Source organism: Loxodonta africana, chromosome 2 (assembly GCF_030014295.1).
Source record: "Loxodonta africana isolate mLoxAfr1 chromosome 2, mLoxAfr1.hap2, whole genome shotgun sequence".
Classification (NCBI taxonomy): domain Eukaryota; kingdom Metazoa; phylum Chordata; class Mammalia; order Proboscidea; family Elephantidae; genus Loxodonta; species Loxodonta africana.
Window position 1 is genome coordinate 194,866,719 of NC_087343.1, and position 144,179 is coordinate 195,010,897.

A 144,179-nucleotide genomic window follows, 5' to 3' on the forward strand; every position below is an offset into this window, starting at 1 on the left:
AAGGACCTGAGGGCAGATTCTAGCCAACAGCTACTGAGGAACTCATACCCTCAGTTCAACAACCCAAAAGGAGATGAATCCTGTCAACAACTACGTAAGTGAACTTCGAAGTGGATCTTTCCCCAGTTGAACATTCAGAAGAGAGCTCAACCCTGGCCAACACCTCGACTGCAGTCTAGAGAGAGACTCTGAAGCAGGGGACCCAGCTAAGCCATGCCGATTCCTGACTGTGAGATAATAAATGTATGTTGTTTTAAGCCACTAAGATTGTGATAATTTTTATGCAGCTGTAGATAACAAATACAGAAACCATGCCACCAATATAATAGGGTTAAATTGTATTTATTTGTATAACCATGGAGAACTGTCCATGCTATTCTTTTTTTTTTTTTTAATTGCTGTTGTTGTTGTTAGTTGGTGTTGTGTCAATTCCAACTCATGGTAACCCCATGTGTGCAGAGTAGAACTGCTCCATAGAGTTTTTAAGGCTGTGATCCTTTTGGAAGCAGAACACCAGGACTGTATTCCAAGACACCTTTGGATGGGTTCGAACCACCAACTTTTATTACTGTGATAAGTATGTATACAACAAAACATTTGCCATTTCAACATTTTTTACATTTCAATAACATTAATTATGTTCCTCATGTTGTAAAACCATCACCATGACTATTCATTGCCATTTTTTCATCGCCCTTAACAGGAGCTCAGTGTATGTAAAATAAAAGTAGATGACAGAATAGTTTGTGTGATATGATCCGATTATTACAAATAAATGCTTAAGAATATCTTATGTATAAACAAAAGTCCAGCCTATTTGTAGATCAAATTGTTCATGATATTATCTCTGGGGAAATAAGATCTCAGAAAATTCATGTTGTCACCCACATTGCTTGAATTTTTACAACAAGCTTTATTGCTCTTAGAATCAGAAAAAAAACAAAAAAGTATTTACATTTAGAAAAAAGTAAAAACAAAATTACAGCTAAGCATCAAAGAACTTAATAAAATGTTTCATCATTTGTGGCAGATGCAGAAACAGCAGCTGGAAGAGTGAGTTTTCACTTTGCAAGACTCCCTTGCAGCTAGGTGTGGCCATGTGATAGTTTTGGCCAATGAGACAGAACGGAATTCTGCTGAGGCTCCCTCCCCTATCCCTCTCCTCCTGCCTTCACAGAGCACCCATCTTATGTGAAAATACCACTGCAAGATGATGTGACACATGCTATAAAAGTCAATGTACTTGGGATGAAGGAGGCTCAGAGGAGGGGACACATGATCCAGCCTAGGAACTTGAAGTTGATTTTCCAGAGAAGATACTATGTGAGCTTGGCAAGACAGCAGGTGGAGGATGAAGGGGAAGAATATTCCAACAGAGGAAAATTGGATCACCATACCCTCAAAGGGCAGTGAATTGGGGATGAGGTCATATTTTCTGCACGTTCCTTTCTTTCCTCCTTGAATCAAGATGTGTTCAGCTATAAATAACAGAAATCCTGACTCACAGTGGCTTAACCATAGGATGTCTCATAATCTCACAAGAAGTTGGAAAATAGGTTTTTCCAGGGTTGATCCAGAATCCCTACAATATCTGGGTTCTGAGTCTGTTTCTCTGTGGTTTTCATAATGGTCCCTTCTTGGTCACACATGGCTACATCAGCTGCAGTATCAAAAGAAGGAAATAATGGGACAAGCAGCCTGGAAAGCAGAGAGTCTGCCTTATATCCATCTCACCTATCATAGGGAGAAATTTGTCAGCCCCACCCAGAAAGCTTCCGCTTTGTCTTACTGGCCACACTGGATCATACATCAATCACTAGCTGCAGTGGAGGGTGGGAAGGTAAGTATCTTACTTTCCCGCCTTTCACGTGGGTAAAGGGTGAGAGTAAAGGGGTTTGGAAATCATTGTGAATGGACAACAGCAGTGCTCACCATGCCTGCCTGGACCAGGGACAAGCTTTGGCTGGGCTTCGGGTTCACCACCTGACCCTCACTTCTCAGCTCCTGGCCTCGCAGGACTCTAACTAATGGCTCAACCAGGTACAGACAAGAGTGAATCCAGACCTGGCTTTTTCTTTATTCTGGGCTATTGTTCTCTTACTGAATCTCAGTTCTGAGCCCCCTGTGTCGGTCAACATGTCCCCTAGCTGACCTAAACATTCTCTCCTATCCTGCATTGTTGTTGTTGTAAGCTGCAGTCAGGTCAGCCCCTGACTCGTGGTGACCCCATGCACAATGCAACAAAATGATGTCTTAGTTATCTACTGCTGCTATAACAGAAATACCACAGGTGGATGGCTTTAACAAACATAAATTTATTCTTTCGCAATCTAGGAGGCTAGAAGTCCGAATACAGGATTCCAGCTCCAGGGGAAGGCTTTCCCTCTGTCGGTTCAGGGGGAAGGTCCTTATCATCAATATTCCCCTGCTCTAAAAGCTTTTCAATGTAGGGACCCTGAGTCCAAAGGACACGCTATTCTCTTGGCTCTTGTTTCTTGGTGGTATGAGCTCCTCCTGTCTCTCTGCTCGCTTCTCTCTTTTATATCTCAAAAGGGGTTGACTTAAGACACAACCTAATCTTGTAGATGGAGTCCTGCCTCATTAACATAACTGCCACCATTCCTACTTCATTAACTTCATAGAGTTAGAATTTACAAAACATAGGAAAATCACATCAGATGGCAAAACGGTAGACAATCACACAATACTAGGAATCATGGACTAACCAAGTTGACACACTTTGAGGGGAACACAATTCAACCCATACTGCCAACTTAGTCTGGAAGCTCCTCTGAAAACTGTTTAGCATCATAGAACACGCAAGCCTCCACTGACAGATGGGTGGTAGCTGAGTATGAGGTGCATTGGCCAGGAATCGAGCCCGGTCTCTGCATGCAAGGTGAAAATTCTACCACTGAACGACCACTGCCCTCACATCCTTGCTTTAGGAGATGACTGTTAGTTCCTACTCTGCTACTTTCTTATTGTTTAACCCTGGGCAAGTCACCCGTCTTCTCTGGGACTGTAAAATGGAAGTAACAATACTTGCCCACGAAGTTATTGTGAGATTGATCGTGGTGCTTCACCTTCTCTTTCTTGGTTATGTGGCAAGTCACTGCCCTCATCTCTCATAACTTCCCTGAGGCAGTACATCCAAGGGTTTGGGAGCCCAGGATGTAGAGCAGGCATTCCTCCACCTCTTCTTTGAACCTCTCATTTTTTTTTCCTGTAAAATGGAGATAAAAGCACACACCTGCAGTATGTTTGGGAGTGTTGGTGGTTCAGTAGTCGAAGTCTCCATTTTCAGCCAACTCACCTCAAGCGCAGCTACCACCCATCTGTCAGTAGAGCCTTGTGTGTTGCTATGAAGCTGAATAGATTTCAGTGGAGCTTCCAGACCAAGATAGACTAGGAAGAAAGGCCTGGTGATCTACTTCTGAAAAATCAGCCAGTGAAAACTGTATGGATCACAATACTCTGATCCTGTTGTGCATGGGGTCACCATGAATCAGGCGCAAACTCAACAGCAACTAACAACAACTAGGGTGGTTAAGCAGACTAAATGAGATGATGTGTGTAAAGCTTCTGGCACATACTCTGAGCTCAGTGAACAGATGAACTGAAAATGGTGGCAAAACTTTTTCCCCTTACCCCTTGTTAACAGGGATGTGACAGGGCTGTTAGAAGGATGTAACAAAGTAAGAGATGGGAATGGGTTTTACGGTGCCCTACAGAGGAGGGATTCCTCTTTGCATCAGGAACCTGGAGCCCTAGAAGACCTGGGCAGGTGTTTTGTCTGTTCTCAGAGGTAAAACTACCCTGTCCATAACCTAATAAAGCTATGGCCACACCCGGGGCCACAGTCACTTAACCACAGGGATAAAAACCCCCATGAGAGCAATGTTAGCACCATTACCCTACCTGGAAGTGCCTCCAAGATCAGTATCAGGTGACTCCCACCCTTTGGCCACAGGAATAAGACCAGGCCGAACTCTGACCCCAGCTTAGCCAGTAACACTATTCTTTCCTCAGAATCTTAATTAAGAGTCTTAAGAACTGTTGTCAACCCTTATTGGGCCCTGGAACTATAAGATCATGTAGCTTTGAGGCCTAAGCAGGGGCCTTGGCCCTGGAGGCTAAAATTATGGGGGATCAATAAAACTAGGGCTATATGTCTGCTCAAGATTAGAAAGGAGGTGATTAGTAGGGAGAAGTAGAAAAGACAGAGAGAGAGAAGCTGCCTGACGATTGCCTAGATCCTGTAAGGCCAAGCTCTATGTCCTGTAATTTGTTCCATGAACTTCTTCAGTTTCATTCCATGAAGCCATGCATAATTGAGTCAGATTGGGACATTTCTGTTCCTTGCAATCAGAAAGGAAACCCTGGTGGTATAGTGGTTAAGTGCTATGGCTGTTAACCAAGAGGTTGGCAGTTCAAATCCACCAGGCTCTCCCTGGAAACTCTAGGGGCAGTTCTACTCTGTCCTATAGGGTCACAAGGAGTTGGAATCGACTCGAAGGCAGTGGGTTTGGTTTGGTTATTTTCGCTAATCAGAAGACCCCAGTGGTCTCCTCTCTCTCCTATTCCTGTATCCAATCAGCCTCCAGGTCCTAAACATTCTACCACTTACCCTTTCTGGAACGTACACCTTCTCTCTCGCTGACCACTCTCCATTGCCACCAGGATGTGTGCCAGGCTCTTTGGTGCTGTGTTCTAGACATCTTATGACTTTACTCCCACTCACCTCTCCATCCTCATTGCTCAACAGTACCACCATCCCTTCATTTATGCAGCCCATGCTCCAGCTCCTTCAAACTACTTTCTTCCCTGTTCAAACCTCATATTTTCATCCTTCTATGCTAGGGGATACCCCTCATTTCCCTCCCCATGACCAAAGTTCTACTTTGACTTTCAGGTCCATCAGAAAATCACTCCCTGGCTGGCTCTCCACCCCAAGCTGAATGCATCATTCCTGACTCTGGGTTTCCACAGAACATTCTTTATTCTTCTAGTGGAAAGAGTCAGGAGAGCAGAGTGGTTCAAAGCAGGGGCTTATGTGAATCCACCAACTTATGTGGGGCTGCGATGGATTGAATTTTGTCCCCCCAAAATATGTGTATCAACTTGGTTAAGCCATGATTCCCAGTACTGTGTGGTTGTCCTCCATTTTGTGATCCATGTAATTTTCCTATGCGTCGTAAATCCTAATCTCTGCCTGTGGTTAATGAGGTAAAATTAGATTATGTTAAAGAGGATTAAGGTGGGACGTAACATTCTTACTCAGGTCACATTCCTGATGCAATATAAAGGGAGTTTCCATGGGGTGTGGCCTGCATCACCTTTTATCTTACAAGAGATAAAAGGAAAGGGAAGTGAGCAGAGAGCTGGGGACCGCATTACCACCAAGAAAGCAGTGCCTGGGGGGATGGGGGAAGAGGGCATCCTTTGTACCAGAGATTCCTGCCCTGAGAAGCTCTTAATCCGGGGGAAGATTGATAATAAGGACCTTCCTCCTGAACCGACAGAGAGAAAGCCTTCCCCTGGAGCTGATGCCCTGAATTTGGATTTCTGGCCTACTAGACTGTGAGAGAATAAACTTCTGTTTGTTGAAGCCACCCACTTTTGTTTCTGATATAGCAGCACTAGATGACTAAGACAGTGGCCTTGGAAAAATCTTTAACTTTCTGAGCTTCAGTTTCTTCATCAATAACCTGAGGGAAACAATAGTACCTACCTCACAAGGATGGCCCCTGGGTGGCACAAACAGTTTGCACTCAACTACTAAACTAAAGGTTGGCTGTTTGAACCCACCCAACAGTGCCTTGGAAGGAAGGCCTGGTGATCTGCTTCCAAAAGGTCACTGCTTCAAAAATCCTATGTTACAGAGCAGTTCTACTCTGTAATACATGGGGTTTCCATGAGTTAGGAATGACTTGATGGCAACAGGTTTGGTTTGGATTTTTCACCTCCCAGGGCTGCAGTGAGAATTATTTAAGATGATGTACATAAAGGACCATGAGTGCCTAGGTGGTACAAACAGTTAACATTCTCAGCTGCTAACTGAAAAGTTGGAGATTCAAGTCCACCCAGAGTTGCCTCAGAAGAAAGGCCTGGATTAACAGGATACAAACCATAACCAACACACAAAATCCAGAAGATAAGCTAGATAACTGGAATCTTCTAAAAATTAAACACCAAGGCTCACCAAAAGACTTCGCCAAAAGAGTAAAAAGAGAACCTACAGACTGGGGAAAAATGTTTGGCTATTACAAATCAGACAAAGGTCTAATCTCAAAAATCTACAAGAAAATCCAATACCTCTACAACAAAAAGACAAATAATCCAATTAAAAAATGGGCAAAGGAAATGAACAGACACTTCACCAAAGAAGGCATTCAAGTGGCTAACAGACACATGAGGAAATGCTCACGATCACTAGCCATTAAGGAAGTGGAAATCAAAACCACAATGAGATACCATCTCACCCTGGCGTTACTGGCACGACTCAATAAAACAGGAAATAATAAATGTTGGAGAGGCTGCAGGGAGATCGACCTCTTATGCACTGCTGGTGGGAATGCAAAATGATACAACCATTTTGGAAAACGATACGGCACTTCCTTAAAAAGCTAGAAATAGAAATACTATACAACCTGCAATCCCACTCCTAGGAACATATCCTAGAGAAATAAGAGCCATCACACGAATAGACATATGCACACCCATGTTCATTGCAGCATTGTTCACCATAGCAAAAAGATGGACACAACCTAGATGCCCATCAGCAGATGAATGGATAAACAAACTGTGGTATATACACACAATGGAGTATTAACCAAATAAAAAATCAAACCCAGTGCTGTTGAGTCGATTCCGACCCATAGCGACCCTATAGGACAGAGTAGAACTGCCCCACAGAGTTTCCAAGGAGCGCCTGGATGATTCGAACTTCCGACCCTTTAGGTTAGCAGCTGTAGCACTTAACCACTCTGCCACTGGGGTTTCCAATGGAGTATTATGCAACAATAAAGAACAATGATGAATCTGTGAAGCATTTCATAATACGGGTGAATCTGGAGGGCATTATGCTGAGTGAAATAAGTCAGTCACAAAAGGACAAACATTGTATGAGACCACTACTGTAAAAACTCACGAAATGGTCTACACACAAAAAGAAACTATTTTTGATGGTTACTAGGAAGGGAGGGTTAGGGATGGAAAAACACTAAATAGACAATAGATAAGCAGTAACTTTGGTGAAGGGTAAGTCAGTACACAATACTGGGGAAGCCAGCACAACTTGTACAAGACAAGGTCATGGTAACTCCATAGACACATCCAAACTCCCTGAGGGACCGAATCGATGGTTTGAGGGCTGTGGGGACCATGATCTCCAGGGACGTCTAGCTAAATTGGCCTAACATAGTTTCTGAAGAAAAATGTTCTACATTCTACTTTGTTGAGTAGCATCTGCAGTCTTAAAAGCCTGTGAGCGGCCCTCTAGGATACTCCACTGGTCTCACCCCTTCAGGAGCAAAGAAGAATGAGAAAACCTAAACATACAAGGAAAAGATTAGTTCAAAGGACTAATGGACCACATCTACCATGGCCTCCACCAGACCGAGTTCAATATAACTAGATGGTGAGTCCAAAACAACTAGATGGTGCCTGGCTACCACCACTGACTGTTCGGACAGGGATCACAATAGCGGGTCCTGGATAGAGCTGGAGAAAACTGTAGAACAAAATTCTAACTCACAAAAAATGACCAGACTTTCTGCCCTGACAGAGACTGGAGAAACCCCAAGAGTATGGCCTCTGGACACCCTTTTAGCTCAGTAAAAAGTCACTCTCGAGGTTCACCCTTCAGCCAAAGATTAGACAGGCCCACAAAACAAAATGAGACTAAAGGGGCACAACTGTCCAGGGGCAAGGACTAGAAGGCAGGAGGGGACAGGAAAGCTGGTAATAGGGAACCCAAGGTTGAGAAGGGAGAGTGTTGACACGCCGTGGTGTTGTTAACCAATGTCATAAGACAATATGTATAGTAACTGTTTAATGAGAAACTAGTTTGTTCTGTAAACCTATACCCAAAGTACAATTAAAAAAAAAGAAGAAAGTCCTCGTGATCTACTTTCTAAAAACCAGCCATTGAAAACCCCGTGGCGCACAGTTCTACCCTGACACACTGGGGTCACCAGGATTTGCAATTGACTAGATGGCAACAGGTTATATAAAGAACCCAGCCCAGTGTGCAGAACACGGGAGGTATGCAACAAGCTGTGCTCCTTCCTGTCTTTTGAACCAGAACTGGGCCTCATGCAATCTCAGAGACACTGGGGAAAGAGCCAAGTTTGGGCTCTCCTGAGTAGTACTAGTGGCATAGGAACCAGTTTCATCCCTCTGGGCAACTCCCAGACCAGAGGACTTCTAACACCTCCCTCAAGACTCAGAGTGTGCGACGGTCAGGAAATTCTGTGCCCTGCAATCCCAACCACAGCCCTCAGTTTCGCTACCTCAAACCCAGAGCTGCCGCGAAGCCCAGGAAAAGACAAGAAATAATGGTTGACAAAAAAAGGTGGTTTTTCGTTGGAATCTTCCACAGACCTCTTTGGTAAATGTTATCACCATGCCACGTCATTCATTACCTTAATTGTTGTTAATTTTTTTTTTTTTCCAAGCTGTCAGACTCAGCAGAGATTACTCATTCCAAAGAAAGCATGTTTTTTCTATTTTGGTCAAATAGTGGTTTGGGTTTGCTCCGAATGAGAAGCTTCTTCCGGCTTCCTTTGAAAGATATATATTCAGAGCAATGAGGTATTTTGGGCCATCAGATACCAAAGCCCTCCTGCAAGACAGGGAGGCTATGAGGAAAATGAAATGGGGAACTGTAATTGAGAACAGCCGAGGAAGGTTGAAGATAGCCAGGGAAGGTTTTTTTGAGCATGTGACATTTGCGCTGAGCCAGACACGAGAAGATGAGGGGGAGCGGTGTCCCACGTAGGGGGAGCAGTGACTGCAAACGCCCTAAATGGGGACAAGCTTGGCTAAATCTGGAGATTAGTAAAAATGTTGTTGTTAGTTGCCATCAAGTTGATTCTAGCTCATGGCGACCCCACGTGTGCAGAGTAGAACTGCTCCATAGAGTTTTCAAGGCTGTGACTTTTTGGACACAGATCACCAGGCACCTCTGGGTGGGTTTGAACCACCAACCTTTTGGCTGGTAGTTAAGCACTTAACCATTTGCACCACCCAGAGACTCCTATGACTCCTTATATGATGAAACTGCCTGCTAGCTTGCGAAAGTTTTTACATCTAGTATAGAATTGGAAACTTTTAGAGTTGGGAGGGGCTGCAAATATCATCCCTGTCAGCTGGGTGGCCAATGCTTGACTCCCTTCCAGTAATATCACTTCACGGTGTGTGAAGCATACCACTTCCTATTAAAGCCCTCCAGTGGCTACCCACTGCATTTAGGATGAAATCCACGTGCCTTCCCACAGCCTGCAAGGCCCCACACCAAACCCACTTCCAACCACTGTCCCTCTGCCTCACTATACTCAGTCATGCTGATCTCTATGGTCCTTGAGGAGGCCAAACTTATCCCCAGAGAGGGCATTTGTAAGGTCCCTGGGAGGCACAGATGGTTTGCTCTTGGCTACTAACCAAGAGGTTGGTGGTTCAAATCCACCCAGCAGTGCTGTGGAAGAAAGGCCTGTCTATCTGCTTCTGTCAAATTGCAGCCAAGAAAACCCTATGAAACACAGTTCTGCTCTGAAGCACATGTGGTCGCTATGAGTTGGAATCAACTCAACAGTAATGGGTTGGATTTGGTTTCAGGGCATTTGCAGTCACTGTTTCCCCAACATAGAATGCTGTTACCCCTCATCTTCTCATGCCTGGCTCAGTTCAAATGTCACATGCTCAGAAAGCCTTGCCTGACTCTCTTAAACAAAGTGCCGCTCCCAGCCATTCTCAATTACATTACCCTGTTTCATTTTCTTCATAGCAATTATCTGTAGCTGAAATTATCTGCCTTGTCCATCATTTCTCCTTCGTCTGGCATGTCAGATTCTTGTCTGTCTTGTTCGTCACTGCAACCCACAGCCAACCCAGTGCCTGACACAGAGTAGGTGCTCAGTAAACATTTGTTGAATGAGTGAATGTAGTAACCACTTTTTTCATCTGAGTCTCATCAAATCTCTCTGAGGCAGACATTCATGGTATGCTCATTTGACAGTTGACAAAATGGGCTCTGAGACAGGAACTTAGTTGCCCAAATCCCTTTATCTAGCTACTCTTTGTGCTATAACAAACCATGCTAAATTTACTGGTTTAAAACAAGAAGGATTTATCATTTCTCTCAATCCTGTGCATTGGCTGAGTGTTCTGCTGGTCTCGGCTGAGCTCACACGTGAGGCCATATTCAGCAGTTAGGTCGGCTGCAAGAGCTGGGACAACTGGGCATCTCTCTCCGTGTGACCTTTCAAGACAAATGTCCTCACAGCATGGTGTTCTCCGGGCACAGTCCAAGAGGGTGAAAGTGGGAGCTGCAAGGCCTCTTAAGGCCTAGCCTAGGAAGTTGAATGGCATCATTCAACTCTAGTCTGTTGGTCAAAGGAAGTCACAAAGTCAGTCCAGATTCAAGGGAAACAGAGATAAACTTCACCCCTTGTTGGCAGGAGCTGTCACATTGCAAAAGAGCCTGGGCTGGGCTGAATTGTGGCCATCTTTGAAAATCTACCACCTCCAGTAAATGTTGGGGCCAGCTTAGCTTGAACCTCTGACTCAGTAAGGAAGACCGAGGGAAACAGCAATATCAAATGAGTCCGAAAATCTTAAGGCTTACAGAAAAATTTATCTTTCACTCATATTACATGTCCAGCGTGGGTTGACTGTGGAGTTCCTGGGTGGTACGAACAGTTAATGTGCTCAGCTGCTAACCAAAAGGAGTTTCAAGTCCACCAAGAGATGCCTCAGTAGAAAGGCCTGGCCATCTACATCCTAAAATCAGCTATTGAAAACCTTATAGATGAAATAGGCATATATATAGAAACCGAAGCATATTAGTGGTTACCAGGTGCAGGAGGGAGGGGAAAGGGAGAGTTATTGCTTAGAGGGGCACTGAGTTTATGTTAATGCTGGTGGAATAATTTGGGAAAGGTTAGTGATAATGGTTGTACACTCAATGTCTCTAAATTATACGTGTAAAAGCTGTTGCCTTGGCAAATGTTTTGTTAGGTATATTTTAACCACAATTTTAAAAGGAATTAAAGCCCTAAAGAGCACAGTCCCGAGATGACACACACTGGGTCACCGTGAGTCAGAGTCAACTCAAAAGCAGCTGGTTAGGTTAGTTAGTGGGTCCAGGACTTCACTCGGGTACCCAAGGTGACAGAGCAGCCTTTACCCTGGGACCATGCCTGGAACAGCGCCAGTCTCACAATAGAGAGGAAAACCCAGCACGCACTGGCCCTAAAGACTCTCTCTGCTGGGAAGTCGCACAAATCATTCCCTCCAGCGTGTTAGTGGCCAAACAAGCCACAGACAGACAATTGTGCCTTTGGGAGTGGCAGTGAATACGATAGACAGTAATCCCGCCCACCCTGGAGCCCATTTCAGTCTTCGACTCCTTTAAGACAACATTACTGAGCCAAATCTCTTTCATTCTATGTCTACCATGGGTCCAAGGGCTACTGTCTCAGTGCAGAGAGCCCTGCAAAGAGGCCAAGATCATCAGAACCTTCTTTTTTCCAGGACAGCATCCTAGCTTCTTCAGTCCCCGCCGCCCCGCTGCCCCCACCCCGCAAAGCTTAAAAGCCTGCCAGCACTCCCCACCTTCCATTGCTCACAGGATCAAGTCAAACTCTCACCCAAGTCCTCAAAGCCCTTCACCACCCTGCTGGCCTCTCCAGCCTTGTCGCCTGCCCTGTCTGCTCCCCACACCTTAGGGTGCAGTTCTGCTAACCCATTCTGCATTCTCTGAATGCCCCAGGCTGTTTGGAGCCTTTCTTCTTGCTGTTTCTTCTGCCTACAAAGCCTTTTGCCTCTTTTCCACCTCCTGAAATTTTGCTTTCTTTTAAGATTCAGCTCCAAAGCAACCTCCTTTCTAAAGGCAATCATCTTTTCCCCTTGGCAGGATCAGTCAACATTTCCTTTTTCTAAACCTCTCCATCATAGCATCTATTCATGTACTCATTCAACAAATATTTACTAAGCATCTACTATATATGCCAGGTACTGCTCTAGTTTCAGGGAAACCCTGGTGGCATAGTCGTTAAGTGTTACAGCTGCTAACCAAAAGGTCTGCAGTTTGAATCCACCAGTCACTCCTTGGAAACTCTATGGGACAGTTCTACACTATGAGTTGGAATCGACTTGACAGCAACCGGTTTGGGGTTTTGGGGGGAGGGATTGGTTTTTTGGTGTGAAAACCACTGTGGAAAGAGGGTGACTGCCTTAGATAAGATGGCCATGGAGGGCCCTCTCTAGAGAGGCGACTTTTGAGCTGGGACCAGAATGAGGAAGAGTCAGCCATTGGAAGGTGTGGCGGAAGAGCGTTCTCAGCAGAGAAAACAGCCACTGCATAAGGCCTGTGGTATGGTCCTGCTTGGTCTGTTCCCTGAACAGGGAGGCCTGCTGAGAAAGGCGGAGAGCAGTAAGAGATGAAATCAGAGAGGTGGGAGTGGCCGGAGCACGTGGGGCCTCGTAGAGGTGATAGGGAGCTTGAATTTTACTCTTACTACCAAGGGAACTCACAGGAGGGTTTTAAGCAAGGAAGTAGAGCAACATGACCTGATTTACCCTTTTTTGAGATTACCTGATCTACTCTGTGGACTGCAGGTAAGCAAGATAGAGTCCAGAAGGCCAGCTTGGAGGCTCCTGAGATGAAGGTGACTTGGACACATGGTGCTACAAGAACCTCTCTGGGAAGCTGTAATCTCTGAGTGCCAGGGGACCCTGGCCCCTTCATCTCTGCATCACAGCACCTAGCACAGGCCCCTAAGGTCTAGCAATCATCACATTAGCATATGTCCTATATTCATGCCCAGCTAAGCCTGCTCCCTTTCCTCTCCTTCACCCAGCTTCTGCAGAGGCCCTACACCAGGTACCAGATTCCTCAGGCAAGCGGGAGCACCCATCTGATGCCTCCTTTACACTGGGCTGGCTGCCCCAGGCCTGGTACAATGCCCATGGCTACACTGCAGAGCCAGGCTCCTTTCCATTGAAGACACTGAAGGCTTCATGGTTAGCACAGCTCCCTTGATATTTCAGATAGGTTTTTCCATGTAAATCTCAATTTCCTTATCTGGAAGATGGGCATTATTTTCCCCATCCAGAAAGGCGTTTGTGAGAAAAGCCCCCTCTTCCAAGACCCTGCTCTCTACTTGTCTCTCTACATCCCTTCTTGCAACCAGAACAAGCCCACACTTGGGGATTTTCTGAAGTTCCACAGATTTGTTTTTGTTTGTTTTTAAATTTATTAAAACTAATTTGTTTCTATGAGCCCTTTAGCCTCAGGTCCTCTGATTTCTAGATTTTAGATCCCAGAATTATCCAGGCATTTCTCTCTAAACTAGCTCTTTCCCTTTTTTAGCCTAATTCAGGGTGGATAGAAAGACCAACAGTTGAAAAAGGACATCAGGCTTGGTAACATGGAGGGTCATGGATAAGGAGGGAAACCCTCAATGAGATGGATTGACACAAGAGCCACAATGGACTCAAACATGTCAAAGATCGAGAAGACCGCACAGGACTGAGAAACCTTTCATTTTGTTACATATAAGGTCGCCATGAGTCGGTTTCAATTGGAGGGCAGGTAACAACAATAAGGTCTTGTTGGGAGGCTGGAGGGGGGGCCAAGATGAGGGGCTTCCCCCTGACCCAGTGGTGGGTCCAGCCCCCAGGACAGGGGCTCCAGTAGTGGCCAGAGACAAGTGTTGGACCACAGCTGGCACGCCTCTTCCACTCAGCCCATGTCTGCACCAGCTGGACTCTGGGCCCCAGGCCAGGCTGTCTCCCAACCTAGGGGAAGTGAGAGGGTGTGAGGGGGGAGTGCGCAGAGGGAGGAAGGAGCATGAGTGGAGGGGCAGCACAGTCACAGAGATAAGAGGAAGCGAAGTGTCAGAGTCAAAGAGGAGGAAAGAAGGTCCAGGAGAAAGGAAAAGAGAAGGTGAGGTTTTTGTGGTGAGGGTGTGGGAGAGGGAGATGAAGAAGAAAAGCGAAAGAAAAATGTGTGTGAGCGCGCGCGTGTACGCGCGCTGTGCATGAGAAACAGAGAAACAGACTTCAGAAGGAAGGAGGAATTGAGAACGAAAGGAGGCAGGGGGAGCGCGGAGCCAGTTGGGGGCGGAGCCGAGGAAGTGGGTGCGAGGCGCGCGCCGCCCTGGGCATCTCTGCCGGGACCAGGAGCGCAGCCCGCGCAGGCAGGCGCGGGAGCCGAGGGGAGCCCGGCCGCAACCCCGCCCGGCTGCAGCGGCACCAGGTAAGGCGGCCGCCTCCTCGCAGGGCCTCGTTCCGGGTGGGAACTGCGGTGGGCGCGGGACCCGCAGGAGCGGCCGGGGGTGACCAGGCAGCTGCTCCCGGACCCTGGCGGGCGTCGTGGCCGCGACCCCGGGCTCGAGTCCCTGCCTGCCACTCGCGGGATGTGCCTGACCTTGGGGAAGTCCCTCTGACTCCTGTCCTCCGGTTTCTTCCCTGTGCCCCAAAAGGGGCGTTCTGAGGATGGGATGCAAGCCCCCGTTCCCCGCCGCGTTCGGGGCGCGGGGTCTGGGTAATGTCACCTTTTCCTCGTGGGGGTGGGTTTGGAAAGTCCACTTGTTCCCAGACTGTCCCGGTTTTGCCCGGGTTTGGGCGGTGGCATTTTTTGGGGGGGGGGGGGTGGCTGAGTGGGAGGGTTCCGTGGGAGCACGGAGCCACTTTCTCTGTTTAAGCCAGGCCACCAGGGAGCCAGGGATGAGGAGGAGGGGTGCTCTGAGCACCTTGGGGACCCCAGGCAGCTGGCTTCCATTGGTGCCCTGGACCGGGGAGTTAGGACAAGCAGCCCCCGGCTGGTTGGCAGAAGCCCTCCCTGGAACATCTAGAGAAGGATTCGCCTGCCTGGTGAGAAGGACTGGCGGTTAATAGCCATTCCCCCTTTTAAGTAATGCTTTGACCTTGAACATGTGAGCCTCAGTTTCCTCCCCTGTAAAAAGGGGGATGCTAATACACCCCTTGGAGGGAGTTGTGAGGGTACCGAGGTGGGGCAGACAAGTGCCAGTGGTTTATGGTGTTCCCCAATAGGATGTCATCCCCAACTCCAGTGACCTGAAAGCCCTGGCTCTGGTTGCTTCCTGAGAACACATTTGTATGCTCCAGGTCCTCTCCCTCTCCTTTGCCTGAGATGGTCAATGGTTGGAGCGGAGTGGTGGCCCTGGGTGGGCATGAAGCAGGGCCCAGGGGACTTGAGGAACACAGGAACTCGGCCTCCCACCCAATCACCTGATGGTTCTCTAATACCTGGCATCTCCCAAATGATCATTTATGTCCTGTAAAGGCCCTACCTTATCCTCTCCCTCTGAGCCTGAGTTTCCTTACCTTGTAACAAAAGTAATGAATTCCTATCTCTCAGAAGCAATGAGTTCCCTGTCACTGAGGTTATCAAAGGCAATTGGATAGATTTTATTTATTGACATTTCTGACCCTGAGGTATAAGGAGAACTGAATAAAAGCACCTCTCAAGCACCTAGTAGGCGCAGACCTGTCTGTACCTGGTGCTTTATTAATGTATAGTATTGGCTACAGCCATCACAACAGCCCTGGAAGCAGGTGCCATTCAACCCAATTTACAGATGAGAAAGCCAGGGCTTACGAGGTAAATGGTTTCCACACAGTCACACTGGCAGGAAGGGACTGAGCTGGGATTGGACCTAGGTCTACCCGACTCCTAGATGTTTACAGTGGTACCACGTGGCCCACAAGGTATGAATGTGTAAGGTTCCTAGCACGGGGCCTGGCACCTGGCAGGTGTGAGATCAGTGTTGGTTTGTAGTTCCACATGTATGTAGTGGGAAGAGCTTTTACTTATGACTGGATAAAGTGCGTTGGCAGAGGGGTTGGAACATCATTGCCAAGTGCTTTGTCTGGGGGTCTGGAAGTAAAGGAGGTAATTACTCAACACCCCATGGGAAGCAGATATCAGGCTAGCCTGCTAGCTTCTTTTCCTTCTTCCACCACCTTGTCCTGGTTAACCTCTTCCCCATTAACCTTGGCCTAGGCTGAGTCTCCTGGGTTCACAGATACTTCCCATCCTCTATCCTTGGCTAACGGCTGAACTGACCTTCCTGGGCCCTGTGTCTTAGGAGAAGTTGAGGCCAGCTGTGGTCCATCTCCACCAATGCCCAAGAGAGAGGGAAACGGGATTAAGTTACTATTCCAAGAATTTAGCTCAGCATTGGGGAGGAAATTCCTGATGCCGGGAAAATGAGTGTCCTGGCAAGATGGAGAAGTTCCTTCACCAAAAATGTTTTCAAAGAACGCAGGAGTACATCCAGATAAAATGATGGGGATCCAAGCAAAGCCCCTTTTAAATGCAAAGATATTCACCAACAATCACAGATCGTCTAGAGGTCCAACAGTAGGGAATCAATTAAGTAAATTATGGAACAGCCATATGATAGAATATCATGTGGCTATTAAAAACACAAAGTTTGTAATGAATGGGGACACGCTTATGCATATATATGTCTGTGTGTATATATATGTGTATATATGTGTTTGTGTGTATATGTATACACACATATATATATATATATACACACACGTATGCATATATATATACACATACATATACATATATATGAGCCCTGGTGTCTCAGTGGTTAAGTCCTTGGCTGCTAACTGAAAGGTCAGTGGTTTGAACCCGCCAGCTGCTCTGTGGGAGAAAGATGTGGCAGTCTGCTTCTGTAAAGATTACAGCCTAGAAAATCCTATGGGGCAGTTCTACTCTGTCCTATAGGGTCACTATGAGACGGAATTGACTGGATGGCAATGACATCCAAAGTAACTGTGTGTGTGTGTATGTTGTTATTGCTAGTTGCTGTGGACTTGGCTCCAACCCATGGCAACTGTAATGGGTTGAATCGTGTCCCCTCAAAATATAGGCCATGAGTCCCAGTATTGCATAATTGTTCTCCATTTTGTGATGTGTTGTAAATCCTAAACCTCTATATGTTAATGAGGAAGGCTTAGTGTGGGATGTATCTTGAGTCACACCCTTACTCAATTCACACCCTTACTCAAGACACACCCTTACTTAAGTCACATCCTCACTCACACTTTTTATCTTACAAGAGATAATGGGAGAGAAGCAAGCAGAGAGGGAGGGGACCTCACCACCAGCAACAAAGAAGAGCCAGGAGTGGAGTGTGTACTTTGGACCTGGGGTCCTTGCACTGAGAACCTTCTAGACCCAGGAGACAGAGAGCTGTAACACCAGAGACAGCACAAAACAGCAAGAAGAAGGGGCAGGAGAACCAGGAGACTGGCAGTAGATGGCACAATGGGCTACTGACCCATGGGCAGGAGAGCTAAGTGCCTTTTTGGGGTACCCCTGGGCACATATCGGTGGAGCTGAAGAGCTTTGTAACACTTGCCCAAGCAGGGCAGAGGTGAGGTCGAGGGCCCGGGGAGGGGGAGTGGAGGGAGGTAGAGAGGCTTGCCTGCTAGCATGGCTGAGAAGCTGTCCTGACCAAAGAACTATATTCTGAGTCATTTCTGATCCTGATCCTGTTATGCCAAGATATCGCCAAGGAATGCTGCGCCCACAGTTGCTAAAAGGAGACAAGGACCTTCCTTCAGAGCCAACAAAGAGAGAAAGCCTTCCCCTAGAGCTGGCACCCTGAGTTCGGACTTCTAGCCGCCTAAACTGTGAGAGAATCAACTTCTGCTCGTTAAAGCCAACCACTTGTGGTATTTCTGTTATAGCAGCCCTAGATAGCTAAGACGGCGACCTTGTATATAACAGGACAAAACATGCCCAATCCTGCATCATTCTCACAATTGTTGGTATGTTTGAGTCCATTGTTGCAGCTTTTGTGTTAATCCATCTCATGGAGGGTTTCCCTCCTTTTCACTGACCCTCTACTATAACAATCATGATGTCCTTTTCTAGCAGTTGGTCTTTCCTGATGACATATCCAAAGTAACCAAGACACATACACACACACATATATACGTATACACACATATATATACTTACATGTGTTTGCGTGTGTATAAAACTAGTTGCCATTGAGTCGATTTCAACACATGGTGACCCCGTGTGTGTCAGAGTAGAACCGTACTCATTAGGGTTTTTGATGGCTTATTTTTCAGAAGTAGATCACCCAGGCCTTTCTTCCAAAGGCCCTCTGGGTGGACTCGACCCTCCAGCATTTCTATTAGCAGCCAAGTGTGTTAACTGTTCATACCACCTAGGGTGTCTCTCTCTCTCTCTTTCTGTCTCTCTAAATATATGGGGGGCATGGTCAGATTTGTGGCAAAACCTTAGAAGAAAGACAGGAAGGAAATAGGCTAGAGAATGTTAACTGTGTTTGCCTGAGGACAGCAAGATTATGGGACATTTATTCCCTGACTCTTTATATTTTCTGAATTTTCCAGATTGTATGCAATGAGCATATACTTCAATCATTAGTGCACATAGAACTGTCTGGCTTTTGCTGAGTGCAGGGAGGGAGATCTCTGTGTGGATCTATAAAACTGGCAACCCATCTCAGGGCCTGCCAGGCCCATGGTGGTGGAGACTGAATTGTCTTTGGAAGGGCCCAGCAGCATTTGCCAGATTGAATTTTTCACCGTATCTCGCCTCCTATCTTGTCTCTTCCAATTCTGATACATTCGTCATCCTTTTGTCAATCTGATAGTACAGATCTGAGGACAGTGCACCCTTACTCAAATGTATTCCATGCCTACCTTTTCACAATTGGATCAAGCCCAATGTCCTTAGACTGGCAAACATGGTTCATCACAGTCTGGTCCCTTCCCAGCCTCATCACCTCCAGCTATCCCACTGTACCCTCTGCTGGTCCAACTACAACAATCTACACTCAGCTGTCTGAATCAACCCTGTTCTTCCCACCACCAAGCTTTCGCAAGAGCAGTTTCTCCTGCTTGCAGTGCCCTCCTTTGCTTGACAACTCCTTCCTACGCATCCTTCAAGATTCCGCTCAAACCAGATCTTCTGGGAACCCCACAGCCCACAAGTTTATCTGTCGCCCCCAGGCTCCTTGAAAATAAGGACAATGTCACCCACCCACCCCTCTCCTCACCAGTACCCAGGACAGGGCTGGCACATACCCACTTGTGAATGAGAAGGCACCTCTGTCTTGAGGCTTGGCAGGTCCCTTGGGAGACAAAAAGAATAATTCAATTATTAATACAAATAATAAAAAAAAAATAGCTGACATTAATTTTGTTCTTACTTTATGCTCACAATAATCCTAAGAGGTTGTCGTTGTGGTTAGTTGCAGCTGGGTCGGCTCCAACGCATGTATAACAAAACAAAACATTGCCTGCTTCTGCGCCATCTTCACGATTGTTGGCATGTTTGAGTGCATTGTTGTAGCTATTGTGTGAATTTATCGCATCGAGGGTTTCTTTCATTTTTCTTGGCCCTCTACTTTACCAAACATGATGTCCTTTTCTAGCAGTTGGTCTTTCCTGATGAGCTATCCAAAGTAAGGAGGTAAAAGTCTTACCATTCTAGCTTTTAAGAAACATTCTGATTGTATTTCTTCTAGGACTAATTTGTTCATTCTTCTGGGAGTACACAGTATATTCAACATTCGTCACTAACACCACAGCTCAAATGCATCAACTCTTCTTCTGGCTTCCTTTACCCAGCTTTCACATGCTTATGAGGAGACTGAAAAAAATCAGGGCTTGAGTCAGGCATACCTTAGTCATCAAAGCGATGTTTCACTTTTGAAAACTTTAAAGAAGTCTTTTGCAGCAGATTTGCCCAATGCAATATGTCGTTTGATATCTTGACTGCTTCTTCTTCCATGGCCATTGATTGTTAATCCAAGTAGAATGAAATTCTTGACTTCATTTTCTTCTTCATTTATCATGATGTCGTTTATTGGTCTAGTTAAGGTAGACACTACTAATATCTCCGCTTTACAGAGAGGAAACCTAGAGTCAAGAGTCAGGTACATTAGACCACTTGCCCAACATCACAGAGATTGCAAGCCAACCTATCTAAATCCAGAGCTAACGCTCTTAACCAGAGTCAGGTCAACAGGCCTAGTCAGCCAGCCTTTAACCAACCTGTCACAGAAACCCAGTAAGAAGCAGTGGATCTGCTGATTTCACAGGTGAGAAAAGAGCTCAGCAGTGAGGCCTCCAAAGTGCTGGACTGTGTGCTGGATGCTGGGAAACCAATGTGCATAAAGCATCATCTCCAGGGAGCTCACAGACAGAGGGGGTGGTGATGGTGGTGTGAAAACAGTGTCCTAGGGCCTTTGATGGGGGAAGTTAAGAAATCAAGGGGCCTCAGTGGATACATGGCGAAGGCTACGCAGAAATGATATTTGAAGTGGTTCCCGAACAACAGGATGCAATTCACCAGGTGAGAAAGAGAAGTTAGGACAGTTGTTCTGAACAGGTGACAATTTTGCCCCTCAGAGGACATTTGGCAATGTCTGAAGACATTTTTAGTTGTCACAGCTGGGAGCAGGGGTTGCCAGCATCCAGCGGGTAGAGGCCAGGGATGCAACTAAACATCTCACAATGCACAGGAAAGCCCCCCACCCCCCGCACAAGACTTATTCTGCTCAAAACGTCAATAGTGCTAAGATTGAGAAACCTGCGTTAGAACTAAAGGGTATTTTTGAATAGGGACCAGTATGTGCAAGACACAGGCATCCACAAATATTTGCTAAGCGCCTACTCTGTGCTGTCCACCTTGTTTCCATGATAGCCTTGTTGGCCACCTGGTCTCACCGCTTCTGCTGCCCTGCCCCACTGTCATCCATTCTTCACACAACAACCAGAGTGGTCTTTTTTTTTTTTTTCTTTTAATATAACAGCATTATTTACATACCATACAATTCACTTATTTCAAGTGTACAGTTCAGTGGTTTTTAGTATATTCGGAGTTATGCAACCATCACTACTATCACACATCAGAACATTTCCATCATCCCAGTCGTTACTCACCCTGTGCCAGTGCCTCCCCCTCCCTCAGCAAAGCCCTAGGCAACTACTAATCTACATTCTGTCTCTATAGATTTGCCTGTTCTGACATTTCATATAAATGGGCTCATACAATATGTGGTCTTTTGTGTATAGCTTCTTTGACTCAGGATAATGCTTTCAAAGTTCATCTACATTGTAGCATGTATTAGTATTTCTTTCCTTTTATGGGCAAATAATATTCCATTGTATGGTATGAATATGCCACATTTTGTCCATTCATTACTTGGTGGACATTTGGGTTATTTTTTTTTTAATAATTTTTATTGTGCTTTAAGTGAAAGTTTATAAATCAAGTCAGTCTCTCACATAAACTTACATACACCTTATTATATACTCCCATTTACTCTCCCCCTAATGAGTCAGCCCGCTCCCTCCTTTCAGTCTCTCCTTTTGTGACCATTTTTGCCAGTTTCTAACCCCCCTACCCTCCCATCTCCCCTCCAGACAGGAGATACCAACATAGTCTCAAGTGTCCACCTGACGCAAGTAGCTCACTCCTCATCAGCATCTCTCTCCAACCTATTGTCCAGTCCAATCTATGTCTGACGAGTTGGCTTCAGGAACGGTTCCTGTATTGGGCCAACAGAAGGTTTGGGGACCATGACCGCCAGGGTCCTTCTAGTCTCACTCAGACCATTAAGTCTGGTCTTTTTATGAGAATTTGGGGTCTGCATCCCACTGTTCTTCTGCTCCCTCAGGGGTTCTCTGTTGTGTTCCCTGTCAGGGCAGTCATCAGTTGTGGCCGGGCACCATCTAGTTCTTCAGGTCTTAGGATGATGTAGTCTCTAGTTCATGTAGCCCTTTCTGTCTCTTGGGCTCATAATTACCTTGTGAGCTTGGTGTTCTTCATTCTCCTTTGATCCAGGTGGGTTGAGACTCGTTGATGCATCTTAGATGGCCGCTTGCTAGCATTTAAGACCCCAGACGCCACACTTCAAAGTGGGATGCAGAATGTTTTCTTAATAGATTTTATTCTGCCAATTGATTTAGATGCCCCCTGAAGCCATGGTTTTTACTTTTTGTCTGTTATGAGTAATGCTGCTATGAACATTCGTGTACAAGTTTTTACGTGGACGTTATGTTTTCATTTTTCTTGGGACTATTCCTAAGAGTAAAATTCTGTGTCATGTGGCAACTTTGTTTTACCTTTTGAGGAACTGCCAGACGGCTTTCCAAAGTGCCTGCACTATTTTACATTCACATGAGCAATGTATGAGGTTTTGATTTCTCCACATCCCTGCCCGTGCTTGCTATTATCTGTCTTTTTAATAATGGCTTTCTTAGTGGGTATGAAGTAGAATCTCACTGAAGTTCTGATTTGCATTTCCATGATGGCTAATGACGTTGGGCATCATTTCTTGTGCTCACTGCTCACTTCTAGATCTTCTTCAGTGAAACTTCTATTTAGTTCAGAGTCATCTTTTAAACTTTGTGTGTCATCCCTTTGTTGTTGTTGTTAGCTGCCGTCTAGTCGGCCCCCGATTCATGGCCAACCCACACAAAATGGAAGGAAATGCTGATCAGTCCTGCGCCATACCCGTGATTGTTTGCGGGTTGAACTGTTGTGATCTATAGTGTTTTCAGTATTTCCAGAAGTAGATCCCCAGCCTTTCTCCCTAGTCCGTGTTAGTCTGGAAGCTCCCCTGTAACCTGTTCAACATCATCGTAACACAAGCCTCCACTGACAGATGGGTGGTGGCTGCGTGTGAAGTGCATTGGCCAGGAACAGAGTCCTCAGGGATTTCCTTACATAGAATGAAAGCAAAAAAAAAAGTCCCCACAAAATCTACAAGGCCCTATACAATCTCGCCCTGCCTATGGCTTTGAATGTATCTCCCATCTCTCTCCCCTCACTTACTCTGCTCTGACCTCATTGCCTCAAAAGCGACACGACAAGCTTGCTCCCTCCGTAGTCCTTTGCACTTGCTGTTTCCTCTGCCTGGACGTCCGTTTGCACAGTAGCTGTGTGGTCAGACTAGAGAGACCCTCCTGTCTTCCCAATCTCGAGTACCCACCCCCAAGCTCTCTCTAGCATATCTCAAGGTTTCCTTTAATCATTTATTCCTATCTGATACGATCTTTCTTTTATTATTATGGTAAATACACACACACCAATATATATAGTTGCTATGGCTAATTAATGTCACTGAATTGTATGTGTAAAAAATGTTGAAATGGGAATTGCTTTGTTACATGTGTGTATATCTACATCCACATCTATATCACTGAGTCGGAACTGACTCCACAGCAACGGGTTTGGTTTTTTGGATATACGGTATAAAAATATCCAAAAAACCAAACCCGTTGCAGCAGAGTCAATTCTGACTCAGTGATATAGATGTGGATGTAGATATACACACATGTAACAAAGCAGTTCCAATTTCAACATTTTTTTGGATATCTATACGGTATATCGGAAACCCTGGTAGAGTAGTTGTTGAGTGCTACGGCTGCTAGCCAAAAGGTTGGCAGTTCGAATCTGCCAGGCGCTCCTTGGAAACTCTATGAGGCAGTTCTACTCTGTCCTATAGGGTCACTATGAGTTGGAATCAACTCGACGGCAGTGGGTTTGGTTTGATTTTGGCATACTGGATATCTGTATCTATATGTATAAGAAGCCCTGGTGATGAAATTGTTTAGTGCTCGGCTGCTAACCAAAGGATCAGTGGTTTCAACCCAGGTGGGTTCAGTGGCTCCACAGAAAAAAAGACCTGGCAATCAACTCCAGTAAAGATTAAAAAAAAACTCTATCCTATAGAGTCGCTGTGAGCCGGAATCGACTCGATTACAATGGATTTGGTTTTTTGGTTTGGAACATTTTCAAGGTTCCCATGTTGTGGCATGTATCAGGACTTCAATCTCTTTATGGCTGAAAAATATTCCATTTATGTATATGCCACTCACTGTGACCCCGGGTGAGACATCGCCCCTCCCTGGGCCTCAGCTTCTTCATCTGAAAAGCAGTGGAGTCATGACTGGCTGATCTCAAAGGGCCTCTCTAACTCTGCCCTTCTCTGATGTCTTCTTCTGTGAGACAGGCTGCCAGGAGGGCACAGGCTTTTGCAGTGAGAGAAGGGAGGCTAGAGCCAAGTTGGTCACGGATAGGATCAGGCAGCACGGCTGATGGTCGCCAGCTCTGGGGAACAGTCTCCAAAAGCTTGCGGCAGCTTTGACCTATTGTCCAGCCCCCAGACACAGCAAGACAGATCATAAACACCTCCAGCCCCAGCAATGACTCTTACACCTTGGGGTCACTTTCAGCTCCGGAATTGCCCACTCTTCCTGGGAGACTACTCCTCCAGCCTCAGTGTTCTCTTAACATCAGAGGCATTCATTTCACTCATTCAGTCATTCAGCAAACACTCCCTGGGCCCTGCTTGTGCCCGGCCTGGGCAGTGTACTGGCGACCCGGAGATGGATAAATGTGACCCCTGCTGAAGGATGGATCTAATGAGGAGGGCTTACAAGGAGGGAGTAACATAAAAATGATGTCGCAGGGGGACAGATGCAGCCTGTAAGCCATGTGCAAACCACAGAGAACAGAGTCCACTCAGGTGGCCTAGGGGCATCAGGGAAGCATTCGCACAGCTGGGCTTAGAGGTGAAGGGGAGTGCAAAAGGTAGATGGTGTGTCTAGATATTCCAGATTGAGAAAGAACACATGCAAAGCACAGAGCTGCAAAACTGCCAAGAGCCCTCAGGGCATTCAGAGCAATTTGCTTTTGCCCAAGGCCCCAGAGGCTGTGGATGGAGGTAATAGAGGGGTCAAGAGCACTCAGATCTTGAAAAATCTTCAATGCCAGGCTGAGGAGTTTGGACTTCGTTTGGATAGAAGTCATGGAAAGATGTTAGGCTGAGGGTAGAGGTGAGCAGTTTTGTATTTTCTAAAATGCTCTTTCTCCAGACAGCAAGGAGGCAGGTGGGGCTGAGGAGAGAACAGGAGGCCAGGAACCTCGTCAGGATGCAGTTGGTTGTGTCCAAGTGAGCAGTGAGGAGGGCCGGGGCACTGCTGCTGGAGAGAAGGAAACAGATTTAAAAGCTGTTGTAGAGATACAATTTGACAAAGGTGGTATAGGAGGCAGTGGGAGGGGCCTAAGTAGTGAAAGACATGGGAACAGCTGCTGTCAGTCTCGTGGGTCCAGGAAGGCACAAGGACATGGACATGGAAGGCACAAGGAACTGGGGGAGTGGTGTTTTTCAGGTGTCTAGGGAGGGAGAAGAGAGGCAGCAGGACAAAATGGTACAGACCAATGGATTTGGCTTTTTGGAAACCCTGCAATACATAGCACCCTCTGAGAGGGTCCCAGCACAAGCTGGTGGGTTCACTCAAGTCTGCATTCGAGTCCCCAGCTTGATTCGATTCACCTTTGTACTTCCCAAATGCATAGATTCCTTTCCAAAGCCGCACCTTTAATAAACATCCATGGACTCACTTGGAGAAATGCCTTTTTCTACAGGTTTATTACCTGCCTGGGGTTTTTTTTCCTTTAAATTTTTGAATAGGTGAGGCCTTCATGTGGCTCAAAAGTCCAGTACACAAAGGAACAGGGTGAAAGGCCTAGCTCCCACCCCAGCCCCCATCTGCCCTGCCTCCCCCTCCAAAAAAAAAAACAAAGAGATGATCATTTCTGTTAGCTTGTTGTGGCACCTCCCAGACTTTCTTGATGCAAATACAAGGAAAAACAAATATATATGTATATATGCAGTAAAACCCATGAAAACCGGCACCTGGGTAAGGCAGAAAACTGTCAGAGAAGGGAAACATAAATATTTTCCACTAATAGAGAGCGATAGAAAAGTGGTAGGACTGCAGCCTGTCAAAGGCAGAAACTTGCAAGACCCGGAAAAACAAGGCAATCTTGTCGAGTTCTGGCTCTCACAGATTTCACTGTACATGTTTTATTTTTGACACAAAGGGAGCCAATTATACCCACTGTTCCAAACCTTGCTTGCTTTTTTTTTTTTTTTTGGTCACTGTAGAATTAATGCTCAATATAGAAATTTTTGAAAGAAGAAATGTAGAAAGAAGATAGTAATCACATAGAACACCATTCAAAGAAAACCGTTACTACCATCCAGTCTTTCCTCCTCAGCATAAATTTTACTTACTGTTTTTTCCCTGTAAGCTAACAGGACAGGAGTTCATAGTTATAATCATCCTCTATCTACAATTTGCATCTTGGTATTTTTACTTAAATACAGGAATTTTCCCTTATTATTTCATGGCTTCCCAAAAGTGATAGTAGTGGCTCTATTAATTCTACTATGACATAATTTACTCAACCATTCTCTTTTTGAACATATGAAGGTCATTTGCAATATTTGGCTATTGTTACATAAGCCAGTTAAATCTACATTTTTTAAGGTATTTGGGATTGGGCTGATTGGGCATCTTCAGAAAGCCTCGGAATCTGGGCCAGAAGGTAAAAAGCCCATGGTTTGATCTTCTAGGGCTGGGGGTAGGTAGGTCAGGTGTGGTATGGAGATAACTCAAGGAAGATGGGGAACCACTCTGGGCCAAGCATGGTGCTGAGTGCTGTGCATGACATACAGAATTAATATTTACTGAGCACCTACTAAGCGCTGAGCTTTACACACATTTGCCTGCTTGTTCCTCACAACAGCCGTATAACATAGGAACTATTGTTATCTCCAGGGGGCAGTTGCAGTTCAGTGGTAGAACTCTCTCCTTCCATGCAGGAGACCTGGATTAGATTCCCAGCCAGTGCACCTCAAGCACAGATACCACCAGTCTGTCAGTGGAGGCTTGCATATTTCTAGAATGCTGAACAGGTTTCAGCAGAGCTTTCAGACTAAGACTGAGATCCACTTCTGAAAATCAGTCAATGAAAACTCCATGGGTTACATATGATCCCATTCACAACCGATCATGGGAATGGCTCAGGACTGGGCAGGATCTCATTCTGTTGTACATGGGATTACCATGAGACATTGTTACCTCCCGTCTACAGTTAGGGAATCAGAGGCAGAGAGAAGTGGAGACATTGCTCGGGCAGCAAAGAGAAGCATAGAGTCAGAACCTAACTCACGTAATTGGCTCTAGAAGAGCCTTGCTCTTAACCTTCATGAACCCCTCAACACCCTGGTAGGATTATAATCTTCATTTGTTATGGATTGAATTGTGCCCTCCCCCAAAAAATAAGTGCTGTAAATCCAGGTGGCGTCACAGCTCCCTCAAGGGTACAGGGGGTGCGAACCACACCAGGTGACACTGGCAGAGGGGATGACACCAAAATGGGTGTTTAAAAAAAAATCCCTGTAGTTAGTTACAACAACAACAAAACATTTTTGTAAACCAAGTTTACATGTATCAATATACCTACAAGGCTAAAACTCTATGCTAATTTACTTTTCGAATCTTCTAATGCACTCCAGTCAGAGCTGTCATTATTAGCCAATTACAGTGACGCTTCAGATCATGTGGTTTCATTCTTATGCACTACAAGCACAGGCTATTGTTTTCGTTGCTGCCGGTGTTTGTATAGTGACTCATTTTGTCAAATTTTCTGGCTTTTAGCTACAATATTGTGGTAATTAGTATTTGTGAACCTACACACAATAACTTTTTTGAGAATGAAGTAGTGATTAAAGGAAAAGAAGGAGTGATATACAGGAATTACGATCTATAAATAACAGCAGTACAAAAAACATTACGAAGCATTCTGTATGGTCTGCTATGGAAGAAGGCCACAGAGGTGGTGGTGACACCATGAGCTTACCACACTGGGTGACACCAACCCTAGTGATGCCACTGGTAAATCCTAACCTCTATGTCTAGGGTTATAATCCCATTAGGGATCGATTGTCTTTGTTATGTTAATGAGGCAGGATTAGTGTATGGTGTATCTTGAGTCAATCTCTTTTGAGATATAAAAGAGATTGAACAAACAAGTGAGCAAGCAGAGATGGGGAAGAGAGATGCCAAGCCACATGAAGGCTGTCCAGGAGCAGAAACTCAAAAGAACAGACCCTCTTCCAGATCCAACAGACAGAGAGCCTTCCCCTAGAGCCGGCACCCTGAATTCAGACTTCTAGCCTCCTAAACTGTGAGAAAATAAATGTGTTTGTTAAAGCCTTCCATTTGTGGTATTTCTGTTACAGCAGCACTGGATAACTAAGACATCATTTTACAGAACAGGAAATTGGGGCTCCAAGCAAAGTCCCCTGGCCATAATGGCCTAACTGGTAAGTATCAGAGCTGGGATTAGAACCCACTGCAGCAGGGTGAAAGGACTCTTGTTCATCAGGAGCCTGGGGCTGAGATGAGAGGCAGGCTAGGAGGAAGGGCTGAGGAGAATTCCAGAGTGCCATTCTGAGGGCTGACAAGGTCAAACTCATGTAGAGTGAGGTGAAAGGCATTCAAAGAAGCTGAGGGAGGAGAGAGCAAAGTCATGGGCAGAGCTGTCAAAATTCGGGAGGGGGTGCAGGAGAAGCAGGGAGAGGACAAGGCTCAGCCCAGTGTTGAATTGAGGAAGAAAGTAGAACAGTGTTGATGCAGAGCAGTTTCCACACTTTCCCAGGGCGAGGTCCTGCTTGGTTAAAATAGTTTTTTACAGAAGTTTCCGAACATACAGAGCAGTAGAGACAAGAAGCCCAGTGCTCATTCCCCTCCCCAGTGCAACAATTTCCACCTTATGTCAATCATCTTTCTTCCATCTCCTCACCCCACGTATATGTTTGTCTGTTCACTTGCATATTTTAAAGTAAATAAAATATATTTCAAAGTAAATTCAAGACACTAAGGAACTTTGTTCATAAAAATTCCAGTGTTCATTTCTAACTGATGAGTTCATGACTCCTTACCATTATTGCACCTGAGACAATTGCAGAATGAATAATGCTTCCTTCGTATATTCTGATGTTGCTGTGTGCTGTGGAGTTGATACTGACTCCTAGCGACCCTATAGGGCAGAGTAGAACTGCCCCATAGGGTTTCCCAGGCTGTAAGCTTTCCAAGAACAGATCGATAGGTCTTTCCTCCTGCAGAGCGACTGACCTTTGGGTTGGCAACTGAGAGCTTAACCATTGCACCACCAAGTGCTCCTTAGTATATTCCAGTACCTGAGCCTGTATCCAAGAGTTTTGTTTGGATCAGGATCCAAACAAGGTCCACATGTGACATTTAGATATGATATCTCTGAAAGGACCCCTCTTCAAGCTTTAAACAAGCTTTGAAACTCCACTAAAGGGGTTTTGCATTTTCTGTTCACAGACTGAGCAGAACCACAAAGGCCAGTGGCATCTGTAACTTGATATTCCTTTTCTAAGGTAGCTGAATTTTATTAGCATCAAGAGCAGCTACCTCAAGGTGACAAAGTCCGGTGTCTCAGAGGCCTGGCGGGTGGCGAGAACCAGACCACCTGGGCTAGGTTCTGGCCCTATTGCTTCTCTCTGCAGCCTGAGTGATGTCTTGGTGCCTGTCTACCTTCAATTCCCTAACTGTGTTATTGTTAGCTGTCGTCAAGTTGGCCCTCGACTCATGGTAACCCCATGCACAGCGGGAGAAAACGCTGCCCGATCCTGCACCATCTTCATGATCAGTTGTGGATCGGACGTTTGTGATTCTTAAGCTTTTCATTGGCTGATTTTCAGAGGTAGATCACCAAGCCTTTCTTCCTAGTACATCTTAGCCTGGAAGCTCCCCTGAAACCTGTTTGGCACCATAGCAACACACAGGCCTCCAATCACAGACACATGGTGGTTGCACATGAGATGCATTGGCCAGGAATCGGACCTAGGTCTCTCTCCTGGGAAGCAAGAATTCTACCACTGAACCAACATTGCCCCCTACCTTAACTGTAGACTGGTAATAACAATAAAAAAAAAAAAAAAAATTGCCATCAAGTCGATTCCAACTCATAGGTGACCCTATAGCACAGAGTAGAACTGCTGCAGAGGGTTTCCAAGGAGCAAGCAGCTGGTGGATTTGAACTGCCAACCTTGTGGTTAGCAGCCAAGCTCTTTAACCACTATGCCATCAGGGCTCTGGAGATGACAACAGTCCCTACATTATATGGCCATTGAGAGGACTAAAAGGATGAATGTATGTAAAGGTTGGCACTTAGTAGGTGGTCCACATAGTGTACAAGCACTCAGCACCATGCTTGGTCCAGATTGGTTCCAAGCCTTCCTCCAGCTCCTCATTCGCCTCTCTCCTGCCCCACCCTGTGCCCTCTCAATGCAGGATCGCATCTACAGCCCCTTCTTCATGAGGCTCTCAGCAGCTTTCCCCAAACCTATCACTTAGGGAAGCTCTGCTGGGGGAGAGGGGGAGAAGCATGCCTGCAGAGGGTGTGGGGGGAAGCCACCGCTAAGCCCCAACCTTCAGGGGGCTGGTGGAAATGTGGCCCAGGACTGTTTTTCAAAAGAAGCTGGAAATTTGGATTTTTACATAAAATCTAATTTTTTGAAATATTGTTCTTTCTCCCCCATAAACACGACTTGAAGCAAATAACACTCTTCAGCAGTGTGTGGCCGTTAGTTTGGTCTTTGCTGCCCATGCATTTGAAAACAGGCAAGATGCATGTCACTGGTTGTGTCACCACACTGTGATTGATGTCCTCACTGGTAATAACACCCTCGCCTCCTGCACACCCCATGCTCACAGACACGCACGCCACTGCAGCCAGGAACCACTGGTCTGCACATGCTTGTGAAGGAAAGGAGATTTACTTGACCCAGAGCAGAAGATCTTGCTGGGTCCACATCAGACACTAAACTGTGGGCTCCTCAAGGGCAGACGGGGTCTTACACAGCACAGGACTGTCACAGAGCAGTAGTCAGCAAACTTCCACTGGGGGTTGAGGAACTGGGGGTCTCTGGAGTGAAGAATGGTGGACCCTGGGAGCCCACGAGCTCTGGGTGGCTCCAGAGAGCTGAGCTGGGCCACAGGGAGGAATTGGCAGGCAGGCAAGCAAGCTTGGGATCAGCGTGAGGGGATCTTGCTAACAGTGCTGCCCAGAGATACAGTGAGCTGTCCCTCCTCCTTCACTGGAGCTGTCAGGGGAAGGCCTCACTCGACTGCCCCTCTGACCACGTCTCACACTATCATTCATTAAATCCTTCAGCAATCTTTGGAGTAAGTTATTATTACCTCCATTTCCCAAATAAGAAAATTAAGGCACCCGGAGAGTCTCTGGTGACTTTATGAGTAAGATCGCTAAAAGGTCCTCCTCACCAGGAGATCCGTTGCTCCCCAGTGTGGCCACAGAAAAGGGAATGACCCCCCCATCTTCGGAGGTAATCAAGGAGAGGCAGCCTGGCCATTCATCTGATATGCTGGACAGGAAAATCTTACATACTCAGCTTACTGAGTTATTTCTTGGTCTCCACTCAGCTAGAGTATGATTCAGAGACCCAGCAGTGCCTCTCCCCTAACACTCTCTCTTCCTCTCCCCTCCCTTCCCCACTACTGGATCAGCAGTGTGCCTGAGAACACTGAAAAAAAGCCAGGTTGCAAATGGCAGATGTAACCACTGGCCCAGAGAGAACCTCCAAGACCCTTGAGCCCACCAGGGGCCCTTTGAAGAGTCTGTACAATTCAAATTGCTGCCTAATTCCATTCTCCTCACTGGCCAAAGACAGGCCACATCTGTGATGGCAAAAATCCCTTGATTCACTTTGCCAACCCCTATTTGGATGTGGGCCTGTAACAAATGCTTACAGAACCTCATGTGTGTGCAATGGGAGCAACAGACATGGGCCCTGCACCCCAAGGGCTTACACTTGTCTAGCAAGGACCAACAGAGAAACAAGGATGAGCATAAATGGTGTTTAATTACAGGTGCAATGAGTGCATCTGATCTCTTTGGAGAGGGTTAGTAGAGGGTGGGTGATGCTTTGGGGGAACCAAAGAAGGCTAGTGTGGCCAGGAGCCTCTGAATAAGGTGAAGAGAAGTTTGGATTAATACTAGAAAGGTCTCCAGTGGCCAGATCACCTGGGTCTTGTGGGCCACAGGACCGGTAAACCAGTTGCCGTTGACTTGATTTTGACTCATGGTGACCCCGAATGTGTCAGAGTAGAACTGTGCTCCTCAGGGTTCTCAATGGCTGGTTTTTCGAAAGCAGATCACCAGGACTTTCTTCCAACGTGCTTCTGGCTGGACTTGAACCTCCAGCCTTTCAGTTAGCAGCTTAGGGCATTAACACTTTTCACCACTGAGGGACTCAGAGCCACGGGGGTGAGGCTGGGTTTTCTCAGAAGAGCGGAGGGCAGGTTTAAGCAGGAGTGTTTTGACAAAGTTCACTCTTTAAGAAATCTCAGGGCACCTAGTTAGTTTTCTTTGTAGTCTCCATATATTGTACTCTGACAGCATGGCGGTGTCCTGGCCCCAGGACCAGGTTCCAGCTCTATAAATTCCCTGTCACTTCCCACCCTGGCCTTTAGCCCCACTTCCTTAAGGTCATTCCTCTGCTCCCAACCCGAACACAGTCCCATTTGGGCTGTGCAGACCGTCCAGGGCTCACAGAGCTGCACCCAGTACTCAGACCACTTCAAATGGACATCCATGATTATTTGGAGGGCTTGTTGCTTCCCCCCATCTGGCGACCTTGGATGCCTTTTCTCACAAGAAACATAGCCAAGAGCTTCCAAGAGAAGACCAGAGAACAGCCGTGGGAAGGGAAGGGACATTTACTGAGGAGCCATTATGCATCTAGCACTATCCCTTTACTTTCACGTTTCATCTTCCCACCACTGTATGCTGTGATGCTGTGCCCATTTACAGATGGGTAAACTCAGCCTGACAGGGGCAGAGGTGGTTCGGTGGTAGAATTCTCTCATTCCATGTAGGAGATCTGGGTGCGATTTCCGACCAACGCACTGCATGCATGGCCACCACCCATCTGTCGGTGGAGACTTGAGTGTTGCTATGTTACTGAATAGGTTTCAGTGGAGCTTCCAAACTAAGATAGACTAGGAAGAAAGACCTGGTGATTACTTCCAAATGTCAGCACTGAAAACCTTATGGATCACAAAGCTCTGATCAACAACCAGTGACGGGGATGGCACAGGACTGGGAAGCGTTTCGTTGTGCATGGAGTCACCGTGAGTGACCGTCTCCATGGCAGCTAACTACAGCAACGAACTGAGCTTCAGAGGATGAGTTACCAAGCAATATCGTGAAGAAGCCATCGAGCCAGCTTCCAAACCCAGGTCTACCTGGCCTCTTACCACTACATGGTGTCAGCTTCCTGGGATGAGGAAAATGTTTTCCCAAATATGTGATCCTGAGATGGATTAGGGTGGCCAGTGGTACAGAAATCCACCAACATTCAGTCATACAGTGAGAAGGCTCATTTTTTAGTTCTCCTCAAACCTCCTTCTTTATGTCAAAGAGACAGTCTCAGTTTGGTGCTGATGCGTCTCTACCACCTCTAACACATGCCAACTCCCTTTCCAACAAAAAGAGGGTTAGGTGGGGCCCTTCAGGCAGTAGAAGCTACATAGAACTTAACAACGCTGGTTTTGTTTTCACTGTATTTATTTTTAGGGTGAGGAGGTATTGGTGGTTCAGTGGTAGAATTCTCACCTTCCACGTGGGAGACTCAGGTAAGATTTCCGGCCAACGTACATCATGTGCAGCCACCACCCATCTGTCAGTGGAGGCTAGCGTGTTGCTAGGATGCTGAACAGGTTTCAGGGGAGCTTCCAGACTAAGACAGCATAGGAAGAGAGGCCTGGTGATCTACTTCCAAAAATCAGCCAATGAAAACTCTGTGGATCTCAACAAAACCAATCCACAACCAATCATGGGGATGGCGGGGTGGGGCAGGACGGGGCATGGTTTCATTCCATTGCGCATGGAGTTGCCATGAGTCAGGGGCCAATTCTGATGGCAACTAACAACATTGAGGGAAAGTTATTCTGGTACTCTGTTTACTGTAATGATAAAACCATTATTTTTGCAATAAATTCAATCACTTTAAAGAAAAATATAAATAAAAACTAGAATTGGAATTATGTGGATTTGGCAAAAATCACAGAGGTGGTGCCTAAACAAATGAGGTTTGGGAAATGCAAAAGGAGCAGGGCAGGATAAGCCGTAGGGACTTAGTAGCAGGGAGGGCTGGATTCCTCCGACTCTCCCTTTGAGCAGCCGTGTGACTCCAGCCTGGACACTCGCTTCTCTGTGTTACAGCTGCAAAATGGACTAATAGTGACTGCCCTGGCTGCTTCACAGAATGCTCAAGCAGGACTCACAGTGAGACAATGGGCTTGTGGAAGGGCCTTGGAAAGTGGAGGAGGTCAGAGAGGATTAAATAAGATAACCAGTGTATGCAAATGTTCCTGGCAAATGTTAGCTGTTTGCCGCTGATATCCTTAAGGTGACCTGGCTGGCTGCAGAACATTTGCCTGTAAGAGCAAGCTTTACCTTGCTGGAAGGGCAAGACCTGCATGGAACAAAAACTGGAGGAGAGGAACACAGAGAGGAAGGAAAAGACAAAGGTGGGGAGGGAAGCTGCTGCTGCTGATGGTGGTGATGATGATGATGTTGGTGATGATAGCAAAGACAATGGTGATGGTGGTGTTGAGAATGGCCATGATGATGGTGGAGGCGGTGACGATGGTGATCATGATGGTGATCATGGCAGTGATGGCTATGATGATGGTGGTGATGGCAATGGTATTGGTGATGATGAGTCCAGTCGGAGGACCTGAGGGCTGTTTAGTGTAGAAGAGTAAAGACCCTGGAAGACGTGGTACACTTGAGGGCTTTCTGGAAAAAGGGACTCAAACTTGTTAACCAGGGTCTCAGGTTCTTCAAGAATCTGCAAAAAATGTCTGCAAACTGACCAAAAAAAAAAAAAAGTGCTAGATCCAAAATACAAAAAGAAAACCACAAAATTGCAAGTAATAACTGTTTAATTGAATATCTCCAAACATAACATTATGCCAGCTAGTCTATGGCAGCTAATTCTAGTAAATAGTCATATAAATTATATTTACTGTGGAATGTGCATATACTGTGATGTTTTTGTTATGCAGTGGGGTACAGCCTCCAGAAGGAAGAGTGTGTAGGGCCCTGTAAATGTCTTTAAATGGCTGTGACTGATTGGCAAATACCTCAAAAGATAGTGAGCCCCCTATCATTGGGGTCATGCAAGAAGAGCTAGGATGTCTGCCTCTCTAGGGTGGTATAGAAAGGGTTCCTGAACACCAGTGACCACTGTGTTTTGTTTCTACCCAGAGCCCACCTATTTCATTGTTTTTAGGGCTCATGATTCCTCCCCCCCACACACACACATAAATAACAGTTGTCATCGAGTCAATTCCAAGTCATTGCAACCACATGTGTATCAGAGTAGAACCGTACTCCACAGGGTTTTCAACGCTAATTTTTCAGAAGTAGATAGCCAGACCTTTCTTCTGTGACATCTTTCTCCATAGAGTTGCTGGAAGAAATCTTTGAGATATTCGAAGCCTATGTCCTCATCTAACTGCTGAGGAAACTGAGGCCCAAAAGGGGTATGAAACACAGCAAGTCAGAGCCACACCAGGGACGCAAACTCAGTATCCAAATTCCTAGCCAGTGCTGTTTCCACCCCAGCTCCTGTCCCCCACTCCCCTGTCCCCTCCCTGCAGTTTTGCTTCTGGGTGGCCAAGATTTGTGCCTCCTTACAGACACAAGCCAGGTCTCAACTCTCCCAGAAAAACAAAGGCAGAGCTTGCAGCTCTCCTGGCCCAACCCCACCCTGGACACTCCCTCCTCAGGCCTTCCTCACATTTGCCAGCCCACTGCTGGTGGTGGACTTTGGCCAAGTCACAAAACACTCGTAAACCTCAATTTCCTCACCTGTAAAATGGAGATAAATAATGATACCGATGTAATACGGTTGTTTCAGAGATTAAATGGGATAAAGTATGTATAAAGTACTTAGAATATTGCCTGGCACTGTCAAAGTGCACAATAAATGGAATAGCATATTGTTATTATTGTTATTTTCAATACTCATTTAGCCAATCCAATAAATATTAATTCAGCTCCAAAAATGCCAGTCAGGGAGCAAGCAGGGTAAACCATGGCCCTATGGAGCTCTTCTTCTAGTAGGGAGAGACAAAGAGTGAACAAAGAGAGACACAAGAAAAATACCAAGGAAAAACATGCTACGCAGAAGAGGAAATCAGGGGTGGGGGGCAAGAGAGAGGGTGAAGGGAAATATTTTTGGTGGTCACCTGCAGAGCTAATATTTCCTCTGAGTGTGAATGCATAGATTGGGCAGAACACATGCAGAGCTTCAAGGAGGAATGAATGTGGAACCTCCAAGGAACTGAGGCAGGTCAGTGTGGGGAAGTGTCCTGACGGAGGCATGGGAGGAAACAGGAGATCAGAGAGGTTAAAAATCAGAGATCACAGATTCTGCAGGGCCTTGTGAGCCAAGGAAAGAGTGTGACGGCACAGCTTCAGTGAGGTATGAGCAGGCGGTGGTGTTATTGGATTAAAAGGCCCACACCAGGAAGGTTGGTAGATGTCACAAAGGTCCAGGCAAGAGATGATGAGGGTCTGGACAAGGATGGTGACAGCTGAAAAGGAAAGTAGATGTATTCAAGATATATGTATGTATGTGTGTTTATATTTATATATATGTATATGGAGCCCCTGGGTGCTGCAAACAGTTAATGTGCTTGGCTGCTAAGTGAAAAGTTGGAGGCTCAAATCCACCCTGAGACCCCTTGGAAGAAATACTAGTAATCTATTTAAAAAAAAAATGTGCCATTGAAAACTCTATGGAACACAGTTCTACTCTGACACACATGGGGGTCACCATGAGTTGGAATCAACTGGACAGCAGCTGGTAAATGCATGTATATATATATGTTGTTGTTCTTAGGTGCCATCAAGTTGGTTCCGACTCATACTGACCCTGTGTACAACAGAACAAAACACTGCCTGGTCCTGCACCTTCCTCATAGTCGTTGCTATGTTTGAGCCCATTGTTGCAGCCACTGTGTCAGTCCATCTCATTGAGGGTCTTCCTCTTTTTCACTGACGCTTTATTAAGTATGATGTCCTTCTCCAGGGACTGGTCCCTCCTGATAACATGTCCAAAGTACATGAGATGAAGTGTTGTCATCCTTGCTTCTAATGAGCATTCTGGCTGTACTTCTTCTGAGACAGATCTGTTCTTTCTTCTGACAGTGCGTGGTAGAGTCAATATTCTTCACCAACACCTCAATTCAAAGGCACCAATTCTTCAGTCCTTATTCATTCTCCAGCTTTGCAAGCGTATGTGGCAACTGAAAACACCATGACCTGAGTCAGGAGCACCTTGGTCCTCAAAGTGACATCTTTGCTTTTTAACACTTTAAAGAGGTCTTTTTGCAGCAGATTTGTGCAATGCAATGTGCCCTTTGATTTCTTGACTGCTGCTTCCATGAGTATTGGTTGTGGACCCGAATAAAATGAAATCCTTGACAACTTCAATCTTTTCTTTGTTTATTGTGATGTTCTTATTGGTCCAGCTGTGAAGATTTTTGTTTTCTTTATGTTGAGGTTTAATCCATACTGGAGGCTGTAGTCTTTGATCTTCATTAGCAAGGTTGTGTCGTCTGCATAATGCAGGTTGTTAATGAGTCTTGCTACAATCCTGATGCCCCATTTTTCTTCATATAGTCGTTTCTCAAGTTATTTACTCAGCATACGGATTGAATAAGTATGGTGAAAGGATACTACCCTGACACACACCTTTCTTGACTTTAAACCACACAGTATCCCCATGTTCTGTTCAAATGCCTGCCTCTTAGTCTATGTACAGGTTCCTCACGAGCATAATTAAGTGTTCCGGAATTCCCATTCTTCGCAATGTTATCCATAATCTGTTATGATCCACACAGTCGAATGCCTTTGCATAGTCAATGAAATGCACATAAACATCTTTCTGGTTTTCCCTGCTTTCAGCCAGGATCCATCCGACATCAGCAATGATATCCCCAGTTTCATGACCTCTTCTGAATCTAGTTTGAATTTCTGGCAGTTTCCTGTCGAACTGCTGCAGCCACTTTTGAATAATCTTCAGCAAAATTTTACTTGTGTGTAATATTAATGATATTGTTGTTTGATAATTTTCGCATTCTGTTAGATCACCTTTCTTTGAAATGGGCACAAATATAGATCTCTTCCAGTTAGTTAGCCAGATAGCTGTCTTCCAGATTTCTTGGCACAGATGAATGAGCACTTCCAGTGCTGCATCCGTTTGTTGAAACGTCTCAACTGGTATTCTGTCAACTTCTGGAGTCTTGTTTTTTGCCAGTGCCTTCAGTGCGGCTTGGACTTCTTCCTTCAATACCACCTGTTTTTGATCATATGATACCTCCTGAAATGGTTGAACACCAATTCTTTTTGATACAGTGACTTTGTGTATTCTTTCCATCTTCTTTTGATGCTTCCTGCATCGTTTAATATTTTCCCTGTAGAATCCTTCAGTATTGCAATTCTAGGCTAGAATTTTTTCTTCAGTTCTTTCAGCTTCAGAAATGCCAAGTGTGTGCTTCCCTTTTGGTTTTCTAACTCTAGGTCTTTGCACATTCATTATAATACTTTACTTTGTCTTCTCGAGTCATCCTTTAAAATGTTCTGTTCAGCTTTTACTTTATCATATCTTCCTTTTGCTTTAGCTGCTCTACATTCAAGAGCAAGTTTCAGAGTCTCTTTGGACGTCCATTTTGGCCTTTTCTTTCTTTCTTGTCTTTTTAATGATCTCTTGCTTCTTTCACATATGAGGTCCTTGATGTCACTCCACAACTTGTTTGCTTTGTCTTTTTTTTTTTTCTTAGTGGGGGGTTGTTTATTATGTTATATATTGTATACGTATGGTATAAATACCATATATAACATAATAAACCCCCCAAAAAAACTCATTACCATGAAGTCAGTTCCTATTCAGTGACCCCATAATATATTTATATGTATTTTATAAATATGTGTACATCTTTCAGAGGTAGGCTCCCAGGGCTTGCTGATGGATTGGGTGTTGGGCATGATGCCTCCGTGTGTGGCCTGAACAGCTCGGTGGAGGAAGGCTGGAGGAGGAACATGATAGGAAAGGACATCATGGGCCTCCCTCAGTCCCACACTTCCCACTTTACAAACATGCGGGTACCCACAATATCCGGAAAGGGTAGATCTATAGGGACCGAGAGCAGATTTTGGTTGCCAGGGGCCGGGGAAGGGAGGATGGGGAGTGACTGCTAATGGATACAGAGTTTCCTTTTAGGGCCATGATAATGCTTTGGAACTAGAGGTAGTGGTTGCAAAACATCGTGAGAGTATTAAGTGCCACTGAATCCGTTCACTTTAAAGTGATTAATTTTATGTTATGTGAATTCTAACTGGATTTTAAAAAAAGTGAAGGGGAAATAAAGACTCTTTCAGATAAACAAGAGCTGAGGGAATTTGTCTTCAGATGTGGGTTCAGGGTCCCACGTGGATCTATGGCAGAGGCCCCTACCTCAGGGATGAGAAACAGCTCAGCCAGAACCAGTCCCCCAAGGAGCCAGTGAGTGACTGAGCTGGACTAGATGCGTGTGTGTTCTGGGTGAACGGTGCCTGTGGAAGCTCACTGACTATGTGGAATAAGACCTGGTTCAAAGCCCTGCCTGCCTCATTACTAGCTCTGTGGCCTTAGGCAAGCAACTTTACCACTGTTGTTGCCTGATTAGGATCCGTGACCTGGAGCAGCCAAGCCACTGAAATGTACTCCAAGTCAGAAAGAGTGAGAAAGTTTATTTAGGAGATGCACCCCACTGAGATCCATCTCCGACAGTAATGCAGACTGTCTCTATAGAATCCCAAAAAGCAATTTTACAATAGAGCTTACATAGAATTTTTACAAGGGTCAGAAGTGTCTTTGTAGCCCGCAGATGGCATGGCCGGAGGAATTATTCATTACAAGATAGTGACAAGAGACTCTTTATCAGCCTAAAGATATACATGAGCACTAATCTCCACGCGGGGGTCCTAAGTCACAAGTGATTGGACAGAACAAAACAAAGTTATTTACATCAGATCAAAACAAAGAAGAAAGTCATTAGCATTAGATCAAAACAAAGTCATTAACAAAGGTATGTGAAGGAGGAGGCAGGCAGAGGGAGAAAAAAAACTTACAGGTTCATCATGGCGTTAGTTATGTCAAGCTCTCAGTCGCCCAGTTTGAAAAGGAGAAAACATGCTGGGGAGCATTAAGGTCACACTGTGAATCTCCGTTTCATCATCTGTCAAATGTGTACAATAATAGCCTCTGCCTGGCGTATGGTAGGCACTCAGTAAATGGAAGCGGTGGGTGTACTGGCTTCTGGTCCAGGTCGCCTTCCCCTCAATGTGATGGCAAAGCAGTGATATTCATCAAAATCAAATATCCACTTTGACCACACCATCCAGCACTGGGCTGACAGGTACCCGTCCCAGGGGCAAGTGGGAATGTTCTCTCGACTAGAACCTGCCTCAAATTCTAGACAACGTGAAGATCACCTTTCAGCCTGTGCAGAGGGGCCCCACCAAGGGGGCTGCCATGCTTGGAACAAGCTCCACTAGAGAACAGAAGCAAAAACAGCCCTGGTTCTGGTTCTCCTGTGGCTCAGCAGAAATGAGAGGGAGGGACTAGGCTCAGACCTACTGAGAGGCCAAGGCCCTTCTTTCTAATGAACTGAGCCTTCCCAAGAAGTCCTTTCCTGCTGTCAGGGCTTTTACCAGATGCCCAGCCCCCTGTGGGGAAGGAGTTAGAAATCTGCAGCCACAGAGAGGATGGTGGAGAAGTGTACTGAGCTGCACAGGCACAAACAGTCATGCTGTCGGTTTTAAACGCCAACAGTATGGTTTCTTTCTCTGTATGAAAAGCCAGATTTGTATTGACAGAGAACAGGGACTCTGGAGTCAGACAGACCTGGGTCCAAATCTTGACTTTTCCACTGACTGGTTACGAGACTTGGGGCAAGTCTCTTACTTTTTCTGACCCTCAGCCTTCCTATTTGTAAAACAGGGAAAACAAGAATCCCTTCTTTCAAGGTTGTGATAGAGATTAAAGGAGACAATGTATATAGAGCCTCAGGCAGGCCTGGCGTGGAGCAAGCATTCTATATACGCTAACTTATGCTAATTAACAATGGCTTTGTCTTTTTGGATAACCAAAAAACCAAACCCAGTGCTGTCCAGTCATCCCGACTCATAGCGACCCTACAGGACAGAGTAGAACTGCCTCATAGAGTTTCCAAGGAGCACCAGGCAGGTTCAAACTGCTGACCTTTTGGTTAGCAGCTGTAGCACTTAACCACTACACCACCAGGGTTTCCATGGTGATACATACACAAGGTAAAAAAATTCAAGAGGTCCCAGAGGGGATAGGATTAAAAATAAGCCTCCCTTCCACCCTCGTCCCAGCCACCCGGCTCCCTCCCTGGAGGCAGTCATTGTTACCATCTTCACAAGTGTCCTTCCTGAGCTAGTCTACCCTGCCCATGTAAAGATGTATAGATAGACGCACACATACACACACATATCCCCCCTTTTACTACCACACTCAGCACTTTTGTGGAGACCATCCTGTCCCAATCCAGACAACTGAAGTCCATCCTTCTAATGGTGGTATTCTGTATTCTGCGGTGTAGGCATTTACATTATTCTCAGCCTTTGCTACTACAAACAGTGTTGGGGTAGATCACAGGACAAATTCCTACAAGTGCACTTGCTGGGTCAGTAGTCTGAGTGCTTTTAATGTTAATGGATTTGCCATAACAGATCTCAACTCAAATATCACCTCTTTGGGGAAGCCGTCTATATCCTTCAGACCAGGTCAGGTCCTTCCATTCCATGTTTCTGTGGCTCCACGCACCTCCCCTTTGTACTTCAACTCATAGCAACCCTATCGGGCAGAGCAGAACTGCCTCTTAGGGTTTCCAAGGCATGGTTGGCTGGTGGATTGCAACTGCCGACCTTTTTGGTTGGCAGCGGAGCTCTTAACCACTATGCCACCAGGGCTCCTGGTATAACTGTTAGCATAACTGCAATTAAGTAAGCAGCTCTATGGTCAGCTACTTAATGTTTGCCAAGCTCCAAGGTCTGTCTGTCTTGCTCACTGCCCATATTCGTTTCCTACGGCTGCTGCAACAGAGTATACAAATTAGGTGGCTTATAAAAACAGAAATTTGTTGTTTCACAGTTCTGGGCTCTGGGAGTTTGAATTCAGGGTGTTGGCTGTGTTGATTCCTTCTGAAGTTTTGAGGGACAATCTGTTCATGCTTCTCCTAGCTTCTGGTCATGACCATCTTCCCTCTGTGTGTCTGTGTCTCTTCTCCTCTTCTATAGGACAATACTCATATTGGATTGTTGTTGTCATTAGTTGCCCTCGAGTTGGCCCCAACTCCTGGCAGCCCCATGTTCAACAGAACAAAACACTGTGCAGTCCTGGACATTCTTCACAATCGCTGGTATGCTCAAGTCTATTGTTGCAATCACTGTGTATTTTGAGTGTCTTCCAACCTAGAGGCTCATCTTCCAGAACTATATTAGATAGTGTTCTGTTGTGATTCATAAGGTTTTCATTGGCTAGTTTTTGAAAGTAGATTGCCAGGCCTTTCTTCCTGGTCTGTCTTAGTCTGGAAGCTCCAATGAAACCTGTCCACCATGGGTGACCCTGCTGGTGTTTGAATGCCAGTGGCACACCTTCACAGCTACACTCAAGCCTCCACAGTACAACACACCAACAGAGGGGTGATAGCATATTGGATTAGGACCCATCCCACTCTGGTATGGCCTCATGTCAACTGATAACGTCTTCAAAGACCCTATTTCCAAACAAGGCCATGTTAACAGGTACCAGGGGTTAGGATTTAAAAAGCTCTTTTGAGGGAACACAACTTAATCCATAACACTGAAGTATCCCTGGAACCCATCACAGTGTCTGCCCCTGGAAATCACTCCATAAATATCTATAGAGTGACAGATGCCATTTCCTGGCCATGCAGCTTTGGGCAATAATAAAAATAACATGTGGAGAGAACCTACCATGCCAGGCACTGTTCTAAGTACTTCAACTCATAGCAACCCTATCGGGCAGAGCAGAACTGCCTCTTAGGGTTTTGTGCTACAGCTGCTAACCAAAAGCCTTTATTCTCTTTATCTTCACATCAACCTGGTGAAGGAAGAGCTATTACTGTCCCCATTTACAAATGAGAAAACCAAGGCTTGGAGAGCTGAAATAAAGTGCCCAACATCCCAAAGCTATTAAATGCCAGTGCCGGAATTAAAACCCAGATCTGTTCAGTGTCACCATTCTTGCTGTTAACCCCTGGGGCTTCCCTTCACTTCTCTGAGTTTCAGTTTTGTAGAATAAGGCCACCTACTTCACAGGGTCCCCCTGAGACCTGCCAAGCACATAGTAAAGCAAAAAAAAAAAGTTGTCACCTGGTCAGTTCCAACCGATGACAACCCCATGTGTGTCAGAGTAGAACTGATCCATGGGGTTTTCAAGGCAGATGCTTTCAGAAGCAGATGGCCAGGCCTTTCTTCCAATGTACCTCTGGGCGACTTTGAACTGTCAGCCTTTCGGTTAGTAGTTGAGAACCCAGGGGCTAGCACATAAATGCTGTTTTGTTTTCCTGTTGTAAATGACTGCCAAAAAAATCAGATTCATCTTTCAGGCAGAGTGAGAAATCCAATCAAACTAGCTTGGGCTGATTCCTCAAAATTGCTGGCAGCTTGTGCAATGGCCAGTCCCCCATGTGGTTGTGAATGGGGTCTTAGGGACTGATGCCATAGAAGGAGAAATTGATTTCACTCCTCACTGAAAAGGAAAAAGAAAGCACTGGACTCCAATTTGATAAAATTGGAAGGGGAAGGAAACCTCAGGCTCCAGACTGGTTTCTTTTTTAGTTAGCCTGGTCCTTTCAGAGAAATGTCCTGGAGCTTAGTAAAATGAAGGTGTTTGGCAGATAGAACGTACCAGAAGCAGCATTTCTTCAGGGCTTTCATGGGTGAAGAGCGAGAGGGGAGAGCTGTGTATCAGGTAGACCTGGGTTGCCTCCAGCTCTGCCACTGCTGGTGAGGTGGCCCTCGACCCTCCGAGCTCCTGTTTTTTTCACTGCCCAGTGGAAGGATGGTGGAGGGAAATGGTATTCTGGATCTAATTGCAACTCAGCTCCTGGGAGACACATTTAATAGTGAGTCACAAGGACCCCAGTGAGTAGGGGGAGCATTCTCTTGTGGCCCAGAAAACTCAGGACTCGATTCGGTGGGATTAAAGAACCCCTCTTTCCTGTCCACCTCAGAAAGCACAAGCCTCTGCCAGAGTGAGTGCAGCTGGGAGGTGGAAATGAGAGAGCATGGAGCGACTAGCTACCTCTGGAGGACTTCCTGGAGGAGGTCACAGATGAAGTAAGGGCTTGAAAGAAGAGTAAGAACTCACAATTCCAGCAAGAGAGGAAGGGCATTTCAGGCAGTGGGAGCAGCACATGCACAAGCATAGAGTCAGGACGTGCCTGGCTCTGTTCAGTACCCGCAGGAAGTAAATACCCCTGGAGTGTTTCTCAAAGTGCTGTCCAAGGACACTACAGGGCACTTGGCAGGTGGGAGCCAAGATTAAAGAGGAAGACAGGACCAGGTCACAAAGATTCTTGAATGCCAGGCCAAGGTTCCATACCTAGAGAAAATCAAGGCTACTAAGTAGGGAAATGACCGGAAAAGATTTCTCCACACAGAGCCTAAGATGGGTCTAATATACCTCTGTTGAGAGCATTGAGGCCTCAGCTGTGGTCACTCTTGGGGATGAATTAACCACGCACAGCCTCAGACAGGCATGAGATGAGGCAAACGCTGAACTGCTGGCCCCGCTCTCTGTCACTTCTGCAGTTGTCTGGTGCTGACTGTAGGTAAAGGTCAAAAGTCTTCCTGGGAGAGAAGGGTGAGTGAGTGGGGAGGCACCGCTTTCCATGAGCGAATTCTCCAGAAAGGGCCTTTTCAAACTCTGTTCAGGCAAAGAGGAAAAGATGTGAGGGGAAGCAGGGTGAAAGGCACAAGTGAAACATCAGCCAGCTCTGCCCCCTGGGTAGAGGAAGTGGTTGAAGCCTTTTTAAATGAATTTCATGTAAATTCTACACACATACAGAGAAAGAAGGAATGAGAGGTATGGCAGACTATAGTTTGAGCAGACCATTGGGCAGGATGTAATGCTCATTGTATTGTTTTCTCAGCTTTCTTTGTGTGTTGGAAATTTTTCACCATAAAATGTTGGGGAAAATACATCCACTCTCACATGCTCGCTAAAACATACCCATCAGACGCACTGAATCCCGAGGTGAGCACATCTTAGGCTTCCAAGGTGGGGAAACTATGTACACATATTTATGTGTGTATGTGTTTGTACACACGTGCATGTGCACACACACACACACACACACACACACTGGGTACCCAGTGCCTCACTCATTGTGTAGACGACAGGAAATGTTTGCTGGCTGGCTAGCTGGTTGGATGAATGAATGGATGGGTAGAGGGATGGGTGGGTAGATGAATGGGTGGGTGAACGGATGGTTGGATGGTGGATGGATGGATGGATGGATGGATGGATGGATGGATGGATGGATGGATGGATGGATGGAGGGATGGATGGATGGAGGGAGGGATGGAGGGAGTGATGGAGGGAGGGATGGAGGGATGGATGGAGGGATGGATGGCGGGATGGATGGATGGAGGGATGGATGGAGGGATGGAGGGGTGGAGGGGTGGAGAGAGAGAGAGACAAAATCCAGTCCCTGCCCTAAATGGTTCCCACTGTAGCTGGGGGACAAATGCAGAGCTATATTCACAATAGAAGGCAGCAGGTGCTGCAAAGTGTAAATCAGTAGGAAGTACAGGGGAATCCCAGAGGGAGATCACTCCTGCCTCCAGGCACTTAGGAAGGCATTAAGGAGTTGGAGGTATTTTAGCTGGACCTTGAAGGGAGAGTAATTGAGGTGAATGAAAGGAAGAGTGAAACAACCAATGACAGGAACAGCAAAGGCAGGAGTGAAAAGGCACACTCCATTAGGGGAAATACTCGGTGACCTTAACTGGTGAAGTTATGGGACAAATAGGACCCCTTTTGGTGCAATGGTTAAGCACTTGGCTGCTAACTGGAAGGTTGGCAGTCCGAACCCACCAGCCGCTTTATGGGAGAAAAGACCTGGCGATCTGCTTCCGTAAAGATTACAGCCTCGGAAACTCTATGGGGCAGTTCTACTCTGTTCTACAGGGTCACTGTGAGTTGGAATCAATTCAATGGCACACAACAACAATAAAAATGGGACAAATACAGAGGTGTGTGGTAAGATCCAATTGGAAAGATGTGTTGAAATCTTATAAAACAAAGAGTATTAAAGGCTGGCTGAAGGAGTTTGGACTGGGTTTGGATCCAAACTCAGTCACCTAGGAGTGTGATGTCACTTTGCTTCTGAGCCTCACTTTCCTCGACTGTTAAATGGAGACATTCATTCCCCTCATTCATGGGGTGGTTGTGAGGATTAAATGGTATCATATATAACATAGATAATATCACTCCACCCAGGACTATTCTACAGTATAGGGCTACCCTTCAGCATAGCTTCCAGACTGCGACAGACTAGGAAGAAAGGCCTGGTGATCTACTTCTGAAAACTAACCAATGAAAACCCTTTGGATCACAACAGAATATAGTCCAATATCGTGCTAGAAGATGAGCCCCCTAGGTTGGAAGACACTACACGATGGCCTCAACATGGGCTGAAACATACCAATGATCGTGAAGATGGCACAAGACTGGGCGATGTTTCATTCTGCTGTACATAAGATTGCCATGAGTCGGAGCAAACTCAGTGGCAGCTAACAAGAACGTTCTACAGTACAGATGGACCATCATTTATTCAACCCGCCCCCTGTTGATGGATGCTCAGGTTGTTTTCCATGTTTTGCCACTCCCCAATCTGCTGCCGTAGGCATCCTTGTCCATATACCTTCCCATGACAGTGGTAGTCTTTCCTCCAGCGAGATTGTCAAAAGAATGAGTTAGATCTAAGTGACCTAGAGAGGCATTCATTGTATGTATATTGAAAATTTTAACAGAAATTGTTGTTGTTAGGTGCTGTCAAGTAAACTCCAACTCACAGTGACCCTATGTACAACAGAACAAAACATTGCCATCCATGCAGTCATTGCTGTTTGAGCCCACTGTTGGAACCACTGTGTCACTCCATCTCATTGAGGGTCCTCCTCTTTTTCAATGACCCTCTTCTTTGCCAAGCATGATGTCCTTCTCCAGGAACTGGTCCCTCCTGATAACACATCCAAAATAAGTGAGACAAAGTCTTGCCATCCTCACTTCTAAGGAGCATTCTGGCTGTACTTCCTCCTAGACAAATTTGTTCATTCTTCTGGCAGTCCATAATACATTCAATATTCTTCACCAATGCCATAATTCAAACGCGCAGAGGAAATGGTTGAGTAATGTGTAGTGAGTGTAGGTATGTGTAGGCACAGAGAGAGCGTGAAACGCCCCAGTCATACCATACCATCAGCAACGGTCATCCTGGGGTGAGGGTTTGGAGTATTTGTTGGCCCAGATGGTTGTTTTTTTCTGTATATCTCGGTGATATTTGGTTTAGGGTAACGAGCATGTTATTGCTCTGGAAGTTTGAAAGGAAAATTTAAGAAAGTGGGTTATTTTGTTAGCTGTGATTCTGTTTGTACGCAAAGAGGAGCCACTGAAGATCATGTCCATAAGATGGTGACATGCTTTCTAGAGCAGTCATATGGCCCCATGTGTATGGGATGGAATGAGCTCCCTACAGAAGCCCCGTTTTCAAGGTGGTGACTTGAAACTTCTGGGAGCTGGGCTTTAAAATAAGAATATGACAGAAGTGGTTCTTTGAAACTGTGGGAAGAAAGGAACCGTGGCTTGTTTTGCTCATTGTCTCCCCAGCACCTGGAATAGCGTTTGGAACCTTGTAGGTTCTCAAGGAGTCCCTGGATGCCACAAATGATTAATCACTCAACTACTGACCAAAAGATTGGTGGTTCAAACCCACCAGAAACACCTTGAAAGATAGGCCTGGTAATTTGTTTCTAAAAGGTCACAGCCTTGAAAACCCTGTGGAGCAGTTCTACTCTGCACACATGGGATCGAGTCAGAATCAACTGCACGGCAACTAACAACAACAGTTAACAGGTTCTCAAGAAATGTTTCTTGAATAGAACAGAGGGAGGAAGGGAGGGGAGATGAAGAAGGGAGAAAGGAAGACAGGGAGGGAGGGAGAGAGGAAAGGAGAAAAGGAGAGGAAGGGAGAGAGGAAGGGGAGAGAAAGGAGGAGGGAGGGAGGGACTCGTCATTGTATGAGAGACTGATCCATTCAGATTTGAAAACCTCCGAGCATTAGCTAAAAAGACGGTGCAATGCCCAAATATACCTCTACCTGGCTGCTAGGGAGATACAGAAAACTTTGAGCAGAAATAAGGATTCTCAAAAAGATGCCTTATTGGCCACCCCTCTGAAGTTAATTAAGTGTGGCGGTGAGACCCATGCTGTTTGGGATATTTATGTAATGAAGAGATCTTCTAAAAATAACACCCAGAGGCCCAGCTCGCTAGGCTGGTGGCTGAGCCAGCTGGAGCAGCAGAAGGTGATGGGTTGTGATCCCAGCATCCACACAATGGTTATGATTAAATGAGGCTTCTCAGATTCAGGTTGCAAAACCGCTCCAGGCAAGAGCCCAGGAGAGATTTAATTTATGTCATATGGAGATCAGCTTGCTTCTGAAAGAGGCTCCTCTGTCGATTTTCCTGCACACCCCGTGACTCAGGAGATTGCCTGCTACTTGCTCTCTGAAAAATCAGGATCAGCTTTTGTGAAAGCGTCCAGGAACTGAGCTGGGCCTTAGCTTGCTTTTCATCAATGGAAAGCATAGAGTATCACCACTAGGAAGGAGTCTTTGGGGACATTGGTGCTTTAGTGGTAGGATTCTTGCCTTCCATGCAAGAGACCTAGGTTTGATTCCCGGCCAGCACACCTCACTCGCAGCACCACCCGTCTGTCCGTGGAGGTTTGTGTGTTGCTATGATGCTGGACAGATTTCAGCAGTGCTTCAGACTAAGATGGACTAGGAAGAAAGGCCTGGGTATCTACCCCCAAAAATCAGCCAGAGAAAACCCTGTGAATCACCATAGTCCATCTGCAGCTGTTCATGGAGATGGCGCAGGACTGGGCAGTGTTTTGTTCCATTGTGCATGGGGTTGCCATGAGTCGAAGGCTGACTTGATAGCATCTAACATCAGGGGTTTTAATTAACAAACAGCCACTGAACTGATGTTTGCAGTGGGAAGAAAGGAAGGAAAGAAGGAGGAAGGAAGGAATAAACTGGAAACCACCTGAATGCCCATGATAGGAGAATGATGAAATAAACTACGGCCAGCCCTTCCCCCTCCCCCACTGTCTTAACAAACAGAAATTTATTTTCTCACAGTCTAGGAGGCTAGAAGTCCAAATTCTGGGCACCAGCTCCTGGGCAAGTCTTTCTCTCTGTCAATTCTGGGGAAACTCCTTGCTTCTCAATGCAGGGACCCTGGGTTCGAAGCATGCGCTCTGCTCCTGCCGCCTTTTCTTTCTTGGTAATAGAAGATCCCTTTCCTCTCTGCTAGATTCTCTCTTTTATATCTCAAGAGAGATTGTCTCAAGATACAGCCTAATGCTGTAGATTGAGTCCTGCCTCATTAACATAACTGCCTCTAATCCTGCCTCATTAACATCGCAGAGGTTAGGATTTACAACATATAGGATAATCACATCAGGTCACAAAATGGAGGACAATCACAAAGTACTGGGAATCGTGACCTAGCCAAATTGACAGAGATTTTGGGGGGAGACAATACAATCCATGACACCCATGGACCCGTTATGCAGTCATTAGGAAAAGTGAGTCAATGAGTTCTAGACAAGCTGACCTGAATAGGAAATCACACACACATGAAAAAAAAACTCAGTTGTGTTTAGTCAATTTCAATTCATGGGAATCCCATATGTGTCAGAGTATAACTGTGCTCCACAGAGCTTTCATGGCCCTGACTTTTCAGAAGCAGATCACCAGGCCTCTCTTCTGAGGTACTTCTAGGTAGGTTCAAACTGCCAACTTTTCAAATAGTAGCCAAGTGCTTGACAATTTGCACCACCCAGGATCTCTCAGGAAACCACAATGTGCTGCTAAACAAGAAAAGGAAGATTCAGAGATGTGTTTAGAGTATGGTGGTGGGGCATGGGAGTGCTGGTTTTGTACAGCCTGTGAGCTAAGAATGGCTTTTACATTTTTAAGTGGTTGAGGAAAAAACTCAAAAGAATAACGTTTTGTGACACGTGAAAATTATATGAAATGCAAATTTCAGCCTCTATAAATAAAGTTTCATTGGCGCACAGCCACGCTCATCCATTTGCACGTTGTCTATGTCTGCTTTCGTGCTATGATGGCAGAGCTGAGTAGTTGCAACAGAGACCATATGGCCTGCAAAGCAGAAAATACTATCTAGTCCTTTTCTAAAAAAAAGTTTACTGACCCCTTATCTTAGTTATCTAGTGCTGCTATAACAGAAATACCACAAGTGAGTGGCTTTAACAAACAGAAATTTATTTTCCCACAGTTTAGAAGGATAGAAGTCAGGATTCAGGGCAATGGCTCTAGGTAAGGCCTTCTCTCTCTGTCAGTTCTGGGGGAAGGTCCTTGCCTCCTTTCAACATCTGTGGGCCTGGTGCTCCTTGGTGATCTTCATGTGTCTTGGCATTGATCTTCCCCTGGGTCTAGGAGGTTCTCAGCACGGAGACCCCAGGTCCAAAGAACATGCTCCACTCCTGGTTCATCCTTCTTGATGGTAGTAGGTCCCTATCCTCTCTGCTCGCTTCTATCTCCTTTTATCTCTTGTAAGATAAAACATGTGACTCAAGTAAGCATGTGACTTCAATAGGGGTGTTACTTAAGTAAGGGTGTACCTTGAGTAAGGCAGTAATTTGAGTCACACCCTTTTGTAAGGGTGTGAGAATGTGACTCAAAATACACCCCACCCTAATCCTGTTTAGGACTTATAACACATAAAATAGAGGATAATTACATAATACCACAAAATGGAGGACAATTACATCAGATCACAAAATGGAGGACAGTTACATAATATTGGGAATCATGGCCTAGCCAAGTTGACTCATATTTCTGGGGGACACAATTCAATCCATGGCAGCCCTGGTTTGGAGCATGATGGCATTTTATAAAACAGCAGTGTTAGATACCATTCTAAGTGCTTTACAAGAGCACATACACTATTTATTTATTCATTCATTCATTTTATCATTTATTCAGCAAATGCTTAATACCTACTCACTGAACCTGGCACTAGGCACTGGCATTGAACAAGCAGACATGGCTTTTGTTCTTTTGGAGCTTAAAGTCTATGTCTAGATCTTTCTCTTTCCAATATAAATAATCCTAGTCCCTCCCAGTGTTTTTCACAATACTTGTTTTCAAGCTCCTTGCAGTCTGTTTCCCTCTCTCTCCCCCACTATACATCCCAAAAGCCTCAGTCCCTCCTAAGGAGGGTATCAGAATGGTCCCCAGGCCTCCCAGTATCTCACAAGGAGGTCATGTTCCAGAAGGACCTACCTTAGATTCAGTCTGGCTTCAAAGTGCTCACCATCTGACTTTTCCATTTGCAGCCTCAGCTCTCCAGTGTCCCCCAGGAGGGGAGGTACCCTAGTCCTTGACTCCTTTCATGTGGATGGGAGCAGACGCCAGCTACAAAGAAGGATGCGGCCATGTCTTCACATGACCCCTACTGCAGAAAACCAAAGCCACCTCCAGACACACGTCCCAGTGCCCGGTCTCTATACAATACAGTCCCAGGAGAAAGCCGGCCCTTCATGGCGTGATCTGAAAACCAGAGTTTGAGCCACGAGCTTCAAGACTTTCCTTTACCTCTTCTTCACTGGTGTTCATGCCCACTCCTCATTGCAGACTGCTTTATTTATTTCTAGAAAAACAGCCTTGGGTCAGTCCTTGAAAGGCCCCCCCAAATCCGGACCCTTTCTTTTGGCTCTGTTGGGACTCTGAAGCCCAGTGGTTGGCATAATTGATACTTCAGGGAGCTGAGGAGAAGCAGCCTGGGGCCGTGGCCTGGGAAAGGCACTGCAAGGTCCCAGGATGGCGCCCAGTGACACACCCTCTTCCATCGCATCCAAGATCACCATTAGTGTGGTCCTCACCATCCTTATCCTCATCACTGTTGCTGGCAATGTGATTGTCTGCCTGGCTGTGGGCTTGAACCGCCGGCTCCGCAGCCTGACCAACTGCTTCATCGTGTCCTTAGCCATCACTGACCTGCTCCTTGGCCTCCTGGTGCTTCCCTTCTCTGCCATCTACCAGCTGTCCTGCAACTGGAGCTTCGGCCAGATCTTCTGCAACATCTACACCAGCCTGGACGTGATGCTCTGCACAGCCTCAATCCTCAACCTCTTTATGATCAGCCTTGACCGGTACTGTGCTGTCACAGACCCGCTCCGCTACCCGGTACTGGTCACCCCTGTGAGGGTCACCATCTCCCTGGTCTTTATTTGGGTCATCTCCATCACTCTATCCTTCCTGTCTATTCACCTGGGGTGGAATAGCAGGAACAAGACCATCGGTAGCAACCATACCACTTCTCAGTGCAAAGTTCAGGTCAATGAAGTATATGGCTTGGTGGATGGGCTGGTCACCTTCTACCTGCCTCTGCTCATCATGTGTGTTACCTACTACCGCATCTTCAAGATTGCCCGGGACCAGGCCAAGAGGATCAATCACATCAGCTCCTGGAACTCGGCCACTATCAAGGAGCACAAAGCCACAGTGACCTTGGCTGCTGTGATGGGGGCCTTCATTATCTGCTGGTTCCCCTACTTCACCGTGTTTGTCTACCGTGGGCTCAGAGGGGACGAGGCCATCAATGAGGTCATTGAAGCAATTGTTCTGTGGCTGGGCTATGCCAACTCAGCCCTGAACCCCATCCTGTACGCGGCATTGAACAGAGACTTCCGCACCGCATACCAGCAGCTTTTCTGCTGCAGATCCACCAGCCACAACTCCCGAGACACTTCTCTGAGGTTTACCGACTCTCAGGTGTCCAGGAGCGAAAGCAGAAACCACAAGGGGCAGGAAGAGAAGCCCCTGAAGCTACAGGTGTGGAGTGGGACTGAGGTTACGGCCCCACAGGGAGCAACAGACAGGTAACAGCCCAAGCCATTTATGGGGGGTGCCCAGAACAGGGTCACAGGGATAGGGGTCCTACTAATGGTAATCATGGTGAAGAGATGGCTGAGTTCACGTGGTATCAGTTACATGCCGGGCAAGTACTCCTCACCAGCACTTGGGAAACCTTGTCTCGTTTTAATCCTCAAAGAGCCTCCTAAGGTGGAATTTTTACCTCCATTTTAAAAGGAGCACTTGAGTCTCGGAGAACCTGGCCAGGATCACATAGCTGGGACCTGAACAGAGGTCTCTTGACTCCAGAAATTCTAGGCTCTTCTTTCTAACTATGTTGTCCTTAAAATCAGGAGTCCTAAATTTGAAGTCCCGCTCTGCCATTTCTTGGTCATAAGTGGCCATCTAACTCCTCCAGGACAGCACTCAAAAACCACCAGTTGCCTTCAGGTCAACTCTGACACCTGGCAACCCCGTGTGTGTCAGAGCAGAACTGGGCTCCATAGGGTTTTCAATGGCTGTAGATTTTTTTTGAAGTAGATTGTCAGGTGCCTCTGGGTGAACTCAAACCGCCAACCTTTTAGTTAGCAGCTGAGTGCGTTAGCCAGTTGGCCACCCAGGGACTCTTCAGCACTCAAATAGCCATGCATTAATGCTACCACCCAGTTGGGGGTACTGTGGGGATTAAACAAGAAACCCAGCTGGGTTCAACATTTATTGAGCATCTACTATCGCATCAGCTTTTGCCTTGGGGAAGCTCAAATTGGTAGAGATAGAGGATTCGCAGATTCAGGGGGGCCTTGAATGCCAGCCCAAGGATTTGGGCATTATTACTGTAGATCTTAGGAAAAGATTGGCAGGTTATAGCAAGGGTGGAGGAACACCGGTAGATCTGAACTTTGCAAAGGGGGCTCTGGTTGCAGTCTAAGACATGGACAGGAAGGGCAAGACAGCAGATGGGGATGTCAGAGAGGGGGCTGTGGCCCTAGTCCATGGAGAGGAGAAGAGGATAGAGCAAAATCTAGACGGCTGGGAGCCCTACTGGTTGTGCAGAGCGCAGGAGATGCAAGAGAGGAGGGTACCCTGGGGTTCCACCTCCACTAGTGTCCAGGCTGAAAAGATAAACAGTACCCAAATGAGACTTAGATAAACTCACTGGTGACAAGGACAATGCTGTGTACAAAGGGAAACCGCACAAAAGATTTGAGGCACCTTGAGGAAGCTCACTGTGTAGAAAGGCTGCTGGGGAACATAAAGGAAAGAATACAGGTAAAGTCCCAGCACGTAGAAGTTGCTCAATAAATGTTGCTTTTCTTTCTCTTCCCACAGACCATACCTTTGCCCCATAGAATGCTGGTCAGGGGGAATGACCCGTTCCATCTATCCATCCACCATTCATTCATTCATTCACTCATTCCTTCAGCAAACATGCCAGGACCTGTGCTGAGCACAAGGGTTGTAGAGATGATGTATTTGGGGTTTATCGTGATGAACAGTTCTGCAAAGTCAATGGCTAGCACTGGCCTCAGCTCTGCCCTCATTGTTCTGTGACACAAGCAAGTCCCTCCTGCTCCAGGGCCTCTGTTCCCTCCTCACACAGAGTGTTGGTTCTGTCCCATGCAGCTTGCCCTGCTCAACTTCAGAGTTGCCCAGAGCTCCATGAGCCGAGGTATGTGAACACACTCTGTGTCTCCCAGGTGGCTCACATATCTGCTCTCTAGCACAAGCATTGGTCTCAGAAAACACTTGAACAGATACGGCAGGACTGCACCCTAGGGCCTAGGTTCTGGTCTGAGAGTCGTAGGAGTTGGCTCACTGGACCTGTATCACCTCCAGTCCTTGCAGGTACTACCCCTACACCCACCTCAGGTATGGAGTGGTCCCCCAGGACTTGGGTCCCATCCCTTACACCCTTCCACACTGTCTCTCTGGGACAAGCCTTATTTCCCATGCACCCCAACTGTTGCCTCACTTTTTCCCTGGCCTTCTGGCCTCTAGACCCTTCCTCTCAAATCCTTCTTCCAAACCACCTAAAGGCGTCTTTCCAAAATTCAGATCTGGAGACTTTCACTTCGGGTCACAACGGATAAATGCCTGCCTTTGTCCTTCCACGCTCCCTCGTTCAGGAAGCAGCCTCAAGTACAAAGCTGATTTAGCCAAGTAAGGAAAAAAGAAAAAAACACGAGGCATGGACCATATCCAAGGAAACAGTGACATGATTCAGTTGAGTAATGTATATTTTTCACTAAAACATGGCTTTATGCTGCTTTTACCTGTGGAACTCCTGGGGTACTAGGCTGGCTTATAACCCTAGTCCTAGGGGAACTCACTTATTCAATAAGCGCTTAACAACGACAATGATGATAATAGCTAACACTTAGTGAGCACCTATTATTTGCCAGTTTTACTTTCTTTGAAGTTGTTTATATGTATTAATCATTCTGTGAGGGCATCCAGTCCCCCCCCGCCCCGCCCCGCCCCTGTGGCAGGTACTAAGGATGCAAATAGAGATAAAACCAGCCCCATCCAGTGCCACTACTCTTGCCACCTATAATTGCTTCCAGTCTAGTAGAAGAGCAGACAGGTCACGGTGCAGTGCAGCCTGAGCTAAGGATTGAAACCCAGTGTCCCAGGCACTCAGATGAGGCCACACTTGGCACAGAGAGCAGATCCCTGGGCCTTAAATGAAGAACAAGACCTGTTCATCCAGGGTGATGCTAGACCCTGAGACTCATGGCCTCATTTCGTTTTCAGCACAGCCCTGTGAAGTAGGTACTTGTTTCATCCCCCCTCTGCAGATGGGAAACTAAGGCTCGGAGAAATGAAGTAACTTGCCCCCAAGTGACACAAGCTTGTAAGTAACCCAAAGCCAGGTTTTGAGCAGCAATAGCAGCTTTGTTATCAATGGACAGCCCTGAGTGAGGTGGGGAGCAGGACTGTGAAGAAACCAAGGCCCGCAGAAGAGCAGCACCCACCAGGTCACACACCAGCTGCAGAGCCAGGACCAGAGCACACGCTTATGTCTATCTGCAGCAGGCTCTCCTCCAGACCCCAGGAGCAGGCACCAGGGGGGTTGGCAGAGAAGGATGGGATTACCAGTCAACCCCAAGGGCCTCTCACCACGGTTGAGCATGGGGGGTACAGGAGGCCCAGAACCAGAACAGTCCCAGGTTGATTTTCCCCTGAGGCTGTGGGTGAGTACATCCCTAGATAAGGTTGGCTCCCAGCTTCCCAGCTCACTGCCAGCTCACCTTGTTCTCTGTCCCAGAACCCTTATCACTGCCAGGGGTGGTGTGTCTGCCTGAGCTGAGAATTCTGGGAGGGACAGATCAGATCTGCCTCGGGTAGAGTAGGGGCTCCAGGCAAGAATGTGGCCTAGCTGGCCCATCCTCCCTTCCCTTCCCGAAGCCAACTAGCAACCACATTCCTGTGAATCTTCCCCTAAATGACGCTCTGTCTGCCCCCTCCTTGACCGCTAGTGCTGCATCTTCGTTTGACCGCGGACAGCCTCACCAGCCTCCTCACTCACTCCTCTGCCCCCAGCCTCATCCCTTCTGCTCCTTCACTCCATGAGTTTTCTAAAGCACAGATCTCACTGAGTCACCCCTGCTGTATGACCTTCATGGCTTCTTTGGCCACTGGGTACAGTCCTGTGTTCGTGTCCCAACCATTGCCATGGAGTCGACTCCAACTAATGATGACCCCATGTGTGTCAGAGTAGAACTGTGACCCATAAGTTTTCAATGGCTGATTTTTCAGAAATAGTTTTTAGATAGCCAGGCCTTTCTTCTGAAGCACCTCAGGGTGGACTCAAACCTCCTACCTTTCAGTTAGCAGCCTAGAGCGCTAACTCTTTGTACCACCCAGGGCTGTAATTAGTGTCCTAGGACTTAAAACGGCACACATTCATTCTCTCATGGTTCTGGAGCCAGAAGTCTAAAGTCAAGGTGCAGGCAGGGCTGTATTCCTTCTGGAGGCTTCAGGGGAGATTCCATTCTCTAGTCTTTTCCAACTTCTAGATGCTGCCCACATTCCTTGGCTCACTGCTCCTTCCTGGTATCGCTCCAACCTCATAATTCTGTCCTTATATCTCCTCCTGTGTAGCCAAATCTCCCTGTGCCCCCCTCTTTTGAGGATACACATGATTACAGGAAGGGCCCAGGAGAATATCTCCATCTCCAGAGTTCCTTAACTTAATCACATCTACAAAGTAACCTTCACTCTGTAGATTGGGACGTGGATATCTTTGGTGGTCATTTTTAGCCAACTGCAAGTTCCAATGCCTTAGCCTGTCATTAGAGGCCCTTCATGATTCCGTCCCTGGCCACCTCCTGCTCCATTTCCTGTCACCATAGGCAGGCCCAGGCTTACCCTCCACCACCCTCTGCCCCAGACAAAATAAGCCACTCAGAGTTGATTCATTCTAAAGCACTCGTCAAGGACTTCCTATGTGCCAGCACTGTCTGGGATGTGTTCTTAGTTGAGAACCTAATGTACAATAGAACAAGACATTGCCTGGTCCTGCTCTGTCTTCATGATCATCGGCTTGCTTGAGTCCATTGTTGCAGCCACTGTGTATTTTGAGTACCTACCAGTTTAGGGGACTCACCTTCCGGCACTATATTGGACAATATTCCATTGTGATCCATAGGGTTTTCACTGGCTAATTTTCTGAAGTAGGTCCCTAGGCCTTTCTTCGTCATCTCTCTAGTCTGGAAGGTCTGCTGAAACCTGTCCATCGTGGGTGACCCTGCTGGTATTTGAAATACCAGTGACTTAGCTTCTAGCATCACAGCAACACGAACTGACAGACACATGGTGGGGAGCAAAGCAGAGGCCCTCCTCTCATAGAATTGTATACTAGGGTGGTGGTTCTCAAAGTGTGGTCCCCAGACCAGCACTGGGCTCCCAGAAGCAAAGTAAACAGCTCCAGGCCACACAGCCTCGTACAAGGCAGAGCTAGGATTTGAGCCCAAGCATATCTAAGTCCTATGCCTGAGCTCCTTTTAGGATGAACACCTGCCTGAACTTGAACTTATTTTTGACTTTCATCCCAGTACTAGTCACAACAGATACCAGATGGGAAAGTCAAGGCACAAGGTGGCAAGTGCCCTGTCTAAAGCGCACAGCAAACTGGGGTGGGGCTGGGAGTAGAACCCATTTCTCTGGAACCTGCCCAGGGCTATTTGGGCCCCTTTTCCACCCACTCACTTGCTTTCTGGATTATCTCCCAAGGTGGAAGATAGTATTCATAAGCACCTGGGTATCAAGGGTCTCTCTCTGGGCGTGGCACTCCCTCATTCCTGTGCTTGGGGCTGTGATACTCTCAGGTGCCTGGAGGTCTGGACTTCAGGAGAGCCGTAGAATGACTTAGAACAACCTCTGTAAGAAGGGGTGCAAATGGAGGTCAGGGCTCCCCACCGCTTCCATCAAGCTCTCCTCCCCACGGCCCCTCACATGTGTTCTCCTTCCTTCTACAGCCAGAGAAAACTTTTCCGAATGGAAATGGCATTATACTCCACCCAAGCTGTTCCTTTTGGAATAAAATGCAGTTAGCTGCCTTGTCTCATGCACAGGGGATCAGACCATTGTGATCCATAGGATTTTCATTAGCTGACTTTTCAGAAGTAGATCCCCAGGCCTTTCTTCCTAGTCTGTCTTAGTCTGGAAGCTCCGCTGAAAACTGTTCAGGATCATAGCAACACACAAACCTCCATTGACAGTTGGGTGTCAGCTATTCATGAAATGCATTGGCTGAGAATCAAACCTGGGTCTCTCACATGGAAGACAAGAATTCTACCACTGAACCATCACTGCCCCCGGTGGTATAAGATGTCAAGTCCATATGGCAGCCTCCAAGGCCCTGCACCACCTGGTTCCTACCACTGCCCCAACCTCCTCTCACACCCCTCTGGCCTACGTCACTGACCACATGTCCCACCTCATGGCTCTTCCCTCAGCCCTGGGATCCTCTTCTTACCCCCTTTTCTGTCTGGCTCACATCCCTTCAGCTCCAGTGTTACATCCTTGATCCTCTTCTCTTTTGATTACCACCCTTATCCTCTTAAACCAACTTGTTATGATGCTTTCGATTTGTTTAATGTCTGCTCCCCTAAAGCCAAAAGTTCCCGGGGGACAGGTCCATGCCTCTACTGTACAGTGTGTTGTGTCCCTAGCACCCAGCACATTGTTGTTAACTGCTGTCAATCAGTCCCAACACATGATGACCTCGTGTGTGCCAGAGTAGAACTGTACTCCATAGGCTTTCAGTGGCTGATTTTTTTAGAAGTAGATGACCAGGACTTTGCTCTGAGGTTCCTCTGAGTGATTCAAACTGCCAGTCTTGTGGTTAGCAGCCAAGTGCATTAACCATTTGCAGCACCCAGGGACTCCTAGCACATAATAGCCTCAGTAATATTTGTTGAATGAATAAAGGCATCTATTCTCAGGTTCCTGCAAGCCTCTGGTCACAATATTTTCATCAACCAATCAATACATAACCTTGTTTTATGTGTGTTTCTGTTTTAAAGATGCCATATTTATATATTTTTTTAATTCACTGACATTGAACTCACAGCCAACAGTACTATAACTCAGGCCTGAGCAAAGCTTATCCAACACACATATTTTCTCCATAAGGTCCATTAGAGTCTTCTTGTGTTTAGTAACACTAGGAAGCACTTCAGAAGTATACTTGGGGGCCATTTGAAATAGCAAAATCACCAAGAAAAAGTTCAAAAATGAGAAAAGTGTGCCACTAAATAGACCATGAAAAGAACACTTGTTTACAGTATGAGAGCTGAAACAAGAAGACAGCTTCGCCTTGTTCGACATCAGCTGGGAACACAGGCGTCGGGCAACTCAAATTTTTAGCTGCTCTGCACATGTCCAGGAATGACTGGGAAAGTGGTTACAAATAAATTTTAGTGAGTAGGCAAATTCTAATATATGGAATCCGTAAACAGTGAGGATGGCTGTGCTAACACAGCAAAATTGTAAGAACGATGTGAAAGGGTACAGGTACTCAGCATGACTCCTGGCATGTGGCAGGCACTTTAACAAATGTGGGTTTTCCTTCTTCAACAGCCGTATCTTTCTCTCCTGCTTTCCTCTTGTTTTGTCTGTTTTTCTTTCACTTTTGATCTTCTTCCTCTCTCTTTTGTAACAGCTTTATCAAGATATATAGCACATTCCTTACAATTCACATATTTAAAGTATATAATTCAGTGGTTTTTTTGTAAATTCAGAATTTTGCAACCATTGCCACAGTCAATTTTAGAATATTGTCATCACCCCCAAAAGAAACCCCTTCCCTTTAGTGATCACTCCTCTACCCCTAGTCTTCCCAAGCCCTGTTGTTGTGTGCCATCAAGTAGATTCCTACTCATAGCAACCCTACACGACTGGGTAGAATTGCCTGTAGTATGTCCTAGGCTGTAATCTTTATGGGAGCAGATCACGAGGTCTTTTTTCCTGTAGAGTGTCTTGTGGGTTCGAACCTCCAACCTTTTGGTTAGCAGCTGAGCGCTTAACTGTATTGCCAACAGGGCTTCTCACCCCAAGCCCTCAAAACCAAAAAAACCCCATTGCCCTTGAGCCGATTCCAACTCATAGCAACCTCACAGGACCGAGTGAAACTGCTCTATAGAGTTGCCAGGGAGCGGCTGGTGGATTCAGACTGCCAACCTTTTGCCAACCACTGCACCACCAGGGCTCCCCGCAAGCCCTAGGCAACCGTTAATCTACTTCCTGTCTTTATAGATTTCCCTATTCTGGATATTTTGTATAACGTGTAGTCTTTTGTGCCCAGCTTCTTTCACTTAACATAATGTTTTCAATTCTGTCTTTTCTTCCTTCATTTCTTTCTTTTATCTTTTTCTATGTGTTCGTTCCCACCCCTCTCTTTCCTCCTCTTCCTTCCATCCAGTGTTCCATTTCTCCTTCACCCAGTGCTTGGGCTCTATGGCGGCTCTGGGCCATTTGTGGGCCCTGGGTGGAGAACTCCAGGCTTGAGCCTGGTCATCGTCCATCCCGGTGGCCCAGGCTCCTCCCTCCTGCCCAGGTGGGCATAGAGCACCCACTCTCAGCTGCGGGGCTGCACTTCTGCATGGTTGCCAAGCAGAGTGGGGGCAGCAGCGGGAGTTAATCCTTTCCATCTTCTGTCTCTTCAGAGAGTTTGGGGAGTGAGACCCTCACCCCCGGAGAGGAAGTCAGGTGAAGGAGACAGAGGGAGAGGAGGCGGGAAGCACTTTACAGCCTCAAAGGTCAAGGAGAATAAACTGCGGCCCCCCAGGAGTCACTTGAAAGGTAGAGTGTCATTTACTGTTTGCAGATTGTGCCTTTGAAGTGAGCTGAAGGCCCCATTTGTACCTGTGCGAAGTCCCCTTCTTCCCTCTGGCCTGTTACAGACCCCTGCCGCTGCCCTCTCCCTGATCTATACCTCCTGGCTCCTTCTGACACAGGTCTGACGCAGGGCTTGCTGAAGTGCCGCTGTCCCTGGGGCTGGGATGGGGAGGAAAGGTCAAGTGTACCTTCAGGGCCACTGCTGGTATCATTGTTGCTGCTGTTACTGTTACCTGCCTTCAGGTTGGCCCTTGTCTCATGGTGACCCCATGCACAACATCCCCATGACCAATTGCAGATCGAACCGTTGTGATTCGTAGGTTTTTCACTGGCTGATTTTGGGGAGTAGATTGTGAGGACTTTCTTTCTTTCTTTCTTAGTCTGGAAGCTCCACTGAGACCTGTTCAACAACCTAGCAACACACAAGCCTCCACTGACAGAGGAGCCAATGGCTAGGAATCAATGAGGTGCATTGGCTGGGAATCACACCCAAGTGTCCCACATGGAAGGCGAGAATTCTACCACTGGGCCGCCACTGCTCCTAGTATTGTTGTAACCATAAGAAAAAGGTGCACACTCTAGAACAAGTTAGGAAAGGTCTCTTCCTCCAGGGCACCCACCCCAGGGCACACAGATTGGCAAGCAGACGGAGGGCTGGATTTCATCCCTTAGGTACCTTGTTGGTCTGATTCCCTTGGGCAGTGAACATCCTGTGCAACTGTACTTTCCCCATGGGCCTTGTGGGGGATGCCACTTTGTAGGGCAGGGTCGGCAAGGTTTTTCTGCAAAGAGCCAGGTTGTAAATATTTTTAGTTCTTCAAACCATATGGAAACCCTGGTGGCACAGTGGTTAAGAGCTATGGCTGCTAACCAAAAAGTCAGCAGTTCGAATCCACCAGGTGCTCCTTGGAAACCCTATGGGGCAGTTCTACTCTGTCCTATGGGCCCGCTATGAGTTGGAATTGACTCAATGGCAACGGGTTTGGTTTGTTTTTGTTTTCAGACTGTATGGTCTCTGTCCTGACTACTCAACTCCCAATGTAACGTTAAAGCAGCCATAGATGATACAGAAAAGAATGACGGTGGCCAAGTTCCAATAAAACTTTATTTATGGACACTGCAATTTGAATTTCATATCATTTTCATGAGTCATGAGTTCTTTTTACTTTCTTCTTTCAACCACTTCAACAAAAACAGATGGTAGCTGGATTTGGCCCACAAGCTATAGTTTGCCAATGCTGGTGTAGTAGAAAGAATTGGGCTCCAGTTCCAGCCCCAGCACTTATTGGCTCTATGACCTTAGGCAGGTGGCTTGCCCTCTCTGAGCCTCAGCTTGCTCATCGAAAAATGAGAATAGGAATCCCTCCCTGTGAGGGTTGTGATGAGGCTTAAAAGCAATTTGTGTAAAGCACCAAGCACAGAGTAGGTACTTAGTGAGTGGTAGCTTCTACTTTTTCTTTTAGCCCCTTTCAAAGGAACAACTGAAATGTTCAGGGCCAACTTTGTTGTTTAATGTCTCAGCTGTGCCACTGAATATTTCAAGTCGGGTCCTGACCTTGGGCCTCGTGTCTCTCATCTGAAAATGGGGGGCTTGGACCAGTCTCAAGGGACCATTCCAACTCCCACTTTGTACGAATGCTTAGCAAGGGATAGAAATTATGCAAAACCCCAAGAGTGTTTGTGTCAAGAATCTTCTGGCAAGGGCAGTGAGGAACGTGTTTTCCATATTAATGAGTCGCTCTGACTGCGGAGGAAATTCAGTAGAACATGTACTTGTCACAACTCAAAGCTGCTGGTGCAGGGGCAAGAATTGGCAGGATGCAAGGGAGGTGCAGGGCGAGTCTGTGGGAGACCCTGACCTGGGGAACCAGGCAGAGTGGGCTGTTCACTGCCTCTGCCGCTGACTGCTGTGTGACCTTGAGAAGATCACGTCCCTCTCTGAGCCTCAGTTTTCTCATCTATAAGAAAGCTGATATCTGGTGACTGTCACTGCCCCTGGAGAAACAGGAGGGAGTCACTTTCTGATTGGAGGAGACTGGTATAGGGTCGCTATGAGTCAGAATCGACTCGACGGCAGTGGGTTTGGTGTTCATTATATACAGTGGCTGTTTGTGGTCAGTGTGGTGGGGGGGCAGGAGGCAGGGATGGAGGTGTATCTGAAATCTGCTGGGCCTGGAGCTCCACACCCATGCCGGGGGTACACAGTTGCTGAAACTGTCCTGGGCTGGAAGGAGCCACCCTCTTCCTGCCCAGCTATGGGAAAGTGCTGGGTTGTCCCAACTGCTGAGAAGAGGCAGCTGGTGCTAGCTGCCAAACCTTTGGTTCTGCCTGGATCTCTGCCTCTCATCAGTGCAGGAAAGTTGCAGCATGAGGGAGGGGTCCTGCAGGCTTTGGGTATCACGGGTCCGTGGGTGAGACTTGGTCCTTTTTCTTCATGCCAGTCAGGGTGGGTGTCCATCCCCAATGCCCAGAGGACTTCCTCTAGCCAGATGTACTCGAGGGACACAGAATGCTTATAAATATTTAATTATTGTTGGAACAGAACCTAAAATTGAAAGTCAAAGAGAAAACCCATTCCTGTTGCCACTGTATTTGTTTCCTAGGACTGCCACACAGAGTACTACATATTGGGTGGCTTATAAGAACAGAAATTTATTCTTCCAGTTCTGGAGGCTGGGACTCCAAGATCAGGGTGTCAGCCATGTTGATTCCTTCTGAGTCCTCTAAGGGAGAAACTATTCCATGCCTCTCTCGTAGCTTCTGGTGACAGCAGGTGATCCTTAATGTTTTTTTGTCTTGTAAATAAATCACTCCAGTCTTTGCCTCTGTGTTCTCATGGCCATCTTCCCTCTGTGTCTCTCTATGTCTGTGTCTCCTCTCCACTTTTATGAGGACACAACTCAGATGGTGATTAGAACCTACCCTATTTCATTATGACCTTGGGTAAACTTAACTGATAACCTCCACAAAGACCCTATTTCCAAACAAGGTCACATGCAGAGGTACAGGGATTAGGACTTAACGTATGATTTGGGGGAACACCATTCAATTCATAGCAGCACGTTACACCACCCTTGAGGGCATGCTCTAGACTCCCTTCCTGTCTTAATACCATGGTGATGGAGGGCCCACACAATCTTGTGCTATTTCCTGAGCAGCTGGCCTCTCTCTCATTGTAGTGGCTGCTAAGTCCTCCCTTGCCTTATTCATTCGGTGGTCCTTCACCAAACACCCATTCTAGACAAGGTGCAGGGCCTGACCAAGGAGCCAGGGAAGAGGGATATGAGTACAGACATGTGACAAGTGCCCAGAAAGAGATGAACCTGTCAGCCTCCACTGATAGACAGGTGGTGGCTGCACGTGAGGTACGTTGGCAGGGAATCAAACCCAAGTCGCCTGCATGGAAGGGGAGAATTCTACCCCTGAACCACCACTGCCCCCATATTACCAGTACTCATTTCAAAAAGCCACTGTATGGATTAAAAGAGGGAGTAAACATAAAGCCCCTAGAAAACTGCCCGCAGTGATTGCTAGCTTGTAGTAGTTTGATGGTGTTGGGGTGGGGTGCATGGAGGAGCCCTGTGACTGGCAGAAATGTCTCCCTATTATTGTACTTGGCCATTGCTTCCAAGTTTTTGCTATTATAAGCAACCATCTGATAAACATCTTCGTGCATGAAACATTTTGTTTCTTTTAGGTTATTTCCCTAAAAATTGAGTTTCTGGAAACAGAATTACTGTCTAGAGGGGAGGGATATTTTAGCCCTTAGTTGCACTTTGCCTTGCTGTTCTCTAGCAGGCTGTGCAGGATGCCCAGCTGTCAGCTACATCTGAGGGCTTCACTTCCTTGAAGATGTGTCAGCTGCAGGGTCCTGGAAGTGCCGGGAGGCTGGCTGCTTGAGGGCGGGGGTGTAAACCACCAAGAGAAGGGGCCCCTGGGAGCTAAGCTCAAACGTAGCATCCAACAGGCATGGATCAATTCCCAGCTCCGCCATCCACAGCTGGATGACTTTGGGCAAATGGTGGACCCCTCTGAACCTTAGTTTCCACATCTATGAGTTGGGCGTGGCACTGCCTGCCTCCCGGTATGGAGTGTGATGAGTGATGGGAAATGACTTTACGAATTGCCTCCTGCACCCTGGGTTCTTTTTGATAAGCACCCACTGCCTGAGTGGGCAGGAGCTTTGGATGACCTTGAATTTGCAAAAACATTCCACAGCTTCCAGGAGAGGATTGGTCAAGCCAGCCAGTCTCAAATGGCCGTTACTGGAGGGTTCAAGCAACTGGGTGGGGTAAACACAGGGTGGGGACCTGGGAGACCTGAGTGTGACCCAAACTCTGAAGAGGTGCCGGACCACTGCCGGTCCTCCTCTGAGCGCCCTTGTGTCTGTTGTAAGATGAAGGTGGGCAGGGGTACCTCCAGCTTTGCGGTCGGGCAGACTTGGGCACGGGCAAGGGTCTGACATCAGATCACAAAATTGAGGACAACCACACAATACTAGGAATCATGGCCTAGCCAAGTTGACATATATTTTGGGGGACACAATTCAACCCATGACACATAGACATGCATCACACATACACACATATATACACACACAAAGATATACAGACACACATGCTTACACACGTACATGTTTCACATGGATGTCGTGAAAGTTAAATGAAATCATGGACATTAAATGCTTGACTCTTGAATGCTGTCACCATTTTTCTATCCTGCAGTCCTTGTTCAGCGGCAGGAAGTGGATGACGTAAAGCTGGGGGAGGGTCTGAGGGGGAAGTAGGGCTCCTCATGTCTTGACTTCCCCTTTATGCCCAACATGCTATAACATACCCAGCACTGCTTACTAGCTATGTGGCAAGTTACCTAACCTCTATGGGCCTTAGTTTCCTCCTTCACAAAATGGGAAAAATAATAGTACCTACCCCACTGGGTTGATGTGAGGATTAACTGGGTCGATACATGCAGAAGGCTTAGAGCCAGGCCCAGCGTGCAGTAAGAGCTCTGTGGATGACAGTTCCCATTTCGTTGTTGAGCACAGGCTTTGGACATTCTTTTTGCAGTGTGGAGCCCCCATCACTCCACCCACCAGCTCTGTGACCTTGGTCAGGTCACATGGCCCCTCTGAGGGCCCATCTAGCAGGGCTGTGGGGAGGGTCACAGGTCAATCACAGACTAAGTGCTCAAGGTGAGTGTTGAGTCACGCATTTTGCCTGAAGGCCTTAAAACGGACGCCCATGAGAATTGCTCAGACACACTCCTTTGTGGCTTTGGCCCTCCCAGTGGCGTGTGAATGTTTCGCCAGGGGGGCACACTCCCCCCCATCAGGCACCCACTGCCCATGCGTGTAGGTGCAATGTCACTGACCCATGAAATAGTAAAATCTTGGGGCAGGGCCAGTCTAGGCCACAGGCTGAGGCCATTCCTCTGTCAGTTCCTAATACTCCTCTGCTCCAAATCTTTCTATAGCTCTCCAGTACCTGCCAGATTATATCCAAATGCCTCATCCTGACCCTCACATTCTGGCTACAGAGTCCCTTTCTCCTCTCCTCTCCCACTTCATCCCCATTCTCCTTTCTCCTGCTGAACTAGACCATTCCCCGTCCCCAGTGCACAATCCACAGCTCTTGCCATTCCCTCTGCCAGAGGAAAGTTCCCTGCCTCCCCAGACACCCCTGTTGTATTTCCTCCCATTGCTCCAGGCCCAATTCACATGGCACCTACTCCATGTAGCCTCCCTGATTCCCAGAAACAAATACCATCTGTACTACACAGTCCTACTCACACACTCACACAGATCACACACACACTCACACAAATTACACACACACTCACGTCCAGGTGCATGTGCGCACTCACACACATACACACACTCAGGCACTCATGCATACTCACACCCCTGTGTGCTCACAGACATGTTTGCACACACTCACATACACACACTAACAAGTACACCCTCAAGCCCACGTATGCTCACGCACACCCGTGTAGTTTTGCTTCTACACTGCTATGACTTGTATGTAAGATCACTAAGTTACCTGAGACCCTGTCCTGATCATCCCACATCTCCCACAGTATTCCACACGTACTGGTTGCCCAGTACCGTTTTGTCAAATTCATTTCGTCTGCCCCACAGGAAGCAGCATAGCATAGTGGGAAGGAAAGGAGCTTTGGACAGTTATGGATTTAAATTTGAGCTCTGCCAGTGAGTGACCTGGGGGCATCAATCACCAACCAACCCGGAGCCTCAGTTTCCTGGTCTGTGAAATGGGGACACGTGTATTTACCTTGGAGTCCCTGAGTGGCTCAAACAGTTTGCTGTTGGCTACTAACTGGAAGGTTAGCATTTCAAACCCACCCAGTGGTGCCATGGAAGAAAGGCCTGGAGATCTGCTTCCATAAAAATTACAGCCAAGAAAATCCTATGGCGTTCGGTTCTACGCGGTAACACATGGGGTCACCATAAGTCGGAATTGACAAGTGGGTTATACTTACCTTGGAGTCCCTGGGTGATGCTTGGCTGCTAACTGAAAGTTTGGGCGTTCAAATCCACCCAGAGGTGCCTCAGAAAAAAAAGACCTGGAGACCTACTTCCAAAGAATCAGCCACTGAAAACCCTACAGACATACATGGAGTCATCATGAATCAGAATCAATTCCACAGCAACTTATTTCTTGTACTTACCGTATGTGACCATGGGAGATTAAATAGGAAAAGGGCTGCAGAGCACCTGGCCCAGGAGGCACCACGTGCACACCCGGTCGATGCTCGTTCTTGCCAATCATCCATTCATTCACGTCACCGGCATAATTCACACGTCTTGCTCCCTGCCAGCCCCATGGAAAGTGCTGGAGCCATAGCCAAGCCTTCCCTCAGCAAGCTCCCATTTGGCCCCAGCTGTGACCCACCAGTGTTTAGAAATGTGTGTCCTGGGAGGTTCCTAATCAAAATCCCCTTTATGGGCCTACAGCCCCCTGACCTGCATCATGTATTTCCTTTACCAAGGGAAAAAAAAGAAAAAAGGATTAATCATTTGTGCTTGTTACCTCCTAATCTCATTAGAGAAACCTTGGTGGCGTAGTGGTTATGTGCTAAGGCTGCTAACCAAAAGTTCAGCAGTTCAAATCCACCAGGTGCTCCTTGGAAACTCTGTGGGCAGTTCTACTCTGTCCTATAGGGTCTCTATGAGTCAGAATCTACTCAACAGCATCGAGTTTTTTTTTTTTTTTTTAATCTCATTAAGTCCCAAAGAAGTTCTAGGATTGGCTTTCTTGGATAATTTCAACCTTATTTGGTACAAAAGCGAACCCAGAGTGTTTGCAAAGCTCCTACAGAAAGTCTCTGCCCAGGCTCACATTAGCTTGCAAAAAGCCAACCACCCACTCACGCAGCTCTATGGATTTACGATTGGGTGTCGCCCCTGCCAGTCAGACTCTGATGGTGGGCAACTAGTTGCTGTCGAGTGGATTCTGATTCATGGCAACCTCAGAGTAGAACTGTGCTCCACAGAACTTTCAATAGCTTATTTTTCAGAAGAAGATTGCCAGGCCTTTCTTCCCAGGTGCCTCTGGGTGGGTTCCAACCTTCCACCTTTTCAGTTAGTAGTCGATTGTGTTAACAATTTGTACCGCCCAGGGATTCTGATGATGGCCGAACCCTCTGTGTTTACTTCCAGGAAATTGTGAAAGGGCCATGAGAACAAAAATTCCTTTCATGAGCAGAGGGCAGAAGTTCAGTAAATTCTCCATAATGGGTAGTACTGGTTTGTGGCAGAAAATGAAGGGGCAGCAAGACAACATTCTGCCTGGTCCTTGGCCAACTTGGTGTTCTGGAAGTGCCACCTCATGGCTTATTTTAAAACAACCCACAGTTGGGCCTGGCCTAGAGAAGAGGGTTGTCCCGGATTTTGGTGGGCACTGAAGGCTGTGGGAAAGACAGCATGTGGGTTGTGGATGGCTCCAAGGGCCTGAGCCACCCACTTCCCCACTCAAACCTCCTCTACTCCCACTTCCTCATAAAGGTGAGAAGACTTCCTTGTGACCCAGTTTCCAAAATGTAGGCCAGATTGGTGCTCTGGGTTCTCTTCATGTTGTGGGCACAGGATAAGCAATGGCCTGAGTACAGGGGTCAGTCCAGACCCTCAGCACATTCCTGCCCACCATCAGTTCTTTGAGGACTCTTATGGGCAAAGCACCTAGTGGCTCTGCCCATTGCAGGAGAATCCCTTGGAAATTTCAAAATAGTTCTATTCTCCTGTCTCATCTCATGGCTTCAACAGCCTTTTCCTTGGATGATCCCCTTTTGACAGATGAAGAGAGAGGCTTAGGAAGGGAGATGGAGTTGTCCGAGACCAACAGCAGGACAATGAAGAAACCTATAGCTGAACACAGGACTTCTGGTCCCAAGACTCATACTTTTCCCCCGTCACCCCAGCTGCCAGCTGATGCTGAGAAGGTGTTTGTTGAAATGGCAAACACCTCTCACTGCCTCTCCCAGAGTTTCTGCCCACAAGGCTCCTACAGGCTAGTAGCAGTGAATAGGTGGCCTCATGGATTGAATTGTGTCCCCCCGAAATGTGTGTGAATGTATCTAGGCCATGATTCACAGTATTGTGTGGTTGTCCACCATTTTAGGATCTGATGCGATTATCCTATGGGTTGTAAATCCTAACCTCTATGATGTTAATGAGGCAGGATTAGAGGCAGTTATGTTAATGAGGCTGGACTCAATCTACAGGATTAGGTTTTATTGAGTCAATCTCTTCTGAGATATAAAAGAGGAGAAGGACCTCATGCCACCAAGAAAGAAGTGCTGGGAGCAGAGCACATCCTTTGGACCCAGGGTCCCTGTGCTGAGAAGCTCCTAGACCAGGGGAAGATTGATGGCAAAGACCTTCCCCCAGCGCCAACAGAGAGAGAAAGCCCTCCCCTGGAGCTGGCACTCTGAATTTGAACTTCTAGCCTCCTAAACTGTAAGAGAATCCTATTTGCTAAAGCCATCCACTTGTGGTATTTCTGTTACAGCAGCACTAGAAAATTAAGGACAGGTGGTTGTAATTAGTTGCCATAGAGTTGGTTCTGACTCATGGTAACCTTGTATATAACAGAACGAAATGTTGCCTGGTCCTGTGCCATCTTCATGATTATTGGCGTGTGTCATGGATTGAATTGTGTCCCCCCAAAATACATGTCAGCTTGGCTAGGCCATGATTCCCAATATTGTGTGGTTGTCCTCCATTTTGTGACCTAATGTAATTATCCTCCATTTTGTGGTACCTTGTAAATCCTAACCTCTATATGTTAATAAGGCAGGATCAGTGTGGGGTATATCTTGAATCACAGGGTTATGAGACTTGAGTAACTCAAGTCACACCCTTGCTTGAGTCACACCTTTCATCTTACAGAAAAAAAAATTTTTTTTTTTTAAGAAGATAAAAAGAGAAAGAAGTGAGCAGAGAAGGGAGGGACCTCACTACTACCAAGAAAGAAAAGCTGGTAGCAGAGCACGTCCTTTGGACCTGGGGTCTCTGCACTGAGATCTTCCTAGACCCCCGAGAAGATTGATGCCAAGACACATGGAGATCTCCAAGGAACACCGGGTCCACAGATATTGAAAGGAGACAAGGACCTTCTCCCAGAGCAGACAGAGAGAGAAAGCCTTCCCCTAGAGTTGACGTCCTGAATTCAGGCTTCTAACCAGCTAAACTGAGAGAATAAAATTTTGTTTGTTAAAGCCATCTATTTGTGGTATTTCTGTTAGAGCAGCACTAGATGCTAAGACACTATGTTTGAGTCCATCATTAGGGCTATTGGGTCACTCCATCTCATTGAGGGTCTCCCTTGCCTTCTCTGTCCTCCATTTTACTAACCACAATGTCCTTCTCCAGTGATCAGCCCTTCTTGATGGCACATCCAAAGTAAGTAAGCAAAATACCACAATATTTTATGATCTAAATAAGGTTTTCATTGACTGACTCTAAAAAGTAGAACATCAGTTTTTTTCTTCCAAGTTCATCATAGCCTGAGAGCGCTGCTAAAACCTCTCCACCATGGTTACCCTACTGGTATTTGAAATACTGCTGGTATAGCTTCCAGCATCATAGCAACACTCAAGTCACCACAGTACAACAAACTAACAGATGGGTGGTGGATATATTGTTTAGGGATATACAAGTATTTGTTGAAACTGTAAAGAAAGCAATGGGTAACGCAAAATTCAGGGTAGTGGTTACTCCTGGGGAAGAGGAAGGCACACAGCCACAAATCAGGTACTGGTAAATTCTGTTTTTTTAACCTGAGAGGTGTTTACACAAGTATTATTTTCGATATTCTTTAAACCATGCATATGTACTTTATAAGGAGCCCTGGTATCTCAGTGGTTAAAGCACTTGACTGCTACCCAAAAGGTCAGCAGTTGGAACCTACCAGTCACTCATGGGAGAAAGATGTGGCAGTTTGCTTTCATAAAGACTACAGCCTTGGAAACCCTGTGGGGCAGTTCTGCCCTGCCCTATGGGGCTGCTATGAGTTGAAATTGACTCAACAGCAAACGTATGTGTTTTATAGATAGCCTCTCTGAGTATATGATGTATACCATTTAAAAATATAGACCGACTGAACTAATACCTGACAAAGAGAGGTAGCTCTGAGTAGGGGAATTATATGAGATTTTTATTTTCTTATTGTTAATCTATATGTTCTGCGTTTTTTACTATGAACGTGTGATGTTTCTGCAATAGTATTATCTTAGGTGATTTTTAGAAAGAGAGGTAGTTATTTTGTAGCCTAGAGCTAGCTTTTCTTTGATAATGTCACAAATTTCAGTGCGAGTTACTTTATCAGAGCAGCAGGCTCTGCAATATTAATCCAAGGGCAGATACCTGCCTGCCTGGTCAAATATGTACACTGCTAACCTGAAAAAGGACACCTGAACCTCTGGAGTGCCAGGGGTATGCCCTTGAGGTCAAGGTGAGGGCACAGTGTTCCCTGGGGAAGGAGAGGCTGGCCAAACCTGCAAAGAGAGCTTGGGCCACACAGGCTCCAGGAATGGCTACACTGGAATGTGCCCCTGTGACTTGGTTACCTAAATAAATAATGATTCCGACTCATGGTGACCCCATGAGTGCGGAGTAGACTGCCCCATAGGGCTTTCTTGACTGTCATCTTTATGGAAGCAGATGGCCAGGCCTTTCTTCTGTGGCAGCACTGGGTGAGTCTGACCCACAACACTTTACATTAGTAGTATTGAAGAGTAAGAACGCTCACTACTGTAAAAGTAAAAGCAAAGAAATTTATTGAGGGTGATACAGTTTGTGAACTGGGAAAACACAGGGCAGAGAGGAATCTACCAAGTGTTCCCACCTTCCAAGGGAGAGGTGGGCCTTTTATGTGGTAATATGGAGAGGGTAAACAAGTGATTTAAAAAAAAATTTGCCATCGAGTCAATTCCAACTCATAGCAACCCTACAGGATGGAAAAGAACTGCCCCATAGGGTTTCCAGGGAACCAATCACTAACAGTAAAATGGGGAGGTATAGTGAGAGACCATCAACACCATAATCTTCTCTCTTTTTTTTTTTAATTGAGCTCAAGGCGAAAGTTTACAGGTCAAGTTAGTTTCTCATGCAAAAATTTACACACACATTGTTATGTGACACTAGTTGCTATTCCTATAATGTGACCACGCATTCCTCCTCTCCACCCCGAATTTCCCATGTCCATTCAATCAGCTCCTGCCCCTTTCAGCCTTCTCATCTCACCTCCAAACAGGAGCTGCCCATTTAGTCTCATGTATCTACTTGAACTAAGAAGCACACTCTTCACAAGTATTTTATGTCTTATAGTCCAGTCTGTTCTTCGTCTAAAGAGTTGGCTTTGGGAACAGTTTTAGTTCTGGATTAACAGGGAGTTTGGGGGCCATGTCTTCTGGGGTTCCTCCAGTCTCAGTCAGACCATTAAGTCTGGTCTTTTTACCAGAATTTAAGTTCTGTACCCCGATTTTCTCCTGCTCCATCAGGGACTTCCTGTTGTGTTCCCTGTCAGGGTGGTTATTGGTGGTAGCAGGGTACCATCTATTTCTTCTGGTCTTAGGTTGATGGAGTCTGGTTTACGTGGCCCCTTTTGTCTCTTGGGCTCATATTTTTCTTGTGTCTTTGGTGTTCTTCATCCTCTTTTGCTCCAGATGGTTGGGACCAATTGATGCATCTTAGATGGCCACTCTCTAGCTTTTAAGACCCCAGATGCCACTCACCAAAATGGGATGCAGAACGTTTTCTTGATAAACTTTGTTATGCCAGTTGACCTATACGTCCCCTGAAACCATGGTCCCCAGGCCCCTGACCCTGCTACACTGTCCCTCGAAGTGTTTGGTTGTATTCAGGAAAGTTCTTAGCTTTTCATTTAGTCCAACGATGCTAACTTCCTCTGTATTGTGTGTTGTCCTTCCCTTCACCTAAGATAATTCTTGTCTACTATCTAGTTAGTGAATTCCCCTCTCCCTCTCTCCCTACCCATGTAACCGTCAAAGAATGTTTTCTTCTGTGTTTGAACGTTTTCTTGAGTTCTTATAATAGTAGTGTCATACAGTATTTGTCCTTTTGTGACTAATTTTGCTCTGCATAATGACTTCCAGGTTCATCCATGTTATGAGATGTTTTGAGGATTCATCGTTGCTCTTTATTATCGCATAGTATTCCATCGTGTGAATATAAAATAATTTGTTTATCCATTTGTCCACTGATGGGCACCTAGGTTGTTTCCATCTTTTTGCTATTGTGAACAGTGCTGCAGTGAACATGGATGTGCATATATCTATTCTTGTGGCGGCTCTTATTTCTCTAGGATGTATTCCAAGGAGTGGGATTGCTGGATCGTATGGTGGTTCTACTTCTAGGTTTTTATGGAAGTGCCAAATCGATTTCCAAAGTGGTTGTACCACTTTACATTCCCACGAGTAGTGTATAAGTGTTCTAGTCTCCCCACAACTTCTCCAATATTTATTATTTTGTGTTTTTTGGATTAATGCCAGCCTTGTTGGGGTGAGATGATATCTCATTGTAGTTTCGATTTGCATTTCTCTAATGGCTAATGATCGTGAGCATTTCTTCATGTATCTGTTAGCCACCTGAATGCTTTGCCCATTATTTAATTGGGTTGTTTGTCTCTTTGTGGTTGAAGTTTTGCGGTATTTTGTAGATTTTAGAAATCAGACCCTAATCAGATATGTCGTAGTCAAAATTTTTTTCCCAGCCTGTAAGTTGTCTTTTTGCTCTTTTGGTGAAGTCTTTTGATGACCATAAGTGTTTGATTTTTAGGAGCTCCCTGTTATCTAGTTTATCTTCTGGTATTTGTGTGTTGTTAGTAATGTTTTGTATGCTGTTTATGCCAAGTATTAGGGCTCCTAGCGTTTTCCATATTTTTTCTTCCATGATCTTTATCATTTTAGAATTTATATTTAGGTCTTTGATCCATTTTGAGTTAGTTTTTGTGCATGGAGTGAGGTATGGGTCTTATTTCATTTTTTTACAGACGGATATCCAGTTATGCCAGCAACATTTGTTAAAAAGACTGTCTTTTCCCCATTTAACAGACTTTCAGGCTTTATCAAATATCAGCTGCTCATAGATGGGTACATTTACATCTGGATTCTCAATTCTGTTCCATTGATCTATGTGTCTGTTGTTGTACCTGTACCAGGCTGTTTTGACTACCGTGGCAGTATAACAGCTTCTAAAATCAGGTAGTGTGTGAGGCCTCCCACTTTGTTCTTCTTTTTCAGTAATGCTTTAGTTGTCTGGGGCCTCTTCCTTTTCCATACGAAGTTGGTGATTTGTTTCTCCATCTCATTAAAAAATGTCGTTGGAATTTGCATTGGGATTGCATTGTATCTGTAGATCGCTTTGGGTAGAATTGACATTTTCACAATGTTGAGTCTTCCTACCCATGAGCAAGGTATGCTTTTTCACTTACGTAAGTCTCTTTTGATTTCTTGTAGTACTGTCTTGCAGCTTTCTTTGTATAGTTCTTTTACATCTCTGGTTAGATTTATTCCTAAGTGTTTTATCTTCTTGGAGGCTATTGTAAATGATATTGATTTGGTGATTTCCTCTTTGAAGTTCTCTTTTTTGGTGTAGAGGAATCCAACTGATGTTTGTATGTTTATCTTGTATCCTGATGCTTTGCTGAAATCTTCTATAAGTTCCAGTAGTTTCCTTGTGGATTCTTTGGGATTTTTTTGTGTATAAGATCATGTCACCTGCAAATAGGGATACTTTTACTTCCTCCTTACCAATTTGGATGCCCTTTATTTCTTTTTCTTGCCTAATTACTCTGGCTAGGATCTCCAGTACAATGTTGAATAAGAGCGGTGATAAAGGGCATCTTTGTCTGGTTCCCATTCTCAAGGGGGATGCTTTCAAACTCTCTCCATTTAGGATGATGTTGGCTGTTGGCTTTGTATAAACGTCCTTAATTATATTGAGGAATTTCTCTTCTATTCCTATTTTGTTGAGAGTTTTTATCATGAATGGGTGTTGGACTTTATCAAATGCCTTTTCTGCATCAATTGTTGCAGAATAAGATCATGTGCTTCTTGTCATTTGTTTTATTTATGTAATGGATTAAATTGATTGTTTTTCTAATGTTGAGCCACTCCTGCATACTTGGTATGAATCCTACTTGGTCATGGTGAATCATTTTTTTGCTATGTTGTTGAATTCTGTTGGCTAGAATTTTGTTGAAGATTTTTGTATCCATGTTCATGAAGGGTATTGATCTGTAATTTTCTTCTTTTGTGGTATCTTTACCCAGTTTTGGTATCAGGGTTATGCTGGCTTCATAGAATGAGTTTGGGAGTATTCCATCCTTTCCTGTGCTCTGAAATACCTTTAGTAGTAGTGTTGTTAACTCTTCTCTGAAAGTTTGGTAGAATTCTCCAGTGAATCCGTCAGGGCCAGGGATTTTTTTGTTGTTGTTAGGCGTTTTTAAATTACATTTTCGATCTCTTGTTATAGTTGTTCTACCTCTGTTTGTGTTAGTTTGGGTAGGTAGTGTGTTTCTCAAAATTTGTCCGTTTCATCTAGGATTTCAAGTTTGTTGCAGTACAGTTTTTCATAGTATTCTGTTATGATTCTTTTACTTTCAGTTCAGTCTGCTGTGGTATCACCCATCTCATTTCTTATTTGGGTTATTTGCTTCCTCTCCTGTTTTTCTTTTGTCAGTTTGGCCAGTTGTTTATAGATTTTGTTGATCTTTTCAAAGAACCAGCTTTTGGTGTTGTTAACTCAATTGTTTCCCTTTTCTCTATTTCATTTAATTCTTCTCTAATATTTAAAATTTCCTTTCTTCTGGTGCCCGAGGGCTTCTTTTGCTGTTCTCTTTCTATTTGTTCGAGTTCTTGGGTTAATGTTTTGATTTTGGCCCTTTCTTCTTTTTGGATGTGTGCATTTATTGCTGTAAATTGACCTCTGAGCACTGCTTTTGCTGTGTCCTAAAGGTTCCGGTATGATGTGGTTTCATTTTTATTTGATTCTGTCAATTTCTTTATTCCACCCTTAATTTCTTTTATAACTCAGTTTTTGAGCAAAGTGTTTTTCAGTTTCCATGTATTGGATTTTTTTCCTTGTTTTTTCTGTTATTGATTTCTACTTTTATGGCTTTATGGTCAGAAAAGCTGCTTTGTAATATTTCCATATTTTGGCTTCTCTTAAGGCTTACTTTATGGCCTAATATGTGATCTATTCTGGAGAATGTTCCATGTGGGTTGGAAAAGAAAGTATACTTGGCTGCTGTTGGGTGGAGTGTTCTGTATCTGTCTGTGAGACTGAGTTGGTTGATTGTGGTATTTAAATCTTTAGTCTCTTTATCGAGCTTCTTTCTGGATGTTCTGTCCTTCACCGAAAGTGGTGTGTTAAAAAAAAAAAAAGTCTCCTAATATTATTGTTTATTTCTATTTCTCTCTTCAATGTTGTTAGACTTTGTTTTATGTATTTTGGAGCCCTGTCATTGGGTGCATAAATATTTATTATGGTTACATCCATCAGGTATATTGACCCTTTAATCATTACATAGTGTCCTTCCTTATCCTTTATGGTGGATTTTACTTTAAAGTCTCCTGCTCTTTTTTGATTGTTGTTTGCTTGGTATATTTTTTCCATCCTTTGAGTTTCAGTTTGTTTGTGTCTTTCAGTCTAAGGTGTGTCTCTTGTAGGCAGTATATACATGGATCGTGTTTTTTTTTTTTTTTAATCCATTCTGCCACTCTCTTTCTCTTTATTGGTTCATTTAGTCCATTTACATTCAGCATAATTATTGATCAGTATGAGTTTAGTGCTGTCATTTTGATGTATTGTGTGTGTGTGTGTGTGTTGTTGCCAGTTTCTTTGTTCCACTTAACTTTTTGTGCTAAGTTGTTTTTCTGTATGTATTTTCTTTACATCTTTTTCATTGCTGTTGATTTTGTATTTGCTGAGTCTTTATGTTTTTCTTTTTTTTTTTTTATTTTGGTGTGTAGGATTGTTAGAGGAAACCCTGGTGGTGTAGTGGTTTAGAGCTACGTCTGCTAACCAAAAGATCAGCAGCTCAAATCCACCAGGTGTTCCTTGGAAACTCTATGGAGCAGTTCTACTCTGCCCTATAGGGTCGCTATGAGTCGGAATTGACAGCAACAGAGGATTGTTAGTTTCCTTTGTGGTTACCTTAATATTTACCTGTATTTTTCTACATTTAAACCAACCTTTTATTTCTTTATATCACTTTGACTTCCTCTCCATATGAAAGATCTATGGCTACATTATTCAGTCCCTCTTTTTTGTTTTAATGTTGTCATCTTTTACATATTGACGTCTCTTTTTCCCTATTTTCAGCGTTTTAGCTTTGATTTATTTTTGTGACATCCCTATCTGGGTTGATATCTTGTTGCTCTTTCCTATGTTCTAGTCTTGGGTTGTTATCTGATGTTATTGATTTTTTAACTGGAGTACTCCCTTTGGTATTTCTTGTAATTTTGGTTTGGTTTTTACAATTCCATAAACTTCTGTTTATCTGGAAATGTCCTAATTTCGCCATCATATTTGGGAGACAGTTTTGCTGAATACATAATTCTTGGCTGGGAATTTTTTTCCTCCAAGGCTTTATGTATGTCATCTCGTTGCCTTCTTGCCTGCATGGTTTCTGCTGAGTAGTCAGAGCTTAGTCTTATTGGTTCTCCTTTGTAGACGACTTTTCATTTATCTCTAGTTGCTCATAAAATTCTCTCTTTATCTTTGGTTTTGGCAAGTGTGATTATAATATGTCTTGGTGACTTTCTTTGGGGATCTACCTTGTGTGGGTTTCAATGAGCTTGAATAGATATCTTCTCATCTTTCATGATATCAGGGAAGTTTTCTGCCAACACATCTTCAACATTTCTCTCTCTATTTTCTGTTATCCCCCACCCCCCGCCCGCCACCCCGTTCTGGTACTCCAGTCACTTGTAGGTTATTTCTCTTGATAGAGTTCCACGTAATTCTTAGGGTTTCTTCATTTTTTTAAGTTCTTTTATCTGATTTTTCCTCAAATAAGTTGATGTCAAGTGCTTTATCTTCAGTCTCACTAATTCTGACTTCCAGTGCCTCAATTCTGCCCCTATGACTTGCTATTGAGTTCTGAAATTCTGAATTTTATTGTTAATCTTATGGATTTCTGTTTGCTGTCTCTGTATGTATTCTTGGAGCCTGTTAAATTTGTCATTATGCTCTTATATAACCTTCTTAAGTTCTTCTATTGCTTTGTCTTTGTGTTCCTTGGCTTGGTATGCATTTTGCCTGATCTCCTTCTTGATCTCTTGAAGAGTTCTGTATATTAACCTTTTGAATTCTACCTCTTGTTATTCCAAGAAGTTATCTTCCTCTGAAAGGTTTTCTGATTCTTTTTTTGGTGGCTTGCTGAAGCCATAATGGTCTGCCTCTTTATGTGATTTGATATTGACTGTTGTCTCCAAGCCATCAATAAATTATATTTATTTATTTTATGTTTGCTTACTGTGTCATAGCTTCTTTTGTTTTGATATGCCCAAATAGGCTGGTCATGTGAGCTAGCTTGGTTATTGCCATCTTTGAAGCTCTCATGCCCTGTTTCAGGGTGGCTAGAACTGTTACTAGGTATGTGAGCCCAGGAGTTCATTTACTTTTCTTGTGTGGATTCAGTTCAGGTGTCCAGGTTGTCAGTCACCAAGTATGTGATGCAGGCTCTCACCTACAGTCCTTGATGGGCAGGGGTGATTTGAGTAGGCACAGGTATATGGTTGCAGTAGGGGGTCATACGTTGATCAAGGCAGGGGGCTGACTGCTCTCCCTGAGTGTCTGGGTGGAAGGTTTGTCCCTGTTCCCTAGTGCATGTAGATGAGTAGGTTTTGCAGCCAGACTGTGGGCACCTAATGCTGTTGGCTGTAAGGACTGGGAATCACCGCTTATTCTTCAACCTGTATAGCAGGTGGTCTGGTGGAGTGTGTGGAGCCACCAGTCCTCAGGCTCCTGATGTGGATAGGTGAGGACCATGCTTAATGGGCAGGGTGGTGTCAAATGTCATGAATCTGCCACACCCCTTTATAGCTGATACAGATGAAAATAGGTTTCAGGTGTACACCCAGTTGTACTGTACTAACAAGGGCCTACACTGTTGAAATGGGCCCACACAGGTCTTTGCAGGGGTGAAAGACATTCAAAGTCCATGCACCCATTATGCCCGTGTCTAGGCAAAGGGACTGTGCCCGCCCTGAGTTCCTGGCTTCAGGGAGCTGGCAGATTATTTTTCCCTGTTTTTTAAATTTGTCTGCTCTCCAAAGCCAGGAGAATGGCTCAGGACACGTGATGCATCCTACTTTCGGCCCAGGAAGTACAGCAATCTCTGAAGCCAGACCAGGACGCAGAGCAGAGCAGGGAGGGGGCGGGTAAACGTGAGAGTGGTACTTCCCGTAAGGTTTTTTTTTTTTAATCAGCACAGTAGGTTAGATGCTTGTACTTATCTTTCACTATTTGAGCACTGTTTCTCACTGGTTTGGAGCCTTGAGCAGACTCTCCACCGCTCAGTCTCTCCCAATGTGGAAAACTCCTCCCAAGCACCTCTGCTTGCCTCACCACTCATGCGCTAGCTGATCCAGCCTGCAGGGTGCAGGTGCTGGCCAGGTTAGGTCTGGCAACTCCTTGCTGCTTCTGAACCGTCTCTCCCTCCCCCTGCTGCTCAGTTCAATTCCTCCGACTTGGTCTTTGATGTTCAAGGCTCCTAGATTGTCATATATAATTGACTTACTTGGTTTTTTTTTTTTTTGGTCTTTGGTCTAAGAGGGACCACAGGAAGCATCTGACTACTCTGCCATCTTGGCCCCACCTGCCATAATCTTCTCTTAATGTCAGCAGACTGAGGAGGGGCAGGTAGAGACCACCAACATCATAATCAACAAACCCTTCCTGGAACAGCCACAGTCTTACCCCTACCCTTACTTTCTAAAAAAAAAAAAATTTTTTTTTTTTTTTATAAGAGTGTTTAAAATTTAGGGAAGTTGCGGACTACATTCTCAGGAATGCAGAAGCAGAGGCTTTGGTCAAGCTGAAGTCTGACTCAAAATGGAGACTAATTAACAATATGGAATTTGATTCAAAATGAGGTTAGCTATCCTGTTTTAGCCAGGCACCTCAATCTGGAGTATTCCTACACAGTAGCAAAGCTCAAACCCTTTGCACCATCCAAGGGCCCTTTAGTTACCTAGTGCTGCCATAATAGAAATACCATAAGTAGGTGCTCACAGTTCTGAAGGTTAAAAGTCCAAATCAGGGTCTCAGCCATATTGGTTGCCTCCTTGTCAGTAGCCCTGGGCCTTCTTTGATTCCTTGGTTTTTAGACAATCCTCACACATGGTCTGTCTTTCCCCTCTGTGTGCCTCTGTGTCCATTCTGCTCTTCTTATAATTTAGAAGTAATGATACTTAAAACCCACTCTGCCTGGATATGGCCTAGTTAACATAACAAAGGAAACCCTATTTCCAAACAGAATGACATCTACAGTTATTATTATCTATGTTAGTTGCCGTGGAGTCAATTTTGACTCATAGCGACTCCATGTGTGCAGAGTAGAACTGCTCCATAGGGTTTTCTTGGTTATAATTTTAACAGAAGCAGATTACCAGGCCTGTCTACCATGCTACTGCTGGGTACACTCCAACCGTCAAACTTTAGGTTAGCAGTTGAGCGCAAACTGTTTTTGGCACACAAGGACCTATTCCACAGGTATGAGAAAGAAGATTTCAATACATATTGTGAGGGGACACAATTCAGCCCATAACAACATGCACTGAAGGAAGCTTGGGGGTTGGGTGTTGGCTGTGACCTCACTCACAGAGCCTGACCAAGTCAGGTCTCCAAACTCACAACTTCCTCACTGGCGTCTAATAGACTCAGAGGGAGGCATAGGGCTCTTCCCTCTAGCTGTGGGGAAGGGAGAAGGAGCAGTAAGTGTGCTTCTTCCATTGACCAGGTCTACCTACTTATAGATAATGGCTAGAGCAGAAGTGGGACTTCATGGCCTTAGACAGACCTTAACCCAGATTGTGGCCTGCCTTTGAACTGGAGCCCCAGACCCAGCCTCTGTGGAGACCATGTGATGCTTTTTTCCTCCTGTGTTTGGGCAGGGATGACTTGGGGTGGACTCATCCTCTACTTCAGCATTTCCCAAACTGCAGTTGCTTGCAAATCCCCTTCATGATCCAGGCCATCGTCCTATTTCATCTGCATTAAAACCAAAACCATTTGTCGACGAGTTGATTCAGACTCATGGCAACCTCGTATGTGTCAGAGTAGAACTACGCTCCGTAGGGTTTTCTATGGCTGTGTTTTTGGAAGTAAATTGCGAGGCCTTTCTTCCAAGGTGTCTTTGGTGGACTCCAACCTCCAACTTCTTGGTTGGTAGCTGAGAACTTAACCATTTACATCACCAGGGACTCTCCTCCTATATTGTTGTTGTGTGCCATCAAATCAATTCCCACTTGTAGTGACTCTATATGACAGAGTAGAACTGCCCCATTGGGTTTCCTAGGCTGTAACTTTATGGGAGCAGATCTCCAGGTCTTTCTCCCCCAGAGCGGCTGGTGGATTCTAACTGCCAGCCTTTCAGTTAGCATCCGAGTGTTTAACCATTGCACCACCAAGGCTCCTCCACGTATATTGCCCCAAAACCCATTGCCATAGAGTCAATTCCAATTCATAGCAACCCTGCAGAGTGGAACTGTCCCATAGGGTTTCCAAGGCCGTAATCTTTACAGATGCAGACTGCCACATCTTTCTCCTGCAGAGCAGCTGGTGGGTTCAAATCACCCACCTTTTGATTAGCAGCCAAGTGCTTAACCACTGCTCCACAAGAGCCCCTCCACCTATATTATGTATACTTAATTCGGTAAACTATCTTACTGTTTTAAATGAAATAAATGTATAGAGAAACTTTGTATCATCACCATAAATGGAAACCACTGTCTTAGTTATCTAGTACTACCATAACAGAGGAGCTGTGGTGGCTCAGTGGTTAAGAGTTACGGCTGCTAACCAAAAGGTCGGCAATTTGAATTCACCAGCCACTCCTTGGAAACCCTAAGGGGGCAGTTCTATCCTGTCCCATAGGGTCTGTATGAGTTGGAGTCGACTCGATGGCAATGTGGTTTTTTTTTTTTTTTCCCCGCTATAACAGAAATACCACAAGTGAATGGCTTTAACAAACAAAAATGTATTTTCTCACAGTTTAGGCAACTAGAAGTCCAAATTCAGAATGCTGGCTCACAGGAAAGGCTTTCATTTTCCGTCAGCTCTGAAGGAATGTCCCTGTCAATCAGGACAGCATGTTCTCAGCCATGTTCAAAGACAGGCCTCTTATTGGCCCTCAGCCCTTCGGCTCCTTGGCCCCGCTGGTGCCCTGCTTGGGCAAGTATTATAAAGCTCTTCAACTTTGCTAATAAGTGCCCAGAGACAGCCAACTCTGCCAGGAAGTCTCCTACCTGAAGGCACTCAGCTCTCTCACGCTCTGTGGATCAGCTTTCATGCCATCTCGTGCCAGTCTCCTGGTTCTGCTGCCTCCATTTCCCTGCTGCTGCTTCTTGTCATCTTGCACCATCTTTGGTGCAGCTCTCTCTCTCTCTGTCTCCTGGTTCTAGGAGGTTCTCAATTCAGGGACCCAAGGTCACACTCCTCTCCCATCTCTTCTTCTTGGTGGTATTGACGTCCCTATCTCTGCTTACTTCTCTCCCCTTTTACTTCTTGTAAGACAAAAGGTGTAACTCAAGTAAGGGCTTGATCTGAATAAGGGGGGTAAGGGTGGTGACTGGGATAAGGGTGCTGACTTGAATCATACCCTCTGGTAAGGCGGTGACTCAAGATATATTGTACCCTAATCATGCCTCATTAACATAATGGACAACTTGCTCCCAAGTGGGACCATAACCACAGGCATACCAAAACCAAAACCAAACCTAGTGCTGTCGAGTCGATTCCAACTCATAGTGACCTGATAGGACAGAGTAGAACTGCCCCATAGAGTTTCCAAGGAGCTCCTGGCAGATTCGAACTGCCGACCCTTTGGTTAGCAGCAGTAGCACTTAACCACTACGCCACCAGGGTTTCCACCACAGGCATAGAGGTTAGGATTTATAATGCATCACAAAATGGAGGATAAGTATGTCAGATCACAAAATGGAGGACAACCATACAGTACTGGGAATCATGGCCTAGCCAAGTTGACACATATTTTGGGAGAGACACATTTCAATCCATAACACCCAGTATCATTTTGGGAAAAAAAAAAATACTTATGATCGTGGATACAATGAATAATGTCATCGAAGTCTAGCTCAGAGCAATTGCCTGATAAAAGCTCTTCGCCTACCCCCGCTCTTTGTTATAAAGGGACATCAACAGGTGTTGAGAGGTGTTGAAAACACAGGAGCACCAAACTGACCCTTTCCCTTCGACCTATTGAGGCTTGAAATAAATTTGACAAATGAACTCTTTCTTACTCACTGAGAGGAGCTGAGGGAGAAAGCTGATCTACCATCCGCCTCACAGCAGGCAACTGGGCAGATGGAGGGCCTTTGCATGCCTAGGTGAAGGAAAGCCTCTTCTTTCTGAAAATGTGTATCAAAGACTTGGTTAACAGCCTCCCTACCAAAAGGTTCGGCTAACACACCTTCAATGACCTCTCCTTCAATCAGTTTGAATCAATAAAGGTTCACTGAGGACCTACTATGAGCTGACTACAGTTGCTGGGGTTGAAAGGGAAGTGCCTTGCCTTCAAGGTGCCCACCTCCAATGGGGAGATAGATATGCTCCTTCTTGATTATAACCCAAGGCAGAATAGATCTTTATGCAGCTGATCCTCATTACTTGTGGATTCCGTATTTGCAACTTCACCTTATTGCTAAAATTTACTTGTAATCCCCAAATCGGTAGTAATTGCACTCTTGTGGTTGTTCTAGACCATTCACAGCATTTGCAGAGAGGTGAAAAATGAGTTACCCGATGCACAAGGTTGGCTTGGTATTCATGAACTCAGTGTTCACGGGGACATTATAGAGCTTAACTACCACAAATAATGACAATAGACTTCTCCCAACTATCCTCCAACTCATCAGAGGCACACAGTCGCTGCTCAGGAACCATTGCATGGACACTCTGAAAAAAAAAACTCTGAAAAGGCAGGCATTAATTAGGCTTCTACGATGTGCCAGGCAGGAGTCCCTGGGTGGAGCAGGTGGTTAACATGCTTGGCTATTAACCAAAAGTTGGCAGTTGAAGTCCACCCAGAGACACCTTGGGAGACAGGTGTCTTCTTTTTCTACTTTCAAAAAATTAACCTTTGAAAACTCCGTGGAGCACAGCTCTACCCTGACACACATGTGGTCACCATGAGTTGGAATTGCTCAGTGGCAACTCATGGTAGAGAAGGTACCAGGCAATATATGGGATACTTTTATATACATTGTCTAACAATTAATCCTTTCAAGAATTAGAAAGGTGGGTTTTTTGCCTCCTTTTGAGGTTTAGAGAGGTAAGGCGACTAGACCAAGGACACACAGCATGTTAGAAGCAGAGTTGGGATTTGAAAGTGGGTCCCCAGAATGCTTCCCTTTGGGGATTGAGGGAAGAAGTCACTGTTGTATGTGGACTGTTCTGGGTGGCAAAGGAAGGTGGCCCATCCCTCCCCATCTTACCCCATCCCCCTCAGGGCCTGGCTTAGAAGAAATAAAAATGAGAAGCAGGTGGCCTTGCTCAGCAGCAGCTCAGCCCTGACCTGTGCTTGTGTCCCCACAGGAAGCCAGCACTGCCCTGCACCCTGTGCTCCAGCAACCTCCTGAGCTGCTGCAAGAGCCTGTGGGGGCTTCAGTTCCTTCAGAGGCACCTGGGAGCCCCCGCAGAGGAGCAGTTGGGGGAGCCACTGTCTGAGGAGCCACTGAGGACACTGCCCACGGAAGCAGTGAGGACGCTGCTCCAGAACCGCTGAGGACACTGCCTACCAGGTCACCCTAGACCTGGCCCAGAGTGGTGCAAGGCCCAGCCCCAGGACACTGAAGATATTCTCTCTGGTCACCAAGGATTTGAGCCCTGGAGCCAGTATGGACCCAGCCTCCAGAGCCACGGAAGACACCACCTGGCTTCAGTTGGGATATTCTGGGGCAGGACAGCCTGCTCTGTACTCAGCATCTCCTGAGAATGTGCAGGGCTGCCCTGGGCCAGACATGCTGCAGCTCATGGGTTCAAAGCTCACTCTGGTGCTGGCCATAGAAGTCACACACAGAGACTGCAGGACATATGGGGACATGCGCGTGTGTGCACAGATGTGTACATATGGGAGCACGTGTGTCCTCTGAGCAAGGCGGGGATGTTGCTATAGAGTGTGAGTCTCTCTCTCCCTCATAGGTTCTGTAGGATGAAGGAAAGAAAATTAACCTTTAATGAACACCTGCCATGTGCCAGACACTTCACCTACGTGAACTCATAACATGTACAACTTTGCAGAGAAGGACACTGAGGCTCAGAGAAGGACGGGGCCTGCCCAAGGCCACTCAGCTAGAAACTGTGCATGGCACATAGGAGGCCCCCAGAATATATTTGTTGAGTGAATGAATATGAATGACTGGGAGGATGGGCGAAATGCCAGGCCTCCCACCCATGCTCTTGACACTACACTGCATTGCCTCTCAAGGAGAGGTCAAGATGTTCCCTTGACTCAGCCCACTCTCCTAGCTAGGCTGAGGCTTGGAGCCTGCGGAATCCCTTCATGCCACAGTACTGACTTTCTCTGGTGCTTTCTGTCAAGAAGAAGTGGCGTGGAACAGAGTTCTGGAGGAAGTGTGTGTGTGTGTGTGTCTGTCTGTCTGCAGGATGTCAGAGAGGAAGGGGCAGGGCTTGAGGGAATGTAAGGGAGGTGAACGCGGTTGACCCAGCAGTGCCCTCTGCTGACTGCGTGACCTTTGGCAAATCTCCTGACCTCTGAGCACCTCCTTACTCCTCCTTCCAAGGGGATAAGCTCCCCCTTTCCTGTTTACAGGACTGTTGAAGAGACCCAAGGAGATGGGGGTGGTGGCAGCCCCAGAGAGAGGAAGGGCTTCTTAGTAGCTGACCACTGCCCCACCTGGAGACCGCTTCTCCTTTGTCTTCCAAGACTCCTCATTGCGTTTCAGCCTCTTTTGCAACTCACTGTCCTCTGCCCAGCCATAAGATTAGATATCACCCTTCCCCAAAGCTCAGTCCTGGGCTTCTTCTCTTCATACTCTATGCTGTCTTCCTCCATGACCTCATCTAGAACAAAGTTACTCAGACTTATAACTGCAGCCCAAGAGTCTTCTGGGCTCTAAATCCTTCTAGTCCCACCACTGCCTATGCAACACCCCCACCAGGGGGTTTTGAAGGCACCTCACACTGAATATGTCCACAGCTCCACTTCTGACATCCTCCCTGTACCTGTCCCTCTCCCAAGGTTCTCCGTCTCAGACAAAAGCCTCACCACCCAGCTTCGTAGGCCAAGGATCATCCTGGGTGTCTTGTTCTTCCTCTCTCCTCATGGTCTAACCACTTGAGCCCAGCTTTCTATGAATCTACTATATGCTTACTTCTATCCATAGGCATGGCTATCACTCTGTCCCACTGCCACCATTCCTATCAGGACAACCGAAACTGTTTCCCCACAGGCCTTCTCATCCCCACTCGCCTCCCTCCAATTCACTGTCCACCTGAAACAGCCAACATGGGCCTTTCAGGATACAACCTGACTGTCTTAGTTACCTAGTGCTGCTGTAATAGAAACAGCACTAATGGGTGGCTTTAACAAACAGAAGTTTACTTTCTCACAGTTTGGGAGGATAGGAATCAGAATTCAGGGGCCCAGCTCTAGGGGAAGTCTTTCTCTCTCTGTCAGCTCTGGAGGAAGGTCCTTGTCTCTTTGGGCTTCTGCTCCTGTGCAGTCTTCACATGGCTTGGCATCTCTCTTCTTGCTTCTTGTTTAATCTGTTAATATCTCAGAAGAGATTGATTCAAGATACACCCTACACTAATCCTGCCTCATTTACATAATAAAGACAACTGGTTCCCAAATGGGACTATAACCACAGGCATAGAGGTTAGGATTTACAATACATATTTTGGGGGGACATAATTCAATCCGTGACACTGACCATGTCACCACAGGGATAAAACCATCTTTAGCATGGCCCATAGGCCCCGTGTAGTCGACCCCTTCATGCCTCTCCAGCCTTTCCCTGCACCAAACTCCTCTCCATCTCTTCGCTCCAGGTCTACTGGCCTTCGTGTTTTTGTTTGTTTAACTGACTCCGCTCGTTCCGGCCACAAGGCTGGCACACTGCTCTTCCCATAGTTTGAGATGCTCATCATGCTCTCTTGGCTGGTTAACTCCTTGAGACTTCAGCTCAGATGTCAGTCCTTTGAGGAAGTTTTCCTTGGCCCCCATACTAGGCCAGTCCCCTGCAACACGCCCTCAGAAATATGAAGTAACTGTCATTTCACAGTCATTTGTGTGATTGATTGACTACCGTCTGTCTCTCCAACTCATGAGGTCCTGCCTGATCCTGAGGACCATTGTACGTGTAACCCCTAGAACAGTGCTTGGCACATGTTCTTTAGTTGCCATCGAGTCAGCTCCAACTCATGGTGACTTTCATACGACAGAACAAAACGTTGCCCAGTCCTGCGCCATCTTCATGATTACTGGTATGTTTGAGCCTGTTGTAGCTACTGTATCAATCCATCTCACTCAGGGTTTCCCTTGTTTTTGTTGGCCATCTACTTTACCAGGCATAATGTCCTTTTCTAGTGATTGGTGTTTCCTGATGTGTCTAAAGTAAGCTTGGCACACAGTAGGAGCTTAATAAATATATGTTGAATGAAAGAGAGCAGAGAAAGGACAAAGCAGATACTTAAAGCAGTGTACCTGCCAATAAACCTGAAGGCAGGATTTGCCTGATGACCCCTAGAGATGCTTGGCCCTTTGACAGGATCACTTCTGGTGGGGAAGCCCTGGAGTCCCCTCCTTGGAGGTTTTCTCAGGAGCCTCAGGCAAGTGTCTAAGGCATGGACAAGTAGTTGGAGATGCAAGACCTCACGTGCAAACAAACTGGTCAGGCTCATTGCAGCCTCAGTAGGTCAGGGATCCCACCCATGGTGCCCACACACCAGCTGCCACTGTAGGGCCTCCTTGCAGCCTGTCTCTGGACTGCCCCCCACCCTTCTGGAAGCCTCCTGGAGCCTCTGCTGGCTGCAGACATAGTGTGCATGCGGCCCGAGGAGGAGCAAATGTGGTAGGATCAGCAAACACTGCTCTATGTTTCCACCGCGTCCCAATAAAGCCATTGAAACAGATGCTGCCTTGTGGTTTCATTTTTTCACTTCCTGGTGAGGAGATACTCCCCAAACTTCAGTATATGGTGTCTTGATTTAGAAAAGGAATTATGATAAAATGTGGAGGTGAAGGCCAAATTGGAAATTGCTTTAAGAAGTAAAGAAATTCTCAGGAAGCTAAGCTTCATTTTCAAATACCCTGTTAGAAATGAGAGAAGGGCTGATCGGAAAGATTAGGTCTTTGTCCCACTCACCTGGTAGAATTAGGTAGATAGCAGGTGCTAGGTAAAAGTTCCAGTCCCAGTTGCCATTAAATCGACTCTGACTCAGGGTAACCCCATGTGTGTCAGAGTAGAACTGGGCTCCATAAAGTTTTCAGTGACAGCTTTTTTAGAAGTGGATCAACAAGCCTTTCTTCCAAGACACTGTGGGTGGATTTGAACCTCCAACCTTTCAGTTAGCAGCCCAGTACATTAACCATTTGCACCACCCAGGGGATCCAGCAAGTGTTAGTGGATGGAATATTTCTGAAGTTGTAAGACTCAGAGATGCCTTTGATAAGTGGGAAGAAAAGACATCTTTGAAACGGAAAGCTTGCCAATCTAGGAAGCCTACGACAGCGGGTAGGTGAGTGTGATGTAAGAAATAAACTGGGTCAAGAAAAATTCATGAATTATATGCAAAGGATCCCAATGACACCAAGGAAAGGTCTTTGGAAAGGGAGAGAGCTGGCCAGAGTCAAGGACACCATGGTGGTGTAGCAGTGTCCCCAGGAGACAGGCAGCAGGAGGTGGGGAATTCTGTGTAGATGGAAAAGACAACAGGGAAGGATAGCCATGGAAGTATTCCCTGACTGCATTAACTATAACCATGGGTGAGGCAAATATTGGGGCTACTTTATAGGTAACTGGAGTCCCGGTTATGCAAACTGTTAATGCACTCGGCTGCTAACCAAAATGTTGAAGGTTTGAGTCCACTCAGAGGTGCGTTGGAAGAAAGTCCAGGTGATCTACTGAAAAACTAGCCATTGAAAACCCTATGGAACACAGTTCTACTCTGGCACACACAGGATCACCGTGAATGACGCTGATTCATTTTTTATAGGAAAACAGCCAGGCCCAGAAGCCTGGGAACCACATTTCCCACAACACCATTCCAGCAGGTTTAGATTTCACCAAAGGGAAGTGGAAGAGAAGCAAATGCCATTACTGCTCACTAGACAAAAGGGAAGGAGATAAGCTGGGGGCTTCGTGGCTGCATTAAGAATTGCCTCGTATTTTACGAGTAATGGAAGGCTTCGAAAGGTTTTAATCAGGAAGGAGCTAAGATGATGAGGTCTGTCTTATGAAAAGATCATTCAGACTGCAGTTTGGAGAATAGATTGGGGGAGCAGGGAGTGGAGGCAGAGTGAATGTGAGGAGACTGTTGCAGGTGAGGGTTGATAGTAACGTTTCATTAGCATCTCCCTGCAGACCTTAGCTACTTGCTGACCCAAAGGAGTCAGACAGCCCCTGCCTTCCAGAGAGATAAGGTTGTGCATAAATATTGTTGTTGCTATCATTAGCTGCTGCCAAGTTGGCTCCAACACGTGGCAACCGTGTGCATGACAGAACAAAACATTGCCCAGTCCTGCAGCATCCCCACGATCTTTTGAGATCAGACCCTTGTGACCTACAGGGTTTTCTTTGGCTGATTTTCTGAAGTAATGGCCTTTCTTCCTAGTCCACCTTAGCCTGGAAGTTCCACTAAAGCCTGTTCAGCATCATAGCAACAGACAAGCCTCCACTGACAGACAGGTCATGGCTATGCATGAGGTGCATGGGCCAGGAATTGAACCCCAGTCTCCCGCGTGGAACAATAGAATTCTACCACTAGCCATCACTGCCCCTCACATAAACTTTGTCATTGTGTGTTGTTGAGTTGATTCCAATAACATTACAGGGGAATTAATGAAGGAACAGGAGACAGGATGAAGGCTAGGGTAGCCAAGGCTGGGAGGAAGCTGCAGGCATGCGCAGTGTGGGAAGATATGGACCACATCAACCGAGAATTTCTAACAGGAACTTTTCTGGCGCACATTGAGCTGGACCACGTTTACACCCAGTTCAGAAGGGTGACGAGTGGGAGAGGGTTAATCAGGAGCCTGGACAGAGAAAATCCCTTTAAAATCATGACAGAGTTGAACTGGGTGAGATGGAGAATCAGATTCCACTCACTGTGATGGAGCCTGCAAAGTACCTGGAGTTCACCTGCGTTACCTGCCTCCACCTGGTCCTTAGTTTACAGTGAGTTTAGATGGCTCAAGGTTGCTCAAGCAGGACATGATAGCCATGGACACATCTCCCACCACAATGCCAGGCATTTCAGTGTTAATTCATGAGTCCTCAGTGGTCAGGGAACAGGGTGGAAGGGAGGAGTCACCTTCATCCTGTCAGCTGCCTGAGAGGTTCCTAAACTCTATTTTGGAGATCATTGCAGATGTTGGCGCCGTGTCCATGACCTACCAGCTCAAGGTCACATAGCACAGCATGCTTCTCATGCCCTCAGATGCCACTCTGCAAGCAGAGTTCCAACCCAAAGACTGTTTTCTCCAAAGTCCAGGTCTTCTTTTTATTATTCCTATTTTGAAATCAATTTTAAGGATATAAATGATATATAAAATACAGCCTTTTTTAGAAATCAAAAACATTACAGAAAAAGCTAGAGTTCGTTTGGCCACTCCACCCCCATCTTTCTCTTCTAGGAATATCCCCAGAAGCAACCACTGCTGCCCCCATTCGCTGGAGGGTGTTTGGTTCAAGTTTGTTTGTTTGCTACCATAAAAGTCATACTGCTCCTAAGACACTAAACTCAATAGCATGTCTTAGAGTTTCAGAGACATTAGCAAATAAAGGTCTCCCTCATTATTTTTAACCATCACAGAGTATTCCATGACATCCCTAAACCAGTTTCCATGGAATCAATTCCAACTCACGGCAACTCCAAGTGTGTCAAGGTAGAACCTCATAGGGATTTCTTTCTTTCTTTTTAATAATATTTTATTGTGCCTTCAGGGAAGGTTTACATGGCAGTCTAGATTCCCATTCAACCCTTTCTACACAAGTTGTTCAGTGACATTGGTGAACATTCTCATTATTTCCATTCTGGTTGTTGTGTTTCCATTAATCTAGTTTCCCCGCCCCCTTACATTCTCATCTTTGTTTTAAATTAATTGTTGATCGTTTGGTCTCATACAGGTGATTTGTTAAAGGAACACAGTACTTACAGATTATTTGTTGAGGCAATTTACTATTTAGCTACATGGTGACCTCAGGGGTTAGTTTTGGTTCAAGGTTTGAAGAGTATCTCAGGGCAATAGTCTCGGGTAGTCCTCCAGTTTCAACCAGCCCAGTAGGTCTGTTTTGTTTTGTTTTAGGAATTCGAGGTCTGTTCCACACTTTTTCCCATTCTTTCAGGATCCATCTATTGTGGCCCTGATTAGAATGGCTGGTAGTGATAGCCAGGCACTATCTAGTTCTTCTGGTCTCAGGGTAGATGAGGCCGTGTTTCATGTAGACTATTTGTCCTCTAGACTAGCTTCTTCTTTGAGTCTTTGGTTTCCTTCTTTCTCTTTTGCTCCTGATGAGTAGAGACCAATAGTTGTATCTTAGACTTCATAGAGTTTTCAATGGCTGAATTTTTGGAAGTAGATTGCCAGGACTTTCTTCACACCTTTGGGTGGACTTAAACCTCCAAACTTCCAGGTAGCAGCAGAGCATGTTAACTGTTTACACCACTCAGAAACTCCTAGTCTTGGACATTTGGGTTGTTTCTAATAGTTTTTTTTTTTCTTTTTATTGTGTACTGTCAAAATATATTTCTAATATTTTGCTGTTCAGATAAGAATACCCTGATCCTCTCTCTGTCAGTGTTTCCTTATGCATTTGTGAAACCAAAAAAAAACCCATTGCCATCCAATCAATTTGGACTCATAGCAGCCTATAGGACAGAGTAGAACTGCTCCACAAGGTTTCCAAGGATATAACCTTAACGGAAACAGATCACCACATCTTTCTACCATTGAGTGGCTGGTGGGTTCAAAATGCTGACCTTTCGGTTAGCAGCCAAGTACTTAACCATTGTGCCACAGGGCTCCTTGCACTTATGAAAGGAGAGTTTTATTTGTTGGTGTGTGTGTGTGTGTGTAGCATAAATATGCCTAGAAGTGAAATTCTGGGTAATAGAGAACACTTGATGATGAATAACTCTCCAGGGAAGCCCAGCTCATTTCTACTCCCACCAGCAACACTCAAGAGAGCCAGTCTCCTCACAGCCTCACCGTCACACATCTCATCTATGTCTTTACTGCCATGTCTTATGACTCTTTTCATTTCCTGGGACCTAGAATTCTCCTCACAGTTTAGGAGGCTAGAAGTCCAAATTCAGGGTGCCAGCTCCAGGGAAAGACTTTCTATCTCTGTCGTCTCTGGTCTAGGAGCTCCTCAGTGCAGGGACCCCAGGTCCAAAGGATGCGTTCTGTTCCCGGCACTTCTTTCTTGGTGAGGTCCCCATCTCTCTGCTCCCTTCTCCTTCCTTTTATCTCTTGTAGGATAAAAGGTGATTCAGGTCACACTCCAAGGAAACACCCCTTACACAGGATCAGGGCTGTGACCTGAGTAGGGTGTTGCATCCCACCCTAATCCTCTTTAACATAACCTAATCTTGCCTCATTAACCACGGGCTATTTTTTTTAATCTTGCCTCATTAACCACGGGCAGAGATTAGGATTTACAGCACATTGGAAAATCACATCAGATCACAAAATTGGGAACAACCACATAATACTGAGAATCATGGCCTAGCCAAGTAGACACATATTTTTGGAGGACACTATTCAATCCATGTTGTCCCTTCACACTGCCACAAGGACGTAGGTTCCAGTCACAAGAAATGCAGAGCCTACCATGAATGACTGTGCATTCTTGCTTTGTTGGTTCTGAGTGCCCCAAATGGCAAAAGCTTGCAGGTTACTTCTTCTCCCAAAAGCTGGAAAAAGCCCCAATACTCCTCCCGCACTCCCCCACCCCCATCTGAGTTCAGGGTGTTAGTAGAAAGTGAGGATTGCTCTGGGCACCCAGCATCTCATAGGGACAGAGCTTATACTGTTTTCATTCCACACCCTTCTCCCGTGGACCACCAGACATCTGATCTAGGGGCCTGAGCCAGAGAGGACAATCTAAGTGACAAACATAGTCCTCTCTGATCCTCATTGTTTCTTATCCATGAATAGGGGCATTAGAGACATTTTTCTTCATGCTATTTTTAACCAAAACTGCCTTTTCAGGAGCAGGCCCTTAGGTGGAAGTCCCTTTGTTCTGTTGAGCACCTAGATGACTCTGGAAATACATTTATCTGCATAATGGCGGAAGAAGAATTTGGAGTCCCTGAGGTAGACTCGGGTGGGAAGTGGTGAGGAGGAAAGAGAAGAAAGCAGAGCCACCAAGATGAGGACAGGGGTGAAGTTAACCCTGCACATTCCCAAAAGGACCCTTGGAGGATAAGGGAATGCCTTGAGTCCCTGGGTGGTACAAATGATAAAGTGTCTGGCTACTAACTGAAAGGTTGGTGGTTCAAACTCACACAGAGGTATCTTGGAAGAAAGCCTTGGTGATTTGTTTCCAAAAAGTCACAGCTATGAAAAGCCTATGGAGCAATTCTACTCTGAAACACATGAAGTCACCATGAGTTGAAATCAACTTGACAGCAACTGGTTGTCCAGTGTTCATTGTATAGTTCTGTGCATGGATGTGAAGCAAACACTTCTCCGTGTCTCCCCCTACAACATAATCTCCAGGAGAGTCCATTGTACTCATGTGTACTTTGTATGACTGACTTCTGGGGGGAATCTGGGAAGTGGGTGGAGTTTCACATCTGGATCCACATAGAACACAACAGAAAGGAACCTTAGTGGAGGTAAGTGCCCAGTTGCAGAGGAGACCATGAGAATGTGAGAATCTGAGCACTTCAGGAAGTCACTGGAATCATGGGGAAGGTGGTAGACTTCCAAGAAGGTAGTGAACAGTGGGAGTCAAAACAACCTTGTCCAGATTTTGAGGACCTGGGAGGCCACAGATGATATTTTGGTTATGCAGGTTAATAAAATCTATCTGGCAGGTTGTGGAGGACTAAAAGAGATGACGAATAAAAGCCCCAGACAGGTACATAGCAAGTGCTCAATGAGCAAAAAGGACAATGATTACTTGAGGTAGGTTTTCCTTGTGGTTATACCCTCCAGAAAACGACTGTCTTAGATACCAGAAACAAATGATAGAAATGTCCAATTTGAAGATCTGAGCCTCAAGCAGCATAAAATGCTAGGGCACTGGATGGGTCTAAGCAGGTGTTTTGAACAGCTCGAAATAGTTTAGACTCATATTTCTTGTGAGAAATGGAGGGGGAAGGATCCTCTCAGTTCTTGGAGCCTAAGTCTCCTCTGAAATATGTCACTAAAGATAGGCTCAGCCCAAGCTGAAAGATGGTTTGGGCCAGACAAGTAGGGCAGAACGCCCTTGTACATCATGGAAATAAACCACAAATACGGTAATTCAAGTCTCCAGAGTCAGTCTTCTTTTATACCCAGCACAATGTGCATTGATTTTCACTCTTGCAGCAAAGTATGTGGTGCCCCCTTATGGGAAGTTTGAAAACATCCCTTACTGGTGGTGACCCATCTCCAGAGTATGTGTTTTTTATTGAGTTATAAAATCACATATGATGAAATTCAGAGAAAAAGATTTAAGTGGTCAAGTATTTCATTTTACTTGGATTCACAATCAATACCCATGAAAGCAGCAGTCAAGAAATCAAAAGACACGTTGCATTCAGCAAATCTGCTGCAAAAATCTCTTTAAAGTGTTGAAAAGCAAAGATGTCACCTTGAAGACTAAGGTGCACCTGACCCAAGCCATGGAGGTTTCAACTTATAAGCATGCAAGGGCTGGACAATGAATAAGGAAGGGTGAAGAAGAATTGACGCCTTTGAATTATGGTGTTGCCGTACCATGGACTACCAAAAGAACGAACAAATCTGTCTTGGAAGAAGTACAGCCAGAAAGCCCCCTAGGAGCAAGGATGGCGAGACTTTGTCTCACATACTTTGAACATGTTATCAGGAAGGTCAAGTCCCTGGGAAAGTACATCATACTTGGTAAAGTGGAGAGTCAGCAAAAAAGAGGAAGACCCTCAACAAGATGGACTGACACAGTGGCTACAACAATGGGCTCAGGCATAACAATGATTTTGAGGGTGGTGCAGAACAGGGCAGTGTTTCATTCTGTTGTACATAGGATCACTATGAGTTGAAACCGACTCGATAGCACCTAACAAAACAACCATGAAATTCACCCCTTTAAGTAGTCTCCTACTTATGACATAGTCTAGTTATGATGAACCGCACTTACTACCATTGGTTTGTTTTTTGTTTTTAGTACATCTTATGGTTTATTTATTTATTTATTTATTTTTATGGTTAGTAATATGTACTACATACAATGTTGCAGTATGTAATTTGCTGATGTTATCATTCTCAGATGTTCACTGGAAGATGTTCAAAGACAAACGAAGACCAGATTTATAAAGAAACCGATAATAAAAGGTAATAATAATGAAAATTTAAAAAAAAAAAAGGAGGTATTCGACGTACGTCAAAACTGACTAATAACAGAGTCATTGGATGGGAATCCCTTCACGAGTTTGGGAATACCTGTACACAGTTCAGTGGTTTTTAGTACATTCACAATGCTGTGCAACATCACCACTATCTAATTCCAGAACATTTTCATCTCCCCCAAAAGAAACCACGTACCCATCAACAGTCACTCACCATGTCCCTGGCAACACTAATCCTCTTTCTGTCTCTATGGATTTGCCTCTTCTGGGCATTTTGCTATGTACATGCACAGTCAGAGCAAGCTTGGGGTCTGTCGTATCATCTGCTGATGTCCAGAAACCCAGTAATTCATGCCATCCTGCTGTTTACCAATAAAAAATAATTTATTACCTAAAATTAAAACTCTTTACTATGTCTCCCACTAAGTTGTTTGATTTGGATGATTCCCCAAAGATAACCTAAAGAAGGAACAAGAACCACAAAAAAAAAAAAAAGGAGAGGAGAATCCTTTGCTGAATATTTTCAGAATGTGACCCTGATACTTCCCAGCATGCTTTCTCCTTTTCAAAATGGGAGACTGAGAGCTTGACATAACTAGTGCCGTGATGAACCTATAAGTTCTTCTCCTTCATCTGCCTGCCTACTCCACATACCTTTGTTAATGACTTTGTTCTGACCTAATGCTAATGACTTTGTTTTTTGTTTGATCTGACTCAAATAACTTTGTTTTGTTCTGTCCCACCACCCATGACTTACAACCCCCCACAGGGAAATCGGAGCCCGGATGTCTGACATATATATCTTTAGCCTGATAAAGAGATGCTCACCATGTATCTCTAGTCTGATGAAGAGTCTTTTGTCACTATCTTGTAATGAATAACTCCTCCAGCCATGCCATCTGTGGTTACAAAGATACTTTTAACCCTTGTAAAAATTCTATATAAGCTCTAATGTAAAATTGCTCTTTGGGATTCCATAGAGACAGCCTGTGCTGCTTCCGGGTCCCTGGTGATGTATAAAAAAAAAAACCAAACCCAGTGCCGTCGAGTCAATTCCGCCTCCTAGCGACCCTATAGGACAGAATAGAACTGCCCCATAGAATTTCCAAGGAGCGCCTGGCAGATTCGAACTGCCGACCTTTTGGTTAGCAGCCGTGGCACTTAACCACTATGCCACCAGGGTTTCCTCGGTGATGTATACACCTCCTAAATAAACTTTCTCAGTATTTCTGACTTGGAGTACGTTTCATTGGCTCGACTGCTCTAGGACACAGACACAAGAATACTGACTTTGCTGTGACCGTGGAAATGGATAAGTGACTTTGTTTTTATATATAGTTTTTATTAAGAACAACAACAAAAAATAGTTCCCCACTGACCTTGCTAAATAAATGTTGAACAAAGATTAAAAGACATTGAACTGAAGGGGTGCCAAATTATCTATGTGGGGCACTCACATATCTAGATTCAGCCCTGTCCTCAACAAGGACTTACCCTAGAAAAGCCCTTTTCTTCCCCCTTTCCATTGTTAAAAAAATGTATCCAAAACATGGAAATGAGGCTAGAAGATGATAGCGGGTTTTTTCTGAGACATACTGGGGCATATCTAGCAGGCCTGCCTTTGTTTGACTTACTATTTACTATCGATTAGGGGGCAGATTCTGCAAAGTTACATATTAACTTGTAGAGGATTGATAAGTTGCAAGTGATATTGTTTTGCCCAGTAGAAAAACAAACGATTTCTGCCCAGTAGAAAAGATAACCCCAATGGTTATGGTTTATTGTCCTGAAGGACGTTGACCAGTTTTGTGTCTAACTAAGCAGTCATTTCAACATTCTGTGTTTCAGTGACAATCTATGTCAGTCTCTCAGAAACTTCCTTGAACCAGCTCTACTATCCTGTTTTTCCCACATTAAATAAGTTAAATTAGTGTCTGTCACCTGTGGACTATGCATTTATATGGTCATTGTGGAGTAAAGAATTACTTTACATAAAGTACTCTGGTCTTTGTACTTGGTTCCTGAGAGATAACTTTAAACCCTTTGGATTCCTTTAGTAATTGAGGTGCTCTTGTCCTCTATAGGCCTCCAGAACCACACATGAGAGTTTGTGTTAATGAATAACTCTTGCGTGGGGGCTGGCCAGGCCAGAAAGACCACCAGTCATATCAGCCAACTTCAGGAAAGGGTGGGGGGCATGATTCAATCAACCTTGCCTATTTAATGAGGTCCCCAGTAAAGGCTCTGGACACAGAAGTTCCATGGGCTTCCTGGTTGATGAAGGATATTGGTACTCAGAGGGTGATGTGCCCTTTTTGAGTCATAGAAGCTCTGGTTGGGGACCCTCCCAGACCTTGCCCTACGTGTCTCTTCTTTATGCTGGTCCTGAGTTGTATGCTTTCGGCTATAATAAAACTGTAATCATAAGTATAATTTTTTCCTGAGTTCTGTGAATCATTCCAGCAAATTTTCAAACCCAAGAGAGTGGTGGGAGCCAGAAGGTCAGAAGTGTGGGGGCCCTGGGGACCCTCAAGCTTACAGCTGGTATCCTGACGGGGTAGAGGAGACCCCCAAATTTATAAGCAGCAGGTCAGAAGTGAGGGTTTCATGAGGATTCCCAAGCTTGGGGCTGGTGTCTGAGATCTTGGGCAGACTTGGCATCTGGAGGACAGAGACCTTTAACTTGTGAGGTCTGACCTAGCTCCAGGTGGTTAGGGCCAGAGGAAAAAGTGCTACATGTGCAGTTGGTGTCACAACAGACATGAGAGAACTGAATTGGTTTGATTGATCTACACAGTCATGTTTATAATTTTTTTTTAATTACACTTTAAAGAAAACAAGCTTCTAACCACAGCCAGTGGGCAAGGATGCTCCCTGCTGGCAGGGCTGTTTATCCATCAAGCACTATAACCGCCCCCCCCCCCGCAAAAAAATGCCATCAAGTTGATTCCAACCCATAGTGACCCTATAAGACAGAGTAGAACTGCCTCAATAGGGCTCCCAAGGAGTGGCTGGTGGATTCAAACTACCAACCTTTTGGTTAGCAGCCATAGCTCTTAATCACTTTGTCTCCAGAGCTCCTTAAGCACTATAAGCACCAGCTTTTAGGAGGCCTACAAAGGTATTTAGAACCTGGAAAAAAAAAATTTTTTTAGAGGCTCCAAAATCTGAAAAGAAAAATGCAAATTCAAAAAATAATAAATGCTTAGTTAAATATCTACAAAATATAACATTTTAAATGTCTACAAAGTATATCTTGTCAACCATAGCTGAACTTAACTCATATGACTATACAAAAATTATTTTTAGTTTAGGATATTCTCAGTGGTCACAGTTTTTGATGTCAAAAATCCCTGAGGACAAAAGGACAAGGCATGTTCTGTGCATTGATTTCACTGAATATAAGTGGAAATAATAATAAAAATGTCTTTGGAGGCATTCTCTTGGGGCAGCCAGTCAGCCCCACCTATTGTACCTCTGAAATGAGGTCTATTGTAGACTACACAAACCCAGGACCACCTGCCAAGCCAACCTTGGCTCCCTAGGATTTGGTGGTAGAGGGTAGGCATACTTTATGCCCTCTCCTGACTCTATGGATCAGAGAATTAAGTCATTTATGGATTGTATTGTATCCCCCCAAAAGATATGCTAAAGTTCCAACCCTTGTGCCTGTGAGCATGGCCCTGTTTGGAAATAGGGTCTTTGAAGATGTGATCAGTTAAGTTAACACGAGGTCATACTGAAGCAGGGCAGGTCCTAACACGATATATGCAGTGCCCTTATAAAAGAGGAGAAGAGACACAAATACAGAGAGGGAATATGATGGGAGCAGAGATTGGAATGTTAAGGATTACCAGAAGTCATCAGACTCTCCCTTAGATCCCTCAGAAGGAATCAACACGGTCAACATCTTAATTTGGACTTCTAGCTTCCATAACTGTAAGACAATACATTTGTGTTCTAATAAGCCAGCCAGTTTGGGGTACTTGGTTACAGTAGACCTAGAAAACTAAGACACTCTGCCATCTCTCTGTGGTCCTTTGCCTGTACTTTCGGGACACTGGGGTGGGCTGTGGTCTTGACACTAGACAGCTGTCCATCTGGGCAACAAGAGACCCATCTCCATTTCTACACAGCCCACCAATGTTTATGGGAAGTGCACTAATGGAATGCTCCTTCCACCACCCTGGTCACAACAGCCATCTAATCAGTTTGGCTTCCTTGGGTCCTTGTTGCAGGCTGTGAAGACTTGGCTAAGAAACATGTAGGTGTTAAAGAATGCACTCTCTTTTGTTCTGGTTTTCAGCTGTCTCCTGGGTAATTCTTTCACCAGCTGGTAACCATGGTAACCCCAGGGGGCAAGGAAGAGGTCTGGACGGGGATTTTGTATGTCTGTGTCCACAAGTTCACAAATTATTTTTTTTAAGATGTTCGTTTTGATTTTGATGATCTAGAAGTATTCATTTTAGTCAGCCATGGATTGCAACTTAAGTAAGAAATAGCATTACCTGTTTTTGTGCACAAGAAAGTCTGAGGCAGACCAAAATCATTCTTACGGAGATGGGGTGGAGATTAAGGCTCCTGTCCTTACAGTTCTCTGGAACTCTGGTCAGGTCTAACATATCATTGTTTATAAAATCAAGTGCTATTTTGACCCAAGATAGGGGGACAGTGCAGATATACCAACTTGCAGGTCTCGACATCTTTACTAAGTAGGACCATCATTTCCTCTCTCAGCCTCAAAACCCTGAGACCTGAGTTCTGGCTCTAGTTCCAAATCTAAGGGAACGTTGGGGCCTGGTACTTATTCCCTTGACCTCAGTTTCCCCATCTGTAAAATGAAGGTTGTTGTTGTGCGTCAAGTTGATTCCAATTCATAGTGACCCCCGTCGGACAGAGTAGAACTGCACCATGGGGTTTCCTAGGCTGTAATCTTTATGGGAACAGATTGCCAGGTCTTTTCTCCCATGGAGCAGGTAGTGGGTTTGAACCAGTGACCTTTTGCCTAGCAGCCCATGACTCAACCATTGCACCACTGGGCTCCTTGAAATGGGGGTGACCATTAGTATATACTCATAAGGATCAAGTCAGGATTGAATGAGATAATGTATATAAAGTTCCCAGCATCTATTCGGTACCCAATAAGTATTTGCTTTAAAAGTCCCACAATTTTAAAATAAACAGCTATTTTTTTTTTTTTTTAAAAGCTATTTTATATGTCACCAAATAAAGATGGCAAAGGTTTTCCTGGTTTAAAATGCCAGGAATTTGAATGTTTGATGACAGTCCTTTCTATACAGACACGCTAATTACAGCAGACTTACTTTATCCACATATTACAATGTATTAAATTAAATGTATCACAATTCCCAGCCAGAAATGATTCTATTAGTGTCAAATTCGATTGCAGTTCACCGGTTGGCATAAGATTACTGCTTGTAAAACATGTTTAAAAAGAAACATTTATTGGTTTTAACCTTGCAGTTTTCCTTTCATATTCTGGAACCAACTTTTTTCTTTACTCTTTCTTTCTTTGTTGCTTTCTTTGTTTCTTCCCTTCTTTTCATAATATGGAGGCAAAAGCTGGAGAGAGGAAAGTGGCAAAAAAGTAGAAAGGGAGGAGGAAAAAGCCTTAAGCAGAGGTTATAACCTGCGACCTGTACCATAGGGAGCCTTCTTGGGGTTGCTTAAATATTTACCCAGGATTTAAATAGAATGTGATTTGAAAAAAAAAAAAAATGGAAGGGATTGAAAATTCTTTATGTGGCCAGATTAGATCTACACTTTTTCCAAACCAGCAGTCTCAGAAAGTAAAAGTGATATTGGTTATTAAGAAAAAAAAAAACATAAATGGTCCGGTTTTTTTTATAGAAGAATACATGCTTTTTTCCTGTATTTCTTGCTATGGCAGGCATCTGTCAACCATGGCTGCACAAATTTAATCCCTGCTTCCTGTCTCTCCTGGGTTGCTTCTGTTCTGGCATGACCCTGCAGGCACCTCACCCCTGCCCAAGAAGGTTAGAACAAAGTCTCCCAAGACCACCCTCAAACCCAGGAAAGAAGGACCCCTGCCACACTTTCTGTGCTTTGGGAGACCCTGGGCTGGCCCTCCAGCTGCCCCTCTCCCCGTCAGGTGAGGAGTCCATGAGGCCAGGGGAATGTGCCCCTCAGGGGTGCACCCCTCCCCTCAATACCACACTCTGAGGAGCTGGGACTCTGGAGTTCCCCTTGGTCAAACAGTGCTAAAGCCCCACTATAGAGCCTGCACAGGCCCAAGGGCAGATGGCACTGACAGTGTGCACACGGCCAGGCCCAGGGATGGCTGTTTGTGGGCGTGACATCAGCAGAGGTATGACTTATGGGCTGAGGGTAAAGGATGAGGCCAGAGTGAGAAGAGAAGTGGGTGGCCTCAGCCCAGGTCCAGCCCTCTCCATGCCACCATGTTCCAGCACAGAGCTCCGAGGAGTCCAAAGGTTCTAAATTTGAACCTGGCCTCCCAGAAAGTTTTGAAGGTGTACTTTGTTCAGGTCAAAGGATAGAAAGTATTTAACAGTTTGTCTGTGTATTAGTTAATCTATCGCTGCATGGCAAATCGTCCCACAACTTAGCGGCTTAAAACAATACCAGTTTAGTATCTCACCGCTTCTGTGATCAGGAATCCAGGCACGGCTTAGCTGAGTTTCTGCTTCACAGTCTCTCAGGAGGCTGCAATCAAGGTGTCAGCCCAGGGTCTACTGCCTCATTGAAAGGTCGACTAGGGCAGGATTGGCCCCCAAGCTCACTCATGGCTCTCAGCAGCATTCTGTTCCTTGTAGGCTGTTGGACAGAGGGCCTCAGTTCCTCACTGGTTCTTGACCACAGGCTGCCCTTGATTCCTTACCACATGCCTCACCCCAATTGGCGGCTTGTTTCATTCACTGTGAGCATTGAAAGGCAATAACAAGAGTCTTCCAGCAAAATGGGATATTGGTGGTTCAGTGGTAGAATTCTCACCTTTCATGTAGGAGATCCAGGTTTGATTCCTGGCCAGTACACCTTATATCCAGCTACCACCCCTCTGTCAGTGGAGGCTTGCACTTTGCTATGATGCTGAAAGGTTTCAGCTGAGCTTACAGACTAAGATGGACTAGGAAGAAAGGCCTCTGGTGATGTACTTCTAAACATCAGTCAGTGAAAACCCAGCAGATCACAATGATCCAATCTGCTACCAATCACGGGGTTGGCGCAGGACCAGGCAGCATTTCTTCACAGGAAATTACCACCAGCCATGAGTCGAGGGCTGACTTGACAGCAGGTAGCAATGACAACAGCCAGCAAAACAGATGTTACAATCTTTTGTAACCTGATTATGAAAATGGCATCCCGTCATCTGTGTTGTATTCCATTGGTTAAAAGCAAGTCAGTAGATTCAGCCCACATTGAAGGAGAGGGGATTATACAAGGGTGTGAATACCAGGAGAGTCCCTGGGTAGTGCAAATGGTTAACGTGCTTGACTGCTAACCAAAAGTTGGAGGTTCAAGGCTCACTGAGAGGTTCCTGGGAAGAAGGGCCTGGCAATCTACTTCAAAAAAATTAGTCACTAAAAACCCCACGGAGCACAGTTCTACTCCAAACACATGAGGTCCCCATAAGTTGGAGTCAACTTGACGGCAATTTTTTTCTTATTTTTTTTTGGTGAATATCAGGAGGCGGTGTTCCTGGGGATCATCTTATAGATCACCTGCCACAGGATGCTTGATTTATAACTTGTACATATTTAGATACATGGGGTGTGTTCCTCCCAAGCTCCGCACATCCTCAGAGCAGGCGAGTATTTTCCTGTGAAGACCACCAAGCACAAAGCACCTCCAAGCCGTGCCAAGAATGCCCCAGCTCAGGGGGGCTCCAGCAGAACCCCAGTGCTCCTCTTGGAGCCAAGTCCAGTGTTGTGGCCCTGCAGCTCCCACTGAGAGTCCCCAGAGAACTCCCCAGAGCACTCCCTCCATTCTAGACAGACGAGAAAAGCCCAATTCAGAGTACGCAACGCCTCCTTGAAGGACAGAAATTACCACCTCCAGTTCCAATTACCAGCTGAGCTAATTGCAAAAGTAATTGCAATTGAAGGGTCTAATTACCAGGCTGGCCCAGAGAAGCGCCTCCTCCCCGCCTCTGGGGAGCCTCCCGCTGCCTCCAGGGACTGCGAGACAGGGTGGGAATCCCATTCTCAACGGAACAGGAGGTCTGGCCAGTGTTCCAGAGACCAGGTGGCCAGAGATAGACCAGACCCCACCCCCCGAGCTGAGGTTCCCCCAGCCCTAAAGGTGGCCTCTCCTCTTGGGATTCTGCTCCAACCCTGGACTGTGAAACCACCTGGCCCACCCAGGTACTGCACCACTGTCTTCGTTTCCTAGGACAGAGGTAACAAAAAACAATAGAAATATATTGTCTCATAACCTGGAGGCTAGAAGTCTGAATTCAGGGTGTCGGCAGGACTGTGCTCTCTCTGAAGGCTTGAGAAAGATTCTTCCCTGCTTCTTCCAGCTTCTGGTGGTTCCTGGCAATCCTTGGCATTCCTTGGCTTGTGGATGCATCACTCCAATCTCTGCCTTTGTCTTCACGTCTTCCCTCTGTGTGTGTCTCTTTTTTAGGACACCACTCATATAGGATTAGGACCCCCTTACTCCAGTATGACCTCATGTTAACCTAACTGATAAAACAAAACAAAAACCCAAACCCATTGTCATCGAGTTGATTCTGACTCATGGCAACCCCATGTGTTACAGAGTAGAACTGCTTCAAGGGTTTTCTTGGCTATAATCTTTACAGAAGCAGATTGCCAGGCCCTTCTTTCATGGCACAGCTGGGTGGGTTCAAACTGCCAACCTTTAGATTAGAACTTCATCGCAAACTGTGATAACATCTGCAAAGACTCTATTTCCAGACAAGTTCACGTTCACAGGTACAGGGGTTAGAACTTCATCAGATATCTTTGGGGGACATGATTCAACTCATAACACCCACCAAAACCAAGAAACATGAACAGCAGGCTCCTTGGCCCCTGCGTTCCTGTCCTTGGCCTCTGCCCTGCTCTTTCCTCCTCCATGTGTTTCTGTACCAGCCACTGTCGGCCCACGGATTGTCCCCCACATCTGGCCCCATGTCTGCCCTTCGCAGGGGTGGCTGCCCCCCTCCTCTCAGAACACCTCGTGCCAAGCCTCTGGAGTCCACTTTCCACCTGTGAGACTGGTCCTTTCCTGCACTTTCTGCCTATGGCACCCAGGCCTGCCTGGCACTTCTGGCCCAGGAAAAGCCACCTGGCCCAGCCTGGGATAAGCCCGGGCAGACAGGGCAACCCCAGCACAATGCAGGTTCTCGTAAGTAATTGAGGAAAGAGTAAGGGTCAACTGAGCAGGCCACATGGGCCCCCGCAGCCACCCTCCTGACCTGACAATAGTTCCAATTGCCTCACGGCCCTTCATTAGACCCCTCAAACCCCCTCTCCGCCAATATTGTTGGTTGTCAAGTAGACTCTGACTCATGCTGACAACAGAACAAAACATTGCCCAGTCCTTTACCATCTTCATGATCACTGGTATGCTTGAGTCCATTGTTGCAACCATGTGTGTTTTGAGTGCCTTCCAACCTAGTGGGCTCGTCTTCCAGCACTCTATCAGACAACTTTTTGTTCTGATCCGCAGGGTTTCATTGGCTAATTTTTGAAAGTAGATCATCAGGCCTTTCTTCCTAGCCTGTCTAAGCCTGGACATTTGCTGAAACCTGTCCACCAGTGGTGACCCTGCTGGCATTTGAAATACCAGTGACATAGCTTCCAGCATCGTAGCAACACACCAGCCACCACAGTGTGATAAACTGACAGATAGATGGTGAAAGCCCCTCTCCCTGCACCCCCACAAACAGCCATAATTGGGCCTAGCCATAGATACATCAGCATGGCGGGCCCTCTGGAGGCTGCACCTGGGGAGAAGGCCTGCAATCAGGATATAAGACAGTTTGGCCAAGGAATATAGGAGTCCCTACTCCCTGGGATGTGACCTAGAAGGGGAGAGGGTGGAATCCAGATGGGCACATCCTCCTGGCCTCATGGACTCCTAGCTCCATGGGGAGGGTCTCACAGAAGGGCCAGGGCAGGGGCTTCTAATGCATGGGAACCACTGCAGGGGCCCCACTCGTCCGGATCTGAGGGGGTCCTGGGAAAGCCCCTTGTTCTATAGAAATCTTCCTAACTCAGAAGTGACCTGGCCACTCCCCTGCTCAAAACCTCTTCATGGTGCCCCGCTGCCCTCAGGGCAAAAGTTACTTTTCTTCTCCTGGTCAACTTCTGCCACTCTCGGCCTCTATAACTTTATCCTCCCTCCACCCCCACCCCCACCCCCCCGCCAAGTTTCCCCCAGCACACCCCCAGGGCTCCAGCTACTCCACCCTGTCCAGCTGGCTCCGCCTGCTCCCTGTTCTCTCACGTGCTCCTCCTTTGTCCAGGGGTAGGGCCAGGCTTGGTGAAGTTCCTGAAGTTTACACAATTTGGGGGAGGATCTCCCAACAGAAAAGAACACGAAATGACAAACACAACACCAAAGTAGAGCCCTGGAAAGTGAGGGCCGCAGAGCCTTAGGGTCATAGCTTCATGGGAAATTTGCCTCTCCCTCCTGATCCCAGCGAAGGAGCCCTGGTGTTGCAGTGGTTTGCAGGTCAGTGGTTCAAATTCACCAGCCACTTCGTGGGAGAAAGACATGGCACTCTGCTTCCTTAAAGATTACAGCCTTGGAGACTCTATAGGGCAGTTCTACTCTGTCCTGTAGGGTGGCTGTGAGTTTGGTGGGTTGGTTTCTGATCACAACTCTTCTCCAGGACTCACCTCTGTGTTACTTTCCTTGGGAAGCCTTTCCCTGCCCCTCCCTTCTCCCACCCGTGTTAGGGCTCCCAGAAAGCCCTGGGCTTGGCCACGGGGTCACCCGCATCACCCTGGATAGTGGGTGTCAGTCTGTGGCTCTGACCCTCCCACGAGGCTGGGGCTTCCTGAGGGCAGGGGGCTGCTAAGTTATCAGCGGCCTGGGGGGTACAGGAAGCTCTAGGAGACACAGTAAAGGACTGAGTGAATAAAAGCTTTCCATAAATAAGTAAATGCATAAATATTTGTTATCTGTTCTGGAAGGCTTAAACACTCTGCTGTCCCAAAGCAGGGCTGGCACCTCATCGCGCCTCCAAGAAGGTCTCCTCTAACCTACCCTCAGCTGCCAGAGTGGGCCAGAAACTCCCAGTTGAAGACTCCCACTCTCCGGGAGGCTAGGAATGGGGTGGCCACCAGGCGGCAGTGCAGGACCGTAAATGTCTGTCCAGTAGGCTCCTGCAAGTAACTGCCCCTGTCTAAGCCTTCCCTCTGCAGAAAAGAGACTCTCACCATCCCTGTTCTGTACCTCACAGGGTTCCTGTCGCTTTTTTGCACTTTTTAGCAGAAGAAAAAACCAGGGCTGTGGAATCAGGTAGGTCCACGTTGAAACCCCAGCCCTACCACTTCCATCCTGGCAGTGTGAATTCAGGCAAGCTCCTCCTCCCTGAACAAGGCTTCTAACTTGGCAGGGCTGTTGTGATGCCCTTGAGGGTTCTCTGGAAATGGTAAAATGCAAAACACATGTTGGCTATTGGTTAGTTCATCATTAGTGCATTGTCTCAGATCGGTGTGTCATTTCCAAAACGGTCACGTTAATCTGACTTTAGCTTTAGGGAAAAAATGTTGAAAATGCCAACCCCATCACAGGGTTATAAAAAGCTCTGATTTAGTCTCTATTAAAGATATCATGAACAATTTATTGATTTTTTTTTTTTTTAGGAAACAGAAGCAAACCCTTCTGGGTGCCAAATGAATTAGCACTGAGGAGTTTATTACAAAGGAGACCACGGTTCTGGCTGTTGGGGTACCGGCCCTATGCCTCCTCTGTCTCCCTTCCCTGCCTGCAGACCTTGAGCTTCTCCAGGTACAGAGGGGCTGATGCCTCCCCAGAACCCCAGTGCTAGGCACAGCAGCTGGCACACAGTTGGCACTCAGTAAATGTGCACAGCATTGCTTTGAGGAAGACTTTGGTAAACACGTTCTTTCCTGCTGTCCACTGTGGTTTCTGTTTGTATCGAGAGAACTCTTTGGCTGCAAATCCCAGAAACTGGCTTGAGCTAACTTAGTGTATTGGGAGGACGTCGGGTAGTGCTGCCATAACAGAAATACTACAAGTGGGTGGCTTTAAAGAACACAAGTTGATTTTTCTCACAGTTCTGGGGGCTAGAAATTCAAATCAGGGTCTCAGCCCTGTCAGTTTCTTCTGTGAGCCTCTCTTCTAGTTCTCGTGTCTGCTGGTGATCCTTGGCATTCCTTTGCTTATAGATGGGTCTTCACGTGGCGTGTCTCCCCCTGCATGGGATTAGGTTTAGGCCTGGTATAACCTCGCTGACATAACAAAAGAAAAATCCCTATCTCCACACTGGGCCATATTTACAGATACCAAACCTCAAAACCTACTGTTGTTGAGTCGATTCCAACTCACAGCAACCCTATAGAGTTTCCAAGGCTATAAATCTTTACAGAAGCAGACTGCCACATCTTTCTCTCAAACAGTGGCTAATGAGTTCAAACCACTGACCTTTTGGTTAGCAGCTGACTGCTTTAACTACTGTGGCAGCAAGGCTCCTTATTTACAGGCACGGGGATTAGGATTTCAACAATTATTTTGGGAAACACAATTCAACCCCTAACCATAGCTCATAAACAGTGAGAAGTCGAAAGATTAAGCTCAGCAAACGCAGGGGCACCTTATCAGAGGGTCCAGATGGAGAGGCCTGGGCTAGCCCCTGCAGGTCGCCCCACTGCAACCTGATGGTTCTCTCCCTACAACTGGAAACACTCAGAGTCAGTTCACTGCCTGCCTGGCCTGGACAGCACAAGCACCTGGACAGGCAGCCCCAGGACAACCCCTCACACAACACAGGAGAGGCAAGGCCCCCAGTGAAGGGGCCAGGGAAACTAAATGGCAAAAGACCAGCAAATTTCGCTACACAGTCAACACAGCAAGTCTGAGTTGGGACTCAACCCCTTTAACACCCCATCCAGTCTATGGGCAGCACAGAGCTTGGAAAGATGGGGTGTGGGAGGAGCGAGCGAGGCCCCTCCTTCAGAGAGAATGGAGCCAGCTGAGGAGGCAGGGTTCGCGGAAGACAGGGCAGCCTGTGAGCGGGTAAGAGCGCCTCAGTTGTTTCATCAGTAAAGATGTTTCTGGACAAGCCTACCTGCCCTCTGTCCAGCAGTGGTTTACCTACAATGAATCCCAATACGTGATTCCCACAGAGATGCGAGGACTCGGTTGTCATTTACCACCACACACACATAAACGCACAGTCACACACATTCACTCACACACTTAAACACACTCATACTGTCACACATTCACACAATCATACTCTCATACTCACACTCACACACACATACTCACATCCATACATACACTCACACACACGCTCTCCAGGCCCCAGTGACAAGGATGTCCCTCCACATCTCAGGTGTAACACACACCAAGCATTGAGCAGCAAGTATCTAGAGTCAGGGAAGCTGGGCTCAAGTTGACTGCCATGCTCCTGAACTGTGTGACTCTGGGCAAGTCACTAATCTTCTTTAAGCTTGAGGTTTCTGTTTGTTTGTTTTTTAATCTGAAAATGTGAATAACACCTTCCTCATAGGTTTGATGAGAACATCATGAGATAAGGAACGTGGGAGAGCTCTGTATGTTGTAGAACTGAACAATACAAGGTTTTTTTTACCAAACTGTTGTTGGTTTTCTTGACTCTGCCTTTGGTAGCCTATATGAATTGGTTCATGTTTTCAGTGGAAAAAACCCAGGGCCTTGTATTTGGGAGTGAGCAGAGCCCTTTTTGTCTCTCTCTGGAGTTTGTGAACTGGCTCATTGGGAATCCTCAGCTCTCTGGCTCCAACCTTCTGTTAGAAGATCAATGCAGTAGATCCAGGGAGAGCCATCCTGGGAGAGGGTGGCTCAGTGTGGCCATCCCTGCCAGCGAACAAACAGCCAACACGTATGTCAGGAATCCTACTTTCATCCAAAGGTGGTACTTACCAACACCAAGTCTATTAGGTAGAGTAAGGCTAGCTGCTGTAGAAATAGACTCAAAGGTGTATGAACACTCAAACAATAGCACAACAGGAGCTGCTTTCTTGCTCATGCAGTAGTCCACGCCAAGAAAATCCAACCAACCCAGAGAGACAGATAGATAGCTGCTGTTGAATTGACTCTGACTCATACAACTTTATGTACAACAAAACAAAACATTACCTGGTCTTGTATTATCCTCATGGTCACCATGATGTTCAAGTCTGTCACTGTGACTATTGTGCCAATCCATCTCACCAAAGGTCTCCCTTGCCCTTGGTGGCCCTTTACTTCACCAAATATCCTGTCCTTCTCCAGCAGTTGATCCCTTCTGATCATGTGTCCAAAATAATATGGTAGGAAATGTTCCGTTGTGACCCGTAAGGTTTTCATTGGCTAATTTTTGGAAGTAGATCTCCAGGCCTTTCTTCATTGTCCATCTTACTCTGAAAGCTCCACTGAAACCTGGCCACTGTAGGTGTCTGTGCTAGTATTTGAAATATTGATGGCATAGCTTCCAACATCATAAAAAAAAACAAAAAAACCCATTGCCACTGAGTCAATTCCAACTCATAGTGACCCTATAGGATAGGGTAGAACTGCTCCATAGGGCTTCCAAGGAGCACCTGGTAGATTAGAACTGCCGACCTTTTGGTTAGCAGCCATAGTTCTTAACCACTACACCATGAGGGTTTCCTCTATCATCATAACAACACTCAATCCACCACAGTATGACAAACTGACAGACAGATGGTAGAAACCACCCAGAGAGGACCCAAATTTTCTGATCTCCTTCTATTTCTTTTCATTTCGGCTTGCAAGCTGGACAATTCTTGCCTGAGCTCACGTCTTTCTTTCTTGTAATACTTTCGCATCGGCAGCAAAAGGGAACAAAAGCACACTAGCTTGCATGTGCTGTACTAGTTCCCCTGGAGCCACAGGCTCCATGGCCCATTGTTGTCCTTTCAAGTGCTCTCAGGCAACAGTTCACTAGAAGCTTTGCAACTGCATAAACTACCACCCCCAACTTTCCTGCCTGGGATCTCCATGTCCTCTCCACCCACTGCCCAACCTCTGGGGCCATGCCAGATTTTAGACTGGTTGTTATGGCAACACACTCGCATCAAGATACCGACTTCTGAGTTAATTAGAGTAATTCAAGCTGCTGAAACAAATGCAGGTAGTCCCCTGACATACAGCTAAGGTGTGCCTGACCCAAACGTGGTATTTTCAATCACCTCATATGCACGCAAAAGCTGGTCTATAAATAAGAAAGATGGAAGAAGAACTGATGCTTTTGAACTATGGCGTTGGCAAAGAATGTTAAATATACCATGGACTGCCAGAATAACAAACAAACCTGTCTTGGAAGAAGTACAGCCGGAATGCTCCTTAGAAGCAAGGATGGAGACTTCATCTCATGTGTTTTGGGCATGTTATCATTTTTTTTTTTTTTTTTTATCAGGAGGGGCCAGTCCCCGGAGAAGGACATCACTCTTTGTAAAGTAGAGGGTCAGTGAAAAAGAGGAAGACCCTCAACAAGATGGCTGCAACAATGGGCTCAAGCATAGCAACTATTGTGAGGATGGTACAGGACCAGGCAGTATTTCGTTCTGTTGTTCCAACTCAATGACATCTAACAACAACAATCTGTAAATATGACCTTATTTGGAAATAAGGTCTTTACAGATGCAATTAAGGTAAGGATCTCGAGATGAGATCATGCTGGATTTAGTGTGGGCCCTAAATCCAATGACTAGCGTCCTTATAGAAAAGAAAGGGAGATGTGAGACACAGAGACACAGAGGGAAGATGGCCACGTGGAGACGGAGGCAGAGATTGGAGTGATGCAACTACAAGCTAAGGAACATCTGGAGCCACCAGAAGCTGGAAGGAAGGATTCTCCACTGGATTCTTCAAGAAGGAGCATGACCCAGCTGACACCTTGATTTTGGACTTCTGACCTCCAGAACTGTGAGAGAATAAATTCCACCAAATTTGTGGTGATTTGTTACAGCAGCCCTAGGAAACTAACACAGCAACAGTGAAGACCAGAAGAGATCACGTTGGTGAATCCTGGCACACAGTAGGCACCTACAGCTTACAAAGTCCTCTCCCATCTCAGTCTCCAAACAATTACTGGGAGCCTCCTGCTTGCCCGACCCTTGGTGCAAGGTTATCATCTGTCCCATCTTAGAGATGAAGGTGCTGGAGCTCTGAGAGCTGAAGTGACTTGTTCAAGGTCACAGTGACATGCTGAAGGTCAATTCTGCATTCACTGAGCACTCACTAAATGCTTGTCACCGAATTTAATCACTTCCATTTACTTCCTTCCACTTTAAAGATGAGAAAATGAGAATCCAGATGGGGCTTCAACCTGCACAAGATCGTCAAGGTCCCTGGACAAAGCCTTGACAAGGGCAGGACCTCATTTGTGATGGTTAAGGTTTGTGTGTCACTTAACTGGGCCATGATTTTCAGTGGTGACAGTTATGTAATGAAGTTGTTTGGCAGTTATGTAATGAAGTAATTTGACAGTTATGTAATGATGTGGGTTATGATGTAGTTATCCTCTGTTTTGTGATATAGTGTAAATACCTCCATGATGTGATCTGATATGATCAGCCAATCAGTTGTAAGGGGAGTTTCCGTGGGGTAGTGGGTTACATCCAATATATACGGACATTCTGGCAAAGCTTGCTGGCTTTTACTCACTCTGGATCCTGCATCCAGCTCATCATCATCTGATCTCCAGTTCTTGAGACTTGAGCCAGAAGCCTCCTGTCTGGACTGCCAGTCTTGAATCTTTCCACCCCTGCAGCTACATGAGTCAGAAGAAACATCCAACCTGATGCCTGACCCACACCCTGGATTTGACAGCCTCTACAACCACATGAGCCATTTCCTTGAGATAAGTCTCTCTATGGGTAGACAGACAGATAGATTGATAGATAGACATTTCACTGGTTTTGCTTCTCTAGAGAACTCAGCCTAAGACATTTGGTACTGAGAGCAGCTCTAGAGAAACAAAATTGTAAAAATGAGTTTTCTGAATTGGTTCCCAGGTCTGGTTAGTCCTAAAGATGTTGATGAATCTGCTTCCAGTAGTAAAGAAGGCACTAACAACTCATAACATGAGGTGGCAACAGAAGTACACAAAATATCACCACCAACAGATCGAGTATTGGTGAGAGGCAAGGCTCTGAATGATCACATGTTTGATACTTTTCTAAAATTTTGTCAGAATGATAAGTATAAGGAGGCTGGTTGGCTGGCCCTACTTTTGCTAGACAAAGTGCTGAAAGAAAGATATGAGCTCAGGGCTTCAGAGTCACCGTTCAAATAAACAATCTCAAAGTTGCCACTTGTGCACTGAAAGAAAGCCTTATTTTAGTAATAACAGAGCTGATATTGCCAAAAACCAAACCCAGAGTCATATTGTAAGAGTAGCTATATTACAACACCAAATGAATTTCCAACCTGGAATGCTGTCTGAAGTTAAAATAAGGGTGTCAACTGGAAAGAAATGGGATTCCAAAACTTGGGATGGGGACATATAGACAGGTAATCAGGAAGCTGGGGACTCTAAGCCCCTAAATTCTAATGAATCATTCCCGCCAGGAGAACCAGCCCTTTCATTCCCATCTGAAGAGATTATTCCATCTTTGTCTGCTAAACCACCCTCCCCAGTAAAACCATTAGCCCCTCCGTCCCCATCTGATGAGATTAACCTAGCTGTGTCTGAAGAACTTCTGTGTGAGTTATTGCCTGGGGCAGTGTCTGAGTCATCACCTGGGGAGGTACCTGCGACATTGCCTGAGGCAGATGCCTTACAAGACATTGCTGAATGTTCTCAGAACACATCCCCACCACACATTTTTGCTTCTAGACTTATAACTAGACTTAAGTCCCAGCAAGCCCCAAAAGGTGAAATACAAAGTGTGACCTAGCAAGAGGCATGTTACACTCCAAAATAACTGCTTGAGTTTTCTAATATGTGCAAACAGAAACCTGGGGAATATGTGTGGGAATGGTTAAGGGTGTGGAATAATGGTGAAAGGAACATAAAGTTGGATCAGTCTGAGTTGATTGATATTGGCCCATTGAGCACAGTTTTTCGATTCAATGTTTCAGCTCAAGAATTTAAGAAAGGATCTAATTGTTTGATTGGTTGATTTGCTGTAGCTTGAATTACGTGGTGGCCTACACTAAATCGAGTTGAAGTGCCACACCTGCCTTGGTATACTGTAGAAGAAGGTATTCAAAGACTTAGGGAAACTGACATGTTAGAGTAGATTTATCAGGTTAGACCCACAGATCCACACATGGAGTGCCCACAAGACACACCTTTTACCACAATGGTGAGGAACAAATTTGTGAAGGGAGCCGCAGCATCCCTGAAAACTGCTGTGATTGCCTTTTTATAAAAGTCATATTTGCCAGTGGGAACTGCCCTAACCGAATTAAAACACTTGACTACGATGAGACTAAAACTGATTGGACCCCGTGGTAGTAGGGGCCAAGTGGTGGCACTCTATTGACAAAGACAAGGTGGACATGGTTACTGAAATGGACAGCTTAGTCAAATAGGCTGACTTGTATGGGCTTATGGCATTGACTACTTAGTCATGGTGTCCCTAGGAGTGAAAAAGATGAGAAATCTACTGAGTGTTTACTTGATCTGTACAAATGGAAGAATTCTAGGTCAAGTGAATGGCAGCCTAACTTGGATTGCCAGATATAGAGTCACAGCCCCTTAATCAATCCCCAGACTTGAACCAGTTTACAGACCCACAACCCCCTGAATGAATGAGAGGCTGGGTTTCCTTAAGGAAAGACCCCACTATGCTGCCCAAAATTTATAGTGTTAACCTATCTACAACCTTCTATGAGGGTGATTGTTCACTGGGGAAAAGGAAATAATCAGACTTTGGGGGGATTACAGAATATTGGCTCTGAACTGACACTAATTCCAGCAGAATTAAAATGTCACTGTGGCCGATCAGTCAGATTAGGGTCTTATGGAGGTCAGATTATTAATGGAGTCTTTGCTCAGGTTCATTTCACAGTGAGTCCAGTGAGTCCCTGAACCCATCCTATAGTGATTTCCCCAATTCCAGAAGGCAGCATTGGAATAGATAACACTCAGCAACTGGCAGAATTCCCACACAGGATCTCTTACATGTGGAGTAAGTGCTATTATGATAGGAAAAACCAAGTGGAAACCATTAGAACTGTCCCTACCTAGGAAAACAGCAAACAAAAAGCAATACTGCATTTCTGGAGGGATTGCAGAGATTACTGCCATCATCAAGGACTTGAGGAATACAGGGATGATGATTCCCACTACTTCCTCATTCAGCTCACCTATTTGGCCTGTGCAAAAAACAGATGGTTCTTGGACAATGACAGTGTATTGTCAAAAACTTAACCAGGTAGTGACTTCAATTGCAACTACTGTTTCAAATGTAGCTTCATTGCTTGAGTAAATTAATAAATATCCTGGTACCTGAGATGCAGCTATTGATCTAGCCAATGCCTTTGTCTCAATTCTGGTTTCAAAGGAACACCAAAAACAGTTTGCTGCCAGCTGACAAGGCCAGCAATACACCTTCACTGTCCTACCTCAGTGGTATTTTAACTCTCTAGCCCTATGTCATAATGTAGTCTGCAGGAACCTTGATTATGTTTTCCTTCCACAAGAGATCACATTAGTCCATTACGTTGATGACATTATGCTTATTGGACCTAATAAGGAAGAAGTACCAATGGCTGTGGACTTATTGGTAAAATTTTTTCATGCTAGAGGGTGGGAAATTAATCCAACAAAAATTCAGTTGCCTTCCATCTCAGCGAAATTTCTAGGTGTCCGGTGGCGTGAGGCATGTCAAGATATTCCTTCTAAAGTGAGGGATAAGTTATTGCATCTGGATCTTCCCACAACTAAAAAGGAGGCACAACACCTGGTAGGCCTCTTTGGATTTTGGAGGCAACATATTCCTCATTTGGGTGTGCTATTTATCAAATGACTCAAAAAGCTGCTAGTTTTGAATGGAACCCAGAACAAGAGAAGGCACTGCGACAGCTTCAGGCTGCCACGCAAGCCACACTGCCATGTGGGCCACGTGATCCGGCTGATCCAATGGTGCTTGAAGTGTCAGTGGCAGGTAGAGTTGCTGTTTGGAGTCTTTGGCAGGCCCCTATTGGTGAATCACAGTGCTCACCCTTAGAATTTTGGAGGAAAGCCCTGCCATCTTCTGCAAATAACTACTCTGCTTTTGAGAAACAGTTTTGACTTGTTACCGGGCCTTAGTATAAACTGAGCACCTAACCATGGATTACTACATCGCCATGCAGCCTGAGCTAGCCATCATGAACTGGGTACAGAGTTGTCTGACCCACAGAGTCATAAAGTTGGACATGCACGGCAACACTCCATCATCAGTGAAAGTGGTATATATGAGATTGGGGCCAAGCAGAACGTGAAGGCACAAGCTGCATGAAGAAGCAGCCCAAATGCCCATGGTCTCCATTCCTGTCACATTACCTGCCCCCTCCCAGTCTGCACCTATGGCCTCATGGGAAGTTGCTTATGATCAATTGACTGCGGAAGAGAAAACTTATGCCTGGTTTACAGGTGGTTCTGCATGATGTGGAGACCCCACTTGAAAGTGGACAGCGGCAGCACTACAGACCCTTTCTAGAACCTTCCTGAAGGAAAGTAGGGAAGGGAAATCCTCCCAATGGGCATAACTTTGAGCAGTGCACCTGGTTGTTTACTTTACTTAGAAGGAGAAATGACCAGGTGTGTGGTTATATATGAATTTGTCGGCTGTGACCAATGTTTTGGCTGGATGGTCAGGGACTAGGAAGGAACATGATTGGAAAATTTGTGACAAGGAGGTATTGGGAAGAGGTATGTGGATAGACCTATCTGAATGGGCCAAAGAGGTGAAAATGTTTGTCTCATGTGACAGCTCACCAAAGAGTAACCTGCGCAGAGGAGGATTTTAACTATCAAGTGGATAGGATAACATTCTATGGAAACCAGTCATCCACTTTCCCTAGTCACTCTCTTCATTGCCCAATAGGCTCATGAACAAAATGGCCATGGTTGTGGAGATGGAGGTTTTACATGGTCTTAACAACATGGACTTCCACTCATTAAGGCCAAATTGGCTACAGCCACTGCTGAGTGCCCAATCTGTCAGCAGCAGAGACCGACACTGAGTCCCCAATATGGCACCATCCCTTGAGGTGAAGAGCTAAAAGCCTAGTGGTAGGTTGATTACATCGGACTGCTTGTATCATGGAGAAGGTGGTGTGTTGTTCTTACTGGAATAGGCATTTACTCTGGATACAGATTCGCCTTCCCTGCACACAATGCTTCTGCCAAAACTATCATCTGTGGACATCCAGAATGCCTTATGCACTGTCACGTTATCCCACACAGCCTTGCCTCAGATCAAGGGATTCACATCACAGCAAATTAAGTTCAGCAATAGTCGCATGCTCATGGAATTCACTGATCTTACCATGTTCCCCATCATCCTGAAGCAGCTGGCTTGATAGAATGATGGAATGGCCATCTATAGAAACAATATGGCACTAGCTAGGTGGCAACACCTGGCAGGGTTGGGGCAGTGTTCTCCAGGAGGCCGTATATGCTCTAAACCTCCATCACATGTATGGTGCTATTTCTCCCATAGCCAGAATTCATAGGTCCAGGAATCAAGGGGTGGAAATGGGAGTGGCACTCACTATTACCCCTAGTGACCTACTCACAAAATTTTTGCTTCCTGTCCCCTAGAGCCTATTCTCTGTGGGTCTTTAGGTCTTAGTTCCAGAGGGAGAAATGCTCCCACCTTTTTTTTTTTTTTTTGTCCCTTAGAGCCTATTCTCTGTGGATCTTTAGGTCTTAGTTCCAGAGGGAGGAATGCTCCCACCACGAGACAAAACAATGATTCCATTGAGCTGGAATTTAAGAATGCCACCTGGTCACTTTGGGATCCCTAAGTCTCTGGATCAACAGGCAAAGAAGGGAGTTACTGTACTGGCTAGTGTGATTGATCCTGATGATTAGGGGAAATCAGACTGATATTACATAATGGAAGTAAAGAAGAGTACATCTGATATACAGCAGATCCCTTAGGATGTCTCTTAGTGCTAACATGCCCTGTGATTAAAGGCAATGCAAAACTACAGCAAGCCAATTCTGACATGACTACTAATGGCCCATATCCTTCAGGAATGAAGATTTGGGTCACCCCACCAGGCAAAGAACCATGACCAGCTGAGGTACTCACTGAGGGCACAGGGAATACGGAGTGGGTGGCAGAAGAAGGTAGTTCTAAATACCAGTTACAACCACCCGACCAATTGTAGAAATGAGGACTGTAATTGTTATGAATATTTCTTCCTTGTATGTGTTCATCAAATATTTTTGTTTTCTTCACTTATAAAATACAAGGTGTAAATGGGGCTAGTGCATTTTCAGTTGCACACATGTTAGGCACAAGTATGACTTTACAATTGTCTTCATTTAGAGATTATGTATGGTTTAAGGAGATGTGTACAGGTGCCAAGTTGACAAGGGGTGGACTGTGATGGCTAGTGGTGGCAATTCTGTAATGATGTAGTTTGGCAGTTATGTAATGATGTGGTTATCCTCCATTTTGTCAGCCAATCAGCTTTAAGGAGAGTTTCCTCAGGGGTGTGGGCTGCATCCAGTAAGTATGGACATTCTGGCAAACTATCTGGTTTTTGCTCACTCTGAATCCTGCATCCAGCTCATTATCATCTGACCACCAGTTCTTGAGACTTGAGTCAGTGGTCTACCATATTGCCTGCCGATCTTTGCACTCATCAGCCTCCACAGCCTGTGAGCCAGCAGCCTACCATCTTACCAGACAATCTTGGATTTGCCAGCTTCCACAGTTTGTGAGCCAGCAGCCTGCAGTGTGACCTGCTGATTCAGGGTTCATCAGCCCCTGCAGCTAGTGAGTCAGAAGAAACCTCCAACCTGACACCTGACTTATGGGCTTGAGATATGCCAGCCTCTACAACTGCATGAACCATTTCCTTGAGATAAATGTTTCTCTCTCTTTATTTATTCTGACTTATAGAGACCCTATAGGACAGAGTAGAACTGTCCCATACGGTTTCTAAGGAGCAGCTGGTGGATTCTGACTGCCAACCTTTTGGTTTGCAGCCAAGCCCTTAACCACTACGCCATCAGAGCTCCATATATATTTATACGCTTCACTGGTTTTGCTTCTCTAGAGAACCCAGCCTAAGACATTATCCTTCTTTGGTGCTCCCCGCCCATTCCCATTCAGGCACTTCTGCTACCAGGCTCAGCACAGCCTTGGGCCCCATATGTGGCCCTGGACAAACCCAGAAGTTGACACAAGCAACCTGGTCCCAAAGGCTTTTAAAGTTGGCTATGTGATACCTGGAGTCCTTGGGTGGTGCAAATGGTTGATACACTTGGCTGCTAGCTGAAAAACTGGAGGTTCAAGTCCATCAGCCATTGAAAACCCTGTGAAGCACAGTTCTACTCTGACATGCCATAAGTCACAGTAGACTCGATGGCAACTGACACCCAGTCCCCAAGGGGCTGAGTTACCTGCTAATAGGACAGTACTAGACACAGATTCTTTCCTCACCTATAAAATAGAAATAGTAATTATCTTTACTTCCACATGCCCTGTCTCAAATAGCAGAACCCCACCCCAGTTTCCCACTGGGAAGCACCCCCTCCCACTCTCAGCCCATGAAGCATGGATGGCGCTAATGTCCCATCCCCAGCTCCAGATTTGGCCACCGGATCCAGCAGGGCATCGCATGTCATCGTCCCACTGCCACAGGGTTTGCACCCAAGTCCCAAGACTCTTGACATCTGTGATGGGAAGGAGGAGCTCTTTTGAAGGAGCTATTGTGAGGACAGTATGAAAGCAAAAGGCTGCCCTACCCAAGAGCGAGGGCGGAACAGAAGGCAGCAGAGCCAAGACAGAGACTCTCAATCCTGACACCATCACCTGCACCCAGCCCTGTGTTTGGCTAAAGCCACCCCCTAGAATACTTAGATCCACTAGCCAATGAATGCCCCCTTTTCCAGGGGCCAGTTTGAACCAGGTTCCTGTTACTTGCAACAGTAGAAACTTGACAAATACAGGAATCCCAAGCGGAGCTAAAAAGTCACATTTGCCATGAAAAAATACAAGACGGCATTAACATTTTAATGGTAGTAATTAAACAAACAGGAAAACAATCAAATTAAATACGAGAGTTTTATTTATCTAGCAGGCAGTACTTAAGGAGAAAATGATTTATTTAGGGAAGGATGAGAAATAAAATGGAGACTTCTGAAATTGTTCAGAAGGCGGCTAGGAACTCAGAGGGAGAAGCCATGGTGGAATGAGGGCTAACCATGTGCTAGGTTCTTCCACAAAAGCTCAAAACCCAGCCCAGAAGGTGGTGTTATATCCACTTTCACAAATGAAGAAATTGATGTTCAAGGTGAATGAGACACTAAGGTAAGCACTCATAAAATTGGAAGTCCAATTCTAGGGCTATTTCTTTACCACATAATTCATTCAAGTATTTATTGAGCACCTGTGGAATACCAGACCTGGCATGGCTCTGTGATCACAAGCTCTGTAGTCATTACATACACATTATAGAACAAATCACAATTGGAAACCCACAGTAAACATCAAAGCCAGTGCCAATGGGAAGGAGGCTCCACGGCTGCCTGTCTCCAACCACTTCTGGGCTCTCCAAGCATTAGATGAAAGTTCAGGACTGTTTGCAGAGCCTGTACACAGCTCCCAGGACCAGGGCACCATTTGCCGCCAGGACCTGCGCACCTTCTGTCCCTGGGACCAGTGCACCCTCTGTCCCCCAGAACCAGCACACCTTCTGCCCCCAGGACCAGCACACCCTCTGTCCCCTAGGACTGGGGCGCCCTCTGTCCCCCAGGACCAGTGCGCCCTCACCCCTTGGGACAAACACTCTGTGCTGTTAAGAAAAGCACTAACAGTCTTGCCTGAAAATCCTTAGACTCTTCCTTACATAAATAAGAAGAAATCCCTTGCAGATAATTATACTATCCTGTACCCATTGTCCAAGTGAAAAGCAAATCTTTCATAAACCCTTTTTTTTCAATTCCATGCAGAAACTCTGCCCCTGACGGAAGACTCAAAGAGCTCAGGGCCACGCAGGGACAAGACGGACTCAGTCTAGCCAGAAAAGAGTTTTGGGATGACCAACTAGTGAGCCCTACTGTGTGTGCTCTGTGTAGGGCTGTGAGCCCATGTACACCACTGTTTCCCCTGCAGGGAAATAGTGTAGCAACCGAGAGAGTGGCGTCACAGCCACCTAGGTAGAGCAGGACTTGAACCCAGGCCCTTTGCCTCAGAGGCCATCCTTTTCTCAGGCATGCCCTTGCAACAGTTATTGGGCAGGCATCACACTGGGCTCCCAAACGGCTCTTTATTGCTACAAAAAGGAGCTGAAGGTCTTCTCCCTGGTGTCTGCAGATCAGGGTTGCAGAGACTCCAAGGAACAAAGTCATTCACATCTGCCCTGCCATCCTCAGAATATATCGCAGAGCTCTGGGAACACATCTTCTTAGCCCCATCAATAATTGAGAGCCTGAACGCCCTGTGGCATTTCTGCTGAAATCATCACTCACCCACACTCTGTGCTTCCTACAGAGCCAGGGAAATTTGTGTTGAAATCTTTTTTAATGCAGTCTTTGGTTGAAACGAGCTTTTGGATCCAGCCTCTAGTGAGCACCTGCTGTGTCTTGCTCAGTCTCAGGCAATGGGGGCACAGAGGTGACCTGGACATGGCCTGCCCTCCAGGAGTTCAGACAGGCTGAGAGGAGAAGGAGGCTCAAAAGACTATTAGAATTGCAGTGAGATGAAAAAATTGTTATTAGCTTCTATTGAATTGGCCCCAACTCATGGAGGCCCCATGCACAAAGGAATGAAATGCTGCACAGTCCTGCACCATCTCCATGATTGGTTGGGGATTAGACTGTTGCGATCCATGGGATTTTCATCGGCTGGCTTTTGGAAGTAGATCACCAAGCCTTTCCTCCCAGTTGGTCTTAGTCTGGAAGCTCTGCTGAAACCTGTTCATCATCAGAGTAACAATACTCAAGCCTCCACCAACAGATGGGTGGATTGGCCAGGAATTAAACCAGAGTCTTCTGCATAGAAGGTGAGAATTCTACCACGGAACCTCTGCTGCCTCATTGTGAAAAAATTACTCACCAGAATCAGGGGCAGGGGAGAAGAGCAGGAAGGGAGATGAGTGGCTCCTTAGTGTGCAGGTCCGCGCCTTGCAAGAGGACAGAAGGAGCCATGGGAGGAGGGGGATCTGAACTCCACTGCCCACAGTGGGGCCAGTGGAGGGTCAGACGTGGTAGAAGAGTGTTCTTGGAGATGGGGGGCCAGTGAGTAGGAGCCCGCCTAATGGAAGAAGGCTCAGCTGTGAGCCACCAGAGTCTTCTGTTACCCTCAGGTCTTCAGCAAAGCTATTAAACTCTCAGAACCACAAGTAGGATGAGTTCTTTGTGGAAATCATGAGGAGTCTAAGCTGTGCAGGCCACGCTGAAAGGAGCCACCCAGATGCGGGAGCTGAGGGCCTCATGGAGGAAGGTCAGAGCAAGAAGATATCAAGGAAGGAGCTTGCCACAGTTACCTTGTGCTACTGTAACAGAAATGCCACAAGGGGGTGGCTTTAAAGAACATAAATTGATTTGCTCATAGTTTTGGAGGCTGAAAGTCCAAAGAGAGGTTTTGGCCATGTTGATTTCTTCCTTGTTGATAACCCAGAACCCAGTGGCCTCAAGTTGATTCTGACTCATAGCGACCCTATAGGATGAAGTAGAACTGCCCCAGAGTTTCCAAGGAGCGCCGATAGCTCTGGGTATTCCTTGGTTTCTTGGCATTCATTGGCTTGTTGATGATCTTCACATGGCATCTGTCTTCCCATGTGTGCATTCATGTCTGTGTCTATGTTGCTGTTTATATAACTGTGATAGAGATGAGATTTAGGACCTACCCTACAATAGTATGACCTCTACTGATTGATTGATTACATCACATTAGATTGCATTACGGAAGGTGATTAGATTAGATTAGATTAGATTAGATTAGATTAGATTAGATTAGATTAGATTAGATTAGATTAGATTAGATTAGATTAGATCCGCAGGTGTAGGGGTTAGAATTCCAACACATATTTTGGGGGGACACAATTCAACCCATAACACTGCTGAACTGGTACAGGCTCTGAAATTGGGGTTGCAGTAAAGTTCATCAGCATCTTCCAGAGGCAAGTGCTGGGACACCTAGCAGCATAGTGTAGTGTGATGGGGTGGGCATGCAGAGAAAAGAGTGACTTACTCTAGGGTGGAACAAAGGATCAGAAAAAGAAAGTGACACTAGAAGAGAAGCTAAGAGGACACATGAGAGTTTACCACATGCAGAAGAAGAGGGAGGCATTTCAGACAGAGGAACCAGAGGGTGGCGGACATCTGTTGTCTTAGTTTTCCAGCCTCTGTTCCTCTTTCTTTTGGTAACCACACCCCGATTTTCCTCAGGGGAATCCTCACTCCTGGTCCTTGTGGCTAACCCCACCTTCCTAGGTGCAGGAGTGAGTATATGATCCAGGTCTGGCCAATTGGTACTTTCCACCACCCGCAGTCACTGGCATCATAATGGACACATGACAAAAATCAGCCAGTGAGGGTCAGCCCCAGGACCTTTGCTGGAATGCCCAGAAAAGAGATTCTTTCTTTCCCTTGGAGCTGCTAGTGATCATCATGAGGGGAGGGCCTGCCTGAGAATGGAGCCAACGCAGAAGGAAGCATATTCTGGAAGGCATTCAGTTTGTCATACTGTGGTGGCCAGAGTGTTGCTATGATGCTGGAAGCTATGCCACTAGTATTTCAAATCCCAGCAGGGTCACCCATGATGAACAGGTTTCAGGGGAGCTTCCAGACTAAGGCAGACTAGGAAGAAAGACCTAGTAATCTATTTCCAGAAATAAGCTAATGAAAACTTTATATATCACAACAGGATATTGTCTGATATAATGACAAAAGATGAGGCCCCTAGGTGGAGAGACACTCAAAATACACAGTGGTCACAACAATGGATTCAAGCCTACCAGTGATCACAAAGATGGCACAGGACAGGGCAATGTTTTGCTCTGTTGCACATAGGGTCTCTGTGAGTTGGAGCCAAGTCAACGGCAACTGTCCACGACAGTCTGAATAGCTTCAGTGCCTGAAGCTACCTCCACCCAGATTGTCAGTTACATAAGCCAACAATTTTTTTTTTTTTTTTTTTTTAAGTATTTGAGCTAGCTTATTGCACTTGTGACCTACAGGGTTGTGACAATGGGTGCAAAAGTTTCTAGGTAAAAGATAGTGTGTCCAGGAAGGCGTGAAATGCTTATGCCGAATGGTGACTGACAGACTGTAGTGGAAAATGAAGTCACCTAGGCTGGCAGTGGAAGGCCATGATGTGAATCTAAGCACTGGCTGGCTGGGGGACAGGAAAGGAGTTAGGTAGGTGAGTGGTAGAATCAGATATATGTGTGGGGACTCACTCTGCTTATTCAAATGTGTCTTAAAACCTAGAAAGAATTCCCAAGCAGAATGTCAGCTAAACATCTTTCTTATCCAGTTTTGCGTGAAGGTGCTATCCAAAGTACTGAGATTCCTCAAGAGGGCTCTTCCAGGAAAGAGAGCTGACTGAGTCGTGTGGGAGGACATTGGCAAATTGGCTTGAACGCTGGAAATACCACCAAGTTCCGTTCCCTTGCGTCTGCACAAATAGAATTGGCCCTGTGCTTCCATCTTCCCCTTGCTCGCACAGAGGCAGAATATTTGAGTATTGGTATCTCCTAAAGCACTGATGGCGTACTAGTTAAGAGCTCTGCTGCTAACCAGAAGGTTGGCCGTTCAAATCCACCAGCCGCTCCTTGGAAATGCTGTGGGGCAGCTCCACTCTGTCCTATAGGGCCGCTAAGAGTCAGAATCGACTTGAAAGCAGAGTGTTTGAGGTTTTTTTTTGGTTTTTGAAGCCAACCTCAGGGCAGACACAAATCTTTGGTTCTTGCCTCTGCCTGGGTTGATAGGGACTGATGAAGCTTACAGGCAAGAGCACCAGGGGCTGTTTTGGAAGGTAATGGGTTCTGTGATACTGGAGGTGTTCAAACAGCCAGGAGGATTAACACACTGTTATAGGGTTTGTGGAAATTGGCGGGTTAGTGGTAAAATTCTTGCCTTTCATGCCAGAGAGCAGGGTTCAATTCCCAGTCAGTGCACCTCATGTGCAGTCACCACACATCAGTCAGTGGAGGCTTGCATGTTGCTATGATGCTGAACAGGTTGCGGTGGAGCTTCCAGACTAAGACAGTCTAGAGAGAAAGACCTGGTGAGCTACTTCTAAACATTAGTCATTGTAGACCCTGTGGATTAGAGCAGTTTAATCCTCAACCAATCTTGAGGATGGTGCAGGACTGGGCAGTTTTGTTCTGTTGTGCAGGGGGTCACCATGTGTTGGTGGCTGACTCTGTGGCAGCTAACAACAACAACAAATATAGGGTTTGTGGTAGATTGTCTGGTCTCAGTTCTTCACCTCCGCCTTTACCCAAGCCCTTTGTCATGTGACTTTGGAGCCCCTCCCATTAAAGGAACAGGGTATATTTCCCCTTATGACTTGCTCTGGCCAACAGAATGTGGGCAGAAGTGATGGTGAGCCTGTCCCAGGCCAGACCTTACAAAGCCGAGATGTTTCCATTTGCCTTCTTGCTTCTCGGCTATCACAGAGAGGAAAGCATGCACCAGGGAGGCCGCTGTTGGGAGATAATTCTCCCCACGTCTTCACACAGCATGCGAGCATAGGCCAGGACTGGCTGCATAAGGAAAATTCAGGGCCTTTCACTTAAAAATATTAGAATGTTCAAAATGGCAATAGCAGAGCAGTAAACAGAGTGCAGGCCCTTCCCTGTGCAGAGCCCTGTGTGTGGGGGCCTGTGTGACTGCACAGTTAGAACACCAGTGAAGCCAACTCTGGCAAAGGATGTGACAGCTTTTGTTCTAGACCAGGGGTCAGCAAACTATGGCCCTCTGGTCAAGTCTGGTCCATCGCCTGTTTTTGTATGGCCCTAGAACTAAGAATAAGTGCTACAGCTGCTAACCAAAGGGTCGGCAGTTAGAATCTGCCAGGTGTTCCTTGGAAACTCAATGGGGCAGTTCTACTCCGTCCTATAGGGTCGCTATGAGTCGGAATCGACTTGAGGGCACTGGGCTTGGAGAGCTAAGAACGCCTTTTAGAATTTTAAATGATTGAAAAAAAATCAAAAGATGAATACTATTTTGTGACACATGAAAATTACATGAAATTCAAATTTTAATGTTCATAAAGTTTTATTGAAACAGCATGCTCTTTCATTTATGTATAGTCTATGGCTGCTTTTCTACTACAACAGCAGAGTGGAGTGGTTGCAACAGACACTGTATACTCCACAAAGCCTAAAACATTTACTTTCTGGTCCTTCTACAGAAAAAATTTGGCAGACCTTGTTCTAGGTAAGACAGCAGAGTCGTCTGATCAATTCCAGCCTAGAGTAGTTGACCACCCGCTGAGCCACAGATCTGTGAGAAAGAAGGCTTATTGTTGTATGCCCCTGAGGTTCGTGTAGTTGCTTGTAATGCAGCAGTAGCTAACCAACACCCAGGGCTCTATCTAGGCTAATGTTTCTCAGAGGCTGGTATGTGAGGTGATTTTAGATGTACATGGAGGAGACTTGATTGACATTGAAATGCATAATAAGAAAGCAATGGTCTTTTCCAGTCTCTTTAAGTCCTTCTCATTTCATCAAGGAGAAAACCTCAGCTTGGTGCTGAAAAGTCTTTAACATTTTTCTAACTCTGGGTGATTCTTAGTAACAGAGATAAAGCAGACTTTGAGCTCAGCTCCCTAGAATAAAATAGGAGTATTTGTTTTCATTGTATTTATTTTTATGATTATCTTCCAGTTCTGGTAAGCAGTGCCAGTTTTCTATTTATGTTAGTGTTTTGACTTCCTTTTTAAATGCCATTGTTTGTTAACATAGTAAGTTTATTTTAACAAAAATAAAAATAACGGTTTTATTTAAATAAAAATATGGAATAAGTAAACCACTGTGCAGATGAAAGTAAATGCGAGAATAAATTCCAAAGTTGGCAGACAAGTGATTGAAGTTTGGGAAACACTGATAGAAATGACTTCTAAGACCCACTTCTCTGGTTGGAATGCATAATGCTACTAAGCATGTTAGATGTGGGATAACCGTCAGTATAAAGTAGTGATTAGCAATGTGGGCGCTGGAGTCGGGCAAACCTTGGTTCAGGCTCTATCTCTGCTGCTTACTGGCTGCATAGCCTCAAACAAGTTACTTCACTCTCTGACCCTCAATCCTCTTGCTGCAAAATGGAGATGACAGCACTTACCTCCTAGGCCAGAGTGAACACTTTAGGCTGCCTACTGACATGCTTCCTCTCTTGGCCCATAGTAACACAGCCCTGATTTTGTCCAGGTATTCACTACTCCCCCACATAGCCATGAGCTCCAGGGAGGCTGAGACCATATTCAAAGATCGTCAATTACTCCAAAGGTAATCTGTTGCCCTTTGCCAATGATTTATCCAGGTTGTAGGCATGTAATCACCACTGATCTGCCAGTGGAGGTTTCTGTGTTGCTATAATACTGAACAGGTTTCAGCAGAGCTTCCAGACTAAGGCGGACTAGGGGAAAAGGCCTGGCAGTCTAGTTCTGAAAATCAGCCTGTGAAAACTCTACGGATCACAATGGTCCAATCTGCAACTGAGCATGAGGATGGCACAGGACTGGGCAGAGCTTCATTCGTTGTACATGGAGTTGCCATGAATTGAATGTCAATTTGATGGTACCTAACAACCAATGCTGGCCACTAAGACATGATAGACTCTTGAGAAAATTTTCTAACTCCTGAGAGAGTGTCGGAATTGACTCAACTGGACCGCAAAGAGAGAGTCACTAGAAATGATGTTCTTTTTTCTCTACTTGGACATTATTAGGTCTGGGTGTGATTCCTGGTACCAGTGTGGCCATCTTGCCTCCAGCCTGAGGATGAAACCAGCACCAAGTACAGGAGAACAGAGAGGTGACAGAGCCTAGTCTTGATGTTGTCGAGCTTCTAAAGCTAACCCTACCCCTGGAGAAGGGAAATATGTGGGAAAATAAATGTCCTTACTGTTTAAGCCAGTTGGAGGTGGGGTTTCTGTTACCTGCAGCTAAAAAGAATCCTAAATGATACAGAGAGCGGTACTTTGTGTTTCGAGTTCAAATGGCTAAATTAATAACCGATTGCTGACTCATAACAACCACACGTGTGTCAGAGTAGAACGGTGCTCCGTAGCATTTTCAATAACTGATTTTTTGGAAGTAGATCCCCAGGGCTTTCTTCTGAGGCACCTCTGGGTGGACTTGAACCTCCAACCTTTCTGTTAGCAGCCGAGTGCTTTAACCGTTTGCACCGCTAAGGTACTCCAGCTTTGTCGATACTTTTGCAAAATAGTCTACTTGGTCTAATTCTCATTATACAGTCCTTTTCACACAGACATCTGTACCAGGGACCACCAATATTCCTTCCACTCTTCTTAGGAAAAGAGCCCAGATGTTTTTCAGATTAGCCATGAACCCAGCTAAAAATACTACATTTCTCATCCGTCCCTTGTAATTAGTTGTGGCCACGTGACTGAGTTCCTGCCAATGATGAGCAAATAGAAATGAACTGTGGGAATTCCAGGAAGGCTACTTAAAGGGAGCTGGCTAACCTAGAAGTGCACCCCTTTCTATCGTTTCTTTCTTCCTCTTCCTTCTGCTTCAATGAGCCTGTGATGGTTGGAGTTCCAGGGGGTCTTCCCGACCATGTAGTGACCTTGAGGGTGGAAGTATGTGCAGCTGAGCATAAAGGTAGAAGGAGTCTGGGTCCTTGATGAATTCCCAGAGCTGCCATTCCAGCCCTGAACTTCCGGCTTCCTGACAACTTTTATGCCAACAACAACAACAAAAATGTAAAGCCTTGTGTCTTTAAACCACTGTTACTTTGGGTTTTCTGTTAAGTGCAGCAAAATCTAATTCTAACTGATACTGTATCTAATTAGAAATTCTTTGTCCTTTATAAAGATTCTGATGGTTTGTAAATCTATAAAAGTGTGGCTAGATAACTTTCAGATACACAAAGGATCTAAGAGTTAATACGGTCTTTCTTGATGCTCTAGTTTTTCAAAGAAACTTGGAGTTGTTGGGAGGTTTAAATGAGATCGTTTCTGTGATGCATTTACCTCAGAACCCAGTGCATAAAGAGCACCCAAGTAATGGTGGTTTCTAGATTACTGCCATCAGCTGGTCCCACCTCTGATTTGATTTGACACTGAGGAAGCTAAGGCCAGAACAAGGAAGCGCCTTGTTGAAAGTCATGTAGCCACTTAACAACTCAGGCAGGACTAGAACTCACAACTCTTCATTTTTGCCTCAGTGATCTTTCCTCTATCCTGAATGGGCTCCACAATCAAGAAAGTATTTAAGGGGCATCCTGAATGACTGCACTACTCTGAGGAGACTCCTCTGGCAACAATTCCTCTCCTGGGTAGCAAGCTTGGTTGAATAATCTTTCAGTTCTCTTCCAATTTTAGGATTCGTTGTCCAAATGAAAGGGAGGATTTCGGAGCCCTGTCTTCCTCCATCTATGTTTCTGTGATGCCTGTGATTACAACAGTGCATGACAGAAATGTGTACAGAGTAAATAGTCTAAGCACAGTGGGTTCATGAGGCACTTCTTTCTTTCTTCAGAAACTTTGCTTGCCCCCCCCCATTTCCCCATATCCTGTAGGGAAGGTGGGAGCCCTATGACATCATGGGGGTTGACACAACCACGGAAGAGGGTCTGGAGGTATCTGATCTCCCTTTAAGACCAAAAAGGAAAACTGATAGGAAGTTACCAAAAACCGTTCTGACGCTGCATCCCTGCCAGAGAAGTACCTGTTATTGGCAGAACCTTATCAACATTTTCTTAGTGCTGTCGCTATGAGTCGGAATCGACTTGAGGGCACTGGGTCTGGGTTTGGGTTATTAAGGCACCCAGCTTGCCCCAAGTTGATAAATTTTAAAAGAAGCATTAAAAAAAAAAAATCCTTGAAGCTGAAAGAGTAGTGAATGTTTAAAAGCTTGGCTCGTTTGAAGCTTGTCTCCAGAGCAGATTAACCCATTCACTGATCACAGATGAGAAAAAAACATTGTTAGCAGATTCCAAGAATGATGTTAGGCATGAAAACATCTCTCGCTGCTCAATTCTTAGAAGAACACTGTGAGCCAGGAACGGTTGTCATACCCTCCCACCCAGCACAAACCAGGGAGCTGGACTCAGATCCTGGCCCCTCTGACCGTGAAGCCCACACTCCAGTCTCTGCACTGGGTCCAGCCCTGTCTTGGTGCTCTACCATGAGCTCAGCCCTGGAACAAAGCTAGGGGAGATGGCCCACTTAGCCTACCCAAGGACAACCTCTCGGACTTGCCTGCCAGCTCTCAAACCTTCCAGCCTGGCTAAGAAGGTCAGAAAGTTCTCAGGGAGCAGGGGATGCAATGTTGTGGGCAGCTGCTTGTGCCGAGTACTCCATCCCAGTTCTTGTTGGCTGAGGTGAACAGGCCACCACGTCCACCTCGAGAGATCAGAGGTGAATCTGGTCCTGGTAGCCTTCAGAGCAAAACTGGAGACTCCAGAGGGGAGGTCACACGGAGGCAAGTTTCTGTAGAAGATCAGCTTCTAACAGAACTGCCCAACTAGACAAAAAGGAATTTCTTGTTACCAGAGGCTCATGTCCCTTGGTGGTGCAAATGGTTTGAACCCACCTAGCTGTGCTGTGGAAGAAAGGCCTGGCAATCTACATCCATCCATAAAGGTTACAGCCAAGAAAACACTATCGAGCAGTTTTACTTTGTAGCACATGGGGTTGCCATGAGTTAGAATCAACTCCACAGCAACGGGTTTTGTTTTGTTCAAAGCAGAAGTCAGACTGCCCCTCCCAGGAATGCCATGTAAGGAATTCTTTCTGTGGGTGCCCATGGCACTAAACGGTCTCTAAATAACCCTTGTCCGTGGAGCCTAGGTCACAACCAGCATCATGTTATTGTGACTGAGCACTCCCTGCTCTTGCCCTGCTCCAGGTGCCCCACTCAGCTCTTACAACAGCTCTGCAAGGTGGGGATGTTAGTCCCATTTTATGGAGGCTCAAAGAAGTCAAGTGGCTTGTCTGTCATCACACAGCTATCTCCCAAGCCTGTGCAGCTATCTCCCTACGTCCAGCTATCTCCCAAGCCTGTGGTTTCGACATCTGTATCCTGCTTGAGGTCAATCCCATTTGTGGTGGGAGGTGAGCATGGCCATTAGCCGCATTTCAATGATCTCCTAAAACTGCGGCTCAGAGATGTGGAGAACCTGCTTAAGGTTACAGGACAGCCAGGTGGTAGGTCCAGTAGGAACCAGCAAAGTTTCTTCATAAAAATTATAATTACTACCATTTATTGAAAGTTTGCCATGTGCTGGGTGCTCTTCCAAGTGCTTTACAGATGTTATCCACCCAAACCATTTTTCTCATTTGATGTACACAGGAACTGACCCCCAAAGGTGACGGAGCTTGTTCAAGGTCACAGTTAGGCAGTGGCAGAGCAGGCCTGGATATGGGCTTGGGCTCCGCTCTGTTTCTTTGTGATACTCGCTGGTTGTGCAGGAGGCAAACCCAGCCATAAAGTGTGGGGGATGAAAAGAGGCAGGCAGTGAGAAAGGAGAGGAGTGGAAATAGTCAGGGGCAGTCGTCCAGGTGGCTGGCTGGGCCTAGGCTGGATGGCCGAGGTAGAGGTCCTGATCCCAAAGTGTGAAAAAGCAGAGTTTTCAAGGCTTTTAGGAGGCTGAGGAAGACCCTTCAAACAAAGGGGCCTAGCTGCAGAATGGGGAAGAGACTCCCACCAATTGTAAAGTATTGGGTTCCAACTTCTCAGAGAAGGAGCTGGTGGCCCTTCGAAGCCGCCGTTTCAGCCTCCTGCACTCTCATTTCCCACTTGTATCTTCCAGTGACGACCTGTAAGGGGTTCAGATACCAACCAGCTTCCAGGGAGATGATCTTCTATGTCTCCTCCATCCATTTTTTCATTCATTCAACAAACATTTATGGAGGCCAGCAAGTACCACTCATTTCTGGGCAAGATACTTTCAGGTCCATAACCTTTGCTACTCTGGGGAGGGACTGATTACCCCCATAGGACCAGAGAGAAAGGAGTCAAACAGCCCTTAAGGGGCAGAGCCAGGATTCATACTTAAGCCTGTGCCCTTGCCACCACGCCATTCAGCCCTGGTCCACCTGTGTCTGAGCTGAGCCCAGCCTGGGCCGGCTGCCTGTGCTGTGTACGTGTGTGTCTGAGGTCCTGGATTTCCCACCGTCCTGGCACCTGTCACAGTTTAGCAGGTTACCATGGTATCGTTCCCCAGCACCCCGGGCAGCAGAGACCACCATCTGTTTACACAGCTGTCAGAGGAATTGATGTCATGCGAAATTGTCAGCTCAGCGGGGTGGGAGGAGGAAGAGTGGGCGGCTCAAAAAGCTTCCAAGCCATCAAAACTCATCTAGATCAAAGCCCAGAGCAAGTCCCTGGTCCCCTGGAGAGAGAGGAGCCAAGGGACCAAGAAAGAACATTTCCTGAGGAGAAGAAGCAGGTAGCACTAGCAACAGTATTATTCTTTCCATTTTTACTATCATTTACAACTCACAAGCTCATTTCAGCCCCTCGCAGCCCTGGAGGTGAGTAAGACCATTAACGACCATTAGCTCCATTTTACAGATGTCTTAAAATATAAAACTGAGGCTCAGAGATATGAAGAGTCTGCTCAAAGTCATATGACAACTGAATGGGATGGTAGGTACAGTAGGAAACAGCTCCCCAATTCTCAGGCTAAGAGACTGGCAGCTGCTTTTGGCCCAGATGAAAGGTAAGTTGCTTACCTGTGCCAGGTAAGAACCGGTCAGTTATCTAGTTAACCACACCTCTAGAAAGAGGCAGAGAAAAGCTGTGAAGAACACTGGACTAAGAGTAGGAGTTCTGGGTTCTAAATACAGCCCTGATCCAACAATGCTGCGATAACAGGGTAGCTGGAGGTTACCAGGGCACAAATCTCTAAGAGTCATTTAAACATCCCTGGAAATACAACCACTTTCACATGCAGTACCCAGCCTCACCTCTAAATAAATTGTGACCAAGTATTTGGAGAATATTGGTTGGAAGGAACCCAAAGTGTTAGCCAGCCTAAGTGACCCACTTGTCTTCCACTAGTCCAAATACTATAAAGCCTTGTGACCTTGGGAAACTTCTGCCCCCACTCTGGGCCTCAGTTTTCTCATCTGTAAAGTGGAGACTATGATTACATTTGCTAGTGAGGAACAGGGAAAAGCAAGGGGGAAGGACCTGATGGACAGTGACCTGTGGCAGGATCAGAAGAACTTGGACTCTCTGATACCTCACTGGGTATTCAAAATCTTCCATTTTTCAATAAGCAAAGGTTTTCAGATGGGAAGTTTCTGTTCCTTTAAAAATATATGTCCGAGGGAGCAGGAGAACAGTGGCATGCAGACCCCAAATTCTCATAAAAAGACCAGACTCGATGGTCTGACTAAGACTAGAAGAATCCTGGTGGTCATGGTCCCCAAACCTTCTGTTGGCCCAGGACAGGAAGCATTCCAGAAGACAACTCATCAGACATAGATTGGACTGGACAATGGGTTGGAGAGAGATGCTGATGAAGAGTGAGCTCCTTGTATCAGGTAGACACTTGAGACTATGTTGGCATCTCCTTTCTAGAGGGGAGATGGGAGGGTAGAGGGGGTTAGAAACTGGCAAAATTGTCACAAAAGGAGAGACTGGAAGGAGGGAGAGGGCTGACTCATTAGGGGGAGAGTAAGTGGGAGTATGTAGTAAGGTGTATATAAGTTTATATGTGAGAGATTAATTTGATTTGTAAACTTTCACTTAAAGCACAATAAAAATTATTTTAAAAAAAACACAGATCTACACACATGAAAAAATATATATATGTCCCACTCAGTCAGCTGACATAATATAGTTCACAAAAATCATAACCTTCATCCTAGCCAAGTATCATCTGGGGTCTTAAAAGCTTGCAAGTGGTCATCTAAGACACAACTATGGCTCTCTATTCACCAGGAGCAAAACAGTAAGAAAGTAATCAAAAGTGCAGAGAAGAAGCAAGTCTACACAAGCCACAATCTCATCTACTCTGAGACCAGAAGAACTAGATGGTGCCCGGCTGTCACCACCGACTGTTCTGACCAGGGTCACAACAGTTGGTCCCAGATAGAATGGGAGAAAATTATGGACCAGAACTCAAATTCTCTTATTTATGCATATATATATATATATGCCAGACAAACTGGAACAGTAGAGAACAGAGGACACCCCTGAGACTATCGCCCTGAGACACTCTTTAAACCTAGAACAGAGCCTATCCCCTGAGATCACCTTTTATCAGAATAGCAAAATAGTACAGTGGCACACAAAAATAAAAGATATTACCTGTAAGATGGATGACCTACTTAACAACCATTAGTATGAAACCAAAAGGTCAACAATTACTCAAAAGCAAAGATGAGACAATAAGGGACAAGGAAACTAGAGCACTGAAAAGGGAATAAACTGAACACAATTAAAGAGAATGTTGACACATTGTGATGAATGTAACTAATGTCACTGAACAATCTGTGTGGAAATTGTCAAATTGGGAACCTAACTTGCTGTGTAAACTTTCACCAAAAACTCAGTAAAATATTATTAAAATACATATATGCATGTGTCCTTATTCCTTGAAGATACAAACTGAAATACTTACGGATGAGATGATATGATGCCTGGGATTTGCTTCAGAATAATATGGGAAGGGGAGAGTGGGTGGAGGTATAGATTAAACAGGATTGGCCAGGGGTTGTTGAAACCAGGGTGCTGGATATGTGAAGGTTTATTACACTGTTTCTCCTCTTCTGTATACGTTTGAAATTTCCATAATGAAGTGTGATACAGAATAAACCTCTAGCCTGCTATCAATCTAGGTCACTCTGATATGTTTCAACATATTCCAGCCAGAACACTGAACAGGCCTCACTGAAAAAAAAAAACTAAAGAAGGGAGGGAAAAAGAAAGGTGCCAGGATAATTGATGAAGGTATTAACTTCAGCTTGGTGTTTCCTATATGTTTTCTCTCCCCCATCTCAAGCAAGTTGGCAGACTTCAAGCTCCTGACTTTCACAGAGGGCTGAGGCAGGGCAGGAAACAAAGACTGCTTGAGACATCACTGAAGAGAAGGGAGAATTTTGTGGAGGTTAGCCAGAAAGGAGTGGGAGAGCCTTCCCCAAGACTGCAAGGAGTCCTCAAGAAACCACAAAACCACCAGTTCCAAGGCCTTAAGGTTCCAGGACTGGGAACATCTCCACTAATGCCCAGTGACTGAGGGGAACCTCTCAGAGGATTTGGCAGGGCCTAATGGTTTTTTTTAATAGTTGACCTTGGCTTTAGACTAGAGGGTAGGCTGATATCACAACGATTGACTCCGCCTTTCTGGTCTGTCAGGTGGGATGGGGATTTGGATTTTAATTTAAGTTGATTTAAAGGAATATATAATGGTAGATACATGACCGAAACTAAATAAAAATAAACAACAGTTGCCACTGAGTTGATTCCATCTCATGGCGACCCCACATGTGTCAGAGTAGAACTGTGCTCCATAGGGTTTTCAATGGCTAATTTTTTGGAAGTAGACTGCCAGGCCTTTCTTCCCAGGTGCCTCTGGCTGGACACTAACCTCCAATCTTTTGGTAAGCAGCCAAGTGTGTTAACCATTTCCACATAACAGAGGACAAAACAAAGCAGGAGGCTCTGGAGTCAAAACAGTAGGTCTGAGGTGGGGCCGAGAGGGTGGAGTAGTCAGATGCTTCCAGTGATCCCTCTTACAACAAAGACCAGAAAAAACAAGTGATACGATTATATTTATGACAAGCTAGGAATGCTGGTGGTGTAGTGGTTAAGTGCTACAGCTGCTAACCAAGAGGTCAGCAGTTCAAATCCACCAGGCACTCCTTCGAAACTCTATGGGGCAGTTCTACTATGTTCTACTCTGTTCTATAGGGTTGCTATGAGTCGGGTTTGGTTTTTTGAGGAGCCCTGAACATCAAAGGCAAAGTTAGAAAATGGACTGAGCACCAGAAGGAGGAAGAGACAGTTCAGAAGTGGAGAGGAGTTACCGAACTTGAATAGCTGGGAACCCTCGGCACCATCCCAGGAGCAGCTGATGTGGGCTGGTGATAGTGTTTGGCCACAGTTTCCTCAGGAAGAGGCAGCCAGCTGCACAACCCACTCACACCTCTGAAACCAGAGAAAAACGGTGCTCAGCAAAAGCTAAGTATTTGGATATATTTTAATGTGCCCCCAGACCCCAAGCTGGCTTCAGTGGCTATCGATTTTCCTGGGCCTGAGATAGGTCCTGCTGAGCACTCTGAACCATTCTCCTGGCCTTGGGGAAGGAATAAATTCATAATTTGGGGAAAAGATAATCTGCCAGCTCCACTAACTGGGGAGCTCAGGACAGAAAGAGCCCCTATCCAGGCATAAATGGCCCATGGGCTTTGAATACCTTTCCCCCCTGTATGGACCTGCGTGGGCCTATTTCAGGAGAATAGGCCCTTGTTGGCAGATGGCAACTGTTTCAGCTGTGCAGCGGAGAGATGGGTGTTTGATGTTTGACACTGCTTTGCTTATTAAACAGGGTCCTCACCTACCAACATCAGGGGACTAAGGACTGGTGGCTCCCTCCACATCACCCACAACAGGGGTCCAAGGATATCTGACACCTCCCAGTCCTAACAACCAAAATCATTGGGTGCCCATGGTCTGCCCACAGAACTCACCCACCTGTGTGCTCTAGGGAACAGGGACATGCTTTCCTCAGAGACACTCGGGGGATGGTTGTCAGCCCCCTGCCTTGTTCCTAATGTGACCCCCTGTTGCAACCAGATACCTGTACCTACACTAATCACTCCCACCCTTCTAAGACTGTAGGACAGAGCCTGTACCACACACTTGATGGTCAACTACCTGGATACCTGAGCTGAATCCATACAAGAAAAGTGAATTGATTCCTAGGTTGATATACTTGATAACAGCTCTAGCTATCTGGTGACAGGACGTTACAGCTTCAAAGGCAAAAACAATCATGCTAGCTCACTCAAGCAACCTATTTCAACATATCAAAACAAAACAAAGCAAGAAGCTAGGATACAGTAAGCAAACATAAAATAAACTAATACAATAACTTATAGATGGCTCAGAGACAACAGTCAATATCAAATCACATAAAAAAGCAGACCACGATCTCTTCAACAAGCTCTCAAAACAAAGAATCCAGGGATCTTCTGGATGAAGGTGCCTTCCCGGAATTACCAGATGCAGAATACAAAAGATTAATGTACAGAACTCTTCAAGACATCAGGAACAAGATCAGGAAGGTGATCAGGCAACACACACAACAAGCCAAGGAGCACAAAGATAAAGCAGTTGAAGAAATTAAAAAGATTATTCAAGAACATAATGAAAAATTTAATAAGCTGCAAGAATCCATAGAGAGACAGCAATCAGAAATTCAGAAGATTAACAGTAAAATTACAGAATTAGACAACTCAATAGAAAGTCAGAGAAGCAGAAGTGAGCAAGTGGAAGGCAGAATTACTGAGATTGAAGATAAAACACTTGGCACCAACATATATGAAGAAAAATCAGATAAAAGAATTAAAAAAAAAAATGAAGAAACCCTAAGAATCATGTGGGACTCTATCTAGAGAAATAACCTACAAGTGATTGGAGTACCAGAGCAGGGAGGGATAACAAAAAATACACAGAGAATTGTTACAGATTTGTTGGCAGAAAACTTCCCTGATATTGTGAAAGATGAGAAGATATCTATCCAAGATGCTCATTGAACTCCATATAAGGTAGATCTCAAAATAAAGTGACCAAGACATATTATAATCAAACTTGCCAAAACCAAAGATAAAGAGAGAATTTTCAGAGCAGCTAGGGGTAAATGAAAAGTCACCTACAAAGGACAGTCAATAAAAATTAGCTTGGACTATTCAGCAGAAACCTCGCAGGCAAGAAGGCAATGGGATGACTTATATAAAGCACCGAGAGAAAAAAATTGCCAGCCAAGAATTATATATCCAGCAAAAGCCTCTCTCAAATACGAAGGTGAAATTAGGACATTTCCAGATAAACAGAAGTTCAGGGAATTTGTAAAACCCAAACCAAAACTACAAGAAATAACTAAAGGGAGTTCTCTAGTTAGAAAATCAATATCAGATATCAACTCAAAACTAGAACACGGGACAGAGCAACCAGATGTCAACCCAGATAGGCAAAACCACAAAAATAAATCGAAAGTAAAAAAAAAAAAAAAGGTCAAAAGAGAGAAACAGCGATGTCATTACTTAAAAGAAGAAAGCATTAAAACAATAAAGAGGGCCTAAGAAATGTAGTCATAGATCTTTCATATGAGGAAGAAGTTAAAGCGATATAAAGAAATAAAAGTTAGGTTTAAACTTAGAAAAATAGGGGTAAATACTAAGGTAACCACAAAGGAGACTAACAATTGTACTCATCAAAATAAAATACAAGAAAAAAATAGAGACTCAGCAGAAACAAAATCAACAACAACGAATAAGAGGAAAAGACAATATATAAAAATAAACTACTCAGCACAAAAAATTAAGTGGGAAAAAGAAACTGTCAACAACACACACAAAAAAAAACACATCAAAATGACAGCACTAAACTCATACCTCTCCATAATTATGCTGAATGTAAATGGACTAAATGCACCAACAAAGAGACAGAGAGTGGCAGAATGGACTAAAAAACACAATCCGTCTATATGCTGCCTCCAAGAGACACATCTTAGAGACTAAGACTAAAACTCAAAGGATGGAAAAAAACATATCAAGTAAACAACAATCAAAAAAGATCAGGAGTGACAATATTAATTTCTGACAAAACAGGCTTTAAAATTAAATCCACCAAAAAGGATAAAAAAGGACACTATATAATGATTAAAGGGACAATATACCAGGAGGATAAAACCATATTAAATATTTACGCATCCAATGACAGGGCTACAAGATACATAAAACAAACCATAACAACATTGAAAAGAGAGACAGACAGCTCCACGATTATAGTAGGCAACTTCAACACACCACTTTCAGTGAAGAATAGAACATCCAGAAAGGAGATCAATGAAGACACGGAAGATCTAAATGTCACAATCAAACATTACGGACATATACAGAACACTCCACCCAGCAGCAGCCAAGTATACTTTCTTTTCTAGTGCACATGGAACATTCTCTAGAATAGACCACGTGTTAGGTCATAAAGCAAGCCTTAGCAGAATCCAAAACATCAAAATATTACGAAGCATCTTCTCTGACCGTAAGACCATAAAAGTAGAAATCAATACCAGAAAAAGCAGGGAAAAGAAATCAAACACTTGGAAACTGAACAATACCCTGCTCAAAAACGATTTGGTTAAAGAAGACACTAAGGATAGAATAAAGAATTTCATAGAATCCAATGAGAATGAAAACACTTCCTATCACGACCTTTGGGACACAACTAAAGCAGTGCTCAGAGGTCAATTTATATCGATAAATGCACACATCCAAAAAGAAGAAAGGGCCAAAATCCAAGGACTATCCCTACAACTTGACTGAAAACAAAAAAAGAGAGCAACAAAAGAAACCCTCAGGCACCAGAAGAAAGCAAATAATGAACATTAGAGCAGAATTAAAAGAAATAGAGAACAGAAAAACAATTGAAAAAGTTAACAAGACCAAAAGCTGATTCTTTGAAAAAATTAACAAAATTGATAAACCGTTGGCCAAACTGACAAAAGAAAACCAGGAGAGGAAGCAAATAACCCGAATAAGAAATAAGGTAGGCGATATCACAACAGACTCAACTGAGATTAAAAGAATCATATCAGATTACCATGAAAAATTGTACTCTAACAAATTTGAAAACCTAGAAGAAATGGATGAATTTCTAGAAACACACTACCTACCTAAACTAACACAAACGGAGGTAGAACAGTTAAATAAACCTGTAACAAAAGAAGAGATTGAAAAGGTAATCAAAAAAACTCCCAACAAAAAAAAAAAGCCCTGGCCTGGATGGCTTCACTGCAGAGTTCTACCAAACATTCAGAGAAGAGTTAACACCACTACTACTAAAGGTATTTCAGAGCACAGAAAAGGATCAAATACTACCAAACTTATTCTATGAAGCCACCATATCCCTGATACCAAAACCAGGTAAAGACACCACAAAAAAAGAAAATTCCAGACCTATATCCCTCATGAACATAGATGCAAAAATCCTCAACAGAATTCTAGCCAACAGAATTCAACAACATATCAAAAAAATAATGCACCATGACCAAGTGGGATTATTGCCAGGTATGCAGGGATGGCTCAACATTAGAAAAACAATTAATGTTTTTGTGCAAATAAAACAAAAGACAAGAACCACATGATCTTATCAATTGACACAGAAGAGGCATTTGACAAAGTTCAACACCCATTCATGGTAAAAACTCTCAGCAAAATATGAAGAGAAGGAAAATTCCTCAACATAATAAAAAAGGCATATTTACAAAGCCAACAGCCAACAGCATCCTAAATGGCGAGAGTCTGAAAGCATTCCCTTTGAGATCGGGAACCAGACAAGGATGCCCTTTATTACCACTCTTATTCAACATTGTGCTGGAGGTCCTAGCCAGAGCAATTAGGCTAGATAAAGAAATAAAGGGCATCCAGACTGGCAAGGAAGAAGTAAAAGTATCTCTAAGTGCAGATGACACAATCTTATACACAGAAAACCCTAAGGAATCCTCAAGAAAACTACTGAAACTAATAGAAGAGTTCAGCAAAGTATCAGAATACAAGATAAACAGACAAAAATCAGTTGGATTCCTCTACACCAACAAAGAGAACATCGGAGAGGAAATCACCAAATCAATACCATTTACAGTAGCCCCCAAGAATGTAAAACACTTAGAAATAAATCTTATCAGAGATGTAAAAGACCTATACAAAGAAAAGTACAAGACACTGCTGCCAAGAAACCAAAGAGACCTACATAAGTGGAAAAACATACCTTGCTCACGGATGGGAAGACGTAACATTGTAAAAATGTCTATTCTACCAAAAGCCATCTGTAGATACAATGCAATTCTGGTTCAAATTCCAATGACATTTTCAAATGAGATGGAGAAACAAATCACCAACTTCATATGGAAGAGAAAGAGGCTCCAGATAAGCAAAGCATTACTGAAAAAGAAGAACAAAGTGGGAGGCCTCACACTACCTGATTTCAGAACCTGTTATACCATCACAGTAATCAAAACAGCCTGGTACTGGTACAAAAACAGATACATAGACCAATGGAACAGAATTGAGAATCATAAATCCATCCACATATGAGCAGCTGATATTTGATAAAGCCTCCAAGTCAGTTAAATGGGGAAAAGATAGTCTGTTTAACAAATGGTGCTGGCATAACTGGATATCCACCTGTGAAAAAATTAAACAAGACCCACACCTCACACCATGCACAAAAACAAACTCAAAATGGATCAAAGACCTAAATATAAAATCTAAAACGATAAAGATCATGGAAGAAAAAATAGGGACAAAGTTAGGAGCCCTAATAAATGGCATAAACAGTACACAAAACATTACTAAAAATGCAGAAGAGAAACTAGATAACTGGGAGCTCCTAAAAATCAAACACCTATGCTCATCCAAAGACTTCACCAAAAGAGTAAAAAGACTACCTACAGACTGGGGAAAAGTTTTTAGCTATGACATTTCCGATCATCATTTGATCTCTAAAATCTACATGATACTGCAAAAACTTGACTATGAAAAGACAAATAACCCAATTAAAAAATGGGCAAAGGATATGAACAGGCACTTTACTAAAGAAGACATTCAGGTTCCTAACAGATACATGAGGAAATGCTCACGATCATTAGCAATCAGAGAAATGTAAATCAAAACTACAACGAGATTCCACCTCACTCCAAGGAGGCTGGCATTAATCTAAGAAACACAAAATAATAAATGTTGGAGAGGTTATGGAGCGACTGGAACACTTGTACTCTGCTGGTGGGAATGTAAAAATGATATAACCACTTTGGAAATCGATTTGGTGCTTCCTTAAAAAGCTAGAAATAGAACTATCATAAGATCCAGCAATCCTACTCCTTGGAATATATCCTAGAGAAATAAGAGCCTTTACAAAGATATATGCGTAGCCATGTTTATTGCAGCACTGTTTACAATAGCAAAAAGTTGGAAGCAACCAAGATGCCCATCAACGGATGAATGTATAAATAAATTATGGTATATTCACACAATGGAATACTATGCATCGATAAAGAACAATGATGAATTCATGAAACATTTCATAACATGGAGGAATCTGGAAGGTGTTATGCTGAGTGAAAT

The 144,179-nt window shown here is 45.4% G+C and overlaps 1 protein-coding gene across 14 annotated transcripts; it reads left to right on the plus strand.

Annotated features, from left to right (window-relative positions):
• Positions 1 to 14,104: 14,104 nt before the first annotated feature.
• HRH2 (histamine receptor H2) lies at positions 14,105 to 91,534 on the plus strand. 14 transcript variants are annotated; one of them, XR_010321025.1, is made up of 5 exons: positions 23,548 to 33,807; positions 51,942 to 53,486; positions 55,516 to 55,683; positions 61,632 to 61,767; positions 86,126 to 86,238. XR_010321025.1 is itself a non-coding variant. In XM_064279165.1 (4 exons), exons 3-4 carry the CDS (start codon positions 52,426 to 52,428, stop codon positions 86,313 to 86,315), a joined length of 1,251 nt encoding a protein of 416 aa, XP_064135235.1. In that variant the 5' UTR covers positions 14,469 to 14,485; positions 37,397 to 42,675; positions 51,942 to 52,425; the 3' UTR covers positions 86,316 to 91,534. The 14 variants fall into 14 exon arrangements, 10 of the variants coding, with proteins under 10 accessions (XP_064135236.1, XP_064135232.1, XP_064135235.1 ...); XR_010321024.1 differs by lacking the exon at positions 86,126 to 86,238 and adding an exon at positions 62,184 to 71,223; XM_064279165.1 differs by lacking the exons at positions 23,548 to 33,807; positions 55,516 to 55,683; positions 61,632 to 61,767 and adding exons at positions 14,469 to 14,485; positions 37,397 to 42,675 and having other exon boundaries at positions 86,126 to 91,534.
• The last annotated feature ends 52,645 nt before the right edge of the window (positions 91,535 to 144,179 follow it).

What these genes read in the sequence shown, in the direction of transcription:
- HRH2 (XM_064279166.1), top strand. Translation starts at nt 52,426, where the DNA reads ATGGCGCCCAGTGACACACCCTCTTCCATCGCATCCAAGATCACCATT. An exon ending in CCACAGGGAGCAACAGACAG is followed by an intron (nt 53,487 to 86,125) that starts GTAACAGCCCAA and finishes GTGTCCCCACAG; the next exon opens with GAAGCCAGCACTGCCCTGCA.